We start from the raw sequence: 118468 nt of genomic DNA on the forward strand, positions 1-118468 counted from the left end.
AGTACATGTGAAAAGGATCTAGGAGTCTTGGTTGACCACAAACTTGACATGAGCCAACAGTGTGACGCGGCAGCTAAAAAAGCCAATGCAATTCTGGGCTGCATCAATAGGAGTATAGCATCTAGATCAAGGGAAGTAATAGTGCCACTGTATTCTGCTCTGGTCAGACCTCACCTGGAGTACTGTGTCCAATTCTGGGCACCACAGTTCAAGAAGGACACTGACAAACTGGAACGTGTCCAGAGGAGGGCAACCAAAATGGTCAAAGGCCTGGAAACGATGCCTTATGAGGAACGGCTAAGGGAGTTGGGCATGTTTAGCCTGGAGAAGAGGAGGTTAAGGGGTGATATGATAGCCATGTTCAAATATATAAAAGGATGTCACATAGAGGAGGGAGAAAGGTTGTTTTCTGCTGCTCCAGAGAAGCGGACACAGAGCAATGGATCCAAACTACAAGAAAGAAGATTCCACCTAAACATTAGGAAGAACTTCCTGACAGTAAGAGCTGTTCGACAGTGGAATTTGCTGCCAAGGAGTGTGGTGGAGTCTCCTTCTTTGGAGGTCTTTAAGCAGAGGCTTGACAACCATATGTCAGGAGTGCTCTGATGGTGTTTCCTGCTTGGCAGGGGGTTGGACTCGATGGCCCTTGTGGTCTCTTCCAACTCTATGATTCTATGATTCTACACAGCTGCAAATAAAATGTTTTAAAGGTGTTGTAAAGTGCAATATACAAATGTGACACTAGATGGCGACAGTGAGTCATGCCAAATTCAATGCATTTTTCAAAACGTTTTTTAAAAAAGCATTTTCACAGCATTTTTTACGTGTATAGATTCCACCATAGTTTGGGGAGTTCTCCTAATTCCCCCCATCAGCCAATTTAAGAGGCAAATGGGGGAGGATGGGGGGAAACCTTGTTGCGCTAGCAGGACTTATTATTTCTACTAGTGCAACTATTTAGTTGAATCCAGCCCAGAAATGTTATTGAACAAAAGGTTCTCCTTTCTGCAGTGATTAGTAGAGAACATAGGATTCCACCTTATATGGCATCCCGACACCTCAGCAATGTCCCCTTGATCTGGCAGCAGCTTTCCAGGGTCTGAATTGGAGGCCATTTTCATCACCTGCAACCTGATCTTCTTATAACTGGTGATGACAGGGCTTTAACCTGTTCCTGGCCAGGTGTGTGCTGTCTCTGGGCTACAGAGCTACAGACCGATATCACAGGGGCAGGCAATGTAATAACTCTGGGTGCACAGGCAGTGATAATAAGAGTGGAATTGGGTTTCTTTGTGACTCCTTTGCTCCCCATGACTCACAGTTGTGTTGGCTTTCTGCACGATCATGGGAAATTATGAAATGAAAAGGGACAGGCAGTTGGGTTGAGAAGCAACGTCATTCACCGGGGGGGGGGGGTGTCTTTCCTTCTGTTGCTCAAGGCAGGTTCTTGTGTGAAACAGCATGTTTCTCAAATACAGTTCAAGAGAGCCTCTATGTAAGGTGTTGTTTTCTCCAGGTACACAGTTAGTAGATTGGGTTTTTTATTACCTGATGTAATGGCTCACAGAAAACCAATAAGGGTCCTGAGGATCTAATAACTCCTTGATTCACCCAATTTCTTCTTTAAAAAAGAAATGGACAGTAACATAGTAAGCAAAGACTTTTTTGTTGATTGTGCAACATATATGTTAGGGAAAGGGAGGGGTTGCATAGATTCTCAGATGATGGATCAGTATCTTATAAATGTGCCCATCTAAAGATACACTATCTTAAACACACACACACACACACACACACACACACACACCGAGAGAGAGAGAGAGAGAGAGAGAGAGAGAGAGAGAGAGAGATGTACAACAAGTTGATAGTATAGCAGATGAACAGCCTTCAAAGCTAAATACACAACAACCTAGCTTCACACTTCATCTGATCCTATCACCATTCTACACTCAATGGTCAGGGATTAATTACTTCAAAATCCCCTTGTGCTAGTGCAACTCAAGGATCAATCAGCAGAGGGAATCTACAATGGGAATCTACAGAGCCACTATTCCACTAGGCAGAGTTGGAAGATTGCTGTGGAAGACAAACGGAACAAGAACATTATTATCACTTTCCAACAGGAACAGGAAACACCTGTATCCACCCAAATGCAATTAAGTCCAGTGCCACCTAGTGAATAAAGCTTGTAATGGCACTATCCACCCAGAAGTGAAGTTTTGCCCAGATCCTACGCTCATTTATCAGTCAGTTCCATCCTACCTCTGATGACGGCATGGTTTGCCTTTAAGAAAGGTGGCTAAAATTAAATACATTTAACACAGTCAATAAAGAGTTCCCGATGATTGACTCTCCTCTACTCCACAACCGGTCATGGCACACTAACAGGAATATATAATCCCCAGAAAGGGAAGACAGGTCTGAAATAGAAAAATCATGCATCATTTTCTGCATCACACTGCCTCCGTGTCTAGAGAACTAGGAAGCCGCAACTGGAAATGATGATGGGAAACTATGAACAGACGGTACATGCCAAAAAATCAGGGAGGGAGAGGTAGGCTGATTTGCAAGACCCACTGTGGATCATTGTGGGACAACTGTAAGTCGCTTTAAGCTGTTTTTAATATTGTGTTGTCATGTTGTGTTTCAGTGTTGTAACCTGCCCTGGGATTTTAGGCAGAAGGGATGGTAATAAATTAAACAACAACAATGGTTGCCAAATTGTGGGACAAGTGCTGTTATAGCTATTTGGTGCTCATCGGAGCCCCCCAAAAGAGGACTCAGGACAGCAGCTTCAGCAGATGTGGGTCCTTGGCTGCTGCCTGTGGATGCCACCTGCTGGCGTCAGGCCTGCAGAATCAGTGATGGGTGGGGACCAGTGTTCTTTTGAGAGACTGCTGCCATTGTTTCCCCAGGGCTCTTGGGTATCATCCACAAAAGACAGCAGATAAACAGGTGTAGCAGTGCCCAGCATAGAATTTGCTGTGCGGGGAAAGATGTCTTTGTTTCTCCTGTGTCATGGTGAGCAGCAGAGTTACCCTGTAAGAACAAATAGGTTTGCAATCCCATTTCAGTGTGATGCTGTTACAAATTAGGGCACTTCCAGATGACCTGTTTATGGAGCACTTATTCTGATTTGTTTGCAGGGAGGTTAGATGACATTGTGTCAAAGGAAGTGTTACCCCACACTTTCCCATCAACCCCCCGCCATCTTTGGGGGGGTTTCTGCACAAGATGACCCCATCAACTATTATTGTGCAACCTGAATTTTCTGGCATGTGATTAAATCCCACTTAAAAATAGTAACGCTCTGAGAGCGCCCTTATTCCAGCTCTCATGCTGTTCAGTTAAGAACAATATCTGTTAATGATTGACAGTAGATCTTTGATGCCTTAACCTTAGCTGTCTTCTCATATTAGATGGCACTCATCTTTGAAATCACCAGGGGGTACACACAATGAGGATATGTGCCAATGGGTCCTCAGCAGCAATACCTCACCAGGAATGAGGGTCTGTATGCTGCCCTAAGGCCTTGCCACAAGAGCAGTAGCAAAAGTATTCAAGGGTGGGAGGAAGACTATCTCAGTAGCTCAGTGTCCTCCTGCTCCTGCCCCCAGTTAGAGCTGCTGCAAAAATGAACTGCATAGATTTGAATGACAGCATTGCTTGAAACATAGCAATTCTGCCTTGGTCAAACAACACCTGGAATACTGTGTCCAGTTCTGGGTGCCACAATTTTAGAAGGATACTGACAAGCTGGAATGTGTGCGGAGGAGGGCGACCAAATGATCGAGGGTCTGAAAACCAAGTCTTACGAGGAATGGTTGAAGGACCTGGGTATGTTCAGCGTGGAAAAGAGGAGACTGAGAGGAGAAATGATGACCATCTTCAAATATCTAAAGATGGAGCAAGCTTGTTTTCTCTTGCTCTGCAAGGTAGGTCCCAAACCAATGGATTCAAGTTACAAGAAAGGAGACTAAACATCAGGAAGAGCTTTCTGACAGTAACAGCTATTCAGCAGTGGAACAGTCTGTGATGGCCTGGGACTTGGGCTCGGACTTGGAACCAGAGGAGTCTCAGTATGCAAAGGATCCTTTGCCTCAGGCATCATCTGAACCAAGCCTGGGGCCTGATCCTGAAGAGTCCCAGTCTGCACAGGTTTCCCTGAAACAAACCCCAGCTGAGCCGAGTCAGGGGCCTGAGCCTGCCCTGACTGCAGATGCGGGGATTACCTCATTGCCTTCAGCTGGGCCATCACTTACAGCTGCTCCACTACCAGTTTGGTCAGGGGAGGCTGAGGTGGCCCCTGGGTCTAGTAACCCACCGACGTCTCCTGAGCTGCAGAGACTCAGGTCTGAGAGAAGGAGAGACCTGAGTACTCGCAGGAGAAGTGCTCGCCTTCGGGTGAAACAGGGAGGTGAGTCGCTGGGGGATCAGGACCGTCTGTTACCCCGACAAAGATAAAAGGCTGTTGGACCCCGCCCAAGGTTGCGGGAGCGACATTGCTGTATACCAGACCCTGCCTGAGATCCTGTACCTGTCCTTGCCTGGTTTCCTGCCTCGTCCCTGTCGGACTGACTCCTAGTGGAACCTACGGATTCTGGACCAGACCTGGACCGTGGTTCTCAGGTTACCCCCAGGGCCCAGCACACAGTCTCCCTTGGGAGGTTGTGGACTCTCCTTCCCTGGAGGTTTTTAAGCAGAGGTTGGATGGCCACCTGTCATGGATGCTTTAGCTGAGATTCCTGCATTGCAGGGGTTTGGAGTAGAAGACCCTTAGGATCCCTTCCAACTCTACCATTCTATGATTCTAACTAAATTTGGGGTCCGAAAGGCTGCATCTGTCATATGAGGGTAGCGCAGTCTTCTTGACATTCATTGCTCTGCACACTTTTGCCTCTGCCCCCGCTCACCATTGGCCTGTGGCCCCCGGTTGAATAAAAGGAAACACAGCCCTCAAGCTGAAAAAGATTCCCCACTCCTCTCTCAAAGCCTAATAGATGTATTGTAGCTTTAATGGACTAGAGCCCATTTCGTCAGATGCATGGACTCCATGGAAGCTCACACAACAATAAATCGAATCATCTTAATGTCTCTTAACTCCTTTTATTGCTTTTTGCTGTCACAGACCCATTCTGAAATACATCCCATTTGCAGGGTTAGCACCAACTGATCAGCAAAGAATAAACTAAAATATTTAAAGTATGCAAAGAGTGTGTTTCCTTTTGCTGGTGTGCACAGATAGCGCCTTATCCTATGCGCCACTTACTTGACTTGAACATTAACTCCCACTGAGCTCAATGATGATTTCTCCCAAGTTAATATTCATCAGAGTCCAACCTTAGAATTAGAAGGTGCAGTTTCTGGGTCAGGAAGCTTGACTTCTAAATCCAGGCGGCTTTGAGTCCCATCATCTCATTTTTTACGAATTTAATGCTGGCAACACGCAAACTAGGTTACTAGATCAGAAATCAAATGGCAATGTAATGCCATACTGAGAGAGATTGTTAAAACAAAGCCCTGTCATTATGAACATAGGAAATGTGAATCCTTGAGGCAGGCAAACAGCACTAGTCACAGTGAGGAAAGGGGGCTGGGGAAGACAGCTGGAAACTCCTTAAACCGTGGATTAATAAATAATAATACAACAGATTATTCAGGCTTTGCTGGAAGGAAAAACATGCATTTATAATATTTCGCACAAGGTTGTGATCTGCCTCAATAGCTCAGTTGCATTCCGTGAAACCTAAGAGCAACTGCTCTGTTTAGATTTCAATTCAGCATTAGCCTTAAGGCGTTGGATGAGTTACAACATACTTAAAAACCAACAAACCAAAATAAAATCATTGCATACTATGTGCCCACATGTAAAGTGGTTCCCCATGTTTAATCTCTTTTCCTCTCACAACAACTTTAGCCCTAATCCATCAGGAAGTCCTCTTGCACAAGCCCTGCTGAAATCAAGGAGGCCAGGTCACATTTGCACTTTGTACTAGGGAGGCTCTGGGTAAAGCTAAAGCTGCAATTCTATGCACACTTACCCTGGTGTAAGTCCCTTTGAACTCAGTAGAATTTACTTACAAGGAGCCAGGCTTATCAGAATTATAAATGCTACGTGTGATTATAATTAAGAATACTTAGTATTTACACTAAATGCAAAAGCAAGTTGCTTCGCAGATATTAAGCTGCTGCAATTCTCGCAACAGCCCTGCAAGGTGGGTCAATATTATTATTCTTATCTCGCAGATGGGGTGCTTAAGGCTAAGAAAAAGTGACCTGCCTAAGGCATTCTAGTGAGTTCATGATTCAAACTGAGGACTTGCAGCTTTGTGGTTTGGGCTCTGGGGTGAATGTCATACCAGATCTCTGAAATACATCCCACTGAGATCACTTTTCTTAGAGAGAAGCACATCAAATAAGCTGAGCAAAGGAAAAGGTACGCTACACTGGTATGCATGGCTAAGGGCTAAACTGCCACAGTCCCTTTATTATCACCAGCCAAAATATCACAACACAGTGAGCAAGCACTGGGTGTTATGCAAGGGGGCTTGCTATTGAAGCAATAATGTTTGCATTGGTTTGTTTTTTAATTTAGAAAGGTCATTTTGGTTATAGAGCATTATAGAACTATAGTTCTATGGTTACAGAACTATAAAAATCAAATGGGGAACAGCTCGGTTGGTAGAGCATGAGATTCTTAATCTCAGGGTGGGTTTGAGCATTCCTGCATTGCAGCGGATGGACTAAATGACCCTTGTGGTCCCTTCCAACTCTACAATTCTATGATTCTAGCCTATGGCTCTCCAGAAGTTGTTAAATTCCAACTCCCAGCACCCCCAAAAGCATCAGCAACTGTCAAGGATCATAGGAGTTGTAGTCCAATCACACCTGGACGTTCCCAGGTTGCCTGTATTGTACCTCTTAGAGAACTTTTAAAGAGGCGTGGCTGTGGAGGCATGAATTCACCACCTCTAAGTCCTATGCACACATAACTGGCAGAAAACTGGGAGGGGTGGCTAACACCCCAGAGGACAGGATCACACTTCAAAACGACCTTGACAGATTAGAGAACTGGGCCAAAACAAACAAGATGAATTTTAACAGGGAGAAATGTAAAGTATTGCACTTGGGCAAAAAAAATGAGAGGCACAAATACAAGATGGGTGACACCTGGCTTGAGAGCACTACATGTGAAAAGGATCTAGGAGTCTTGGTTGACCACAAACTTGACATGAGCCAACAGTGTGACGCGGCAGCTAAAAAAGCCAATGCAATTCTGGGCTGCATCAATAGGAGTATAGCATCTAGATCAAGGGAAGTAATAGTGCCACTGTATTCTGCTCTGGTCAGACCTCACCTGGAGTACTGTGTCCAGTTCTGGGCACCACAGTTCAAGAAGGACATTGACAAACTGGAACGTGTCCAGAGGAGGGCAACCAAAATGGTCAAAGGCCTGGAAACGATGCCTTATGAGGAACGGCTAAGGGAGCTGGGCATGTTTAGCCTGGAGAAGAGGAGGTTAAGGGGTGATATGATAGCCATGTTCAAATATATAAAAGGATGTCACATAGAGGAGGGAGAAAGGTTGTTTTCTGCTGCTCCAGAGAAGCGGACACGGAGCAATGGATCCAAACTACAAGAAAGAAGATTCCACCTAAACATTAGGAAGAACTTCCTGACAGTAAGAGCTGTTCGACAGTGGAATTTGCTGCCAAGGAGTGTGGTGGAGTCTCCTTCTTTGGAGGTCTTTAAGCAGAGGCTTGACAACCATATGTCAGGAGTGCTCTGATGGTGTTTCCTGCTTGGCAGGGGGTTGGACTCGATGGCCCTTGTGGTCTCTTCCAACTCTATGATTCTATGATTCTATGATTCTATGAAAACTTCTATTTCACTCATGCATGGGGACTTCAGTATAAACAAGTATGGGGCGGGAGTCAGGCTTCACATCTGTTATCCTAGGCATACTTCCCTAGAAATAAACCATCAGTGGGATTTACTTCAGAGTAAACGGACCTGGGCTGCTTGGTTGCAGCTTAGCCCAGCGCGCAAGAAGGGGGAACAACTGGGAACCAGGGCCGACCACCCCACAAGGCAAGCTGAGATCTTGTCTGCGTAATTCTTGGCGCTGCGGAACCTCGAAGCCTGTTCAGTTCCCTGCCTAAAAGTTCACCATCCCCCTCGAGCCAAGCCTTCTCCAAGCGCTGGCCGAGCCGAAAAAAGACACCCACGACGTCAGTTCGCTGCTTGCGGACGTCACACCTTTGCTCACAACTACGCCATACCCTCTCCAACTCAACTCCCCCGGCAGGCAGGCAGAGCCACCGCGGGCTCCATTTTTTGTTGTTGTTCCCGTCGCCTCTTTTAGAAAAACTAAGCGGGTGGATGATCCCCGGTGATGATGATGATGATGATGATGGAGGTGGAGGCGAGGAGGAGGCGGCAGCTAGCGAAGGAAGGCGGGGGAGTTCCCCTCCCTCCTTAAAAGCCGCTTCCGGCCCCGCTGCCATATTCCTTTTTTGGAAGGGGGAGGAGGAAAAAGAAACCGAGAGAGAGAGAGAAATGAAATACTGTATAAAACAAGGCAGTCGAGGCTGACGGTGGTGGCAGCCGCTGCGTTTGGAGAGCATAGCGCGTCGACGCCAGGGCGCCCGGTGCCACGGGGACGGGCCTAAGGAGTGGCGCTGGTGGCGACGAAGCTTTGGATTCCTTGCTGGATGCTTCTGCCGGAGAAGAGCTTGAGGGATCTCTGGCGCGAGGTGGGGGCGGAGAGAGAGGAGACGGTGTCGGAGGCGCAGGCGGGCGTGTACCTCGGCTGCTGACCTCACTTCTCGAAAGCGCTCCAAGTTCACCATCCCTCTCCAGCCATTTGCTGATCTCCAGCCTTCTGCGCACCGGGAAAGGTTGCTGTGGGGCAAAGGCATCAGGAGACCGGCTCTGTAAAGGCGCACGCCTCTCTGGAAAGAGAGAGCGAGCGCGAGAGCGCGCTTCCGGCGCGCACACACACGCATCCTCCCTCCCATTCACTGGCTCGCTCCACACAAAGCGAGCGCCTTGGTTTCTCTTCCATCGCGGCTCTTTCCAAGCTATATGTGCGAGAGGAACTCCGGAGCGCGCCGGCTGGCCAGCGCCTGAGCTCTCCGGGTCCTGCCTTTGCGCGCCGTCTAGCCTCCCGTCTGCGATCCCGCCCCCCGCCCGCCTTTTTTTTTAATCGGAGCCATCGATTCATTTGTTTGCTCCCTGCTTGGCCCCGCTGAAGATCTGGCCGGTTCCCGTGGTTGGGAGGAGGAGACGGGGCGAAGGAAGGAAGCCAGGCGTCTCCATCTGGCCCCCGCGATTCTCTCTTGCCACCAGGAGACTTGAAAGAGAGAGGAAATAAAGGGAAGGTAAGTGTCTGCCGGGTGCTGCGGGGAGGGGATTGGACTGCTGTGCTTAATATCCCGGCGTCTCCGGCCGGGCGTGATCTTCACTAACTAAGCCTTGGTTGCAACTGACTAAGCGAGCTTTGTTAATATCCTGTTCTTGGACAGAGGAGGAGGAGGAGGGAGACTGCACGCGAAAATCAAAGCCGCAGGACCAGCAAACGTTATTGCTGCTCCCCCCGAACCCCTCGATGTCTTTTTAGAAAGGCAGCAATCATTCCCTGCGAGTGGCACAGATGGATTAAGTCTTTTTTGTTTTATAAAGGAGGCAACGAAAGGTGTCTCCTGATACGAGTTGTTGTGATGGTTCTGCTTGCTCGGTTTGGGCTTTTGTTTGGGAGGGGCGCGTGGAAGGTCGAAACCGCCCGGAAAGGAAGCGAAGAGTCTTTCCCCGGATCGTCTTGTGCGCGACTTGGTTCCGATACACTTTCTTTTGTTATGATTCTCCGTCTGCTTCGGCGGGCATGATGCGCCGCTCGCTCCCTTATCTAGGACTGTACTTTCTCTCCCCGCATCCCACTCCCACACACTCCCACTCTCGTAGTATATATTCAACCCAATCTCTTGGGCAAAGGAATAAGGTGGGGGAGAGGGGTAATCTGGGAGCTGTATCTAGGCCAAAATATGAAATATTTATCATGCCCGCTTCGATGGTTTTTCCAGTCCAGCTCCTTTTATTTTTTAATTTGCGATTGGTAAAATATTCATTTTCAGGGGGGCGAGAGACTACGAGTGTTTGTGTTTATGTTGTGGCAGTATCGTTCTAGGAGCACGCCTACAACGCTTCTCTTTAACCTGGTCACGCCTTAAAACTGCTGGCAGCCTGGCAGGATTTAATCTCGTGCAAAATTGGGGTGCTACTTAATTAACTAATAAATGGGGAGATCGCCGCCTCGTAACTTCTCGCTGCTGCTTTTATTGTGTGTGTGCGCGCGCGCGCGCGGCATGAAGCCGGCGGATGTAATGTGAGGCAACCCAGTTTATTGTCACATAAAGGCGACGTCCGTCATTCTCCAGGAGCGGAGGTTGGGCAATCTTCCCGAAGACCTTTAAGTGAGAAGGGCAAAACGGTGTGTGTGTGCGCGCGCGCGCGCGCGCGCTCTCTCTACTCTGAAAAATTGCAAAGAATTCGAGAGGGGAGCAGAGTTAACTCCTTAGTAGCTGCCAGAGAAAAGAGCAAACTGGTACGTTCTGTGCAGTGGAGAGAGAATGTCCTCTGTAGGAGTGCCTTTTTTTTGTCACTAGCAAGGCTTCAGGTGCCCTTATTGTTCTCTTGGGGGCTCTTGTGTCCAGTAAAGTTGTGTGTTCTCCCACTGCAGGATCTTCTTCTCCCTTCAAACTTGCTTGGAGTGCAATGCACAGAGTGTCCAGTGCAAATCAGGACATCTTTCTGCCCGTTTTATCTCGTGTCACAAACTCACCCGGTGGCCTTGGTCAAGTCCCTTGCTTTTCTCAGCAGGCATACGGAGAAGATCCTAGACCAAGCTTACAGGGTTTGTTTGAAGTCCTGCTGTGACATGATGTTACGGGAAGTGCTTCACACCCATGGAATGTGCTGCATAAATGCTAAGGGTGCATATAATGAAGGGTCCTTTGGATTAAGGCTTGTGTAACCTCCTTCTCCTCTTTGCAGCCTCTGGGAACCCTTGTAAAGCCTTGCCTGAAGGCCAGGGAACCCCTGGCATGTGAGATGGCATGTGGGGAATAGCAAAATCTGGTTGGAAGCAAATGCACTCAAGCAAGCTCAAATCCAGCCAGTATTTTTGGGTGACTTACATGCTGGTACTTGATGCGTGCATGTGAAATACACAATAGGAAGGAGGAAGAATGTCTTGATGGGTCTCTGCTGTGATTAGGGTCATCCAACACTCTCCTTCCAACAACAGTCAGCCAGATGTCCCTGGGAAGCTTAGAAGCAGAGAATGGAGGCAACAGATCCTCTCCTGTTGTGTGTCTGAAGCACCTGGCATTCAGTGGTATATAACATTAATACTGTTATTGCTATTAATAATAATTATTATTTATTAAACCTAGTAGTCACTTGTCACCTGAAAGCCCTCCAAGTAACTAAGCATTGAAGAACATATATTGAAATACTTTATAAAGTTAAAAAAAAAATCATATATAGATCATTGACATTCCATACAGCTTATAAAAAAAACAGCCCTGCCAATAACAGGGATAATAGCATTGACAACACACTAACAAAAAACCCAGACAAAATGATATTCTCACCCACTTACCAGTAAATAAAAAACAAAACTCAAACACTGATATGCACCCTTCCCTAGCCCAGAAGGCAGCCATGTCAACCCAGGATATATATATTTAAAATCTCCCTACCCCTAGCCAGAAGTCTTGGCCACAGGTTCAGCAGCTGCCAATCAGTGGGGTATGGGTCTTCCAAGGATGCTCTGGTGCTTCTCCTTTCCTTGCAAGGAGAGCAGCAATAAATGCAGAGCAGGGAGAGATGGCAAAAGTTTGCCTGCTCTGCAGACTTTCTGGCTGTTGCTCCTCTACTCTCATTGTTGGGGTCCTCGATCGCCATAACATACGGTGCCATATAGATCTGCGGTCACCAACCCTGTGCCCATGGGCCCAAGGCATCTGCTAAGGCTTTCATTGATGCTCCTGGCATCATCTGGAGGGTCACAGGTTCCCTTATCCCCACCCCCTGTCCCGAGCTATCTAAAGTGGCACATAGGAGTCCGCCTTATACCATTGATAAGTATTGCCTGCACTGATTGGCAGCTGCTCTATAGAGTTATCAGTCAGGGGACATTCCCAGTCCTACCAGGAATTGCCAGGGATTGAACCTGGGACCTTCTGCATGTAAAGCAGATGCCGTACCACTGAGCTACAGCATTCCCCAAGGGCCATGGCCATCATTCATGTCAGTGAATTCCATAAGGTAATTATGGAATGTGTGTAGAATTATTTTCCTTTTTTGCCTGTCCTGAATTTGCTGCCAGTCCACTTCTGATGCAATGTCAGCTGCCCCACATCCAGCATATGGGAAAGAACTCAAAGCTAGGAGTGCTTTTTTTAAACAAACGAACAGGAATAAACATACAATTAGAGTGACAAGACCCCTTGGAGACTCCCACATTTTTGGGTGGCATAAGGCTAAGCCCCTATAATTTTTACACTGCCCATTGCAATGAATCTGTAGTACCTTTTTAAGGTGCCACAGGGCTCCTCCTTACCTGTGCTGCTGCCATTCCATGATAGACATGAGAGTTTCCAACACCAAGGACTGACTCACATGCATGCACACACCTGCCAGGGTCTGATCCTGCTCTTAATCTGGCTCACAGATGAGTATGTGTGTTGGCTTTTTTGATAAGCATTGTTCTTCATGAGTCTGTAGGCCTAGCTTCAGAGGCTGGCAAGGCTGGGCATTTGCCAGGGTGCAGGATCCAGAAAAGGGTCCACATCCCTTCCCATTTTTATTTCACTCAAAGTATCCAGGATGTGGAAACCTATGACGGTTTTCAGTTTGCATGCCTTCCCTCTTCCAGGCTGGGAGACCCATGCCCGAGAGTCTTCAGAATCCTGGAGGTGCCATTGGGCAATTGTTAAGCAGAGGCAGCTTGCCCATCAAGATGAATGGGACATTGCCCCACCAACCTCATCTATCCCCGCCCCTGACTGTCTACCTCCTTACTTTCCACCAATCCAGGGGTGGCACAGCTATCAGTCTCCTCCTCCTCAGTCTCAATGTTGCATTTGAAGAACTCCGCAGGGAGGAGGATAATACCAGAATTAGCTGGTTCTGTCTCTCATTGGCTCTGGCGCCACCTACTGTTGACCTCCCAGCCTTTTGCACCACTGGTGGGTTGCAGCCATCACTGTTGTCAAATAAGATGAAAACCTTGCCATGTCTAATCAGTGAGGGCTCTTTTGGGCATGGGAGTCATGACTTGGTTGCCAAGGAGTATGTATTGGTGAACTCCTTAAGATTCCCCCCCCCTCTCTTAAAAAGAAAGAGGAAAAAGTATAGGCCAAAGCTGTCCCATTATGAGATGAGTGATTAGCAGCATTGGTCAGCTACTCGGCTGGTTTTCCAGGACACTTGAAAGGCAAGTGAAAATGACTCGTGGTGAAGCATCTCTTCCAGCTGTAATGAGTCAGGGAGTGCTGGTTCCTTCCTTTCAGTTTTAAACCAAGCTAGCTCTTTCATGGCTCTTTTAGGGACATTCTGTTGCCAGCAGGGAACTATACAGTAAAGTGTGTACAGTACAGTAAAGTGTGTATGTCCCACGGAGGACCTTACGGTCTTCAAATAAAAACATCTTGGAGATCCCGGGCCACAGGGAGGTTAGACTGGCCTCAACCAGAGCCAGGGGTTTTTCGGCTGTGGCCCCAGTCTGGTGGAACGCTCTGTCACAAGAGACTTGACATCTTTCTGCAGGGCCTGCAAGATGGAGCTGTTCCGCCAGGCCTTTGACACAGTCTGACCCCCTCTCTCCTTCTGTAATCTTCGTAGAACTCTAACCCGATGGTTGCCATTAATTTGATTCTGAATTGATTCTAGAATGTATTTTAATTAATTGACTGTGTGATTTTATGTACACTGTGCTATTTTTACCTGTTAGCTGCTCTGAGCCTGGCTTTGCCCGGGGAGGGCGGGATACAAATAAAATTTATTATTATTATTATTATTATTATTATTATTATTATTATTATTACTGAGATTCTAATAATCCTATTACACACTATTGTGATATACAATAGCATGCTTTTCGGTAGACAAGAGCAGGAGTGGGGAATTTGTGGCCCTCCAGATCATAGAATCATAGAATTGTATAGATTGAAGGGACTCTGAGGATCATCTAGTCCAACCCCCTGCCATGCAGGAATATGCAGCTGTTCCTTACAAGGATCAAACCTGCAACCTTGGCATTATCAGCACCATCCCTGATCTGGAGCAAGTCCTTCCATGGTAGGATGCTCTTCACTTGACTTGAATTATTTCTCTTCTTTCAAAACCATGTGGGATAAGGCTTATCAACATCTTCCAAGGTAAACCCTCCCATTGTTCAGCTGATTGGTTTTAAGGGGGGTGGGGACTTAGATTGAGAGGCAATACAAACCACTGCTAGAATTAGAAAATGTTTGCTGCTGTCGTTAGAAAGTATTACTAGTAGGCCTCTTTTGAGTAGATCTAGAGATCAGTTCTTCCATTTTTGGGTGGGGGAAGTGAAGACAGATGGATATCTAATATGAAATGAAACTGGCTTAACAGCAGGGAAATGATTCACTTTTTCTGCCCTGAAGAATTCTGTAAGTATGTTGACTATTGTTTTGGTAGTCTGAATCTTAGCTGTACATCTTAGACCCATAAAACTGTCATGTAAATTGAAAGCCGGGTTAATGATGGATAGTGGTTGGCATAATTGCATGCTTCGTGGTCCATACTTTCCCAGAAATGAGTGCACACCTAGGTGCATGTGCATCTTCAATCTGGAATAGATGTGAAAGTGATTCTTCAAACATGGAACACATGGAAAAGGAAGTTAATTGTCCCAATCAAAACAGTTTTCATTCTGAGCATTCTAGAAACATCGGTTTCTTCAGTAACAAAGTTGGGTGCTGTTTAGGAATGATAAAATATGTTTCAAACCACTTGTTTGAGGTTGAAAATCCAGTGAAATATTATTCTGACATGGAACGTGGAAGTAACAGGTCATTGGAAAGTCACTGGTGACTTGCTCATGGGTGAAGTCTGGAATTCCCCTCCATCAAGGGATGACCTGGCAGTTGCCTAGAGGTACCTATCGGAAACAATGAATCACATGTCCCAGTTATCACTATTCACATCTTCTCCTGAACAGGAAGGGATAATGCATATACACATACACACCACTGGGTATTAAATATAAATCATTTGGGGGCTCAAAAGCAGCATTCAAAACTCCCATTGTTCTAGGTGCATTTTGCGACATGGAATTTCATTAGTGCGAGCAGTTCCTGAGCTCCGGGCACAATCCTGCGCCTAAGGTTTCGGATTAAAACTGCAGAGTGGAAGGAAAGGAGGACCTTTTTCTGCCTCCCCACTTCCCCCACTACTCCCTGAAGACTGGAGAAGAGACCCTCTTAAGAATATTGGGGGGCTGGGCAGGGGAAGGACTAGCCCATGTGAAAAATGAACATAATATTTTAGCTGCAGTTCATTCATTTTCAGCTTTGTATTCTCGTTATAAAAAAGCGTGTCCAGACATTCTGTTGTTGTGCTTATAACCTAGGTTTAAGGTGCCATTTAGCTCCCAGCTTTTATATCTCAGTTTATAACACAGCTCGAAAGAACAGGTACAAAAAGGAACGCACACATTTCCCTTGATAAAGAAGGAAATGAACCGCTGGTGTGTTTTATTGTTCTAGGACTAGATGAGGTCTGAAATGATGCTTCAGTCCTAAATGTGTGTCTCTGTGTGTGGGAGCAGCTCTGAACAGTTTGCTGTGTTTGACATGTAGCTTTTCAGCATCTTCCTAGCTAACAGACCCAGTCCAGATGTTGTGCATCCTTTTGGACCAGAATGCAGCCTGCTGATCAACTCTCCTATCTTTCAGTTTTATGCTCATCTAATGTTACTGGTAGGGACACGGGTGGTGCTGTGGGTTAAACCCCAGAGCCTGGGACTTGCCGATCAGAAGGTCAGCGGTTCAAATCCCTGCGACGGGGTGAGCTCCCATTGCTCTGTTCCTGCTCTTGCCAACCTATCAGTTCGACAGCACATCAAAGTGCAAGTAGATAAATAGGTACCACTCCGGCGGGAAGGTAAACGGCTTTTCTGTGCGCTGCTCTGGTTCGCCAGAAGCAGCTTAGTCATGCTGGCCACATGACCTGGAAGCTGTACGCCGGCTCCCTCGGCCAATAAAGCGAGATGAGCGCCACAACCCCAGAGTCGGTCACGACTGGACCTAACTGTCAGGGGTCCCATTACCATTACCATTAATGTTACTGGTAGAAGGGTCTGGAGGAACCCCTCCAGACATCTTTTTTATTGTGCATTCATGATGGCATCAGGGTGGTTCTGTGCAATCCCACTTTCCATACTCCAAAGGTTTTGGGGTGGTCATAACTGTTTTATTTCCAGACTGTGCATGTCCCATAGCTTCCTGCTGAAATCTTGGGCTGGTTTTCTCTTGTTCTCCTTTTGTTGCACCGTAGTGCAAGAGTGCCCTTCCAGATGCAGTAACATTAGGAAAGCATTGCAGAACAACTAATACAGAGGAAAATATGTGTGGATGGTCCAGTATAAACCCACCATAGGGACACAGGTGGTGCTGCGGACTAAACCACTGAGACTCTTGCTGACTGGAAGGTTGGCGGTTCGAATCCCCGCAACGGAGTGAGCTCCCGTTGCTCTATCCCAGCTTCTGCCTACCTAGCAGTTCGAAAGCACACCCGTGCAAGTAGATAAATAGGTATCGCTGTGGCAGGAAGGTAAACGGCGTTTCCGTGCACTCTGGCCACATGACCCGGAAAGCTGTCTGTAGACAAAAGCCAGCTCGCTCAGCCTGAAAGCGAGATGAGCGCCGCAACCCCATAGTCGCCTTTGACTGGACTTAACCATCCAAGGGTCCTTTACCTTACCTAAACCCACCATTAATGTGCTATTATTGTGCCAATGACATATATTTGTGTAAAAAAAAAAATGGGGGGAGGGGCTTGAGAAGGAAGTGCAGTGGAGAACATCTGGAATTGCAGCAATTTTAACTAGATTTATCAGAGGGAGAGGTGATTCTGAGTTCTGCTTGCCTGAGTTTCTGCAATCGGTAGGAGTAAGTGCTGTTGTGCAGTGCCCATTCATTTGTGCTGGAAAACTGCCCTGGTGCATTTTGTGTGAGGAGATTAGATTGGCTTTCTTGGTCATTCATGAAACCCTGGGTTGAGTACTTATTATTGGTTTGCTAATGAGCACCAGTCTTTTTGGGAGGAGTACACAACCTGAGTTCCCTGAAGTGACCTGATTTAATCCAGCTGCCTCTCTTTCCTTTGATAGACTTCTAAAGAAACACACACACTATTTTTAAAGCCTCTTCTACTAATGACTACACTTTAAATTTTATTTCTGGCATGAATTTAGGAAATTTGAACGGCTATCCAAAGATCTATTGTTTCCTGCGCTGCCTACTTTACAGCTCAGTTTGTAGCTGGCGCTTTTATATCTGGTGGGGAATCTCAGGTGACCTCACTTCCTCAATGCTTCTGGCCTCCTGTTGCATAGCCTTGCTGGAAAGCCTCCTGATGATCTCTCGCTTCAGCTGGTGTTAAAACCCTTCACAAGTTTCCTTGAAAAGTCATCACCTCTCTTCTGATTCCTCTAAGCTAGTGGCTGTAGTCCAGCGGGTGTATTTAAAATGAGCTATTTGGAACTGCTTGCTAGAATGAGTTAGTCAGAAAGCCTTTCCCGGAACTTCTGGAAGCAGCTTGTGGGTGTGAAGCCATCTCCCTGACACTCAGTTTTTATTACGTGCAGGGTGTTTTTGCACTGGGGGAGCTTTCAAACATGCAGCACTTCACTTGTATCTCGAACTGGAGCAGTGCAGATTCACAATGTTATGTTGCTGGTTTGATAAATTGGTCTTGGTGTCGTTCAGGCCTGAAGATATGGTGGTGCTTCTGACTGGAGAGGTGACTCTTTTCTCATCCTTTCATGATTTGATGGTCAGTGATATTAATAAAGCAGCCTTCTCTAAACTGGTATTCCGCAGACGTTTCGGGCTATAACTCCCATCAACTCCAACCAGTGTGTTCTGCACTCCATATTTACAGGTAATGGAGACTTGGAACCCTATGATGCAACCTTCAAAGTATTCAAAGAACCAGAAATCTAATGGACCCCCCCCCCCCCGCTCCAACCCCACCATGGCAACTCCACAAGAGGGAGGTGGTTTAAACCACAGAGCCTAGGGCTTGCCAATCGGAAGGTCAGTTTGAATCCCTGCGACGGGGTGAGCTCCTGTTGTTCAGTCCCAGCTCCTGCCCACCTAGCAGTTCAAAAGCACGTCAAGTGCAAGTAGAGAAATAGGTACCGCTCCAGCGGGAGGGTAAACGGCGTTTCCGTGTGCTGCTCTGGTTCACCAGAAACGGTTTAGTCATGCTGGCCACATGACCCGGAAGCTGCCTGCGGACAAACGCTGGCTCCCTTGGCCTATAGAGCGAGATGAGCAACCCCAGAGTCATCCGTGACTGGACCTAATGGTCAGGGGTACCTTTTGGAAGTACTGTACCCTAGGTGTGTGTAAGGAGATCTGTTTAACACTGCAAAGCAACTTGAAAAGCCACTCCCAAATTGTAAGCAACATTTCAAGGGAGGGGACCCCAGCTATTAGGATCTGCTTTAGCTTCTTCCATCTCTTGAAATGCACATTGCTAATCAATTGATTTTGCCAGGGGGGGGGCAGAGGCTAGTTCTAGGAGCTAATTCACACAGCTACGGCTGGTTCACAAATACTTCCTAGCCTAAGTGATGTAATGTAGTCCACCATTTGGGATGTCACAGATGATTTGGAGATGCTTTGCTGAACTGGTCCTGCCATGTAGGAGCATAGACTCATATCCTATGCTTAGCTCTGTGGGAGCGTCTTGAAATGGTCTGCTCTCGACTGCTGCCTAGTCCATTTCTGTAATGGATGTCCTTTTGTTTTGAAGGATTAATATAATGATCCATATTCATCTTGGCTCTAAACACAATTAATGCCTCGCATTTTGAAGCATTATGGCACCATATGGCAAGCTACCCAACTCATAATGTCCCCTAATCTTCAGGTTTTTGCTTAGCAGCCTTTAAGTTCTGGCCATTGTTGCCGTTCAGAGTCTCACCAGTGTGCTTGCTATCCATTGCTAAATGAGGTATGTACTTGAGGAAAACTACAAACAAATCAAACTGTGGTCATGTGATCCGAAGTGTGATCATAGCATAAGACAGGGAAGTGGGAAGTTTTGAGATCTAATTCTGTCTCTGATGTGCATTCCCCTTAGGAAATTTATTCAAACCTCTGTTGTCATCAACTTCCCCTTTAGTAATATGAAGTTGAGATTTAGTGTATCTCAATTTGAGGAAATGTTTTTGAAAAATTGGCTTCTGAGAGTGCTGTTTGTGATGCTCCAAATGTACAGCTATTGGTAGGACTATTTCCAGACTAGGAAACAGCTATTTGCCTGGTTACCTGAAGCAAGCAACAGTCTCCTGGGTAACAAGACAAAGAAGCCATAGCTGGGTTCTTCCAACATGCTCTAACATGGGGCTACTTTTGAAAACCTTAGGAAGCTTCAGCTGGTCCAGAATGCAACCACAATGACGTTGTTGGGTATGCACACTTATCACATTCCACCAACATCTGCACTGATTACCAGGTTGCTTCTGGGCACTAAGTTTGGGTGATTATCTTTTATCGAAGTCCTAAATAGCTTCAGTCCAGGATACCTTGTGGATCATCCTGCCTGCTCCCTAAGATCAGAAGGAGAGGTCCATCTCCTTGTCTCACCTAGGATGAAAATGTATATGAATGAGACAAGAGAGAGTGAGCCTTCTTGGTGGCTCCACCTACATTATGGAACACCCTGCTCCACAAAGTACAGTTGGCTCCTGTGCTGTTTTTTTGCTGGTTGTCAAATACTGCATTATTTCAGCAGGTTCTCATCGTATGTGGCGGATAATGTTTTCCCCCCCTTAGTTTTACTTGCTGATCCTGCCTCCTTGGCTGATAGTTTAATGATTTTGTTCATTGGAAATTGCCATTTAAAATGTTGGGGAGCCAAGGGCCACATTCCCTTCTGGAAACTCTTTCAAGGACCATGTTCAAGTAGTGGGTGGGGTCAGAGGCAAAGGTGGGCGGAGCAAGACATGTAAATGCTATCTTTTGCTCATTGGCCAGTTTCTGGACATACTTGTACAGACCTCACCTAAAGTTTGCAAAAAAAAAAGTATCTGTGTTTAGGGATTGATTCCCGTAATTCTCTGGCCACCAAAATTATTTCAAGGGCACAGTGGTGCAGTGCAGCAGGTTTTTGAAAGTCAGGCCTGATTGAGATTAGCTTAATTTCATAACACTTTGAAGGAAACAGTTTTCTCATCTTCTGTTCAGAGTGCTAAATTGTAATCAAACTCTTGGGAACATCGGAGCAGCAGCCTTATACATAGCCAGAGAGTTGGTCCGTCTAACTCCCTACTGTCTACACCAGGGCTAGCCAACAAGATGCCCTACAGATGATGTTGGACTTCCAACACCCTTCACCCCAGCCAGTGCGGCCAATGGCCAGGAATTAAAGGAGCTGGAGACCCAACAACATCTGAAGAGCATCATGCTGCTACTCCAGGTCCATAATGACTGGCAGTGGCTCTCTAGGATTTCAGGCAATGGTTTCTCCTACACCTACCTGGCGAAGGTGAGGGTTGAACCCAAGCCCTTCTCTGTGCAAAGCAGATGCTCTGAAAATGAGCTACAGCCCTTTCCTCTTACTTTCTCTCTCTCTCTCTCTCCAGTTCTTAACCAGATGACCTTGCATCAAAAACCCAGCTTCATCACCAGATTACACAAGTCATTAGGCGAATCTGCACCATTATGGTCCTGCAGCTATAGCCTTGCCCTTGTGGTGGTTTGAACCAATCCTATCGTGCATTGTCAGTAGCGCATGCCAGTAATAGGCGAGGCCTTACCTGGCTTATGCCTCACCATGTTGCTCATGACAAACTACTTTCCCCCCACTATGTTGCTAACTCATGAAATACAAATAATGTTTGCTTTGGGCTAGTCATTCTGATGTTGAGGTTCAGTCTACTTTTTTTCATCTCGTCTATTGTGAGAACAGGATGTTGGACTAGATGGGCCATTGGCCTAATCCTGCGGACTTTCCTTATGTTCTTACGCCAGAGTTGCTGGATCCGAAATGGATATCAGAAGCAGTGGGAGTCCTAAATCTCTCACTTTCCTTCCTTGGGCATGGCACACGGATGCCCTTAAGAGTTGCAGAACCCAAAGGAGAGGGGTATAAATTTCTTATCAGAGCCATCTGGGCTGCCTTAGGTGCAACGCTGGAAGGGAGTTGCAAATGAAAAGAACAGCGTGCATTCTAATCACCGCCTGGAGAAGTTCTGTTCTGCGTTTCTGTCTGCCAGATTGTGCATAGGCTTCAGGTGCCTGCAGATTGCTGCTGCAGTCATCATCTGCGTGGTGGGTGGCCTCTCGGGTCTTGGGAAGCTGCTGCCAGGATTGCTTGAGAGGCAGCCCAGTCAGATGAATTGTGGGGAGGCAAGGGAGACAGGGTGGAGTTGCGAGGAAAACCTGGGAAAGGATATTCCTTGAGCACCAGCTTTTGTGTGCAACACTGTGCACTTGCTGGGAGGCGGCAGCAGGGCAGCAAAATCTTGAGTGCCTGCAGGACCTGATTCTCAGCATAATGGCTAAGAGCCTGAGGGTTGTCTCATCTAATGCTAGTCCTACTCATACTACACCAGATGAAGTTAATGTACCATAAGTTAGTTGTGTCTATTAATTTCAATGGGTCTGTTCTGAGTAGGGCTAGCATCTCAGCTACAGAGTGGGAAGTCCCTAGTCTAAACCAGGGGTCGGCAACCTAAGGCCCATGGGCCGGTAGCAGCCCACCGGCACATGGCAACCCCTGCTGCCGCCCGCTCTTACCGGCACAGTGTGGGGACCGACTTCTGGGTTGATGGCGCCTGTGCACAGTATTCAGATGCTGATATGGGGAAAGCAAAGGTGTGAGCCGAACTTTTCCATATTGTGAACAATTTTATTCAGGGGTTAATAGGAGCGCTCAAGAAAGGAAGTCTTAGAGTGTAACATGGATCAAGGTTGGCTGTGCTGTCTTGCAGTGGGGGAAACTGGTCTGGCTCTGACTTCAGACTTGCACTATTTACCCTTCAGAGTTGAGACTAAACATTCTGGAGTGTTTAGCCTGTGAGGTACAAAAGCAAGGAGAAATCTTTTGCTTTACAAGGATAGAGGTTTGATGCAAGAACTAGGGGAAAATATTATGCTGCTCCCTTACAAGTAAGCAACTTGTACAGAACTGCTGACCGGATCAAGTGACAGCTAGGCATTTTGTATCCGGGGCCCTTCATTAGGGAAAGAAACACTGTTTCTTCAACAACTCATTTAGCAGCATAAATTAAGTGAATTTGTCAACGTTCTGCTCGGACACTGAGGTCCAGCTCTGAGAGCCTTCTGGCGGTTCCCTCACTGTGAGAAGCCAAGTTACAGGGAACCAGGCAGAGGGCCTTCTCAGTGGTGGCACCCGCCCTGTGGAATGCCTTCCCATCAGATGTCAAGGAAATAAACAATTGTCTGACTTTTAGAAGACATCTGAAGGCAGCCCTGTTTAGGGAAGTTTTTAATGTTTGATGTTTTATCGTGTTTTTAATATTCTGTTGGAAGCTGCCCAAAGTGGCTGAGGAAACCAAACCAGATGAGTAAGGAATGAATAAATAAATAAATAATAAATAAAAATTATTATTATTATTAATTAAATGTTTAGTCATGCAAATCAAGGCTCTGCTTGAAGACCTACAACACAGTCCTTTGCATGTTTACTCAGAAGTAAATCACATATTCAATGGAGCTTTCTCCAAGGTAAGTGTGCATTGGATTGTAGCTGTAGATTCTGGTTTCGTCATTGGTTCCTGGGTGACCTTGGCAATCCCTACCTCCTGCATTTAGAGCTAATCAACAAGTACTTGTTATGGTTGCCAGTAAGAATTTGTATTGTATGTAATTAATTGTACGACAGGGTAATATCGTGGTGCCACCCACACAGCAGTGAGTCCAGATTCAATGCTAAATGTAAACTATTAGCCTTGATTCTAAATTGGTGGCTTAGGGCCAAGGGGTTCCCTTGGTTAGCTAGCTTTTATCTGTTTGAGGGTAATACTGCCAATCAAATTTGAGCAGGGTTAGAATGGCGCATTGTGCATTTGTCTTAAGATAATACAGGATGACAATGACCTGGTGATGGCATTGTGTGGATACCTCGTGATAGGTAACTAAGCAAAACATGGTTGTTGCACACTAAAGTCTAGTGTGGAAGCACCCAGACACGGATGGGTCATTGGCAAATTTCAGCAGCCAATCAAGGAGGTAAAAGGTGAGAACCGGGATTTCTATTCTTTCTAGTACCAAAGACAGAAACAATGAAGGGGTAATTTGTATCTGTGTTTATGCAGGATGCTTGAAATAGTGGGACAACTAAGTTGCTATTTAATGGAGAATCTACCCCACTGTGTTAGGTACGTTGGATCTTTAGTGAGCCTTTTGTTTCTGTTAGGCTTTTACCCACGATAAGTTTTATAAACTTATTCTTGATTACATTTTTCACAATGAACCATGCCAGGGAGCAGATTTCATTCACAGCTGGTGATTTTGACAGATTGATACACTTCTTATTGGAAATATTATATTATGACTTAGTATTGACGTTACAGGAGCCAGAATCTAGTACTAAAAGGGTTTTGGAACTAATTCAAGAATTTGGTCAAGTGGCAGGATTTAAACTGAACAAGTTAAAAACTAAGGTTTTAGAGAAAAATTTAACACCGATTGAAAGAGAGAGGTTTCAGAATGAGATAGGCTTGACTGTGGTTAAGAAAGTGAAATACCTGGGGATTAATATGACAGCCAAAAATGGGAACTTATTTAAAGATAATTATGAAAAATGTTGGACGGAAGTGAAAAAAGACTTAGAAATTTGGTCGAACTTGAAGCTTTCACTGTTGGGTCGTATTGCTGTGATAAAAATGAATGTATTGCCTAGAATGCTGTTTTTGTTTCAAACATTGCAAATTGTGGACAAGATGGACCGTTTCAAGAAGTGGCAGAGAGATATTTCTAGATTTGTCTGGCAGGGCAAGAAGCCCAGAATAAAATTTAAGATATTAACTGATGCAAAGGAAAGGGGTAGATTTGCCCTGCCAGACTTTAAACTTTACTATGAATCAGCAGCCTTTTGCTGGTTGAAAGAATGGCTGCTTCTGGAAAACACAGACATTTTGGACTTAGAAGGTTTTAACAATGTATTTGGATGGCATGCATATCTGTGGTATGACAAGGTCAAAGCGCATAAAGTATTTAAAAACCATATCGTCAGGAAAGCATTGTTTAATGTTTGGATAAGATATAAGGACTTATTGGAAAATAAAACCCCAAGGTGGCTGTCACCAATGGAAGCAAAAGCCCAGAAAAAGCTCAATATGGAGGCCAAATGGCCGAAATATTGGGAAATTTTGGAACAAGAGGGAGATAGACTGAAACTGCAGAGTTTTGAGAAACTAGAAAACAAAGTGCGAGATTGGCTTCATTATTATCAGATAATGGAGGCATATAATTTGGACAAGAAAATTGGCTTCCAGGTGGAAAAATCAAAATTAGAAACAGAACTGTTAGAACCCAAAACTAAGATTTTGTCAAAGATGTATAACTTGCTGTTGAAATGGAATACTCAGGATGAAACGGTGAAATCTGCTATGATTAAATGGGCACAAGATGTTGGACATAACATTATGTTTGCTGACTGGGAACAGTTATGGACCACAGGTATGAAGTTTACGGCATGCAATGCCTTAAGAGAGAATATTATGAAGATGATATACAGGTGGTACATGACCCCAGTCAAGCTTGCAAAAATCTATCATTTGCCCGATAATAAATGTTGGAAATGTAAAGAAACTGAAGGTACATTCTTTCACCTTTGGTGGACGTGCCCAAGGATTAAGGCTTTCTGGGAAATGATCTATAATGAAATGAAAAAGGTATTTAAATATACCTTCCTGAAGAAACCAGAGGCCTTTCTTCTCGGCATTGTCGGCCAATTGGTGCCAAAGAAGGACAGAACTTTTTTTATGTACGCTACAACAGCAGCAAGAATACTCATTGCAAAGTATTGGAAGACACAAGATCTACCCACTTTGGAAGAATGGCAGACGAAGGTGATGGACTATATGGGATTGGCAGAATGACTGGCAGAATCCGAGACCAGGGAGAAGAGTCGGTGGAAGAAGATTGGAAGAAATTCAAAGACTATCTACAGAAATATTGTAAAATTAATGAATGTTAGAATGATGTTGGATAGAAATTAAGTGGTTTCCAGCTGTAATGCTTTAAGAGAATATGAAAAAAGGGTTATAAATAGGTAAAAATCTAATGGTAAGGATTTGCTGAACCAACAATTTGAAGTGGAATACAAAAAAGGGAGGTATGAGGAGGTCCAGGAAACAAGCTAAAGGAAAATAAGCAATGGAAAATCTGTGTGTTTTTAACTATTTTTATTTTGTATTTTTGTTATTTTTTTCATTTTTATTGTAATACTTTAAAAAATCTTAATAAATATCTTATAAAAAAAAAGGAAATTTATATTATGAAGAAACCTTAATATGACCACCTTGGGAGTTGTCCTCTGTGCCATCAGTAATTCTGCTTTGTTAGTTGCAGCACAGGATGGAAAAGTCCAATATGCAGCTAATTATCAAACGTATTGATTTGCTGCAAAGATGGGATTGGTTTGGAAATTGAAAAGCTGCAGGTCTATGGCTGAGTGGGGAGAGTATGGCATAGCAGTGAATCAGTAGTGCTGTAGAGTAAGCTTTCATGGGTGAGACTTTAAATAATAATAATAATAATAATAATAATAATAATAATAATAATACTGTTATTTATGCCCCGCCCATCTGGCTGGCTTTCCCCAGCCACTCTGGGCGGCTCCCAACCAAATATTAAAACCTGTAAGTGACTGATAGGTAAAGGTCTAGTCGTGGCCGACTCTGGGGTTGCGGCGCTCATCTCACTTTAATGGCCGAGGGAGCCAGCGTACAGCTTCCGGGTCATGTGACCATCATGACTAAGCCGCTTCTAGCGAACCAGAGCAGCGCACGGAAAGGCCGTTTACCTTCCCGCCGGAGCGGTCCCTATTTATCCACTTGCACTTTGACGTGCTTTTGAACTGCTAGGTTGGCAGGAGCAGGGACTGAGCAACAGGAACTCACCCCGTCATGGGGATTCGAACCACCAACCTTCTGATTGGCAAGTCCTAGGCTCTGTGGTTTAACCCACAGTGCCACCCGTGTCCCTTGTAGGTGACTGATAGCCAGGTGCTAAATGCGCCTGGGACCTTGCTAATTTTGAGCACTGCCAGCATCTTTAGACAGGACTGGGAAAGACTCCTATGTGAAACCTTGGAGAGTCACTGTAAGACAGCATGTAAACAATACTGAGCTTGATGGGCCAGTGGTCTAACTCGTTGTAAGGCAGCTTTGTAGGAGCTTGTGAGAGACTGCTGGAGCATCCAGTGCATGTTTACTGGTAAGTAGGTCCTGCTGTGTTCAATGAGGCTTTCTCCCAGAGAAGTGTGCATAGGAATGCCACTCAGGAAATCAGTGTTAAAAAATGTTATTCCTATGTCCTAATTAATATAATGGACAATTGAGTTTTAAAGCACACAGTGAGTAGGAAGTCAGCATGTGCAAGAACAAGGCTGTTCTATTTTGATAGATGTTTGTGGGTGGTAAGTGAGAGAATGAGCACATGTGGGGCAGCTGTTAGGTAAGAAACTCATCCCAATTGGCTTTGGGCCTCTTTGTTCAGCAGCCATCTGTTTATCTCCAAAGCAGACCTACTCACCACTAGTTGCAAACTCCCAGGAAAATATTTTTTGGTGGGGAGGGGGAGGGAGGGTGATTCATGGGCCCCAGTCCACTCACTATTATAATCTACCTGGATCTCAAATGCACTTATAAGGATTTTAATAGTACAGCATGATGCTATTAGTCACCAGCATTTTCAGAACATGCAGAGCAAACAAGCTATCTAATGGTAGCCAATATGGCGCCCTCCAAAGGTTGTTGGACTACAGCTCCCATCAACACCAGGCAGCATAGTCAATCATCAGGGATCAGCAACTTGTGGAGGGCACCATGTTGGTTATCTCTGTTCTATAGAATACCTACCTGCCTTATCTGGAAAACAGAAGCTGTTGCCCAAACCAGCTGAGAATTTCAGTCTGTTAGTATTACTGAAGACTTTGCTGGCATGACCAGTTGTGTGTTGTTTTTCACAGCCAGGGGAAACTAACACCTTAAAGAAAACGGTAGGTTTCATCTTCCTGAGCCCATGAACTACAAAGTGTCCCTTTAAGACCAGGGCTCTTTAGATCTCCCAATTGCTAGGCTGAAGCTCCTTTGTAGAGCATGAGCCAAACAGCATGACGGAATAAAGAGATGTGTTGCGTGTCGATGCATGCAGTCTTTGAAGGTCCAGGGGAAACACATTCAGCCTAAACAAAGATGTTTGTTTTTAAGACTCGAGCTAGCTAGCCTTGGCATAGAAAGCAGAGCATAAAAGCAACTGCTTTCTGTAGACTATTAATAGCTATGCTAGATATCTTCAGTAAAGACTTATTAAGTCACAGAAAGCTCACAATTCTGTTGGTAGATAGGAGAGGTGCTCTCTTCCCCCAGAAAAACATGCATGCGTGCAATGATTTACCCCTAGAGATGGGGAACGTAGTAATGGGATTTTCTCCAGTTGTTACGGGTTGAACCTAAGACTCCACCCTTTAGTTTGTTCTCTTGGTTACTTCCAGTTTCTTATGTACCTGAGCGTTAGCCTGTTTAGCAATAAATTTGTTACAGGCCCACAAAGTGAATACAGTGGTACCTCGGGTTACATATGCTTCAGGTTACAGACACTTCAGGTTACAGACTCCACTAACCCAGAAATAGCACCTCGGGTTAAGAACTTTGCTTCAGGATGAGCACAGAAATCGTGTGGCGGTGGTAGCAGCTGGAGGCCCCATTAGCTAAAGTGGTGCTTCAGGTTAAGAACAGTTTCAGGTTAAGAACAGACCTCCGGAACGAATTAACTACTTAACCCGAGGTACCACTGTAGCTTTCACTTATATTAAATAAGAACTTAACAGGGAACCTTAGGCCCACAGGCCAAAGGCAGCCATTGAAGTAAAGTGGTACCTTGGGTACCGCTTCAGACACTTCAGGTTACAGACTCCTCTAACCCAGAAATAGTACCTCGGGTTAAGAACTTTGCTTCAGGATGAGAACAGAAATCGCCGGCGGTGGCGTGGCAGCAGTGGGAGGCCCCATTAGCTAACGTGGTACCTCAGGTTAAGAACAGTTTCAGGTTAAGAACGGACCTCCAGAATGAATTATGTTCTTAACCCGAGGTACCACTGTACGTACAATCATACCTCGGATTGAATGTTCTTTAGGTTGAGCGCTTTTGGGTTGCGCTCCACGGCAACCCGGAAGTAACGGAGTGCGTTACTTCCAGGTTTCGCTGCTTGCGCATGTGCAGGCGCTCAAAATGACGTCACACGCATGTGTGGAAGTGGCAAAACACGACGCACCGACGCATCTTACGTTCTGTTCAGGATGCAAACGGGGCTCTGGAACGGATCCCGTTCGTATCCCGAGGTACCACTGTATCTATCTGACCCATGGCACTCTCTTCCAGGTCACCCAAACCCTTCCCCTGCCCTGATCTGCACTCTCTTTCATTTTTTTGGCCTGGCTGGACTGTGTCCTTCAGTTCTGATAATGCTTCCTTGTTTGTATGATGGAGGAGACAAGGAAGGAACCAGCTTACTGTACAAAGGTAAAATTCACGTCTGTTGTTCTGCCTACTTTCAACTATGGCCCCATCCACTGCTGGCATATTGCCTGTGCAAGGTTGCCCAGAAGGAAAAAGACCCCCCCCCAACTGGAAAAGGGTTTCCCACTCCTGCTCTAGGGAGCTCTCACCCAGACATCTCTTGATTTTATGAGTGTCAAACTAGCCCAGTGGTTGGGGACCTGCACTCTGTGGGTGACATGGCCCTGGCTTCATTTCTTGAGATTCTCCTGATGGTGGCACATGGTGGGGGGTGGCACACAGCTGAGGAAGTGTTCCAGCAATAGGGTGTCACAGAAGAAAGAGAGTTTGCTGTGCGATCCTGCAGTGCTGCAAACTCCACTCACATTTGGCTCTGCCCTGGCTACCAATGGCATGTGGCCTCTGAAAGATTATGTCCAAGCAATGTGGTCCTTGACAGGGGAAAAGAAAGATTTCCTACCCTCTATCATTACTGAGCACAGATACTGACAGCTTTAAAATGACAAAATAAAAGGGCAGTTCCATCTCTTCTGATACTGTGAGAGCAGCACAGGAAGGCCTGATAATATCAGATTGGATATTGACCAATTAGCGTTTGCTTAGACATTTGATCTAATTGTAAATGGCAAGCTTCCTACTGGGAAACACAATTACATGAAGTCTAGAGGGCTCAACAGTAACACCTAAGATGTCTTTAAGATATCGTGTAAATGACTCTGAAAGCGATCTAGCAAGAATTTCCAGCAGCCAGGAAAATAAATGCAGCACTAGGAAAATATCTTATGATGACTAGCATTCTTAGCAGGGGAATTCTAGGAACCAATTTTTTGAAACTACAGGCAACTCATACAGCTTGGTAGCAATAAGGTGTGAGCACCTCATTGTTCCATCAGGGTTTGAACCTATTGTGGGTCTTGAGCCTTAGAGACATTGGGCAAGAATTTTCTTCTGTGTACCCCTACTGAATACTGGCCCAGAAGGTTAACTACAGCATGGTTACCCAGGCCACAAGCATATTGAATACTGCAAGGACAGAGAAGGTCACATGACAAGGAGAGATTCCTATAAAAGTTTCCAAGCCAGGCTTGTTCTGTAGTCTGTATGCAACATGTGGGGTCTCTTTTTCATGTCAGGGAACTTTTAATATCTGAATTTGAAGATTGAAAAAAAACATTGGCTTATAGAAAATAGGATAGTTGGATGTTAATGATGAGCAAATGCTATATTAAGCTGCAGGACAGAGTCTTTGAATCCTTTTTCATTTTCTTTTCTCTTTTTTTCTTTCTTGCCTCTGTCCCTTTTTAGATTACATTTTTAAAGTATTTCTTTTATTCTGGTGTATTATGAAAAGATACTTTGTATTGGGTAGGTCTTAGGAGAAGTATCAGTAAAAACAGATATTTTATTTAAAAAGAGAGAGAAATAATCTTAGGATGCAATTGTAAACATACTAACAAAGGAATAAGTCCTACTGAATCTTAAGTAGAAACATGAATAGTCAATATAACTGCAATTGACAATACAATTTCAATTTATTTTAAATTATCTGTATTCGTCTTGCTACATTGTTTGTCACCAGATCAGGATAGGTTGTATCCTACATAAAATGAAAAGACTGTATTCTAAATGCTTTTATCTGTTATATTTTGCCGGTCTTCTTAAAAGATGTGCAGATACCAACCAATCAAACCAGAACTTAGTGGGTCTTAAGAAACTCCACTTTTCAAATGTTGAAAAACTGCCAGTGGTGTTTTTTACATTATTAAAAGAAAAACTATTATTATTACAGTGCCAAAAGGCTCCACAGTGAATACAGATAACCATAGCAAACTAGATTTGTTGATATGGATTAAAAACTGTTTGCGTCTCAGGCAGCAGCAAAACTCACTCCATGACTTGTACAGTCAGAATGCTGAATCACTCCTCTTAGCCAGCAAAACTTCCTGCATCAGAGAGCCGGTCTGCAAAACTTCCAGCATGTCAGCTGCCAGCGAGCCAGTAATGACAGTTCCACACCACGCCCCCCTAGGGCTGAGCCAATGGAACAACGCCCGGCTATCTACATGTATGCAGGAAGCAGTTCTTCCCGGGGCTACACAGAGGCTGCGTTGGAGGTAGAACAGCATTTCACCATGGGACTTTTACTCAGCCGGATTCAGAGTGCTTTGCAGCGTTTCTGTGGGACGGAGGCTCGTATTCTCCTGCTGGGCCTGGATGCAGCTGGCAAAACAACCCTCCTCTATAAGCTGAAGCTGAATGAAACCATAATGACTATTCCCACCATTGGCTTCCACGTGGAAACAATAAGGCCCATCAACAACATCTCTTTCACCATGTGGGATGTGTGTGGTCAAGAACGGGTCAGGCCGTTCTGGAGGCATTACCAGCCCAACACAGATGGGCTGGTATTCGTGGTGGACAGCGTGGATTACGTTCGCTTTGAGGAGGCCAGGTCCGAGCTGGAAGCCCTGCTGGGTGATGAGCTCTTTCAAGAGGTGCCCGTGGTGCTGCTGGCCAACAAGCAAGATTTGCCCGGAGCGTGGCCCCCCTGGAGGTGACAGAGGAAACTGCAAGGCCACCGGTGGCATGTGCAGGGCTGCTCTGCCCTGACCGGAGAAGGGATCTCCGAGGCAATGGGGAAGCTGGCCGAGATGGTCAAGATGCATTGCGAAGCCCAGGGCACATAAGTCAGTTGGGGAGGCATATCAAGATTCCTAGATATAGTAGAGCAGGGGTCAGCAAACTTTTTCATCAGGGGGCCGGACTATATTTTGAAAATATAGCTCCCAGGCGGTGTGCACCACGCGCTGCGACCCATTGTCCGAGGCCGGGTCAGCGGGCAGGCCGTGCACGCGGAGCGCTGGGCAGGTGGCACACAGCTTGCCCTCCAGCTGCTCCAGCGTGGCCGCCAAGCTCGCCACCAGCAGCAGCACCAAGCCAGGCATGGTGGCAGCAGGCGCACAAAGCTCTGGCTGAAGCCCCGTGACGCGCCCTTCACAATGCCCATGGCGCGGCCCAGACCTGCCACCCGCCCACTGACCTCTCCGTCCATGGCCGCGCCAGGTTTACCTCAGCGGCGCCAGCGTCACCGCCCACCCAGAAGCCGTGCTAGTGTCATGGAAATCAGTCCCTGTGCGGCAAGGCATCCACAGTGCATGGGGACTAACCCAGCGGGCGGCAGGGTCCATGGGCCAGATTTACGAGCCTGGGGGGCCGCATCCGGCCCCCGGGCCTTAGTTTGCCAGCCCCTGTAGTAGAGCATGAGACTCTTACTCTCAGGGTTGTGGGTTTGAGCTCCACATTGGGCAAAAGATTACACTGCAGGCGGTTGGACTAGGTTACCTTTGTGGTCCATCCCAATTTCTTGGATTCTTGCATGGAGGACACAAGATCCTGCTTCTTGGTTGCTTGTTCTGGCTGAGATGCCCTTGCCAAGGTTGCTTCAACTGCACAAGGTGTATACAGAACACTGTCCTGTTTACCAACTGCTGCCATGGGATTTTGGAGAAGGCACACATGCTGTTGTTTCTTGGACACTGAATCCGGTGTACAGTTCACAGGACTTTTGTGATATGTAGTTTGGACCAATAAAGGCATTGGCCTAATTTGGAATGTCTCTTATTGGCCGACATTGCTGCTTTTGCTTTTTATTCAACGTATCGTTAGCCAGAATACATAACCAAAAAAAGAAAATTCATGGACTTCAAAACCTGAATAATCAGCCCCACCAATATCATCTCTGGATCCTTGGCTATTTGAGTGCTTCTGCAATGTAAACGAAAGTTTATCATTTTGCCTTCTACATCCCCACTTGTTCTGTTTGGGAACTGGAAAGGCCCCTTCCTCCCCTCTCATTTTATACCTATAGCCTACCTGATTTCTTTATCTTCTTTAATAACTCAGCGTTTTGCCACTTTGGTTTTATAATGTTTTATTACTGTTGTGTCCAAGCTTTTGCGAACCGTTTAAATTTCTTTCAATGAAAAGAAAATATACTAAAAAGGATCTATGAGGGGGGAACAATTATCTACATTGAGAACAAGGGTGGGAGGAGAACCTGCTGAGGAGGGGGCAGATTTGGCCTCCAAGGAATGTGCAGCAGTGGACAGTGCATTCCTTGGAGGCTGGATCGGCTGCCCCTCTGGATTCTGCCGCCTGAGGCGTTCTCCTCACCTTGCCTCATGGGTAGGCCGGCCATGCTACTCGTCGCAATGGCTGTGTTCACCCGCCAGTGTTGAAGGTAGTGCTTGTCTGTGTACCAGAGTGCCGACTGGTGATAACTGCATAGCTGTCAACCTTCCCTTTTTTTGCGGGAAATTCCCTTATTCCAGCACCGTTTTCCACTGCTTCCTGCTGCTATCCCAGATTGTTAGATATCCCGTAGACTGTCCCCAGGTCTGGTGAGGCTGCTGATCCCTTATTTTCGAGGCTGCTGATCCCTTATTTTCAAATCTCAAAGTTCAAAGCTATGGATAACTGTGGCAAGATTCAGGTAGAGCTGTGTCGTCGCGTGTGTTTGTTTTTCTCCGTGACCAAGCTGTGACGAATAGGCTGCAGACAGCCTCCTCTGTGTCAGAATCAGGCCTGACTTCCTGTGGTCTTACCCTGCGGTGTGACTAATGTGTAGGGAAAAGAAGGAGAGATGAAGAGAGAATCAAGGTGGGGCTCTTGTTATGAAGGATTGCTGGTGGAGAACAAATGGATTCAGTGGAGCAGGGGAGTGCCTGGTGGTCCTCTTCATTTTCTGCCTCTCACCCTAAGGACAAGCCTGTTGTTGCTTTTTAAGGATGAAGGAACTGTGTGAGGATGAGGTTCATGCATCCATCTTTTATCTGTGAGGGGAGAGTTAAGCCTATAGATCTCTCCCCCCCTTTCTCTTTCTCTTTCTATCTTTCTCTCAATCTCTGGACAGGTTCTCTGTCCTAGAAGATGACCACATCCTTTCTCATCACTGTTGCCATTTTTCATGCATCTCTCTCCAGCTGGAGTAACAAAGGTGGGTGTGCCATTGTTTGCAAGTGCTGGAGTCCACACACACACACACACACACACACCCCTCCATCCTTCGCCCCGCTGACATTCTATGCAAGCTGTTGTATTTCAGCGTTTGTTTCCAGTCACTTTTTACAGGAGATGTCACGAAATGGATTAATCCCTTTCCTTTTAAAGGGGGGTGGGGGGAGTCGGTCAGAGCACCCTAAGGATTAACCCAATAAGGGTATTGCCAAGGGGGGGGGGTTAAACCATCCAGCAGGAATCCTCAGGAAGGCAGTCGCCCTGTTAAGTTGGTGCTGTCAGAAAGATAATATTTGCATTCAACTAGGATTTTGCCCACAAGGGTTAATCTTACCATTTGCCCTCTGTCCTTTCTTTAAATTAAAACAGTGATCTGAAGCATGGTCAGTAAGCCCTCTTTGTCTGTGTGGGTTCTACATTAAACCATCATTAAGTACTCCCTGCCTTGTTTCTGTTAACAAAGAGCTGTCATTAAAAGGTAAAAGGGATGCGGGTGGCGCTGTGGTCTAAATCATGGAGACTCTTGGGCTTGCCGATCGGCTGTCATTACAGCTTATTGATGAGGGTGGAATCCAAAGTGGGGAATCCAGGGCAGAATGGGTGGCATGTAGGACGGTCTTTGCTTCTTGAGATACTTCAGATTGTCCATTGCTTATAGACAGGGTAATCTCTTAAATTTATTTATTTTTAAATACTTGCAAAGCCATATATGACTTTTATAACAAAACAAAATTTCAGAAACTAGGCACAAATACATAAAGTTCTATATTCCACAATAAATGTGCCTTAGGGCATTTATTAGAAATCGTCATATTTCTAATTAATCCAGGTTGTACCTTATCACCATTGTGTTTCCTCATATTAAATCAAAGCAATATTGCCTTCTTGGAAATAAAGCATTCTGGGTACAAAATCCTATGCATGGTTTCGACTTATTTATAAATATATCTAATGTTCGGTGCATTTTCCTCAGCCTTATATGGTTTGCCAATTTAGCCATTACAGCTTGCTCCCATATTTGATTAATCCGCTCCCATCCATTCATCTTTGGTATTTTTAGTTGCTTCCAATATTTAGCATGTAGCTTCTGAGCAGCTGCTAAAATAAAAAAAGGAAAATATTTAAAACTGGTTAATTATGTAGTATCTTTTATATAGGGTGACAGAAATAATAATGGATGTATTTCAATATTTTTTAAAATGCAAATTTTAAACTGGCCATTGCCTAGAACTGTTGCCAGCTGGCTGAGTTTCTTTGTATTTGGCTGTCTGTGGATTCAAATGCGTGTTCATTCATACATAAAGAGACATACTTGGTGAGACGATTTTGAGGCTGCTGGGTGGCAACTCTGCTTGGGAACCAGAAATCTTTTTCTGCGCTGATCTTTTGTGGGTGCTAAATTTAATAAAATGCTTACTCGTGCTAAAATATACAAAAAAGCTGAAGGTTAGTAGTACAGAACACAGCAGATTGACATATTGGATGATTATGAAAATCAGTTTCTTATGACAATCTGTAATGAGTTTGTGTGTGTTTGTGTGTCGGCTGCACCCTAATCTGATTGCCACATGGTCTTGAAGTGAACAGCTGGTCCTCAGGCGTGCATGGAAAGCTAGCAGAATGTTGGCATCTCTATTCTCTCTTACATGGTGTTGCACTAGAAAAACAAAACCCAAGTCCAATTAAACATTTCTCTCCTATAAGCATATGTAGACTGTGTTTTCTTATCATAATTTCTGCACCCTTTATATATTTATTCGCTCCTCAGCCAAATGCCTCTGGGAAGCACACAAACAAACAGAACGTCCTCCTTGGTTGTTTGTCTCTAGCAAGTGATATTCTGAGGCATCCTGTGTTAGCCAGGCCCTACCAAGTAGCAAAGTGTGTTGGCTGCCTCACAAGAAGCCAGTCTGTGAATGCTGGAATCTTTTGAATCTAGCCTTCTTGTTGTTGTTGTTGTTGTTTAGTCATTTAGTCGTGTCCGACTCTTCGTGACCCCATGGACCAGAGCACGCCAGGCACTCCTGTCTTCCACTGCCTCCCGCAGTTTGGTCAAACTCATCCTGGTAGCTTCGAGAGCACTGTCCAACCATCTCGTCCTCTGTTGTCCCCTTCTCCTTGTGCCCTCAAACTTTCCCAACATCAGGGTCTTTTCCAGGGAGTCTTCTCTTCTCATGAGGTGGCCAAAGTATTGGAGCCTCAGCTTCAGGATCTGTCCTTCCAGTGAGCACTCAGGGCTGATTTCCTTCAGAATAGATAGGTTTGATCTTCTTGCAGTCCATGGGACTCTCAAGAGTCTCCTCCAGCACCATAATTCAAAAGCATCAATTCTTTGGCGATCAGCCTTCTTTATGGTCCAGCTCTCACTTCCATACGTCACTACTGGGAAAACCATAGCTTTAACAATATGGACCTTTGTTGGCAAGGTGATGTCTCTGCTTTTTAAGATGCTGTCTAGTGGCAATTAATAGACGTTCTCCATGAATTTGTTCCATTCATCTTTCTCAAAGCCGTCTAAGCTATCGTCACATTTACGGTAGCAAACAGGTTATGCCTTCTTATCTATCCATCAAGCAATGGATCTACCAAGCCAGCAGCACCCTTGAACTGGGCTTGAACGCTGCCAAAATTTGTCCTCTGTTTTCTTGAAAGCTTTTCTCCTCTGAGAAAGAGGCTTCAGTTTTATTGCCTCATTCTCAGGGTGCTTGAGCATTTCTTCAGAATTTAATAGGGCAGTTCGGCACCATTCCATGCACATTTAAAGCACATGGCACCCCCCAAGAATCCTGGGAACTGCAATTTGTTAAAGGTGCTGGAAACGATAGGTCTGTGAGAAGGAAGCTATAGTTCCCAGGATTCATTGGGGGAAGTCATGTGGTTTACAGTAAATGTGTGTTGGGTGTGCTTTAGCTTTATAGTCTGGAGCTGTCCCAGGTAACCTCCTGTGCTCTTGCACATAGGAAGCTGCCTTGTATCAGGTCAGAATACCTGTCAGTCTAGCCCACCACTGTTGCCTGTTTGCTCTGAATGACAACAGCTCTCCAGCGTCACAGGCAGAGACCATTCACATCTAAACCTTTTAACTGGAGAGACCAAGGATTGATTCTGAAACCTTCTGCAAGCAAATAATAGAACTGTAGTGTTGGAAGGGATCCTGAGCATCATCTAGTTGAACCCCCTGCAATTCAAGAATCTTTTGCCCATTGTGCGGCTCAAACCCACAACCCTGAGATTAAGAGTCTCAGGCTCTACTGAGCTATCCCAGTGCATAACAAGTCAGTTATAGTCGCTCCCTTAAGGAGGACCCTGCCCAGAGTTCCCTGGGATGAAGTGCAAAGTCTGAAATATTAAAGCAAAAATGACCCAGTACCGCTCTGCTTTTCCATTGAACCTCATTTAATGAAACTACTTAAAAGGTTTGCCTGAGGCAAACAAAGAATGAGGAAAGTGTGGTTCTCTCAGACAATGTTGCATTGGCACATGAGTGTGTGCTTTTGTGCAAGGTACATTTCATGCTTACAAATACAAGGCTCTGTGTCCAAGGTGTCATCAAGTGGTAGAGATTGGGATTGACATGATCTTGATCTCCCCGCCGCCTCACATTTGACTATTTGTGCTTTGAGAACATCTGCACAAGCCTCCTGGTTTGATTACTTCAGATCCAGCATCGGATTCCCAATTTTTCTACTACCAGAAGGACAGGATCCTACCATCATGGCCTGCATCTGGCCATTGCAGTGTTTCCCCTCTTTTATCTGTGTCAAAACCTTAACCCCACCTGTATGTCTCAGACAAATGGGTCCTGATTTACCTCCCCAATTACATGCCCCCTTACAAAGTACCAGGGGGTGACATTTAGGTGCCTCTCTGATTTTTTCCAGGGATAGTTCTGAATTGATCGATAGGCTAAAATACTCATTTTATGACACACCTTTGCTGTGTTGTGTGAGAATATTTCCTTGCTGAAATCAAACACTATGGACCTGAGGTATGAATGTCTGCTCTAGAAACTCCACATCAAATTTTACCTTCCTCCCTCTTATGCCCTGCTACTTCTCCACAGAAGGACAATGGTCATAGCTGTCAACCATCCCTTATTTGGCCGGAAAGTCCCTTATCCCAGTGCCGTGTCCCGCTGCTGTCCCTTATTGATGATGTCCCTTAAATTTCCCAGGTTTCAAAGGAAGCAGCTCCTCTCCCTCCCTCCCTGCCAGCCAGGGAGGAGGGAGGCTCCAACTGTCTTGCTTGGCTGCGTTGCTCACCCAATAAGGAGTCTAAGAACGACTGGGGGGTAGAGCTTGCATGCTTTGTGCCGATCAAATCGGCCGCGTTGCCTGGGGACTCGCCTTTGCTCAGAGCTTCCCAGCGGAGAGGTGACGGTGGTTTTCCTTGCTGCGTCCCCTTTGCCGGGTTGCTGCGCTGTTGGAACCACCGCTTGAGGCTTCGTGTGGCTGCTGGCTGACTAAAATCCCTTATTTTGGCTGCTGATCCCTTATTTTTGAGGCTGCTGGTCCCTTATATTCAAATCTGTAAGTTGACAGCTATGACCATGGTTCAGTTGTTCAGTCTCCAGGTAGAGCTCTGAAAGACTCTAGTTTGAAACCCTTGAGAGCTGCTGCCAGTCAGTGCAAACAGTACTGCGCTAGATGGACCAATGGCCTGAAACTGCATAAGGCAGCTTCTTGTGTTCCGTTATTTTCTTTACAGAAGACTAAATGCTGGCCCGGCCCTACCATTAGACAGGGTGAGGCAGGCACCTCATGCAGCCAAGTGTTACCTTTTAATATTATTGGTTGTTTTTTTTTACTGCCAGGGAGGAGTGTTTGTGTTATTTTCTGCACCAGGTGCCAAAATAATTTGACTGACCTTGAGTGGTACGTTGTTCAACTAGGGGGAAGGTTTCCTTTTGCTTTTCTCCCTGTTCCGTTTCAGACTGTAAAAGGTCTTGAGCCAGCCGCAACTGAAAGCACCTCTGCTCCCTGAGATCTGCCAAGTTTTGTCAAAACACACTCTTAGAAATTACAATGCATCTGGAAACGTGTGTTTGCTGGCTCTGCTTCACAGCCTCCTTGAGTGCTTTTGGAATGTGTCCTTGATTAGTGATAACACCAATCTGCTTGCCTGGATGAAGAGGGGTGGGTGGGTGGGTGCACACCGGACCTTTGAGTGGCTAAAATGTAGACTACTGTACAAAGATAAGAATCATCTGTTTCTTTTGCCTCTGCCCCTCGCTGGAAAGTGACCCCTGGAAGGTTACCCACATGGCAATGCTGCTCTCAGATTTATAAATATTTTGATAAATCAATATTATATATTCTGTCCTTGGCTTATGTGCCATTTTGACGTAATTTGTGGTAAAAGAGGGTTTCAGCGCCCTTGCCATAGGCATTTTATTTATTTAAATCCTGTCTACCCCACCTTTCCTCTATTAAAAACACACACACAAAAAAACACACACACACAAGAAAAGAGCCAACCCTCAAGGCAGCTTTACAAACCAATAAAAGGAATATAAAACTCCCAACAGTAATAATTAAAACACCATACAAAAACCAATTCAGCCAGGGAAAAGGGAGCAACTGCAGGCAGTAAACCATAATTGCTTCTAAAAGCCCTAGCAAACAAGAGAAACTGAAATTGGCATACAAAAAATGATGATGATGGTGCCAGACAAATTTGGGAAAGGAAAGGAATTCCATAACCAGAACACCAAATAAAGGGGACTGGGAGTAGGGGCCTTTTGTGTTTAGTGTTGTGGATCAGAAAGGGAGGGCTTTGTGTCCTAGGGGGAGAAATTATTTGGTTTTTCTACTAGATTTGCAACATGTGAATGTGTGGTTAGTGGCTACTGTTCTTAGCTGTTAGTTCAGGATTTTTAAATATATTTTTTTAACGGTATCACCCACAATTTATTCTTCTGTGTCGCCTCATCCTTGGATCTCCTTGACTTTCCAGCCATCATCTCTGAATCCATGGTCTATTTTCTGTTTCTTTCCTCCCTTGAGGCTAACCAGCAATCAAAGGGGTTAGAGCTTTGTGTTCATGCCCTAAAAAGTAGATCTTCTCCCAATAGCCTGTGAGTCAGTGGATGGTAGAAGGGCTTTTGGAATAAACATGAACTCAGAGCACAGAATACAGGAGCAATCTGCTCATCATTACTAAGATTCTGCTTACTTAGTCAGCTCACTTTGTGTGTATGTGGACCCAGTCAACCTTCCTTGCAGAGGTGCTCCCAAAGTACAGCGGCAGAAAGCGAACTTTGCATTTTATTTGAGGAAATGGTTAGTGCTAATATAGCAGCTTTCAGGGACAGAAGGATCCTTTTCTCTTTTAAGACAATGAAGTTCTCCATTTGACCCCAAATAGCTTTCATAGTTCTTTTATTAAATTGGCAAGTTGTTGTTTTTTAAGCGCTGTAGGCTTTTCTTAACCAGGCGCAGAAGTTCATTTCTAAAAATTGTGGTGTGTTTCTGGGCAAAATGTTCAAGGGGTCGAACAACTCCCTTATGTGGAAAGGTTACGAGGTTCAGGGCTTTTTAGGCCAGGGGAAAAAATGGGGAGTAAGGGGAGAGACAGAAGATCTGCATAAAATGAATGTATGCTGTGGAGCAGTGTTAGAAACTGAATTAGAAAAGCTAGGAGCCAAATGGCTCCTGGGACCTGGGTTGTGGGTGCCAAAATAGAATGTCTAGTCACTATTGAGGAGCAGTCAGCAACACTTTTTATTTATTATTTTGATAATAATAATAATACACAATTCACATGTGACACATGGTTAATATCACATTTTAACAGAAATTGTTAATGCATGTTTAATTTGGTGTTCACGATTAAAAATATTAGTGCCATACTTCAGTTTTCAAAACACTCTATCCTTTATTGTTAAACTCCTAACATATTGTCTATCCTTAATATATACTTTGAGGCTTCAAAGCACATACATTTCAGTAATCCTTGGGAGTCAGCCAGCCACAAAAAAATGGCACCTAGACTTCTTGAGGTGCTCGCAAATGGAGAATCTTTAGGCGCAAAATGCGCCTGGTGTCCTGCTAATTTCGAACCGTGCTGTGGAGAACTGAACTAGGTTGTACTTGGTTCACACACATGGAATTCAGTCCAGCTGATCCAACCACATATCATGTTAGCTGTGGGAAAAGTGGACACAATTGTAAACCATAGTTTCCAGGTTTATACAAACGGGAAACAGTAGTTAATGGAAGACTTGTGCACTCATGTAAACGGCTATGTCTAAAAGCACAAGGCTCATACCTATCTTACCTGATTAAGCTGAGATATAATCAGTGCTTTTTTCCTGGGGGGACGCAGGGGGACGCATACCCCTAAGCATTTTGTGAATCTAAGTTTAGCCTCACCGAGGGGCAGTATTTCAATATGAGCAGGAAAATGAGAATACCCCTAAACATTTCTTTTAGAAAAAAGCACTGGATATAACTATCCAGATATGAGATCCCTCATTCTCTGAATAAGAGAGGGCTGTTAGTTTATGTCCTGCATGTTGTTAAATAGATAAACAGCATGTATGGTTCCTATAGTACTTTAGCGGACCAATTTTTTGAAATGGGATGCTGGACTAGATTAGAGTGCCCATGTGTCTTACTTTAAAGGAATGCATCCTTAGTTTGATGGAGTGTCTGATCCAAGTCCAGGTTAAATATAACGAACCAGAAGACAGGAGAACAGAGGCTTTGAAGTTGCATATCCACAGTTAACATCTGGGCTGCAGACTGAGCTGGCACAAAGTTAACCTGGTCACAGCCTTCCCCACTGTGGTCAGATGTCTTGCAATTTTTTTATTTTAAACTACAGAATTCAGATGTACATATAAATCAGCATATTAAATTTTCTGTTTACTTCCACCCTTTCCTTTATTTGGTGATGAGCAAGTGGTCACTCTAGATCAGGGGTCAGCAGCCTTTTTCAGCCGGGGGCTGGTCCACCGTCCCTCAGACCGTGCGGTGGGCCGGACTATATTTTTTTTTGGGGGGGGGAAATGAATGAATTCCTATGCCCCACAAATAACCCAGAGATGCATTTTAAATAAAAGCACATATTCTACTCATGTAAAAACATTAGGCAGGCCCCACAAATAATCCAGAGATGCATTTTAAATAAAAGCACACATTCTACTCATGTGTGTAAAAGCATGCTGATTCCCGGACTGTCTGCAGGCCAGATTGAGAAGGTGATTGGGCCACATCCGGCCCCCGGGCCTTAGGTTGCCTACCCCTGTTCTAGATGGATATGTGGCCTGACCTAGCAAGGATCTGTTATTGTTGTTAATGATGCTAGATTTAATTGAATAATAGATCATTTTTAAAAACTCTTGAAGTATTTTTTAAAAAATCCCTTTGTAGTCTCAAGAATTTCCTAACTACTTGAGATTCAGAATCAGGTCACCAAACAAAATTAATCAATTTTTTTGGGGGGGGGAGGTTCCTGATATGATATATTGATTAAAAATGACTACTTTGGATTTTTGATGGTTGAACTGATGGGTGAAATGGTGTGCTTGAACACACTGGATTCAGCTAACGTTTCCCCGAAATATTTTCCAAGGCTTGGTAAAGGCACAATCCACACACAGGTGCCTGCCATTCACTAGACTAGCTCAACACTTGGGAATTTATTGAAGTCTACTTGGCGCAGGGAACAAAGCCACTGTGTGATAGACAGGGAATCCTGCTCTATCTGGGGATCATTGTAAGTTATGGGAGAAATGGGGGAAGTTTTTCTCTAAAGTGGAATATCTTTTTTTAAAAAAATCTTTCCAATTAATATAGCTTGCGGACCCTTTTTTTCTGGCTTGGAGATCAAAGTATGTGTGCTCAGGGGAGGAGGGAATGCGGAAGAAGATCGGAAGGCTATAGTTGCCTCTTCTCTTCAGCTCTGGCAGTAAACAGGGGCCAAGAAAGCTGCATTGTTCTGTGCTTTAGCTACAGGAGCTGCTTTGATTTCTCACAGCAGGAATTCTTGGCTTTGCATGAGTGAGGGCCCCCAAGTGCAGCTATGAAGGAAGTTTTTCTCTCCCCCCTGCCCATGGGTTTGAAGCACATTCTACTGACAAAGCTCTGCTTCAGACTAAAATGAAAGGGGAGTGGAGGATATAAAAGGGGGCTTTAATCATTGAATTGGAGACACCCTGTATCAAGGGGAGTGAATCTGAGCAGCACCAAAGAGTCGGAATAAGGCCAGTGTGCTGTCAGGTGACTTGATTGTCTTCCAGAGCTCATACACAAGATGGCTCGCGAAAGATCAGTTACCCCCTTTAATGTGCTCAAACCATCTTTTTGTACCTCCATCAGGGCAGTTACAGACTGCTGTTCCTCCTCCTCTCCCTCTTTCCTCCACTGGAATTACGCAGCTGCTGAGTGTTCCCTATTAGCAAGGTATAATCCTAATAATCTGTTACCTATTTTGTGCCTGCTTTTCCTTCTACATTTTTTTTTAAGGAAACCTGTTAGGTTACTGTTTTCTTTTTCTTGCAACACAGTTTTCAGAAGTGTGACTTGCTAAAACTGCTGTGGAGTTTCTTTCCTCTCTGAGAAAGCAAACTGTGTTGCTCCAGAAGGAAATCCCCCCAAATCCATAGTTGGGCAATACCTTTCTATGATAACTAACAAAAACAAGACAAAATAAGGAGCTAACTTTCTTCAGAACTTTCCATCAGGCTAGATGGGACACACATCGTCTTTAGGCTGGATGGAACAAAGAAGCATACAATGGCTGTTCTGCCATTTCTGAAAATATAAAAACCCAGCAGTCCCCCAGATCTGTCTCAATTTTTTGTGACATTTTTGGCTGTCCTGATGCCTAACTGTGGATTGGTCCCACCTGCCTTCCTGTCCCATGTTCTCTAGAAGTTAACTCTCTGAGTAAGTGTGGAAGGGATGCATCATGCCTCACATGCATGTAAGTTACACATGAATATTTGGCATTGAGTTACATGTTACCAACTAACTTGGGTACGTGAGTACCTCACCTCATTGCTGTGAATCTGCTGCAGGAGTGGAGGGAAGGAAGAAGATCTTCTATGTTGGCACACTCAGATTTGGAACTTTGGGTTACATCCAATTTTTTACTCTGTGAATGTTCCGTTAGCGCAAGGATTTCTGCTTCTGCAATGCAACGTTCTCCTCACCCTCCATGCACCCTAAATCTGCTCAGAAGGTTCCCCCCAACTTTCCGGAGTAGATTTGGCAGGAGGAAGGAAAAGCAGGGTGTACATGAGCCCCAAGGCTTCTTGCGGTTAGTCCTCGTAACACCATGGTTTTAGCATTATGTGCAAACACCACCAGTCCAGAGAGGCTTGTTAGGTCCAAGCTCTATGGCCACCTAATCATAGTATAAAAGTCAGAGGCCATAATTTGAGGGCAGGTTGTTTGGTAATACAGGCAGCTGTCTTGCCACATTGGAAATATAGGCAGTGGCATAGCGTGGGGGGTGCGGGGGGGCCGGCAGCACCGGGCGCAACATCTGGGGGTTAGGGTTAGGGGGCGCAAATCCACGGGTTAGGGGGCGCAAATCCATGGGTTAGGGGGCGCAAATTACTTGCCTTGCCCCGGGTGCTGACAACCCACGCTACGCCACTGAATATAGGCCTCTTGTTTGGCAGACAGCCCAGAAAAGAAGAAGGGCGGTAAAAACTTTGTGTCACAAGACCAAAACTACACGACTGGAAAATGTAGAATGTAGGAAACTGGCAAACTGTACCCACGAAGCGTTTCAAAGTTCTATCCAGTGAAAGTTCTTATTTTGCATTTATATAAATGAACCGAGTAGATTTGATACCTTGTGTCACCGGTGACTTTCAAAAATTCAGGTGTTCTGAAGGATTCTTCTTGCCTAAGTGCTTGTATGTGGTAGGGGATATTAATGTTCCTCAAATTTTTATTGCAGCTGCAGTTCACGTTTCCTTATTTTCCGGTTCCTACAAATTCCACTCTGCCCAGAGAATGCAAACATTTATAACTCTGTGTCGTGTCCATTTTAGGCGGTTGGGACTGAGCCTTTCTACCTTAAACCAAAATGTTTTCCCCAATACATAGCCCTTGTTTTCCAGCTTCAGAAATGTGTCAAGAAAAGGGGGGAAACGCTGCTTCACAAGCTTACATCCTGCCTGGTATGTAAGCTGGCACAGAATTTTCCGCATCATTGTCAGTCAAGAAGCAATTTCTTAAAATTTGCTTGATTCCTCTTCAACTGAAAAATGCAGCAATCCCAAGAGCAGGTTCAGACACAGATCAGCATGCTGCAGTTTCTTTTGACTTGTACCACTTCAAAGAGCAGGTAGAAAGCTCATGTCTTGAACCGCTCCCTTGTGCACAGGGAAAAACAAAACAACTCCCTGAACACAAAAAGTTGACCTTCTCCCTGATGTGCTGTCTTAAGCAAAATGTATGCTTTTGTGGTTCTTGATTCCAGGAAATATTTGTTCCTTGCACATGAATCTTCCATGTGGCTCAGTGCGTGCCTTCTTTGTGTGCTTGGAAGCCCTGAGTCTATTGGTAAATGCTTCTTGTCATGTGCAAGGAGGTCTGAGAGACGCCAACCTGTGCATGATTCCCACAGCTCAGCTGATAGAAATATTGTCCATTCCCCTAGCTTTTGGTCACTGATTCCTGAGCGCAGCAATGAATGCATCTCCCTTTTAAAAAAATGTGCTCCTTGGGACTGCAATCCAGTTGGAGGACACAAGCTTTGATTGTAGAGGATATTGGGGTCAAACCCTGCCATCTTCAGTAAAAAAGAACATTCTGGCAAAACCTTTCTGCCTGAGACCTTGGAGAACTGCTTTCAGTCAGAGTAGGCAATGGCTTTGAAGCAAATTACTTTCCCCAAAGACAACTGAGAGCTGTAGTTTACCCTTGTGCAGCTATAGTTTCCAGCACCATTAACAAACTACATTTCCTGTACTTATTTTGGGGAACCAGTGGACTTTAAATGTACTGCGTGTATGCAGTGAATATCTGCGCTAGGTAGGCAATTAGTTTAACTTGGGAGCACTTCCAGACAACTTGTCTATTATTCATCCTTATTTGTTTGTAGGCAATGTTGGCACTTTAATGAGCATTCCTTTTGCTTTGTTTGTGGGGAGGTTGCATCAAAGCTAGTGTTCTCCCACACTGTCCATTGCATTTCCCTGTCACTTTCCTTATTACAAAAAAACAACAACACCACGATCTTTGGAAAACGTGGTTTTCTGTGCAGGACCACCCTATCATCTACAACTGTGCAGCCTGAATTTGCTGGTGTTTGAATAGGTCTGCCATATGTCTGGGATTTCCCAGACATCTCTGGAATTTGTCCATTGGAAATAGCATCTGGGCAGAATTTCCGAAGATTGGTAAAAGTCTGGGGAAACCCGAGTGTATGGCAACCCACGTCGGAAGTGTTGATTTTGGGGGAGAATTTCCTTAAAAATAGCTCAAGATTTCACAGAAAAAGCTCAGCAACTTTGCCCACCCCACCTCAAAGCAAAACTCAACAACTTTTGTGTCCGGATTTTCACTTTGTGAAATATGGCAAGCCTATGTTTGAATCCCACTTGAAAAGAGTGACAGTCAGGAAAGGCCCTTGGTGTTAGGCAGTTTCACTGTGTTTCAGTGATTTATCTGAACGGCACAAATGAAAGTTAATATATAAGCAGTTCCTCTGAAATGAAGGGTTCTTCCCTTATTCCTTCCCTTCTGCCACCTGCCCCATCTCCTCACTTCCTCTGGTGTCGCATCTGGGCAGACTCAAAGCACTCCAAGCTATTGCCTCATGTGCAACAGTTTCTGCAGGCAGAAAATGTGGTATCTGTTTTTTACTGTGGCTCAGAAGTGTGGGGACTGGTGTTAATGCCCACGCAGTGGGGAACCAGGGAGCTGGAATGTGGAGCTTGACAGCCATTGTCGCTAGCAGGTTATTTATTTTTTTAATGTAATTGGTTCTTCCCAAAACTTAAGCTGCTGCTCTGCTTAGGGGGTCAGGAATGGGTCAGTAGGGTGCTAAAGATAATTAAAGAGAAGCAGCTTTCTGTGGCACAAACCCTTAATGAAGGAAAAACACAAACTCCACGCATATACATACGCACACAGCTGTTGATGACAGCATGGAATTGAAGAAGGAAGTAACATGTCTAGACAGTGCCGGATTAGAAAGCAGGTGAGGCTGGCGGCGGAGATGAGGATCAGGTATTTTTCGATCACTCAAGGTTATGTCACCAACATGGAGTTGACTTGTGGGTTAAAATAGGGAACGCTGAGTTTCCGAGGGCAGAGGTGGGGAAATTTGCTGCTTTTGGAAAGTCCCACTCTCCCCACAAAGCTGCTCCAGCCACTTCTTCCCTGAGCTGTACCCACTGGGACCTCTGCCTGTGCGGAAACTCTTCCTGTCAGCTGGGATAGCTGAATCAAAACCTCCATGTTCAGAAGCAGTGTACCTCACGCCCTGCTGTTCAGTTTTCCAAGGCCATTTGGCTGGCTTCTGTGGGAGACATAGGGCTGACCAAAGGAGGTGTCTGAGAGTGACATGGTTATAGAATGCCCAATATTGATATTTTCTAGAGGAGAGACCGGCTTCAGCTCTACCTTCTTCTGCTCCTATCTTCATAGTGCTGTCCTGGCCTAGTTTTTTATTTTATTTTATATACACAGTGGTACCTCAGATTACGAATTTAATCCGTTCCGGAAGTCCATTCTTAAACCAAAACCGTTCTTAAATTGAGGCGTGCTTTCCCTAATGACGCCGCCCACCGCTGGTGCCCTTCCACCATTCGGTTTCCATCCTTGGACCGAGGTAAAGTTTGTAGACTGAGGTAAACTTCTGGTTTTGCGGAAGTTCGTAACCCGAATTGTTCGTAAACAGGGCTGTTCTTAAACCGAGGTACGTGTGTGTGTGTGTGTGTGTGTGTGTGTGTGTGTGTGTGTGACTGTTTACAGATATCTTTGCAAGGAATGTTTCCTGTCTTAGCAAGTAGCTCACATCTTGCTCACCAAGAAAAAATAAAACAGGTAGTGACAGCAGGATTGTTTCTCTAATACCCCTGGATGACCATGGGTGGTTTGTACAGTAACATCCAAAACTCCTGTTTGCCATCTAATCGTAGAGACAGGCCTCAAGATGTTTGTTTCTTCAAGGCTTTCCTGGCCAGACTAAGTTGATTTGCTCTTTTCAAAGGCTGTCTGCTGTCTTTTTCCTAGTAAAAAAGCCTTTTCCTTTGCTTTTTTTCTCTTTTTCCTCTCTGTGGTAAGGGAGTCAATGCTCTGATATTTGTTTTAAATCATCCATTCTTTCTCTCTGTAATCTTTGACCTGCAAGGTCTCACTTCAAATTAAGCTGCTGAGATTTGGACAGGGATGCAAATACGCTTGCGTGTGCTTGAACAAATGCCATCCATGATCTTAAACTTTCTGGCAGAGGTGCTTGCTTCTATGGGATGACAAGGTTGGCTGTCTGTCTACAGGCAGAATTGAAAGATTGGCCTGCAAATATCACAAAATAGGCCCCAGTTAGGCACATTCACACATTAAAAGCACTATTATGGACTATGGATTGTATTCAATGCAGCACTAAGTCAGGGTCCTGTCAGTGCAAGGATTATCACTAGGGCAAAGGGACTATCACCCTCCTCCCCTTGTGTGCCCCCTAAATCTGTACAGTGGTACCTCGGATTAAGTACTTAATTCGTTCCGGAGGTCCGTTCTTAACCTAAAACTGTTCTTAACCTGAAGCACCACTTTAGCTAATGGGGCCTCCTGCTGCCGCCATGCTGCCGGAGCACGATTTCTGTTCTCATCCTGAAGCAAAGTTCTTAACCCAAGGTAATATTTGTGGGTTAGCGGAGTCTGTAACCTGAAGCGTACTTAACCCGAGATACCACTGTACTGGGGTTCTCTCCAGATTTGCAGAGATCATGGGGCACACATGGGAGGTGGGGCACAGGCCGTTTTAGGGTAGCGTGACCGGTGCAGTCACACTGAGCGCCGCCACAAAAATGCTGTAGAACGGGGCACGAGAAGTGGGGGGGCGGCGCTGAATTTTAGCTTTCACACATTTAAAAATGCATTTTGGTTCCTTATTGTTTTTGTGGGGCAGAGGATTATGTTATAAAATTCAGAGCACCGTGAAGATAATTATGCTATGTTACGAGCCAGACTTCCTGACCACTGATTAATCTTCCTTGTAGACTTTATTTCCTTAAAGACTTTGTGCAAATAACTCATATTTTTGGTGTGGTCCCCCCCCTTTCTTTGTATCTTCCTCCTTCCACCACTGTCTCCCATTGTGAAACACAGATGAAAGGCTAGCTTTATTTCCCTTCCTCCCTTCCATGGTGTGTGTGTGTGTGTGTGCTTAAAAAATAAAAATAAACTCATACTGTTAAAACTGCATTGATATCGATCTAGCCTTGAGATATTCGGGCACAACAAGCATTCTCTTATATGTGAGCAGCAGACGACAGTCAATCAGGAGCGTCTCCCAGACAGAACTGAATGAACACTTCACTGCAGCTGGCTGTCCTTGGGCTGCAGCCATTGATGTGGTCTGTCTGCATCAAGGGAGGTGCTAAGTGACTGGGCTGGCTTTTTGCTCCTCTCGCCAGCTCTCTTGGTTTGTATCCCACGGGAAGGCCAGGGCAGGAAATTGTGGTAAGATGTACAAATTGCGGGAAGGTGATCTTCCAGCCTTATTGCAGGCAATGCGCTAGCTCAGCTTTCCACATGGGAGGAAGAATATTATCATGTCATGGTGTTTTTTAGTGCTGTTTGGTAGCATTTGCGTATAACTCCATTTAAAATGGTAACACAAGCAGTTTAAGATACAGTGGTACCTCGGGTTAAGAACTTAATTCGTTCTGGAGGTGTGTTCTTAACCTGAAACTGTTCTTAACCTGAGGTACCATTTTAGCTAATGGGGCCTCCCGCTGCTGCCACCACACAATTCCTGTTCTCATCCTGAAGCAAAGTTCTTAACCCGAGGTACTATTTCTGGGTTAGCGGAGTCTGTAACCTGAAGCGCCTGTAACCTAAGGTACCACTGTATCAGTTTAGCCAGGGTTTCTCAGAATTCTTGTTTACTTTTTTTGGGGGGGGGGGTCCTCTAGCCAGGACCCACCACCTGTTCCACAGTGTGTAGCCACCCTAGGGGGAGCTAGGAAGTCTCAGCCCTCTACTTTTCTGATAGCCCATTAGCTACTGTTTTGAGAAGGTTCCAGGAGCCACATTTTGGATAAAAGTGAGGGTCATGAGTAGATGGGAATAGTAGATTTCATCAGGGCTGATGCCAAAGGTCAGCACTGTCAGGCATCTGCCGGGGGTCCACACGCCCAACTAAGGGCCCACTTGGAAGATCTTCTTGTTCTTCCTCCTCCTCTTCACCATTGCACCCTACGTTTTCACCCTGCCTCTCACTCTAGCTCAGAGAGTGAGGAGGAGGCACAGTAGATGCTACTGCTTGCTTGCTCGCTGACTCTCTGCTCGACAAGGAAGCAAGTGAGGTCCACTTCCAAGGGTCTTCTGACAGTTCCATCACTGCAGGAAGTGAAGTTACAGGGAATCAGGCACACCCTCCCACCAGATGCCGAGATAAAGAACTACACAACTTTTAGAAGACACATGAGAGCAACCCTGTATCTGGAAGTTTTAAATGTTTGACATTTTGCTGGAAGCCGCCCAGAGTGGCTGGGGAAACCCAGCCAGATGGGTGGGGTGGTATTATTATTATTAACTGTGACAAGGAAAAGGATCAGCAGCAGCTTGTGATAACGGTGGTGAGGAGGTAGACTTACTAAGGGAGCATGGCCCATTGAGGCTGTCTTGCTGAAGAACCTTTTCTTCCACAGTGGAAGCACTTAGATTATACATGAAGTTTGTGCGCTGTATGCACATAAATCTTGTGGACTGGGGAACTCCTCCAGCCTTGAAAAACCTTCCCTAATGTGGCTCCCTTGAGACATTGTTGAACTCGGTCCCAGCCAACATGGCCAGTGGTTGGCGGTGATGGGAGCCGTAGTCAAACAGAATATGGAGGGCTACCAGTCTGGGGGAAGCTGGCCTATACAAAGAGCTCAGTGAGACACAGGGGAAATGCTATTGGAACAATTGCCCAAATCAGGTTGGGAGATGGGGTCAAAAGTGGGAGGCAGCCCCTGCTAGAAATCCAATGTGAATCAACAAGGATAAGAACATAAGAAGAGCTTTGCTGGATTACAATAAAGGCCCGTCCAGTCCAGCATTCTGTCTTCATGCTGGTCAACCAGATCCTCTGCCAAATGGCATTCAATCCATTCATGCCCTGGTTTAAGAAGGGGTACTCTCCCTTCTAGAATGCTCTTCCTCTTTTGAACTTTGTGCCCCCACTTCAGGTTGTGTGTAAAGGTCATATCTTGGTTGTCGAACGCCTTGCGACTTGGAACATTTTAGCTCTTGAACGCCGCAAACCCGGACATGAGTGTTCCCGTTTGCGAATGTTCTTTGGAACCTGAACATCCGACGCAACTTCCGATTGAGTGCAGGAAGCTCCTGCAGTCAATTAGAAGCCGCACCTTGGTTTTCAAATGTTTATGGAAGTCGAACGGACTTCAGGAACGGATTCTGTTCGAGAACCAAAGTACAACTGTGCCTCCAGTGGGGATCTGCCTCTCAGTTTAGCAAATCACTGGTTTAATGAATCCTTTGAGTGCTTTAGCTTTTGTGCTGTTTTTCTGAAAGAGGTATGGGCTAAGTCTGCTTTGCATCTGTAGTGGACTCCAGTTCTGACTGCAGCTGCAGGTTACTTGGAGCAGAACATTCCCCTTGCAGCCCTGGCTTTGACTAGTGCTCTGGGCGAGGAGAAACGACTCCTGCAGTTTCACTCACCCAGCTTACTTCATCATAACCACCTGTTTCATGTCAGAGCAAACAAGGAAAGCACCACCTTGGCTTTTCCCCACTACCACCTTCTCTTTTTGGCAGCTGGACCTGCAGTCGTGTGAGAAAAGAGGAGGTGAAACCAGCCATTTTCATAGACAGAACAGAAAAAGAAACCTGGGAGCAATTTCCTTGATTTGCCCGTGAAAAGCAGCTCAGCTGGTTTGAGCATGGTGCTGATAATGGCAAGGTTGCAGATTTGATCCCAACACAGTTCCTACAGAACAGCCATCCTCAATCCTTCAGATGTTTTGGACTACAACTCCCATCATCTCAGGGAGATCTCATGGTGGCTGGGGTTGATGGGAGTTGTAGTCCAAAACATCTGGAAGGCACTAGGTTGGGGACAACTGTCGCATTAATGATAAGCAGAATGTGAACAGACTTCTTGGATCCCTTCAAGGGGTCTAACTCCCTTGTACCCCCCTTCTTTTCTTTCCATGTTGGTGCTCTGTTTGCTCATCCATTGGATCATCCAAATTAAGAGTGCTGAAGCTTTCAAAGACTTATCCTGGATCAAACCAGGATATTGTTAGGAGGGGGAGAAAGAGATATTGTCTGTGCTCTGATACTGTCTAAGCTGCATTTTACAGCTGACTGTCTTGTTTTTAATTGCTTTGGTAGAGGGTGGGTAGCAGACAGCAGTGAGAGACCAGTTGCAAAGCTCTGCCTTGTTATTTTGCCTTCAGAGAGAGAGAAAATGCATGTCTCAGCTTATGCAGAACATCCCCCACTGCTTAAAAACCGCCATGGGGAGGGGAAATAGTTAGCTCCTGGGCTTTCCAAGCACAAACTCTCTTTCTGTAAGCTGGTCAGCTGTGCTCTAAAAATTCAAGTAAAGAGTTTACTGGGACATTTGTAATAAATCCTTGGCTATTCAGTATCAGAACAGGAGGGTGCAGAAGCAGGAAATCACTCTCTTTCCCATTAAAAATAAGGTGCTGCTAGGCTTACCGTGTTTTACAATCCCACCTCCTTGCTGCTAGTATTTTCTGGTGCTGATGAAACTGTAATAGAGATTTATACAATTATAAACCATGTAGAGTATGAAAAGATGGAAATCCATTTGTCCACACTGTTACTTAGAGTGGCATAATACTAGAACTTTATATGTTTATTTATTAATTTGAACAATATTTATCTTTTCCTCCAAGAGACAAGATTCTTGTGATTATGGGTTAGATTGAGAGTTGGTGACTGGCCCAAGGTCACCCTAATGAGCTTCATGGCTGCATGAGGATTTGAATTGGGGTTTCCCCTGTCTTAGTCCGACATTCTAAGCAAGGGGTGGCCAATGTAGTCCCCTCCATACTACATTGTTGGACTTTGCTGGCTAGAGCTGGGAGTTGGAGTCTCATGTCTTAGCGTTTTGGGGGTTAAATATCCATAAAAATTGTCCCACTTTCTAGATACTCACAATCAAACTATTTTGCCAGTGATATAGATGAAAACAGGAGTTGACGTTGTATAACGCAGCCCTCCCCCCAGCACCACAGGTAAAAAACAACAACCCCAGCTCCAAATATTTAAGACATGACCTTTATTCAAAAGTCAATTGCAATAGCAATAGCACAAAAGGGGACAGGGAAGGCCTCATTTGTATGTACTGCAGCCCTTAGTGGAAACACTTAATTCAAATGCCTGTCTTTATGCAGTACAATTATTTCTAGGGAAATATTAGTCAAGTACAAATTATAACCCATCCTCTTAAAGTGCTGTCAGTCAAACACTGCTTCTTTTCCTAATCAAGCACACTTTTAAAATTGCAGGGAATCACTGGTGGAAGAAGGATTGACATCGCAAACTAAAGCACTACTGCAGTGTATAATCATTGTGCAAGGTTACCAGTTTTAAACAAATGTCTGAGTGTAGTATTTCTTTTCCCCCACCAGGACGCATCTAATGGGTATAATATACTAGCTATTTGCTCCCCACGGGAATATTCAGCTGTGTGTGTGTGTGTGTGTGTCCTGGGAACAATTTGTGCAAAGTGTAGCCCATCTCATTAGTGCCCTTTATTGGGATACTGTATCACTTCATAATTTGTGCCGTTGTTGTTTTTGATAGGAGGGTATTTCATTAAAAGGGTACTTGCTTCTCCTGCCAAAATCCAAACTTAATATCTGGCCTCATTTTCCTCCGCTTCCCCCAAATAAAGGTGTTATCTGTTCGGAAAAATTAGAAATGTAAAGAGCTTATAGACAGGGGCCTGAAGAAACTAAAAGTATTCCAGCTGCCTAATGTGATTTTTATAGCTAAATGTGGCAGTTTGGCAGGTATGTATATTAATTGTTAACAAGTGTGAACACAAATACTCTGTAGTCACTGTTCCCAGCCTTAGAATCGAGCATCAGTTCTTCTATGCCAAGGGCGGGGCATAATTAGGCTCACCAGGCATCCATTTTTGGCCCATGAGGCTGTTTAGGCCAGGCCAGGCCACCCTGCCCTACACCTGACATCAGTTGTGGGTCAGGTAAAATTATGGATTTGCTAATTGGTGGTGCCTCCAAGGCTGTGTGCACAGCACCCCACAGTACTTTGCAGGTACTGACAATCAGCTAATCAGCAGTGCTCACAGAAAGTGGTGCACGGTGCTTTGAAGCCCCGACTGTCGAGGGCTTCAAAGCACTGTACACTGCACAGGGCCAAAATAGGTCACCTGACACCATTGTGAGGGGATTGATAGGTGAGCAGCCCCAGCCGCCTGTCAACCTGTGGGGAAAGATGGAATTGAGAATTCAGCCAGATGTAGTTCCCCACCTCTGTTTTAGGCACTCGGGAGACCAAACTCATTTATTCCCATATGTTTTGGGGCATGCAAATCCCACCAGCAGCACTCATTCCCCCACCTGTGTGTGCTGAACAGAGTTTTAAAATATTATCATTGCAGCAAAATTTAAAACATAGGAATTAGGCTGAAAAGCCTTGTTTTGAGTAAGTCCAGCTATAAAGTAAGCTGGCCTCCCTGTTCTTACCCTGCTTAAGAAAGAATCAGGCAACAACTTCTAAAGTAAGTTTAAAAGTAAGATTTACTAACTTTATAATCATGCATTGGTTCTCAACAATGATATATATAAGCAAATATAAGCAATACTTATATTTAATTATAACCAGCTACAGGCATGTACCTAAAGATGGAGTGAACAGAGGCATGTCTGCATCCAACGATGGTCAAAGGAAGAGAGAGAAAAGGAAGTACTATATGCTCCTTGCTTTCCAGAAGAGGAGGGGAAATGACACCACACAGAGCCCTCTCTACCAATTGTAATTCTATGGCCTGAGTACCTGCCTATCAGCAGTACAGCTCTGTGGTATTAACCCCTTCTCATGCTAACTAGCAAGAATATGCATTTGTTAGATTTGGCTCTAATCTCCCACAACAGGGACAGGAACAAAAAAAGCTGGCCGTGTCTTGAGAGCACTCTGCAGAAGGAGGTAGAACCGCAATTCCTGTATAAGCATTGGTTCCTGCTTTCTTTTCCTCAGGGGCTGCCTATGGTAGCAACTGCAGAAGGTTGCTTGTTCTGCTCTGTGGCTGACTGGCTTCAACAAATTTCTCAAGATCTAGATACTCCATACAGATATGAGAAATAAGTTTGCATAACCACCTTCAATTTACCTTCATTTCCCCCCCCCCCTCAAGGTAATGGGCTTGCAGCCCAGCCCCAGATAAGGCTTTCCCTTCTTTCCTCTCCTTATCCTCGTGCTCTGTCTTTTTGCCGTTTTCCTTGACATGTTTGGACAGGCAGGAAGGTACTGTAATAAATGCTTTCCTTCTTCCCTGCTATTCTCTCTAGGAAGAAAAAGGCTGCCAAAGCCTTCAGTCCAGTATGAAGCCTGACTTTAGGCCCAGGAAAGGGATGAAATTTTAAGCTGGGCAGTTGCCTAGCAACCCTTCTGTATTCTCTTTGCACTTCTAGGCCTATGGCCTTGCAAAATCAGTGTGCCAAACCAGCTTGACTGGTCCTGAGGGAAAGGTGACTTAAGAAGGAGGTTTGAGGGCAGAGATTATTAGGTGGGCCAGCAACCACCACTTTGAGGGGCACAGACTCTCCTCCATTGAATGTCCCTAGGAAGATAGTCAGAAGAGACAAACTTGGTACCATTCGTGCTGTGAAGACAAGGCCTGTGCCATGGAATGAAACTTTCTGCTTTAACAATACTCGTGGGTGTTCAAAGCACATCATAAACTTGTAGTAAAATTATAATAGCTCTGTAACGTAGGCAGATATTGTTGCAGGTGGGGGACTAAGAAGTGGTTAATTCATGATGGAGGCGAAATTCAAACCAGAGTTGTTGTGATGTATAGGTCGGTCTTTTTAGGTACTATGCTTTATATATTCCAAAAAAGATGCAATTTTTCTAATTCTAACCTCTCATCTCTTCTTATTAAAGGTTTGTGGGGTAAAAAAAAAAAGCTCTGTTAACTTCAGGTTGCTGATACAGTCAAGACAATGATCAATGTTAGTTACGTACTTTTCAAGAAGTCAGATTAGTGTTAATCAAACAATTATAGCTTTCCAGACACAGCAAGACAAAAAAGGTTTCAAACATACAGTCCATTTTAAAATAAAAACAGGATTAGCAGATGCCATCTAGCAAATGGTGAGGTATGTAACAAATAAAAGCATGTGCAGTAATCCTGTTGTTCTTTAGATGGTGGCCAGCCAGATGGTTTTAGAAATCCCACAACAGATCTCCCCTGTTCCTTACTCTTGCTATCAGGCTGGGTAAGGGGGTTTGATGGGTTTGATGAGTGTGATGGGGACTCCTCAGTTCAAGAAGCACACTCCCTGATTCCCCGGTGCAGGTAGATATGTACAAGGAAGAACCCATTAAATGCAGCAAAAGCACTTTAAGAATGTTGCCCTGGCTAGTATCCATATTTTATAACTGTGTATTTTGTCTGTCTGTCTGTCTGTCTGGATACCCTCTGGGCTCTGGATAAACATAGGATTCTTTCCTCATCAAATGCTCTGCAGTATAAGCTTGGTTGATAGCCTTGGGCTGCCAACAGCCACCACCTCTTTTTCTTGCCCTGTTGACTTGGTGAAGTGGAGCAGAGAATTGTCCCTTCTTCACACATGACAGATCAGAAAGGCAATCTGCTGCCTCCACCCATTTTCAACTATCTACAAAAGAAGGCTCACAAGGAGCCTGTGTTGTGCTTTTATGCCAGATTTAGTACTATGCTGATTTCCTTTAAGGGTGCCTCCAGACTGTCCTTGTTTTGCAGCAGGGATTTAGGTTTGTTGCCATTAAAGTGAATTAATGCGCTCTATCACCCTGCTGCAACAAATCCACTTTTAAAAAGGCCACAGAGAAATGCATTGAAAAGTGTGGGATCAACAAATGATTAATGGGAAACCATCCCCATAAGCAAATCAGGATAAATGCTCATTGTCCTACAACTGCGCCACAAATAAATCAGAACAAATGCTCGAAGACTGGATATAATCTAACCTCTGTGTAAGCTTTGTGCAAGCGAATCAGGTTGAATGTTCAATAAATAGGTTGCTTTAAAGTGGAATGTGTCAGGCAGCTGTTTTAAAACTGATATAAATTGCAGATTTAGGCCAATTTGGGAACAATTTGGGGATGGGAGTGGCGTTCAAGACTATTTATTTGATACATTGAGAGCAATAATAGTGCGATATTTTATAGTGTGACATCCCAAAGTATTTCCTCCATATAGTTCTGCTCATGTATGGACACGATGTTTCTCCAGTAAAAATTGCTTCTATCACTTCCAGATATTTTTGACTAAAACATTTCCTGCCTTTCCATTCCGAATGGGACCCGTACGGCTGCTAAGAAACATTTGAAATAAAACAGGAGAATAATTTTTATTGCTGTCATGAACGTTGAATGAAACAAGGTTGTGAGTCTCATGGGGATCTTAATGGATGATAGCATTGTTAACGCTCCTGATAAGTGGCAAAAGTCTTTTCCCCATCATTATTTTGTGCACTTAAAAAAAAACCAACTTATTTCACCATGTTTTAATGCATGACATCTAAAATTAATCATACTCTGAGTAGGCTCATTGGAATCAGTGAATTTAGGGACCTTAAGATACAGTGAGCTGCATTGCTCACCCACAGCTTCTTGGCATTAAGAAAAAGATGTACCCAATCGTAAGCCCACTACTTTCAACAATCTATTAATGGAATGTGGTTTAGATGCAAGCCTTGCTTTTTAATGTTTGCTTTTATTGTGTGTGTGTTTTTAGTGAATATTTTAGATTGTCTTAGAGATATTTTGTTTCAGTAAGCACTATATAAATTGATTAAATAAATAAGTACATTTACTAGGGAGTAATCCCCCATAAAAGGGACGTGGGTGGCACTGTGGGTTAAACCACAGAGCCTAGGACTTGCCAATCAGAAGGTCAGCAGTTTGAATCCCCGCAACAGGGTGAGCTCCCGTTGCTCGGTCCCAGCTCCTGCCAACCTAGCAGTTCGAAAGCACGTCAAAGTGCAAGTAGATAAATAGGTACCACTCCGGCAGGAAGGTAAATGGTGTTTCCATGTGCTGCTCTGGTTCGCCAGAAGCGGCTTAGTCATGCTGGTCACATGATCCGGAAGCTGTACACCGGCTCCCTCGGCCAATAAAGCGAGATGAGCGCCGCAACCCCAGAGTCGGCCACGACTGGACCTAATGGTCAGGGGTCCCTTTACCTTTACCTTAATCCCCCATGGGACAAGTGGGGCTTGCTTTCAACACACAGTGGTGCACACTTGCTTGGAAGTAAGCCCCATTGAAATAACTATGACTTAATTTCAACCTCACACACTCAGGGTGATGCTGTAAGTCATGTAGTCAGATGTTGTTTGTTTTTTGGCTAACATTCCATGTTTTTCTCTTTTGTAGATTCCAGGAGAGCTGCGCTGATTGATTTGTCTGCCACCCTGTCCGCCACAGAAAGCTCTGTCAGGTGACAGCGTATGTGAGTAATTTCTCTCTCTAAATTCATATTGCCAATTCAGAAATATGGAGAACCTCCTCTAAAAAAAGATGATAATGGTGGCTTTTAAAAAGCAGCCTTGAGTTGCTTACACACTAAATGACATGCATTTTGGAGCACCAAACACAGGCCTTTTTTTCCAGCCGGAACTCAGTTCCGGCGCCTCTCAGGTGGGCACCATTGCCGTTCTAAGAGAACAAGGGAGGCGTTCATGGTGAGTTCAAGCACCTCTTTTCCTAGAAAAATAGCACTGATCAAACATATATAATTTTTAGCATGTACAAATACTGATGCATGTTGAAAATGTAACATTGTGCTGTAGTTCTTAGATCAGAGAGACCTGACTGAAACTTACAGGTCAAGAATCCAACTATACACATAGCAGACAAAGCTTGAGGCATACCTTGTATTGGAAGTTGCTTGTTTCGTGTATTATTTATTTAACAAGATTTATATAGCTCTTAATCAACGAAAAACAAGAAAAGGTAATAAAATTGCATGTCTGAGAAGATTTGCCTATGTTTTTAGCAGGTCAAAAGCAATGCAACACAGGCACCTGCCTAAAGTTAATAGGCAGAGAGTTCGAGAAAGTAAATGTGCCGCCACATTGAAGGATTGATTCCTTGCAAGTGTAGAATGAACATTATGTGGCACCCAGGTGTGCACCTGATGAGGCAGTTGCAGCAACAGAGAGGCCCCGACCTCAGCTTATGTATCTTGCCCACCTGAGCTGCGTGCAGGCAGGCAAAGAATTCGTCTGCGCCAAACCTGCTCCTGCTCCTCCCTCTTCAGTCCCCTCTTGGTCCTGGGAGTCTGTGGAGCAGGAGAGGTGGGGGCAGGAGGAGGAGATGTGGAAGCCGTTGACTCTACACCAGCCTGACCTCTCTGTCTGTCTCCCTCCGGTAACTGTCCTTCGCTGTCCAGTCCTGCATCTTCTCCTTCCTCTGACTCCTGGCTGTTTCAGGCTTCTCCAGATCACTGGATCCCTTCTTCCAAGTCAGTCTCCAACCCCCCTTCTCCTGGTGCCCATTCAGAACTATCCAGCCACTACTCCTCAGTGTTCAACACTTTAAAAGTTGTTGAAAACTTGATAGGGAGTGAAGGGCCTTGCATTTTAGGCCTATTGGGGCCAGGAAACATTTCTTTCTCACACCTGCGTGATCTTGAGTTTTATTTCCATAATTAGGGAAAGGATAGTGGGTGTTTGCAGAGAGAGGGAGGGGGAGAGAGAGCGCCAGAAAACAGCCCAACTTCTACTTGCTGTGTCTTCAGTCTGGAAAAGTGTTTTGTCCATACTCTGAGCTTAACTGATTCTTCATATCTGAGACTAGGAATGAATTTTCCCCCAGGTAAGATTGGCTAGAGGCTGCTGTAGAACAGGGGTCCGCAACCTTTTTCAGCTGTGGGCCGGTCCACGGACTATTTTTTTTTGGGGGGGGGAGGAACGAATTCCTATGCCCCACAAATAACCCAGAGATGCATTTTAAATAAAACCACACATTCTACTCATGTAAAAACACGCTGATTCCCGGACCATCCGCGGGCCAGATTGAGAAGGCGTTCTGGCCCCTGGGCCTTAGGTTGCCTACCCCCGCAGTAGAATGTAGCCTTGTTCCTTTGGGATGTAACTTGCCATGCCTCCATGGAAGGAGATTATACTAGGCAGCCTTTTAGTACTTTCCCTATTTCCATGCTTATCAGGGCACAGAGCAGAAAATTCAGAGCCCGTTCCAGCAATAGCCTCAAAAGAGTTCTGTCCCTTTGCAGTTCTCTTCCCTGAGGCCTCTGCCAGTCTGGGCTCGCCTTCATTACTAATCCAGTTGCAGGAAAGCCTCCCTTATTATGCCATGTCTAATCAGTCAGAAACGAGCCTTTTGAGAATGCTGGCTGCTTCCAATTACACTCCACTTCACCTTGGCATAAAGATGCAGGGACGATGGCGAGAGGGAGTGTAAAAAAAACCTAATAGTCCTGTTTGATCCACATCACTGGCAAACTAGGTGTGAAATCAATTGCAGGCATGTTAAACGAAATGAAGGTGGATTTTTAAAACTGTTTTACCTTGAGAATATATTGGGGTGGGGGTGGGGGACAAACAGAGGGTATAGCATTGGAAACCATCATTGATGAGTTCCTGCACTTTAAAATTTACCACCACACCACTGCTGTGAGTTATAGTAGTCAGGTTACTGTTCACGAAATTTGGTTGGCCACTGTGAGAATAGGATGCTAGGCTGTTTGTGCCTTTGGTCTAACCTAGCAGAGTTATTCTTACAGTTTGCATTCTTTGTTCCTTGATTCCATTTTTGTTCCTTTGTTCCTTGATTCCTACGCTGCTTCGTTTTCAGTCCCTGTATCCTATTTTTTGCGCCCAGTGCCCTGAAAACATGAGCAAGGAAAAGGCTGAGTTCAGTCTTCTCGGAGCAGTGCATTTTCAACAGTGGCTTGGCAATAACCCATCTGAGAAAGAAGCTTAGTGCAAGATGCTCAGTCATGCATAAGTCTGAACCCGCTATTGGCATTTACCCAAAGTGACTGATAGTCTAGATATACTGATTATTGAGCTAAACAGAACAGGTTTTGAAAATCTGAGGAAACGAGCTTTAAGTTGTTTCCTCTGACCTTGAAGCCTCTTCTCTCACCTGTGTCTGTTTCTTGAGCTGGAAATAAATCCATGAAAACCAAGGAGAGAGAGAAAGAAAGAAAGAAAGAAAGAAAGAAATATTCCTCCAGATCATATTCTTAAATGCACATTTTTAAAAAATCAGTGTTAAGGCGCTTTACTATGATTCAGAGCTCAGCAGCAAGACTTTGTATAACTGCATTGAAGATATAATTTATACCCCGCCCATCTGGCTGGGTTTCCCCAGCCACTCTGGGCGGCTTCCAACAAAATATTAAAAATACAATAAAACATCAAACATTAAAAACTTCCCCAAACAGGGCTGCCTTCAGATGTCTTTTAAAAGTCAGGTAGCTGTTTATTTCCTTGACATCTGATGGGAGCATGTTCCACAAGGAGGGTGCCACTACCGAGAAGGCCCTCTGCCTGGTTCCCTGTAACTTGGCTTCTCGCAGTGAGGGAACCGCTGGAAGGCCCTCGGCGTGGGACCTTAGTGTCTGGGCTGAACATGGGGGTGGAGACTCTCCATGCAAAGCACAGTCTTTCCTGCAAAGAATTCTGGGCAGTGTAGTTTACCCCTCACATCGTTACAATTCCCAGCAGCCCTTCACAAATTACAGTGCACAGAATTCTTTGAGGGAAAGAACGGGTTTCAAATGTCCTTTAAAGATACAGCGTACGCAGAGCCTAAGGCCATCAATACCTTGGGTTGCCTCAAAGAATCATAGTTTTAATCAAAGTTTACTTTGTAAGGGAGTTGACGTTTTGCAAGGATCACAAGACGCTACCAGGTCTTATTGTCCTTTTAGCCCAGGATTATCAACTCTGACTGGCAATGGCTTTCCAGAGTCTCAAGCCGTTAATTGCAAATGACACTGGCTGGACACATTTTGCTGAGGGATGAAGAGTGAGGACAGGATCACAGTGGAAGGCCTGCCCTAGCCTTCATGTGTTGAATAGACTGCAGAAAAAGGCCCTGTGTGAGTACAATCTTTGTGATTGAAAACACTGTGTTTTTTCTTCTCCTCAAGACAAGAGCTTTCCCTTGCCTTCCACTGAGTTGGTGCCTTCAGATTTAAAACCTAAGATATGCTCACCACAGGAGCTCTAATTGTCACATGATATGGAAAGCAGCTACTAGCTTAGGTGCCTTTCAAAATCATGAAATAAATCACAACTCTATTGATGGCTGTTACGCACTGGAGGAGCCAAGAATGAATGCTCCATAATTTGCTTACAGTGCAGAAAGTTCTGTGTTTATTCTTCTTCAATCTCAAACAACAGCAATCTGCAAGTGTTCAAAACACTTCACATTATTTTAGTAATCCAAGAATTTGCTCCCCCCCCACTTCTGTCCCCATCTGCATTTCCTTTTGCGTTGCTGATCATTTTAGATTGTAATTCTGAAGGCAAGGGCTGTGTTATTTTTATTGAAAGGTCAGCTGCCCTGGGAGCAGTGGCGGAGCTTCATGCTCTGGCACTGGGGGGGGGGTGGAGAGCAGGCGGGGCTGGGGCACATCCCAGGGCCGTGGTGTGCCGCCCGTGGGGGCGTGGCGCCCAGCGTGGGAAGGGGCAGCTGCGATAGTACCCCACCAGGATCGCGCTGTCGGGGGCGGTGTGCTCTTCCTCCTCCAGTGCCTGGGAACCTTTCTGGTTGAAGAGTGAGAAATAAATGCTCTGGATAAAGAAATACTCTATTTTTGCTCCATAAGACACACCTGACCATAAGACACACCTAGTTTTTAGAGGGGGAATGCAAGAAAAAAAATATTCTTTAAAGGGAGCGCTGAGCAGAGCCTGTATGCATCCCAGGCTCTGCTCAGTGCTCCCTTTAAAGAGCCGCGTGGAGTATGTGTGCAGCGCTTGCAGGCTTCTATCCGAGGAGGGAGAAGCCCCCAAGAGCCACACACATGCTCTGTGCGGCTCTTTAAAGGGAGCGTGGCTCTTGCGGGAGGTGGGGGAAGGGACTGAGGGGCTAAGCCAGAAGCTAGAACAGCAAGTGAGAGCGCTGTGCAGCTATCCCTCTCGCTGTTCTGGCTTCTGGGATAGCCACGCAACGCCTCCTCAGGGTAGCGGGATGAAGGCTCCCCGTGCCCTGAAGAGGCTTTGCGCAGCTAAGCCAGAAGCTAGAACAGTGAGAGGGAGCGCTGCGCAGCGATCCCTCTCGCTGTTCTGGCTTCTGGGATAGCCGCGCAGCCTGCATTCGCTCCATAAGACGCACACACATTTCCCCTTACTTTTTAGGAGGGAAAAAGTGCGTCTTATAGAGCGAAAAATGCAGCTCCTGGACTGTGCAGAACATGAGAAAGGCACGACTACGTTGCTACATGGGTATGCCTAGAGGTCTGGCATTCCACCTGTATGAACATATTGAAGCTGCCTTGTGCAACACCAGATTGTTGGTCCACCTTACTCACTACTCCAGCAGTTCACTGGGGTCTTGCACAGAAGGTCTCTCTTAGCACTTTTGTCTGAGATTATTTACTGTTGTTGATGGAACTGAACATGGGTCCTCCCTTTGTAAACTGTGTTCTCTGTTGCTGAGCAATGTTGTACCAGTTGCTGGAAATCACAGGAGGGGGGAAGGGTCTTGTGCTCAAATCCCACTTGCTGGTTTCCCACAGGCATCTAGTCAGCCACTGTGGGAACAGGATGTTGGACTACATGGGCCATTGGCCTGATCCAGCAGTCTCTTCTTACATTCTTAGTGGTTCTGCTATACTTTGCAGTTTTTCCTCTTCTGCACGCATTGACTGAATGTGTGAAGGGGAATCTGAGATGATTACTCTAGTGAGATAATGGCTGAGGTGAGGGTTGAACTTCATTGCTTGCTCCAAGTAGCTCAAATGTGTTCGTTCAACATTTGTCCCACTACGTTCAGCGGAGCTTATTCCCAGAGAAGTGTGTGTAGGATTGTACATTTAGGCCGTTTGCTAGACTCGCTCCTTCTTGCCCCAAGATTAATCAAACAAAAGTGATCATTGTGGTGTATGCTGAGCTAACGGAAGCCTTTATTTCTGCCTAAGAAAAGCTTAAATGAAAATGACAGTGTCTTTTCAAGTCGAAGTTCCCAAATCTCACAATAGGTTAGCAATAGCTACATGATACCTTAATATCTCAAAGTTGGAAAATGGCTGCCATCCGTTCCTGATGATGGCTTCACACACAGGGAACTGGTCTAATCTTTTTGAATCTTGCTGTGACAATTCCTCCCTCTTACTTCAGTCGGGCTGACATGTAGTCATGTCACTCAGCAAGTGAGATCCTGGCCCAACCAGTGTGTAAATAATGAAGCATCAAGAGCCTCACATTCCCTATTGACTGAAGTCCTCCAGACAGAACTGTCTTCTCTGTCTAGCTGGGTTCATTGGTCTTATAACTTATCTCTCTCACATTGACCTCAGAGTCCTGTGGCAAAAAAGAATTCTGCAACCAAGTTTGAAAACGTTACGCTCACCATAATATTTGTTTCTGTCACCACCCCCAGTTTGTATTCACTGTTCCTTTTAAAATAAACTAAGAGGAATACAGTGGGACCTCAGGTTACATACGCTTCAGGTTACATACGCTTCAGGTTACAGACTCTGCTAACCTAGAAATAGTGCTTCAGGTTAAGAATTTTGCTTCAGGGTGAGAACAGAAATCGTGCTCCGGTGGCACGGCGGCAGCAGGAGGCCCCATTAGCTAAAGTGGTGCTTCAGGTTAAGAAAAGTTTCAGGTTAAGTGCAGACCTCCAGAACGAATTAAGTACTTAACCTGAGGTACCACTGTACTTCTTTTTAAAAATCCTTCTTTATAGAGCTGTCTAGGTTTTGTGAACTGCAGGGACAGTCCTGTTCGCTGTCATACCACCATGGGAAATTTGCCCTGTGTAAATCCTGTGTGTGAGAGAGGGCTTTTCTAGGCACGTGCACACACACACATCCCGGTGCATCTGGCCAAGCCACTGTATACATTTCAGTGCTGGGTCAAGAAGCACCGCTTTGCACAGGCCTTTGAGGGTGGAGAGCAAGATCAGAATTCCCCCTCTCCATTTTATGTTTGTGTATTAGATGGTTTATTCTACTGAGCTGTACAAAAAGGGAAATGAATCCCAACCAACTGTAGATGTGATTAAAAAAAAAATGGGAGCAAAAATTGTCACAAACTAGTGTGAATGTGTATGGTAAATAAAAATATATTTTATGAATTCTGATTACAGTTAAAAGCAAACAATATGTATCTTCCAAGATCCAGTAGCAAAAGAATAAAAACACCAACAATGTATGCTGCCAAAGTATCAAGAAACTGAACAGATGTAACTCACAAAGTATCACAGAACAAAAACACATTTTGACCTTGGTCTTCTTCATTGAACTAGTCCCCCCCAAAAAAGCTCCTGCCACAATAAAATGATTAATTTGGGTGGAGTATTGTTTAGGGGGTCTTGTTGCGTTACTGATATTCTTTTTTCTTCCTCTTTAAATCCGTTTCTTAATTTTTAGTTTGGAAATTGTTAAATTTGGTTGTGCACTTTTTGTTTTTTGTTTTTTAATAATATTTATTAGAGTTTCAAACAAATTACAAAGATGAAAAAGTAAAAAGACAAAAAAGAAAAAAAAGAAAAAAATACAAAATACAAAGAAATAGAACCAATTAAAAACAAATCAATCCTTCCATGTCTTATCTTTCATTTACTTGTTTCCCTGACCTCCTCACACCTCCCTTTTTTGTATTCTAGTTCAATAGTTGTTTCAGCAAATCCTTACCATTTTTTCTTTAATCTTGATAGTTTATCTTAATATATTGTAACTTTACATTCTCACCTGTTAACAATCCATTTTTACATACCCCTTTGTAACATTATTGCTAAAACCACATAGCTTCATTCCAACATCCTTCTAACATTCCTTAATTTTACAGTATTTCTGTAGATAATCTTTTAATTTCTTCCAGTCTTCTTCTACCGACTCTTCTCCCTGGTCTCGGATTCTGCCAGTCATTTCCGCCAGTTCCATATAGTCCATCAGCTTCATCTGCCATTGGTTGTGCACTTTTTGGTGTGTTTTATTTATTGTTTATTACTACTTTTGTCATGTTTGCAATTATGTAGATCTTTTCATCTTGTAAGCTGCCTTGATCATGGTTTTAACTATGGAAAGTCAGTATACAAATATGGTGATGACAATGGTGATGACTAAGGTGTAACAGGAGGACCCTGTAGTTATTGCTGCATCTGACTAACATGTCTACCCCTCCACAATCTGTTTCCAAGGATTCTTATTTATTCCACAAAATTTTTAACTTCCACCCCAATGATCTTCCAACAGATTTAGAATGGAGTGAGTTAACGAACTTTTTTAAAAAAGAAAAAGCATTGCGGGTAGTGCCAGAGGTGGGGTTTGCAGCCAAAGAAAATCTTCTCATGCCAGTTGTGAGATCTAATTGTTCTGAAACAGTGTTGACAGAGCAGAGTTCACCTCTCCAAATGCAGCTGCCTAATCTTAATGGTTCCGTTTTTGATCTTGCAACCCTACAAAGCGAGATACTGTTTTGTGTCCTCCTGAATCCAAGAACTTGCTCATTCGGAGCAGGACGTTGCTTCATGTTTGCTGTCTTCTTCTCCTGTAGCTTGAATCATGGGGAGCAGTAAGAGCAAACCAAAAGACCCCAGTCAACGGAGGCGCAGTCTGGAATCCACAGAAAATATCCATGGTGGTTGCTCTGCCTCCCAGACACCCAGCAAAACCACAGTGTCAGATACTCATCGGACTCCCAGTCGTGTATTTGGAACAACTACTACAGAACCAAAACTCTTTGGTGGCTCAAATACATCTGATATGGTTACCTCTCCTCAGCGCTGCGGGCCTCTGGCTGGTCAGTATGATTCCTACCATGAGCAGAACTTTTCCAGACTTTTTTTATAGCATGTATAATGAACATGCTTTTGGAGTTGTGGCAAGAAGGCTCTGTTCCCCAAAGTAGATGTGTGTCTAGAAATACAGGGTCTTCAGTCCCATTACATGCACAACTCTTTGCACAGGGATCTTTTAAAGACTTTAATATTCCATGATGGGGCCATTGACCTCAGTACTGCCCTTCCTACTTACATGTAATTGTAAAGGTAAAGGGACCCCTGACCATTATGTCCAGTCGCAGATGATTCTGGGGTTGCGGTGCTCATCTCTCTTTATTGGCCAAGGGAGCCAGCGTACAGCTTCCGGGTCATGTGGCCAGCATGACTAAGCCACTTCTGGTGAACCAGAGCAGTGCACGGAAATGCCGTTCTGACTGGCAAGCCCTAGGCTCTGTGGTTTAACCCACAGCGCTACCCGCCTTCCTACATGTAATTGTACGTGGTGTAAAAAGTACTCATCAGGGGCTTCAACCTATTAATTTCCCCAGCACACGTTGCTTTTACAACAAGAGCCCTGACTAAATTTGATATGCAATGGTGTTCAGCTATAGTCTTGAACTTGTCTTGTTGCAGGTGGAGTTACCACCTTTGTGGCCCTCTATGACTATGAATCACGAACAGAATCAGACCTTTCTTTCAAGAAAGGGGAACGCCTCCAAATCCTCAACAACACGTAAGTACCTTTTGCCCAGGTGCTGAGCTAAGGGATGCATTTAATTTTGTAGTAAACATATTATTCTGTCGTGCTGCACAGCGTCTATGCCCATGCTGGGAAATAAGAAAGGACAAATTCTTCCTTCTCCTTTCTTGCTTTCTTGTTTCCAGCTCTTTCTGTTAGATGTTAATAGGATAAGTTGGGTCAGTTTAAATGCCTGGGCTTAGAGAGCAGGGGGTACCATTTGGGGGACAAAATCCATGTTTTGATGTCCTACCGTCTGATGTTCCAAGTTGCATCCCGTGCTGATCCTAGGTTTATATTGATTTCCTCTTCTGCCCTTCAAATAAGCTTCCAGCTCGATTCCCCAGTACATGCAGGGAATCACTGGCTGTCATACAGTCACTGTAAATGAAAACTTGCATCCTCCTTTTCTTTCTTGCTTTCAGTGCTGCCCCAGAATGACTTTAGGGTTCAGCCTCCAGAAAGGACTCTCCATATAGCAGTCCTCACCGGACTGAGAGCCCAACTATGTGTTTCAGGGTATTACGTGGCTGCCCACTCTCCACATTTCCTCCTCCATTCTTTCTTTCCATACATAAACTCCGCTTCTTTGGCTGCTGCTTGTGGGAGTGGGGAGAATGCTGTGCCTAATGTGGTCGCGTGCCTTATTTAACTAAATAATACCATGGAGGCTAGGGGAGCGGGGGAGGGGAGGTAGCAGCCACATGTCCCCTGTAACGTGTAATTAGGCCTTGACCCACTTATTCAACATCATCAAACAAGGCAGGAGGAAACAACGTGTACCACACTAAGGCACACGTGCCAAATGGGTCAAGCCTTGTGCTTTGATCAGCATGTTAAGCATGTGGAATAAGCTTGAGTTTCTACCGAAAGATAGAGATAAGAGGGCAAATGCCTGGGAAGCCATGGAGGTCCAATCAGTCAACAGCAAAGCCTGTTTGGGGTTGTAACAGGAAGTCACAAGTCCCAGTTTCCAAGGTTGGTACAATGGCTGCACTGGAATTCTCAGCTAAGATCCCACTGTGATTTCAATTGTAAAACGTCTCCTTGATTTCCCCATGTAACTCCTATGGCATTTTTGCTGTGGACTGCAACATCCTTCTGCGGCATGGAAGGAGGAGAGGGAGCATCTATGGGATGGCTTGCGGAGTGATTCTCATATGTGTGTATGCACCTACATCTTGCTGCGATGGGTCATTTATGCAGTTGGGATATTGTGAAGTGTAACTTTTCAGCGGTCCAGATTCAGCTCATAGGATACTTGGCAAACATGGCAATGAGATATTTTTACCCAGCTGGGGGGGGGGGGATATTTCCTGGGAGCATTTAGCAGCCTAATGAAAGAAGAGAGTAAATGGTTGTGTTCTGTCCTAGGTGGTGAGAGATAGTATTGTCCTACATCGTAGGATCATTGTGGAGGGAAACGGGATGAAGACAATAGAGCACTTAGCACATTAAAAGCACATTGTAAACAATTAGTGATATTATTGCCATATGACTGGGCAGATGGAAGTGGCCTCTTCATAGCAGATGTTGCCCCCCCCCCTGCTTCCTTTCAGCAAACGCATTTTCCACTCATTGCTCTGCTGTCTAAATATTGCTTCTGCCCTGTGGGCTGTCTGGGCATCTCTGGCCTTCTGGAGTCCTCCCACTCCTGCCTTAAAGTTTCCCAGAACAATGGGAGACCTTTAGAAAAGGTTGTGATTAGTTAATTTTATTTTATTCCTTTTAAAGGTATGTTTATTTAAACTGCTGCCCTTTCCTGTAGCAGGCAATGGGTGGCTTGGTGCAAGATGCTGGGGACAAACAGTATGTGGGAGATGGTTCATCATCATAAGCTACTTGTGAACTTTCCTGTGGAACCCATTAAGAGACATAGGTCTGGACCTTTTGGGTTGTTCCAATGCAGCAGTTTTCATATGGAGAGGAGTAAAGGTAAAGGGACCCCTGACAGTAAGTCCAGTCGTGACCGACTCTGGGGTTGCAGAGCTCATCTCGCTTTATTGGCTGAGGGAGCCAGCGTACAGCTTCCGGGTCATGTGGCCAGCATGACTAAGCCGCTTCTGGCGAACCAGAGCAGCGCACGGAAACGCCGTTTACCTTCCCGCTGGAGCGGGACCTATTTATCTACTTGCACTTTGACATGCTTTTGAACTGCTAGGTTGGCAGGAGCAGGGACCGAACAACGGGGGTTCACCCCATCACGGGGATTCGAACCGCCAACCTTCTGATCAGCAAGTCCTAGCCAACCTAAAGCTACAAGTCATTTTGACACCTGTAGTTATCCCCTCAATTAAAGAGATGACTGGAGTCTTCTAGAGTGAGCAGAATTGAGTTCCTGCACTCTTCAAATCATAACTTGAAATGTTTGTGGCTTGGCGAATGGAATGTTGCAAGTTCACTGTTTCACATTCAGTGGAAAAACCCGTCTTGAGGACTGGAAGCTGTTCGTTGTCCTGTTACTATCACAGAATCACTGGGAAAGGTGGCAGTTAGAAATGTTCTGCATTGATTCCCATCTCCATTTGTGCACCAAGAAACCTCTGTGTATTCAGAGAAACTTGAGGTGGTTAGTTTATGCAGCGCACTGGATAGTTTTCTACCTCAATATATGTTCTTACTGGGTAACCACTGATAAGCTTTTTAGGAACACCAGAGTTCCTAGGAATACATTTTGAACACCGCATTATTATGGCTATTAGCACTTGTGTATGCATCTTTCCCATTTTGAAAAGCATCTCAAAACTGCATTTCTTTTAATCTAAGCCCTGTCTCTTTCTCTCTTATATCCTGCTCCTCATGCTTTCATTTAGGAGAAAGGTGGATGTCAGGTGTGTATCTTCTATTTGATTGGCATAAGCTATAAAAGCTAACCTGATCTTTGATGTCTAAACTATGGGGGAAAGGATTGGGTGGGTTGCACTTTGGGGCTGGGAGGGAGAGCAATGTTATGCATTAAGTTTAAAGTCCTTATGGTTCTTCTCAGGAGTTTTAACATTGGTTTTGAGCATTTTTACTTTTGTAACCAAGCAGATGATATATTCTAGAAGTGTTGTTTCAACTGAATTTTAGATTTTGGAGTGTTATGTATGCATTATTATTTTTTGTTTCCAACTGGAATGTGGGGAGCGGAGGTGTCTGAGTTGGATAAATTCTTAGTCATGGTGATCAACCTTCTAACAGGAGAAAAATCAGAGTTCTGGGCAACATAAACAGGCGCATTATTAAGTACCTTTGTATGAGTTGTCCAGTAGCTCAGGGGTTTCCAGACTGCGGTCTGTGCACTACCAGCAGTCCATGAGCTCCATTCAGGGGGTCTGTTACATGTCCACATTACATATTGATTTTGATTTTTGATTGTGTTTTGACTGCCTCTTTTATTATATTGCATTTTACTTTGGAATAAATACGATAAAATACAATATAAGAAATAAAAGAAGCAGTAAAAAGACAATTAAAAATCATATGGCATGTTGCACAGCAGATGACAATTGCTTCAACAGGCAAACAAAACAGTTAAGTGGTTCAACAAGACCATCAGCAATTTTCAATTCATAGGGGGAAATGGGACCCACTAGTAGTACCATATGCCTTACTTGAGTAAAGTTTGCATATGCTTTAATAAGAACTGAGTATATAAAGCTAGCTCTGCCTCCTCTGAAGAACATTAAAATCATGTAGGTATATCCCAGACTTCTTATTGTTCTGCTTGTAACCATGTGGGTAGACATTCTTCCTGTGAGGGACAAATGCAACTTGGGAAGGAGACGAGTGGATGTCACTCCAGTTGAATGTACAATAAACCATGGAGGAATTGGAACAGGAGTGGGACTCCTGTGGCCCCCTAGATGTCCAAATAACTCAGATTCAGATGACTTTGAGAAAAATAATGGTGCACTATGGACTATTGGTTGAACTGTGGTGTTACAGGGAAGGAACTGCCTGTGTTGTCAACTGAACTGGCTGTATCCAGCAAAGATTATGAGTGTGAAAGCACCATTCATTTAAGCTTATTATTCCAGCTCTTATATGATTTCATTTATCTCTTCTCCCATTCATTACTTACTTGCCTAGGGCTATAATCCTACACATACCTAGTCTGTTTAAATCAACTGTAATGGGATATAGGCAGATAAGTCTGCAAGTTTTTTTTTTCTCTCTCTCTCTCATGGGGAAATGAAGGTGACAAAGGGTGAATTCCTCTTTCTGTTCTGCACATCTGCTGTTGAGATTCTTTTCACTGACCCAACTTCATGTTACTAGCCTCTGAATGCAATGTGCATTCTTGAAGTTCATGACAGAAGGTGAGAAAATGCTGCAGCAGAAGGATTTTATATTTGGTCTAAACACATTTACCCATGCAGGGGTAGCCAGCAAGCATTATATACCTGTTGAACCTTAAGACCTAGAAATTAAACAGCTGCTTTTCCTGAGACCTCGCTGTTTGGCCCGGCCAAAATATATGCTCTGCACAAGTCAAGTGGTTCTGATTTCTCCCTTGTTTTCCTCTACAATGTTTCTTAAGTTCTAAGACAAGTAGTTTTCTTTATATATATATCTCTCTTGCAATATTAATGTTTTAATAATCTATTTGTGGCTTTTAAAACAATCCTGTGATAGTGCAAAGGAAATGGAGCTCTGCATGATATTCTTCTTCTTTGGAGCCCTGACCTGAGGACTTTTATTTGGACCAGGTCAGAGTGTTGGAACTTATTTTCATTGTCAAGGGCTTAGGCCTTGAACATATGAAGTAGCAAAAATTGTTTGAGTGTGTGCAGAGTTTTAGAAAATGTCTTCTTGTTACCACCGAGCAACCACCACTAGCCTCTACATTTCAGGGATACATCAGACAGTATAGAGTCAGGTGCTTGCACATGGTGATTCAATGAACCCCTGCAGCTTATGAATGGAAGTATCCCAATAGAGGTTCTCCATGTTATGGTGGCTTAAAGCCACTCCTACTGTTTTGGCACAGTGGTCAGAAGTGGTTCAGCTTGTGCATGTGGGGCATCAGTCGTTTCATTCAGATTGCAAGAATAGAACTTCCAGATGGCAGCTTTTAAAGCACCATTTAGGCTGGCAGAGTGAGAGAGACGGATCTGTCCACCAAGACCTGCCAAAAGGAGTTGCACGAAAGCACATTAGTGCTGTTGCCTAACTCTCCCTATCACAAAAATGAGTCTTCCACTGGATGGCATCTGGGTGGACTGTGAACTGTGTTAAAAAGAGGAGTGCCACTTGGTATGGCCAAATTATCATGATGTCTTGGCCAGCTCTGCCAAAATGGCAACCGCTTGCCTGCCCATTGTTGTAGAACTATCCTTGAACAGGTTTGCTTCCTTGAACTTCTCACTATAAAAAACGTAAGTATTGCTGATATCCAAACTTGAATTCCGCAGGTAAGTATTTATAACGTAAATATTTTCCTTATTTTTTAAACAGCAGAAACAAAAATAGACATTTTTGAATACTGAAAGCTCTGGTCTTTGGCTATTTGGCATACTTTCCAGGTACAAAGCAAGTGTGCATTCTTTCGCTTCAAATGAACTAAATACAATATTGTGAACGCTGGCAGCTTCACAGCTGCCTCTGGTATAAATAACGCAGAGAACAGAATGGCCCGCATAGGAAGATGAGGTGGTTTTTTTAAAGGCTTTGTACTGAAGCATGTAGAGGAGAAATGAGTCTCAAGCTATGTATTTCACAATATCCAATATCGCTTCACTGTTGGAGTTTAGGATAAGAGCGTGTTTCTCACAGAGATACTGTAGCAGTAATGAACTGCAATCTTTTGAATAGCTAAGGTGCCTGGCCTTCTGCCTAGCAACATGTTGCGAGGGGAGGAAGTTTCTGAGAGATACACACTGCATTTGGCAGGTTGTGCTGACCCAGCCATATAATTCCATAGCTGTGGCTGTAGTTGCCCGCCCCACCTGAGTCAGAGGTATGCAGAGGAGAGGAAGCCATTTTTGAATGCCTTTAGTAGAAGTGGATACCTTTACTTGAAAGATAGATGAACATAGATAATCGCTTAGAACCGTACAAGATAGATTCAGAAGTTCTAATCGTTCAATTTGTTGCTTATGTCTTTCGAAAGAAAGCAGCCTCATGCAGTGCCTTGACCTAGCAGCTTGGCTCTGGAAAAAAGTTTTATCTTAATAAACATTCTGTTTTAAAATTCATTGAGGTTTCCCAAGCAATGGATTTGCAGTGAGTGGATTAAATTGGCCCAGACAGAAGTTGACTCTGGGTTTCCCCATTCATTCCAATGGAGAGGTCTATCTGTAGCCCTCTCATAGGAGCTGGCATGTCCTTCCTCTGAAGTGGATGGGGAAGCACATATACCCTGGGGAACTTCTGAACCTCTCTAAGCAGTCACCAGATTGGGAGTGGTTATTAGTATTCCGACACCCAAAGATGAGAAGATAGCATGATCTCCCTACTTACAATGGATTTTCCTGGCATGTGCTTGCTCAAGCTGTACTTCCCTGTGACATTATTCAGGATGGGGAACTTGGGGCTTTCCTTCTACTTGGATTTTTCCTTTTGCAGCTTCCTCTTCCTCATTTGTACCTCACTATCTTCCTTCTGTTTTACACAGTTTAAGAAACAGAACCTGGGTGAGGAGTACCTGTTATTTCAGAAGTGGTAGCTCTTGCATCACTGCATAGCAGCATTTAGATGCTTTCTGGCTGTGCACTATGTGAAAATAGTGCCATATTAACAGCTAGCCAGGCATACCTCGGATGACTTTAGCCTGCAGATCTAGTATAATACATTGTCCCTCTGCCAAGGCCAGCCAGATATTAGTTCCACACACCTGATATACTGCTATGCACCTAGGAATGTTTGTATTCATGAGTAGCCCCAAACATGCCCAGAACTCACTGTGTTTGGACTTCATTAGCCTGCGTGGCTCTATAAACCTAGTTGTGGGGGTTATGGTAGAGCTGCCATACGTCTCGAATTTCCCAGACATAGATGGGATTCGACTGTTGAAAATTGCATCCAAGAGAAATTTTCTGAGGAATGTCTGGGGAAACCCGGATTTTCACTTTTTGAAATATGGCAACCCTAGGTTATGGCCATACATCCAATGTTTGTATTTTTAACTGGGACACTTCAGGGATAGAATGGGTCTAAATGCACATTCTTTACACTTCACCCTATTTGCTGTTACGGTACTTTTGGGGGGAGGTGGTGGTGAGGGGAGAATCTGCTTAAGAGTTGCACTGCTTGCAGAAGCCACCTTCCCTTCAAGAACTGCAGGGCAGTCTCATAACCCATCAAGTCAACCCCCTCCTTTATGCAGGGGTGGACAGAGCAGTATTAGCCAACTTTGTGCCCTTTGCCCATGAGTCCTGGCTGGGGCTGATGGAAGTTGTAGCCAAAAACATCTGGAGGACCCTAGCTTGGCGAAGGCTACCTTAGAGCACCTTCAGCAGACAGTTGACAGGCTCTGCCTGAACACCTCCAGCGTGGGAGAGCCCACCGACCCCTTGGGTAATTAGTACCCTTGCCAAACTGCTCTTCCTTTCCCTTTACTTTTCAGTCAAATTCTACCCCTCTCTAACAGTGTGACGCGGCAGCTAAAAAAGCCAATGCAATTCTGGGCTGTATCAATAGGAGTATAGCATCTAGATCAAGGGAAGTAATAGTGCCACTGTATTCTGCTCTGGTCAGACCTCACCTGGAGTACTGTGTCCAGTTCTGGGCACCACAGTTCAAGAAGGACACTGACAAACTGGAACGTATCCAGAGGAGGGCAACCAAAATGGTCAAAGGCCTGGAAACGATGCCTTATGAGGAACGGCTAAGGGAGCTGGGCATGTTTAGCCTGGAGAAGAGGAGGTTAAGGGGTGATATGATAGCCATGTTGAAATATATGAAAGGATGTCACATAGAGGAGGGAGAAAGGTTGTTTTCTGCTGCTCCAGAGAAGCGGACACGGAGCAATGGATCCAAACTACAAGAAAGAAGATTCCACCTAAACATTAGGAAGAACTTCCTGACAGTAAGAGCTGTTCGACAGTGGAATTTGCTGCCAAGGAGTGTGGTGGAGTCTCCTTCTTTGGAGGTCTTTAAGCAGAGGCTTGACAACCATATGTCAGGAGTGCTCTGATGGTGTTTCCTGCTTGGCAGGGGGTTGGACTCGATGGCCCTTGTGGTCTCTTCCAACTCTATGATTCTATGATTCTATGAACTTAAGCCCACTGGATCTACTCCTGCCCTCTGAAGCAACAGAGAACAAGCCTCTGCTCTCTTCTTTGTGATAGCCCTTCATGTACAGTGCTATCATGTTACTAGCCTCCAGGAACAATAAATAGACTGAACCTGGCAAACTTCAGTTGGCAGAGCATTCTTTAGGAAAGGCACCACTCAGAGAAAGCTCTGCCCTTGGGAGTGTTGAGGAATCCAAGGTGGAGTCGCCAGTGATGAGGAGAGAGTTTTTGCACTGAAAGGGTTTGCTTTGTAGCCTTGTAAACCCCCCACTCCTTCCAGACTTATTTACTCTTCCTCCAGTCAGCTCAGGGCAATGTGGCATATCTTCCTATTTTTATCTTACCCCTTTTATCCTCCCAACAACTCTGTATGCTTAGGCCACTTCAAACCATTTATTTAAGTGGTGTACAGTAAAATCGATCCCAAGTAAGGATTCCCAAGCTGCGAAGACAGGGGTTGAGGCAGCCTCTTGTATTGTATAGGTAGGTTAAGCTGAGAGGAAGAGAGAGAGACCAGCTTGTTGAGAGCCACCTGGTTTTCATAGGAGCTGAACAGAGCTTTGAACCCAAGTCTTGCCAGGCTCCAAACCAGGAAGATTTATCCTTCACAATTTGTGTCTCTGCTTAGTTATTCACTTGTCTGGAAGGTTGTTCTGAAAAGTTTATAATCTTCAGAAGGTCTCTCTCAGGACTGCCTTGGAAGAAATTGCAGGGGTTAAGAACGAAAAGCTCAGTTTTCCCTTGTGGTCGCAGCAAATTAAACAGGGACAGCAAAATATCACAGAAGGAGAGAAAGGGAGCATCACTCATTTCTAATATTCAGGCTGCCTTTTGCAGCCTCTTTCTCGAGTGAATAACATTCCTACTGTTCTCTGGCATTCTTCCCACTTCTGCCCCAATTACAATAATTCTCTTGGGTAACAGCCATGTGTGTGTGTGTGTGTGGGGGGGGTATCTTGGAGCCCTTTTTAACGGGCTGGCATACTGTCTTATTTTGCCTGTCATTCCAAACCAAGTATTCCTTCCCATAGGAATGGATCCAGTTTCAGTGTGCTGGCACTATAAGGCCGAAAACAGTAACCGAAGCATTGTCACAATTAATAAATCAGTTTGTTAACAGCAAATAAAATTTGGACAAGTTACATAAACAATATCAACATACTGCTCCCCCCCCCCGCATTTACATAATGGCCTGCATTCTGGGCAATAGCTGGGTAATCTATTGTGAGAAAATATGTAATCACTAGGAATAAGGAGTTTCCCCCTCCAACCCTTCAGGTAGCAGAGAGATGGGGAACCTTCAGGCCAAAATGCAATCCCCAGGCTTATCTGTCTGAGCCTCCCCAGGACACAAACCCTCATCGACCACACCTGCTTTGCCCAGGCCATCTTTCACCATTCCTACTTTGCATGATCATGAGTGTTTTTGCCTGGCTAGAATGTGCCCTTGGTCTCTGATAATTTTTTTTTTGGGGGGGGGAATATTGTCACTTTCCCCATTTAGTATAAATCTGCACCAGGGACTAGTTTCTGCTCAGTTCATGTTGGGACTGCAGGTGTCAGGTGTGCTGATGGAACATGCCTGAGGTTTAGAAGACCCCTCTGTCTAAAAGCCTGCTATCAACCCATGCTCCCAACGTAGGTGGGAAAGCTTATTGCATGCAGGATTTACCAACCCAAACAAACATTTGGGCATTGATGTAACCTTGAATCCATTGTTTATATAACTTCTCCATGGTGAGGTATCTTCCTGATACACAGATTACATACTGTACTTCTATCCGTAGTACTGTGAATCTCCCATCAAACAACCTGCTGAACTGAGACATTAAGTTGTTGGGCACCCACTGTGTAGGCAGCATTTTAAATAGCTCCCCTTGTTGGTTACTTCTGTGTACACCACTCTGTGGTACATGATTCTGCAGGGAATCATTTAAAACAGCATTGATGTGCATTGATCCTTGCAGTTCTCTGCGGCATTCACATCTGGCTTTACCAACTCATTTGCACATGTGGGCGGGGCAGGGTGTTTGCATGAAAAAGATGGCTTTTAGTGCCAGAGGCAGAAAAACCAAATGATAGCCCCATATATAAAACACAAACAGTGTTTTATAGTGTTGAAAACAAAAATCTGCCCTTTTTCCCTTGCGGGGTATCCAAGAGCCCATACAGAGATAATAAACGCTAAACTATTTGCTACACTTTAATCTGTCACCTGCTGCCTTATTGCTTAAGGTTGGCGTCATCATGTGAACCAATTTTGTTTTCTGTGATGGGGCAATTTTATGTTTTTGCAGAGGAGAGGAACTATTTCACACATCCTCCCCCTATGATAATGAAGTGGTGATGTCACCTGTGCATGTTGCAATGGGTATTGTTGTCCCATTTCCTCATGGTAGCTGTGTTGGCCAGGCTGGTGCCATGATTTCACCAGTCTGATTTTCAATTGCATTAATCCAATATATAGGTGTGGCAGGGCGGGGGGAAATAGGTTCCTTTATAATTTCCAATCTGCCTGAGTTTCTGGTTGACCGTCCCTGCAGACACGGACACTGGAAGCTAGAAATTTGTTCCTATTCAACTAGGTAAACATTAGCACTGTGTCAAGGATCCTGCACCAGTACAATTCCACGTGCCCCTGAGTATGGATGATGCCAGGCAAACTCATGCCAGTTGCATATCATGTTGCAGATACAACAAACCTGGAGTGAACTGCAGATGGCCATTAAATTGTGATAAAATAGCTAGCATAAAAATTGTCTTTGCCACCACTTGGCTCCCCCAAACTAATTTTTCTGGAGTTGTCCACTAGACCTTGAGAAAGCTGCTGCCAGTTGCTGGCTGCTAGATAGGTCAGTGGTCCGACTCAGTGTCATATGATGTGTCCAAGTTTCAGACGTTGCTCACTTTGGGGAGCTTCCTTCATGCTTCTTAAAAGCCTGTGAGAGAATGTGAGAAACAGCATTTGATTGTCTTTTGATGGCGATGCATAATGTGTCTTGTTTTCGAGGTTATATATAATCCTTCCTATACCTTCCCAGGACGTGGGGAAGATTTTTTCCTTTTGTTTAGAAAGTTACCATATTTTTTTGCTCTATAAGACTCACTTTTTCCCTCCTAAAAAGTAAGGGGAAATGTGTGTGCGTCTTATGGAGCGAATGCAGGCTGCACAGCTATCCCAGAAGCCAGAACAGCAAGAGGGATCGCTGCTTTCGCTGTGCAGCGATCCCTCTTGCTGTTCTGGCTTCTGGGATTCAGAATATTTTTTTTTTGTTTTCCTCCTCCAAAAACTAGGTGCGTCTTATGGTCTGGTGTGTCTTATAGAGCGAAAAATACGGTAAGTCCGTGACAGGGGAGTCAGTAAAATCCAGAAACCTATGGAGGAAGAAACATTAGGTTGGCACTTGACCACCCGCTGCCTCCTTGCCAGTGGCAGTCTCTGTGTGATTCTGCAAGATAAAGACATTCCAAGCCACCTGGACATTCCATGAGTGCTTTGGGGCTTAGTCATTTTAGCACAGAAAAGAAGAATGCAGGCCTGGGGATTGGGATGGGGGGGAGTAGTCCTGCCTGCATTCTTCACCCTCTGACCTGCTTTGCCCCAGGATATATTGCATTTACAGTGCTATGTCCTGTGTGGGATGCAGATAGGTCTCAGATTTCTTACCTGACACTACTGGGCCCAGAACATATTTGGTGTATTAAATTCCTGTGTGGGTATTGCACTTATTCTGCTTTCCTAAATCCACAACAAACCATTCAGAATTCAACACTTCTGCAGTTTGGCATGACTTAGTTTCTTCTAGGAGAGACAGCAGCTTTACATAATTTGGTAGAGTGATGGAGTGTGGCTTTGAACATCCTCTCAATCAAGTCTTGCTAGCTACAATTTCTGTAAGAGCCTGAGCTCGCTGCTTCTGAAGTCACTGGGTTGTAGCCATTGCTCAGAACAGATATGACTTACTTAGGTCCACTGATTTCTATACTTGCTTACTGCAAGTATAATGTAGTTGGATAAAACCCAGCATGGTTTGAACATGTGTCCCAGCGAATCCTAGGCTGCAAGTAGAATTGCAAAGTAAGATACTGGTACTTTTCCTTACAGCTTGTTTTACTCAGTTCTGATCTCTTCTACATCCTTCTCCAATAAGCAGTTGGTTAATAGACATAATGGCCCCAATCTTACAACCATGGTTTAAAAAATTGGAGCGGGCTGTAGAATTGTGCATTGATTCCACCCTTTCTTGCCAGCACATACCTTAATGTTAGTTAATGTTGGTGTTGATATTTTAGGTAGGAGGGGTGCAGTTTGCCTGTGGTGAGGGGAGCGCAGGAGATCACAACTGGCTTCTGATCTCCAAACTGTTAAGAGAGTGGCCCATTATGCCTGTGCTAAACCCATGGGCATAGCCAGGATTTATGTTGGGTGGGAAGGGGGAAGCAGAATCAATGTTGGGGGGGCAGAACCAAGCTATCTGCAACACAATTGGTTAGTTAGTTAAGTATTTTTATTTATTTATTTGATTGGGGAGCAGCTGCCTCCCCCCACCACCACCCTCCCCTTGGCTATGCCCATGACTAAAGCTATTGAGAGCGACTAAAGCTAAGTTTGTTAAATGTGTGTTTCACATTTCTTTGCCTTTACATTTCTGCTTGATGGAGGAGTTCTGCGCAACTCAGAAGATTGCATAATCCCCAGACTACATTGCCTTACCTATTCTGCATAGTTTAGCTTATCCAACCAAGTAGCATTTTGCCTACCGACTTCAGATGCAGCATGTTTGTGTCCTTTTCTAGGATATAGTTTCTCCTTCATTTCTTATTCTCTCCCACCACCACCCCTGGGCTGCATGTATGTACTCTAATGTTATGTTCCTAGTATTGCTTTTATGCTCTTGTGCGTTTTTAAAAAAAACTTTTGCTTTTGAGCTGTGTGTTCCCTTTTTATTATCACAATTTTTCTTTTTTTGTTTTGTTTTGTTTTTGTGTGCCTATTTCCTCCCCATTCCCAACCCTGCTTTCTTGGACTTCCAATGCTTCATACAGCAGCCAGATTTGGTTCAGATTCAAATGGCTCCAAAGGTATTTTCAATGGGTACTTGACATGCCTTTTTAAGTAAGGAAATTCCTTATTTAAAAGGATCTTGTGTTATTTGTCATTTAACCAAACTAATAAGGTGCCAGCTGTGGAATCTCAGATAATGACACAGTTCAGTTGCTATGGAGACCACCTTATTTGCTTGAGTTATCCTCATTACCGGCACTCCAGTCATGGGTTGAAGAGCTCGCTGCAAAGAAATCCTGCATTGTTTGATTGGAATATATCACATAAATCATGCAAAACTGTTTTTGTTGGGTGAATAGGTTTTTATTTAATCAACATCCTCTTCTTTTTGTCTAAGCCAGGATGGCCAATCCATGTTCTGCAAGCTTAGGGATGGGCACTTCTGTCTATTTTGGTCTGTGTCCCTTTTTGCATGGTTTCACCTGTAATTCCATTCTGATTCATTTCCACATTAATCTGATTTTTAATTTTTTTTTAAAAAAAATCCTCTCAATATTTATTTAAGTATGCATTTTAATACATATGTAAATGTATTTTGAAAGAATATAGATATTTAAAAGTGTATTTTGAGACATTTACATGTCCAAGAACAGTGTTGCAACTTTTGGAGAAGTGCAAAATACAACGAATAGCAAAATTCCAACCTGCAGATTGACCCCAAGTTATTTGTGCAGGAATTCACAAAGGCTGAATTCCTCAAGCATCTCAAGTGCAAATCAGATTTGGCTCCCAGCAGCCCTACCAAATTTGAATCAATGTATGCTTAAGCCACCTTGGCAGAATTTTTATTCAGAAAGGTGGGATATAAATGCCTTAACATAAATAACATAAATAATAACAACATTTCATAAACTGTATGTATTTTCTGTACATGTAATGTTGCTTTCTCTTATACCTTCTGGAAAAGCAAAGGGATTACCTACTGATCAGCTTCGAGGGGAGGGACAAGATTGTTCAGGAAGTACCTTCATGTACATACACACACACACACACACACACACACACACACACACACACACACTCTGTTGGTTACCACCAACTACTTTGTTGAGTTTCACCATCCATGAAGGGGTTGCAGAATTCTGACCCACAAGCAAACATAGAGTAGGCCACAAGTATACAGTTTGACTAGCCCTAGTCTAAGCAGTGGGGTCAAGAGGAGCTGGATTGGAATCAGCAGGGGAGTCTGGGGATGCCAGTGAGTTGGGAAGGTAATTTGACCTATTTTGTCTTCACTGATATATTCCTTTGTTTTGTGTTTTGCAGGGAAGGAGACTGGTGGCTGGCTCACTCGCTCACAACTGGCCAGAAAGGCTACATCCCCAGTAACTATGTTGCACCCTCAGACTCCATCCAGGCTGAAGAGTAATTGAAATATTTTAGATAGTTTTGATAAACAGTGCAATGCTTCTGCCAAGCCTTCTAGCTTCTAACCCAAGCCTTCTAGCCATAACAGTCAGGGGCACCCCTCATTTCCCCAGATAATTCCTGACTTTGTGTCAGTAGGATAGTTCACACATGTATTTATCCTTTAGTTGCTGTGTGGAAGAGTTGTCTCAGACTGAACACTGTATCTAGGATTCTCGTATCACTTTGGACACAATGCTCTGAGATTGAATCAGTTCACTCATACATCTTTAAGCCAACTTCAGTGGTCAAGGGTGGAGTAATTGAGTGATGTGTATGGCTAATTGGGCCTATAGCAACTTGCTGGCTTTTAAGATATGATTAGTCTTGCCTTCTTATTAGATGTTCAGCGCCATTTTTGAAAAACACTGGTTTCTTCTGTTGGAAAAAACACACTAGTGAATACCACAATATCTGAAAAAAATAATGTCAATGATTGTATAAATCACATGCATCTCTCAGAGAGAGATCTAACCATTCGTTAACTGTTTACTATGTGTTTCTCACTCCCTACACCTGGCTTGGGGAACTTCTGGCCTTCAGGAAGTTGTTTGACTACAACTCCAATCATCCCTCACCATTGACCATGCTGGCTGAGGATAATGGGAGCTAGAGTCCAACCACCTCTAGAGGGTGACAGGTCCCCTAGCCCTGCCCTCAGTGAACCTTTCATACCATCCAGTTCTGTTTATGACGTACAGTTCCTAATGTCCTGCATGTACCTACTGAAGCTATTCAGTTTATTTAATACTGAAGTTTGCTTTCCAACTAAGTCACTTTTGGATAGTGCACTACTGGATATTTCCACCTTACTAGTAGGTACTAAATTTTTGAACTTCTGGGCAGTTTAGCATTTGACAGAAATGTTTATGACCATAAAAAAAATATGAGCTTGCTCTATAGTTTGTTAAAACCATAAAGACTCATTCATACATCGAGGTTACCATTTGATCATTACAGTGGAATAAGCATTTATGTATGAGTGTTACCATGACATCGGTGTGCTTCTTAGAATGGGTTCAGAATCTTCAACATTTTTGCACACCATCCAGGAAAATTTCACAGGATTTTGAAACACCTCCCGACTTTGTGGCCTGTTTCTCCAATCCTCAGATGACATTTTGGTGCTTGGAACAGGTTTTATTTTTCACATTGCAGCTTTTGTGGCAAGGAGAAGCTAGAAAACTGTGGTGACAAACCCCTTTACTTTCCAGTGATCTAACTTAATATCTGTAGATGGAATAAAAGTCTGTAAATGAGAACTCCTTCATACAAAATGCTTTCCCCCCCCCCACTGATATTACCCCCGTGTAATAAACAGTGTGTACAAAAGGAGCTGCAGATGATCAGGCCCTTCTTAGAGAAACACTGCAGAATGAGTATTCAATACTTCTGGGGCCTGGTCTGGCCCATAGATGCCTCTCACAGGACTATGGATCAGGACAATATTTTCCTGGCATGAAAACACATGAGTTTCCTTCAGCCTTGGCGTTCACATATTTACCAGGCTTTAAGGAGTTAAGAATCTAGCAGCCCTTGGCAAAATTTAGTGCATTTCAGAATGTCGTCTTTTATCCTAGGATAAGTGATTTATGTAAGAACGTAAAAAGAGCTCTGCTGGATCAGAACAAATGTCCTAGTCAGAGGCCTCTGGGAAACCCACAAGCAGTGTGTGGAGTGTTCCTGTCCAGTGCCTTCCTCCAGAAAACTGCAATCTTCTTCTCCTTTTCCAGTCCCGTCCCGTCCCCCCACTACAACAGTCAGTCAGCATTTTATATTGACTGTACTTAATCCTTATTTGCACATTTTTGGGTTCCCCCATTTAGTTTCTCCCCCCGCCCCCAATGATATGTTGCTTCTACAAACCTCCCCCCAAGCCTACCAATACCTCTGTTTGTTTGTGGGCAGTGCTATTTTGGTAACATAAGCAATGGCATTCATACTTGAACATTGGAAATAGGAATTGTAGCCTTTATACTCCATGAATTTGTCTAAAATCCTTTTTTAAAGCCAAGTGAGTCAGTGGTTTTCATCACATCTTATGACAGTGATTTTTCACATATGGGTTATGCTTTGTTGCACTTCTTTTTTTTTGTCTGTCCTGAACCTACTAATTAATTTCAGAGTTGCAAGGTATTCCTGGGGAGGTCATAATTATTATTATATTTTATAGAGCCCTACTTTCAAGCTCTTGACCCAAAGTATGAGGGCTTAGCACTTCAGTTCGAACATTCAGAAGAAAAGTGTGTAGTGTTGCTTCCTGTTGGTCAAAAACCCTTGGCCCAGGCACTTGCCATGTAGAAGCTGTGCGCTAATAAGAAGATTGATCCTTCAATATTTAAAAAAGTTAACAGTGACTGGAAGAACTTGGCAAAATGGGATCTCTCCCATGCTCATGTGTATTCCACTATTGTAGGTGGTATTTTGGCAAGATAACCCGCCGAGAGTCAGAACGGTTACTACTCAATCCAGAGAATCCCCGGGGGACATTCTTGGCAAGAGAGAGTGAGACAACAAAAGGTAATGGCAATTTATTAAGAAAGTTAACATCTCTCGAAATAGCAGTTTCTATGAGAACAAGCTGGTCTTCAGAGCTCACTTTCCTTGCATCCGGGACAGTATTGGGTTTTCCATGTTCTTAAAAAACCGCTTCCTAAAATTCTGATAGCCAAAGTGCATTCTTTCTTTCTAAATTTAAATTGGGAAGTAAAGCCCAAAAGACTTACTTTAGCAGGTGTAATAATTAGGTGGCCTCAGATGATCAATAAAGTGTGTTTCTGGGCGAGTCGCCATTCTGGGTGTGCGTCTTGACTCAGTCAGAGATGCACTAAAGAACTGCTTCCAAGTGCAGGTATTTCTGCTGCAAAGGGAGGGTGAGGAGGGGCCTACAGACACAAGGATATGGATGGCCTTGGGCTGCTGAAACTACTTGGGGAAAGTTCAGAGTGCTAGTATGAACTTGCCCCAGCTGGGCTCTTATCTTGAGATACTTAACTATGATAATAACAAGCAATAATAATTGGTGAGTAACGCTGGCAGTTCAACATTATAGCTGCCACAAATGTGCGTGGACTCACTTTTAATTATGGATTGGAAGTTTACAGCATTGGGAGTTTTCAATTCCAGAGCCCTGGAGCTTGTACAGTCTCCTGGTCCTTTTTTGTTCTGGCCCAAGGCTCTTAATATCAGGTATCTTAACCCAAGAGTGTGTGTTGTTGCTATGTCCATGTTCCCCTCCTCACCCTCTCTCCTTGTATGCTATCCATAGTCTGTTCTATCAACCAAGCAGTACTCTCTCTGACTCCTGCCCTGTTCTGATTTGATTGGTGGAGAACTGGATGGGATTTAAATATCTAACGTAAACAGTGATTGTGGTCCTGTGCCTGTCCTCTTTACAAAGGAATGGTGCTGAAACTGGGTCACTGAGCTGGGAATAGCTGGGTAACCAATGGCAACAAGGAACTCTGCAGTTCCCTCCTATCCTTGCTGCCAGGGGCAGTTTGTTGTTGCGTTTATAGGAGCGGTTTAATGAAGTTTGTGCTTGGGTGTGAGTGGCATTGTAGGAACCAGTTGGTGGTAGCAACACACGTGTGCCAGAAATAAAAGCCATGAGAGCAAAGTTTAGCTGTGGACGTCCTTTGCCCTGCCCTTCCCATTTCTGTCCTATGTGACTGGCATGTCAAGACGGGCATAAGCACATGGAGGGATCAAGCATCATTGCTGTGAACAGGTCATATATATTAGAGTGAGGAGAGAGGCACTGGAGATATAGTAGGAGTGTGTGGTTACTTCAGCAGTGACAGAGTGTCTTCCAGGCACATTCTGTTCTGTTCTGTATATTGAAGTCAAGATTTCTCTGCTCTTCTCTGAAATTATCTCCGATGCCATATATACAAAATCCCAGTGTGCGATCAGCCCAGGAAACTAACTTCTAGTTCTCGTGGATGTGAGAATAGATTTGAGAACGGGCAAGCAGTGCCTCTTCAGTTGTGTAAGCTGGAGAAAAGGCTAAATAAGATTTCCAGATGTTGTAGGAAGACCTCGATGCTGTGCATGATCCCTAGCTCCTCCTCATGACTAGTAGAAGCATCAAAACCTAAACAAAATAAGGAAAAGCATGCTTATTTTTAATAATTCATGCAGGTTGCAGAGTTCAGCTTTTTCTCACTTCAGAATCCGGGTATCTGGTGCTATTGCCAATTATCTCTGCATAGAAAGTTTTGCTCATGAAACCTCTGTAACCTGGTGGTTTATTATGTTGTAGATGTTTTTGCCTGGAACTAAAGTTGGGAGCTGACATACAAATAATGTGTGATGTGCAAGACACTCTGTGGCTAGCCACAGAGCAGAAGGAATGGGATGGTGGTGATTCCATTGAGGACAAAAGCAGCAGCCAATGTGGCCAGGATGTCTTTGGTACCTAGCTAGGTATTTGTCTTTCTAACAGGGATCACTCTCTAAAGAAATTCATTTGCACAACAGAAGCTCCAGTTTCTTTTCTCCCTCCCCCAACCTCTAGAGGGGGTTCCCATCTGCTCTGGAGGGCCCCCCCCCAACCCTCTGGAGCAGATGTTAGGAGCATACTAGAAACCAAAGGAGAGGAAGAGTTAATACTGTAATCCTATGCTTTACTAATGGCCTTAAACTTTACAGAACATTAATATCCCATTCAGGTACTAAATAGTTCGTTCACATTATTAATTGCAGTCAATGTGTTGCGGGTAACACACAAGAAATTGAGGACTGAGCTCTTTTAAAAAGCCAGTTTCAAAAATGCTGCTGTCCTGTGTTTTGAAAACCTTTGCCCAATAATCCTAGCTTCCACAGAACTTGTGTCAGCTTTTGGGTGTTAATGCAACAGCAGTTTCCGCATATAATTGGTGCATAGCATTAGCAATACAGGAAGAAAGCACAGTTCCCTATAGATTTGCTGCCACTACCTATTTCCCTCCCCTTGAGGTGCTGCAGCAAAAGTCTCTGAGCTTTACGTTAACCCTGCACAAATTAGCTGCTGAAGTTTGACAAGATCAGAGTGGAGGCTGAGCCAGCTGGAGGCCATAATTAGACAGACCTGGCCTTGCCAGCTGCTTTTGTTCTTCAAAGGTATCTACTCTGCATCCTGCCCCCCTCCCTTCATGTGAATTCTGCTATGAAGTTACTAACCTGCTGACGGCAGCACCGGCTCCCTTTCATGGACATGTCATGAAGACATGTGAGAGGCTTCCTTGAAAACCTGTGTGTTCAACATTTCCCCCATCCTAAAGCGCCACAAGGAAATGATGAGTAGATAAGGTTTTTAATATATTAGTTTTCCTATACTGTACTTTGTTCTCATTTTTTACAAGATGGACCATATTGCATCCGTGCTGGCTGAATCAGGGTATATGCATATACTACATAGGAACATGCGAAGCTGCTTTTTATTGAGCCAAATGATAGGTCCATCTAGCTGAGTGCTGTCAATGTTGATAGACAACGTACTTCTAGAAACTGTTACCTTACGAGAGATGGCGCCCCCAGGTTTCTCCGTCCTCCACCAGTCGCGGACTGTGGGCCGGGGGGGAGGGGTGGCATTATTAATCCGGGAAGATTGTTCTTTCAGGGCTCTACCATCGCCATTGATCCCCGGCATTGAATGTGTTGGCCTAGTGTGGGGCTCCGAGGTGAGCTTGGCTGTCTGGTGTACCGGCCACCTAGCGCACCAGCAGCCACCCTGTCAGGCCTGCTGGAGGCGGTGGCCGGCTGGGCCTTGGAGTTCCCTAACCTGTTGGTATTGGGGGACTTCAACATCCATGCTGATGCCATTCCCTCCTCACAGGCTCTGGACCTGGTGTCTTCCATGGCGACACTAGGGTTCTCCCAGTTTGTTTCGGGCCCCACACATCAAGCAGGCCACACGCTGGATTTGATCTTTGGCGCCGGTATAGATGTGATCATGTCTCCTTCGATGAAGGTGCCATGGTCTGATCACTACGCTCTGAAAGCCAGGATTGATTTTCCACCCCCACCCTGCTTAGGTGGCGAGCCAATTTGGGCTCGCCCGCAGAGGCTGATGGACCCTGATAGATTCAGTCAGGCCTTGCGGGACCTTGCTCCCCCTGGCGACTCATTGACTGAGCTTGTTGAGGGCTGGAATATCCAGCTCCTAGCAGCCATCGATGAGATCGACATGGTCGATCACGAACTCCTGGACCACCGCCTTGCCGACGTGGGGATCCAGGGCACAGTCCTTCAATGGCTGCGCTCGTTTCTCTCTGGTCGGGGACAGAGGGTGGCGCTTGGGGGGGAATTGTCATCGTGCCACTCCTTGGTGTGTGGAGTGCCTCAGGGTGCGATTCTCTCCCCGATGCTTTTTAACATCTTTATGCGCCCCCTCGCCCAGCTTGGCCGGAGTTTTGGGCTGGGTTGCCATCAGTATGCCGATGACACCCAACTCTATCTGTTGATGGATGGCCATCCTGACTCGGCCCCAGACACACTGACCAGATGTCTGGAAGCTGTGGCTGGATGGTTACGTGGGAGCCGGTTGAAGTTAAATCCTTCGAAGACAGAGGTCCTCTGGCTGGGACGGAGCGATATGGGATTGAGGGGGCAACTCCCATCTCTTGCGGGGGTGCAATTAGTGCCAGCATCGTCCGTTAAGAGTTTGGGTGTAATCTTCGATACCTCCCTCTCTATGGAGGCGCAGATTACAGCTATAATAAAGGCGGCATTTTTTCATCTCCGCCAAGCTAAGCAGTTGGCTCCTTATCTCTCTCGCTCTGACCTAGCCACTGTGATCCATGCGACGGTCACCTCCAGACTGGATTATTGTAACTCGCTCTACGTGGGGCTGCCCTTGAGACTGACCCAGAAACTCCAGCGGGTGCAGAATGCCGCAGCGAGACTCCTTATGGGGTCTTCGCTGCGAGATCATATTCATCCGGTACTATACCAGCTGCACTGGCTCCCGGTGGAGTACAGGATCAGGTTTAAGGTGCTGGTTTTAACCTTTAAAGCCCTATACGGCCTAGGACCCTTGTACCTATGGGACCGCCTCTCCTGGTATGTCCCACAGAGAAATTTACGGTCTGCAAATAAAAACATCCTGAAGATCCCAGGCCACAGAGAGGTTAGGCTGGCCTCAACTAGAGCCAGGGCTTTCTCGGCCGCGGCTCCAATCTGGTGGAACGCTCTGTCACAGGAGACTAGGACCCTGCGGGACCTGACATCTTTCCGCAGGGCCTGCAAGACAGAGCTGTTCCACCAGGCCTTTGGTCAGGGCGCAGCCTGACCCCCTCCTCTGGCAATCTGCACAGAATTTTGCTTAATGGTTGCCATCAACTTGATTTTAATTTGATTTTAATTAATTTTATAATGAATGTTTTTAGAATGTTGGATTATTTTGATTGTTGTTAGCCGCCCTGAGCCCAGCTTCGGCTGGGGAGGGCGGGATATAAATAAAATTTATTATTATGATGATGATTATTATTATTAGAATCTCAGGCGGGTCTCTCCCAGACCTACCAGGAGATGCCAGAGAGTGAGCCTGGGACCTTTGGTTTGCAAAGAAGACATCTGAAAGCAGCCCTGTTTAGGGAAGTTTTTAATGACTGATATCTTAATGTATTTTTAATCTTTTAAATACACCAGTGTGGTGTAGTGGTTAGGCGCAGTAGACTCGTAATCTGGTGAACCAGGATCGATTCCCTGCTCCTCCACATGCAGCTGCTGGGTGACCTTGGGCTAGTCACACTTCTTGAAGTCTCTCAGCCCCACTCACCTCACAGAGTGTTTGTTGTAGGGAAGGAAGGGAAAGGAGAATGTTAGCCGCTTTGAGACTCCTTCGGGTAGTGATAAAGCGGGATATCAAATCCAAACTCTTCTTCTGCTGCTGCTGCTGCTGCTTCTTCTTCTTCTTCTTCTTCTTCTTCTTCTTCTTCTTCTTCTTCTTCTTCTTCTTCTTCTTCTTCTTCTTTTGTTGGAAGCCGCCCAAAGTGGCTGGAGAAACCCAGCCAGATGGGCAGGGTTTAAATAATATATTATTATTATTATTATTATTATTATTATTATTATTATTATTATTATTATTCAAGGACTCTACCACTGAGCTACAGTCCTTCACTTCTTCTTTGTTCCTTGGGCATCTAAACCAGGGTTTCCCAAACCTGGGTCTCTAACTGTTTTTGGACTACAACTCCCATCATCTCTGACCACTGGTCCTGCTAGCTAGGGATGATGGGAGTTGTTATCCAAAAACAACTGGAGACCCAAGTTTGGGAAACATTGATCTGAACTTCTGCAGCATTGTTAATATTTTATTCTAACCTTTGAAATAATGAATAACGCTATCCTCTTGGTAGTCAGTTCTGCTAAATAGTGGCTGCAAAGTATCTCTTAAACCGAATCCTGAGCTGTGTCCGCTTTTTCTTGGTAGGTGCCTACTGCCTCTCTGTCTCAGATTTTGACAATGCCAAGGGGCTCAACGTGAAGCATTACAAGATCCGCAAGCTGGACAACGGTGGCTTCTACATCACTTCCCGCACACAGTTCAGCAGCCTTCAGCAACTGGTGGCCTATTACTCCAGTAAGTGCCATTTCGGCTTCTGATAATGCAGGATTTCTTTGCAGAATACAGAGGCTCTGTCTAAGGTACCTTGAACTAAAAAGCAAAAGTGAACATACTTGGACAGCATCTTATGGGCACCATATGTACTTACAGAGATTGCCACCCCCTACCATAAAACAGCATACTGGCTCCTTACATTGGCTCCCTGTATATTATTCCATGATAATTAAGCAGACTGATCCATCATGATCTTGAGCATCAGTGTGTCTGGCTTGTAACCAGAAGGTTGGTGGTTCGAGCCCGCCCAGGGACGGCTGTGGGCAGAATTTCCTGCATTGCAGGGGGTTGGACTAGATGACCCCGAGGACCCTTCCAACTCTAGAGTTCTATGATTCCATGAAATCAAAAGGCTGTAATGGTATTATAGTCAAGCTGCCACTGCACCACAAAGCCGCAAATCTCAGTTTGCCTGACATCAAGCAGGATGGCAAGGCTGAACAAGGTGCGCCCTTTCAAGAGGTTTCTGCTGCAGAAGAGAATAAGTTGGAAAGATACATATTTACTGGATGCTTCTGACTTGGGTAGATACTGGCACAGTGTTAGAGACACGAAGTGATTGTCAGGTGATGGTGAAGATTGGTAATTAGTACAAGAGAGAGATGGGATGAAAAAAGAAATTCGGTTTACATTTGGTAATCGAGATGGTAGGGAAAAGAAGCTGGGCAGCTTCTTGGATGATGTTCTGTCTTCAGACATAGATGGTTCTGATCATGCATCCAAGAAAATATGCAGTTCCTAACTGAATTATGGGATTATTGTTTGCCGTGAACTGGCCCTAAGCTGACCTGCCACTTAGTGAGTCCCAACTGAACATCTATTTAGTTGTCTTCATAGCTGCAAGATATTAGTTGTTTCCAACAATGTGGACTTCTAGCTGATAATGTTGAATTGTGGGCAACTATGAAATCGTTATAAGATTCTGGCAGCAACCTGGAAATTCTGGTGGGCAATCAGTATGAAATCAGACCAAGACATATATATCTGCCTTTCTTAGCATGGTAAGATGTTTGATGAATTATAGATAGTGCTTCTGAACTTGTGATAAGTTTCTTTTCTCTTACATTGGAGTCAGTATCTGACATTAGGAACCTGACTCTAAGAAGGCCCTTTTTGGGAAATTACTGTTTTTTGCAATTTCTTTTCTCTGAGTTAGGTAGAACAATTAAGTAGGGCAATGAATCCTTATAGGAAATGCAGTCTGAGACACCTTAGAAAGTGTTCTGGTGCTTGTCCCGTGCTTGTCCCATTTAAGTGCTTCCTTGGGATTTGAAGAACATTTTATATAGAAAAAAAACACACACACACACAGAGAGAGAGAGAGGGAGGGAGAGAGAGAGTATTAGAAATAGAGACTCAAGGAGATATAAACTGGGTTTGAGAAGGAGATAAATAGTTCCATATTCTTAAGACACGTTTCACTTAAAGTGATGTTTCTTATACTTTATTGTGATATCTATGTTCCTCTTCCCCAGAACATGCAGATGGCTTGTGTCATCGTCTCACCAATGTCTGCCCAACCAGCAAGCCTCAAACACAAGGTCTGGCAAAGGATGCTTGGGAAATCCCCCGGGAGTCGCTGCGGTTAGAGGTGAAGCTTGGGCAAGGCTGTTTTGGAGAAGTGTGGATGGGTAAGGATTTCTAGCAGGTACCTGAGCCACAAAATTCGCCTTCTAGTCCGATGGGCATATTTCAGGCCATGTCTTTCAGCAAGGGGAAATTAGGCAAGGCCCCCGACTGCACAAACCGTAGGAGGCATGGTACCAGCTTAAGTGTTCATTAGTGAAAAGGATGCCTTGTTAATCTACTTATATTTCTACTCCAGGGACCTGGAATGGCACCACCAGGGTGGCAATAAAGACTCTGAAACCTGGGACAATGTCTCCAGAGGCATTTCTGCAGGAGGCACAGGTCATGAAGAAGCTGCGCCATGAGAAGCTGGTGCAGCTCTATGCTGTGGTTTCGGAGGAACCCATTTATATTGTAACAGAATACATGTGTAAAGGTAGGCAATGTATTAAGGGCAGTGTTAAGGACAGGCATTAAGGATGCCTTTTTGGATGTTCTCTCCCTCAGACTGAAAGGGCAAAATTAAATGGGCTAGAAATCTAATGTTGGGAGCAGAAATATTTTACCCCGTCATTCAGAATAGGCAGCATTTGGAAAATGAGTTTGTCAATTAGGCATCATCTAAGCACCAATTCACATAACCCAGGCATAGCCAAACTTGGCCCTCCAGATGTTTTGGGACTACAACTCCCATCATTCCTAGCCAACAGGACCAGTGGTCATGGATGATGGGAATTGTAGACCCAAAACATCTGGAGGGCCAAGTTTGGCCATGCCTTACATAACCAAATGGATGTGTTACAGATGTGGGCTGAATTGATTTACACAGTTGTTTGTGTGGTTTTATTGTATCTGTGTGGGGTTTATTACCTGTTTGTAAGTTGCATTGAGGGACGCGGGTGGCGCTGTGGGTTAAACCACAGAGCCTAGGACTTGCCAATCAGAAGGTTGGCGGTTTGAATCCCCGTGATGGGGTGAGCTCCTGTTGCTCGGTCCTGCTCCTGCCCACCTAGCAGTTCGAAAGCACGTCAAAGTGCAAGTAGATAAATAGGTACTGCTCTGGTGGGAAGGTAAACGGCGTTTCCGTGCGCTGCTCTGGTTCGCCAGAAGCGGCTTAGTCATGCTGGCCACATGACCCGGAAGCTGTACGCTGGCTCCCTCGGCCAATAAAGCGAGATGAGCGCCGCAACCCCAGAGTCGGCCACAACTGGACCTAATGGTCAGGGGTCCCTTTACCTTTACCTTAAGTTGCTTTGGGTTGCTCTAGGCAAGATAAAAGTGACTTTAACAAATTTAATAAATAAGAATAAGCACTGAAGAGGCCTGGTGATTGTTTGGCAAACCACTGACTTACAATTCAACCCTTGCTTCCCATGTTGCTGCAACATTTGAGGAGTGTAAATTACAGTTCAATCAAGATGTGAGAAAAAACTAATGAAGGGTTTTTGTTGGGGCTTAAATTCTTTCTACGCTCTGTAAAAAACAGCTCGTTGGCTCAGTTAAATTGTATTGTTTGCTCTGTGAGATTGAAACAGCTGCAAATTCTGCAGAGGGAAAACATCTGCAAGGGTTTAGGGTTTGCTCCAACTTCAATTACTGACAATTGTATGTTCTGCTCTAGGGAGCCTCCTGGATTTCTTGAAAGGGGAGATGGGCAAGTACTTGAGGCTGCCCCAACTGGTAGATATGGCGGCTCAGGTGAGTGTAGCATGCTTTAAGAGCCAATCTACATATGCTGTAGGCTTGAAGGATGCTGCTTTTCCAGATCTGTATGACTCTAGGCTGCTGGTGGAGGATTGCCTATTTTGCATGTTTGCCTATAATAGTATCTCCCTGCATACAAATATTTAGCAAGACAACTAGCTGTTGTAAAATCTGTCTCCCTGACATGCTGCTTTTCTGTTGGCGGGGGTGTTATTGGGGAAGCATTTTCCAGTGCCCTTTGGTTTCCTTTAAACCAATATAAGATCTCTGACCATGTCTCTCTCCCTTTTTGGCATTCAAGCCTCTTCCCATATCTCATTTTCTGTGTGCGCCAGCTGAGACAGAGTGCTGGTGAACATCTGTTTCAGTCAGTGCAACATTAGCAGCTATGCAGGATAGGCAGCCCAGGCAGCTGACAAATACTTCATTTTTCATAGGTTTAGCTTTATTCAGCCCCTCTGCTTTCAAGAGAACTGTAGGCTCATTTGACTCCAAGTTCATTGCTTTTGCTGGTTGGTTTGACATTTCTCTCTCTCTCTCTCACACACACACGGCTTTACTACATTAGTCTATGTCTTCATAAGTTGCCTGAATCCTGGTAACCCTGGGCTGAATAGAGCTGGCTGATTTGACTAATGCTTTACAGATAAGCTCTGACAGATCATAATATCATTCAAGCAAATTCGTAATGTATATTTTTTACTACATTTATATCCCACCTGAACTTCAAGGACCTCAGACTGGTATACATAGTTTTCCTTCTCCCTGTTTTATCCTCAGAACAACCCTGTGAGGTAGCTTAGGCTGAGAGACAGTGACTGGCCCAGAGTCACCCAGCGAGCTTCATAGCTGAGTGGGGATTTGAACCCTGGCGTCCCAAGTCCTAGTCCTGAACTCAGAGCTTTCCAAACTTTTCAAGTTGGAGACACACTTTTTGGACATGGATCCTTTCACGACACAGTAATTCAGTTTTGCATCATTTTGTGACATGGTAATTCAGTTTTACTATCCAACCAGAGGTTAAACTAACCCTTTCCAGCCCAGGAGGAGCATGGGGAGCGTTCATGCGACACACCTGCACACTGCGGCCAACACACTAATGTGTCACAACACAGTTTAGAAAGCTCTACCTTAACTATTCCACCACACTGATTTTCTTTTGTGTTTGGGATTGTTCCAGATTGCATCTGGCATGGCATATGTGGAGAGGATGAACTACGTACACAGAGATCTCCGAGCTGCCAACATCCTTGTGGGGGAAAATCTGGTGTGCAAGGTAGCTGACTTTGGACTGGCCCGGCTGATTGAGGACAATGAATACACAGCAAGGCAAGGTATGAGCTGCACTTTCCACTTGGAAGAAATAAGCAGCTGCAAACTAGTTAGTGCTTCAGAGCTGGAAGAAGTCTGGGTAGCAATGCAGAGTAAAAGCCCCGCGGCCCAAAAGCAGGAAGCATTATCAAGACGTGAAAAGGCAGCCTTTATGCCAACATGACAAACTGTTGAGTACATTTCTATGATTCTATGTCCTGGATTCCTGCACTTTTGCTACTGCTGGTGAATGATGCAGAAGTAGTGGAAGACTCGGTTGCCAACATCCTTCATTTCTTCCTTTTGTGTGTGCTGAATAATATATGTTTTGGGTTTTTTTACAATATGCTTGTCTGTCTTGTTCAGGTGCTAAATTCCCCATTAAGTGGACTGCCCCAGAAGCTGCTCTCTATGGCCGATTCACCATCAAGTCAGATGTATGGTCCTTTGGAATACTGCTGACTGAACTGGCCACGAAGGGCCGAGTACCATATCCAGGTAAGTGTGTTTTTTTTATATACCATATTTTTCGCTCCATAAGACGCACCTGACCATAAGACGCACCTAGTTTTTAGAGGGGGAATGCAAGAAAAAAACCTATTCTTTAAAGGGAGCACTGAGCAGAGCCTGTATGCATCCCAGGCTCTGCTCAGCGCTCCCTTTCATGAGCCGCATGGAGTGTGTGTGTGGCGCTTGCAGGCTTTCCCCGAGGAGGGAGAAGGGCAGCCCCTCACTGATACAGCGATCCCTCTCACTGTTCTGGCTTCTGGGATAGCTGCGCAGCCTGAATTCACTCCATAAGATGCACACACATTTCCCCTTACTTTTTAGGATGGAAAAAGTGTGTCTTATAGAGCGAAAAATACGGTGGGCCTTTCTACAGGTGCTCAAAGGGGCCACAAGACCAGCTATAGCAAACTACTCATTCACTACTCATGGAAAGGGACAGGGATCTCCAAAGCAGAACAATACTGTCTCCTACAGTGCTAATATCAGAGATAAAGCCTGCCTGCTCTTTAAGAGTGAAAGTCAGCAATTTACCCACCCACACCTCCAACACTTTGTGGAAATGTATGTCTGATCTTTGTGGTGTGTTGCTTAGCTCCAAAACTAGAGATAAAAAAATCCCTCTGCCTGTTCTTTACAGAGGATCTTTAAAGAGGAAGCAGAGCATTTTAATGCTGTTTAGATCAGGAGATAAAAGTTGTGAGGTTGCATCCGGTGGTTTGGTAGAGTAGATGCAGCCCATGGACTTGTGGGTTCGCCCAACCACCTTGGTTTTTCCTGTTCTTTCCATTTTAATATATTTTGATTGTTTTTATTTTTAATTGTTGTACGTCATTGTGAGTGGTGCATGGGCGCTAGACAGGTGGGATAGATTTTAATTAATTAATAACTTTGGAAAAAGAAAGCTAATATATGATTTGTGGAGGATATACACCAACAATAAGACCTTTCACAATTATGGGAGACAAAATCAGCAAGCGTCTCATGGGAAATTTCTCCAGAGTTTTAATTCCTCTGTAGACTTCTGCTTTCCTTCTGAAGCCCCATTCATATATTACTGTTGCAAAATGATAGCCTACGGGGGGAAACCACTCCATTTTATTCATGGTTCAGTTCCACATCAGTAATATTATGGGTGGTTCAAATCCCTGAAGTGGTGTACAGCATGAGAAAAATGACATTAAATACAAGAGAAGTTTGATAAACAATAAAATTGTTTCTACAGACAATAAAAAACATCTGTATGTTACAAACACATTACAGGATTGGGCTATGGGGAAAATCCCTGCGTCCCATACCCAGCTAGTGTCTAGCTCTCTGTTTGCTGGCAGGAGAAGAAGAAAGGTAACAGGCTTTGTGTGAGAGATGGGAAGTTTGTGACCCTCCAGGTGTTATTGGGCTCCCATCATCCCTGGACGTTGTCCTTGCTGGCTGGGGCTGATGGGAGCTAAGAGTCCAGTATCTCAGGGGCCACAGGCTCCCCCTCTCTGCTTGATGCCAGACTTTAGGAACGCTACTTAAATCGCTCCACTGCAATGCAAATTGAACTGTACTTGGTAAACAGGAGCATACGTTGTTAGCAACACTTCTGTATACTTTGGCTAAACTTTTCTACTGAAGAGCCAGGTTGCATACTCCTTTTCTGAGAAGTCATAATGTCTGGGATCCAGGAGTGGTATGCATGTATGTACACTTACATGCAAGTAGTACCAGTACTCACAGTGTTTACTGAAGACCTGTCTGCTTTTGTGCCAATAGGTATGGTGAACCGGGAAGTGCTTGATCAAGTAGAGCGAGGCTACCGGATGCCCTGCCCACCAGAATGCCCAGAGTCTCTGCATGATCTGATGTGTCAGTGTTGGAGGAAGGATCCTGAGGAAAGGCCGACCTTTGAGTACCTTCAAGCTTTCTTGGAGGACTATTTCACATCAACAGAGCCTCAATATCAGCCAGGCGAGAACCTATAGATCTGGGAACAGAATTCAGTGCCAAAGACTCTATGCTGCTCCTACTGCATATGTGCTCAAGCGAGAGACTTTGAGCCATACTTGAAACATGTCTGGAGCACCTGCCAGGGTCTCTTCCTCGTTCTGCTGATTTGCCCTTCCTTTTGAGGATGGTACGGGGGGCCCTTTGTTAAACAAATGTGGTGCCCTTGGCTGTTATGGGTTACCTAAGGCCTCAACAGGTCATAAATTAGCAGTGTCATGGTTCTACTTTTTGATATGAAGTTGGCTACGGTGCAGAAAAACAGGGTTTCAGAAAAGCCAAGTTCTTCCAGAAGAGAAGAGGCCAAATGAAAACCAGGGATCCTATTCCTGTGGGCCGCCTGCCCTCTGGAGTCTGCCCTCCCTCTAAACCATCCTTCACATCCATCAGCAAGAACATGGCAATCCTGCGTCTGATGGTGATGATGTGGGCTACTTCATGGCTGCATGGCTTCAAAGCACTTGGGTCATCTCTGATTGACTTAGTGGTGATGCTACAGCATTATGCCTTTTCAAATTCATATGGCTTCTGTTCTCCTTTATGTCTGAAACCAGCACAGTTTCCCCTTTCCTTGTCCCATCCAAACCCCACTGCGTGGAGTAGGACTGACTGCTTCACTCCAGGAAAAAATGGCAGCCCACTTATATTTGGAACATGTCACATTTCCATGTACTTATGGTCCTCTTTTTTTATATGTGTATATATGTACAATCTGCCACTGTTCTCTTCTGGGCCACTGAGGATGTGTCACTGTCCACCCAGTCTTGTCTTGTGTGTGTGTGGTGCACTTGCTCTTAGCCATAGAAGAAACAGGACTCAGGGTGCTGGGTATGCAGTTCAGTTGTAGGGTTTGGTTCATCTTTGTCTTGGAACAGCGATAGCAAACATGGTGCCCTCCAGATTTTATTGGACTATGATTCCCATCATCCCTGATCATTGACTGTATTGGTTGGGACTGACAGGAGATGTGGTCCAACAATATTAGGAGGGCACCACATTGGTTACTTTGATGTTGAATTGAAGGAACTTCTTGAGGTCATACTCTGCAATTGATTAGGGATTTTAATTTTGATGCTTGTGGTAGTGATGGCTTGCGCATTTTTTAGAGCTGTGTTTGTTTTTGGACTGCAGGCTTGTCTTCCAGCCTAGCCTTTCAACCCTAATAAAGTGAAATTATGAACAGAAATGTCTTAGACTGGCAAGAAGGGATATACTCTACCTGGGTCGTTAAGTCCCCTAAATGCCAGCTGTTAGCCCAGGGAATAAAAGTGTTCCACATGGCATTTTAAGAATTCATCAAGTACACGGTTCCTTCTCTTTTCACATCAGTGCATCTTAATCTTAACCATTTCCAAGGCTCCTTGGTCCCTCAGGGGCATAATATTGCTGCTGGGCAAACTTCAGCTGAACAAGTTGCTCTGCAGTGCTGCCTCAGCACAGTAGGTGCACTTCTGGTTCAGACAGGGTAAAGAGGCCTTGCACTGCTCTGCCATCTGAGGGCAGCCCCCTTCTCCCATACAGTATGTGAGTAAGTGATGCACATGGGGAGGAACAAATCCAACAAAGAAAGTAGCAAAATACATAGAACCCTGCAAAACTTGATTTTTGTCCTCCCTCACTGAACCTGCTTCCCAGTGCTATATGATCCCCAGGATGACCCCTTGCTGGAGAGAATTTTAGGTCAGGGGTTTAACCCAGTCCCCTGTTCTAAAACTACTGATAAGATCTTGCAATCTCCACACAGGCCCCTTCTACAGAGCGATCCTTTAAGAAATGCAACTCCCTGTTTATGCTTCTGATTTGGTTATGACCTAAAACTAGTCCCAATTATTCCTAGGGTACAAATGCCAAATGTCCTTGTTTTGCCTCTTCTATTTTCCTTCCATCTTTTTAAGCCTTATTGGCTGAAGCAGTGGGGGAAAGTGAGGACAGTAGCTGAACCCTGTGAAGTACTAATGAGCAAACTGCATATTACATTCCACTGCCTGTATTTTTTCCTCTAGTAAACTAAAGGCAGTCACTAGGCTGTGAGTTTCACCAAAGGAGCATTAGGGGGAAGGGCTGCTTAAACTGGTACCTTCTGGCTGTCTTTCCGTTAAAATTACCCCTTCCCAAGCTGATTCGGAGTGGAGGGGGAACTGGGAGGAAAATGGTTAAGCTGAAGTGCAGGTAGATACAGATCATGTGGTGTTACTCTGCTAAAAACTCACAGCACAATGAACTGCTTTCAGATCAAAAAAGCAAATGTCAGAGAAGAGAAATATGCAATTACATTCAGTGTATAGTTTGGCCATAAAAGTCCTTAAAAATGGATGTTCAGGCTTCTGCTGGATCACACCCTGTGCAGTCTCTTCCTTGATCACTTGTCACTTTCCACATATCCTGCAGAGCTTTCCATACTCATATCCATCCTGCTGCACATCAGGAGCTGTTTTTAACAGCAGCTGGCATTTGAGCAGCTGGTTGCAGTTTACATTTCAGCTTGTGCATATGCAACAGAATTCAACTTGGCAATCTTTGCACTGTTGGAGGGGGGAAGCTTTTAGAATCAACTATCAGTCTGTTTTAAAATCAGCAAGATGATGCGTCTCTGAATGCATGCCAGAATCATCCCCTTCTTGGGAAAGAGCAAGGAACCGAACAAGATGGAGATTTGGGCACCAGTACCTAGTCCCATCAGCAGCTGGTGCTGCAGCGACCTTACTCCATGACCTTCACTCACACGGAGGAGCAAAATATATAAAGCTGCAATGGACTTGGCTGGAGCATGCCTGTTACATTAGCGCTTGTTAGGCCAAGGAATCTGCACCCCAAGGGCAGATGGAGTAATTGTGCACATCACGCTAGAGGAGACCTGAGATGCACTCCAGGAGCTGGCATGAGAGTTCAGACTTGGAGCCACGTTGATCTGTTAACTAGGGCAATTCTACAGACAACACACTGCATCCCAGACTCACAGCCTCAAAGGGACTGAAAGGGCGATTTTTCCAAAGTGCCTGTTGTGTGGGCCGTGAGTTGAGGCTGATTAATTTTTTAAAAAAAACAAAAAACCAACAAGATTGCTTCAGCATCTTAACTTCTTTAAAACCAACAAGATTGCTGTAGCATCTTGTCAGAAAACTCTCACTAGTGAAAGGTGGGTCTCCTTGTCACTCAAGGTAAGCTTTCAGCTGTCGCTTCCTCAACAACATGCAGTGTGCTTGTCTATCTAACCAAGTCTTACTTGGAGGAGAGCCATTGAAATTAAGGAACATGGAATTAATGAACCTAAGTTATATTCCTTAATTCCAATGGGTCTGCTGTGAGTAGGACTAGCACTGGCTACAACCCTTATGTTTGGGCATTCCATGATTTCTACCAAAACATTAATAGAATAGAGCCAAGTGCCTCTGTGCAAATATATACAGCAACATTTGACCAGGTTTGAACCCAAATAGTTACACTTGCTTCATTTGACACAAGGCAGATAGCTGAATGATTTCCATATGTAACACTTGTACTGGAAATCCCAAAATCCCAAATCTATAGAGCCGCCCCTCCCCACCTTTAAAGTCCTATTAAAACCAATTAAACTTGTTCAGCCACAAGTATGACTGACTCTCTCTGGCTTGAGGCCTATGGTTGCCACTAAGTCTCAAGCCTACAGTCCACGAAACAGCCCTATTCCTACAGAGAACAGCAGTTTGAAGCAGCTTTTGGCCCATGTTTGGAGTGGAACCTTGCCATCGTCACACTGCAGAGCGAGAAAGTGTAATGGACGCCAATTCCGCAGTTTTCTCCAATGTGGCCTGCCACCATCCACAAAACCCTTTCTAAGCAATATGCAAATAGATCTGCCTTCTGTTGCAATGGTTGCTTCTAATGTACAGAAAACCCTTCTGCAGTGCACCACACTTTTTATTAGGAGAATTTCTTAACAGCTGTAAAATAGCCCCTCCCCCTTTGTATATAGCTCTTGAGTCCTCTGAGTCGTTGCTCAGTGGCTGTGGATATTGATTTAAGTGCATGTGACTCTTAAAAGTGATAAGAATGTTTGTTGCAATTGTACTTAGCTGGAATTCATAGTCGTCGCCGTGCCATCACTTGGTCGTCTTACTTTTTCATGCCTAAAGTTTGGATGGTCTCCAATGTGCCAAAAAAACCCCCAAAACCTCCAAGGGCAGAGTTCCCCCTCCATTTATCCGATTTTCCCTTATTCAGGACCAATTTCTGGCAGGACTGGGTTTCTAAGAACTTAATTGTTTTAGACAAGTAGGTGTCGTGTTGCTTCATTCATTCTCTGTTTTGCCATCTCATTTGAGCAGGATGTTTTTGCTGCTGTTATCAGCTCAGTGTTAGACTGGGAAAGGGGTTTTGGAGGGCGGGGTTTTGCTCAGAAAGGTCCAAAGTGGAGATTTGATACCTCTTATCTCATTCAAAGAGAAAGGTCCACAGTTTTTGAACAGAGGACCTCTGTCCACCTCAAAGGTAATTTGACTCAACCAGAGATTATTTCTACCAGAGATAGAGCACAGCTGAGAAGGCACCAAAAATGGTATGAAGTTATGACAAGATTTTGCGTGCTTCCCCGCCACTCAGTCCTGCACCCTTGCCTGTTGGCAGGAGATGGGGAATGGGGCGGAGTTCCCATATTTTGCACAAGCTCCTTTCCCAAAAAGTCCATATTCAAGTTTTCATGATGCTGAAGACCAGACCTCAGTATCTTTTTGAGGTTACTGAGCCAAATCTCCATCTTATGCCAAGTAAGTGTGTGTACCTCAGAACCGCAAAATGCTCAGTGCATCATAGCAATAGTGTTTAAAATTCAGTCATGGGTTCTCTTAGGTGCCTGTACTTTCAAACAATTGCTTTGTTATATGCCAAAATCCCCACCTCCTGCAGAATTTCTAGTAAAATGCATACTTTTATTGTGTTGGGAACAGGGTCTGCTTTCCTTTCTCCAATGCGTTGTAGGAGGTACGGATAAAGGGCAGCAACTTACCCCCTGCCTTTCTGTATCTCTTCTACACTGCTTATTCATAATATGCCTTATGCGTGCTTTTTTCCATATGTACTCAAAAGACTATATGCTGGGTCTTTTTTTTTTTAAAAAAAGAATCATTTTCTCAGATGTATTGAATTCAAATTCTGCTCCTATGAGGATCACTTCAGCAACATACCACATCAAATGAGAAAGGAACTAAGCTGGGAATTCAGGAGACTGTGCCTTCCCAAACCTCAAAACATTCAGTTCTCTTTCTATTCCTTTGCCAAGCTGAACATTCCCTTGTACCTCCTTCATATCCAGGATTGAGAATGACTTTGCCCCTTCAGCCTTTTTTTTTTTTTTTTGGTATTCCAGTGTTCCAGTGTATATTGAATTCACACCAGAACTTTCCTTTGTTAAAGCATGGTTATTTGGAACACCAACGTGGGCTGACAATTAGCCCGCATGGGAAACAGCCTTTTGTTTTGTATTTTATTTTTGGGTGGAATGCTGCTCCCTCTAGTCTTGTTCGCTTTCTATACTAGTCCATCCTAACTGAGGTGGCAAATCTGCAAATCTGTGCCTGGGTTGTGCCACTTTTGAACTGAGCAAGGGCTCATATGATTGCAAGGTTTTCGCTACAATAAAGAAAAATAATCCATCTACAAAACTTTTTTAAAGTGGGGAGTAGGCTAAATCCCTTCTGATATTTAATTCCCTGTGCAAGGGGGGAGTTGACCGTATGACCTGCCTGCACTTTTACCAAGTGCAGCCTAGATGCAAGTTTTCTGCCTCTCAGAACTAGACCTAAAAATCCAGTCTCTTAAATCTGTGATAGAGCCATTTCCTCGCGGTGTAATATTACTGTATTTGGGGGGTTTTCTTTAGCACCATTCATTTGTGAGCAGGACTTACATTGGGGTATTCAAATTATGTGACCAGGGTTGTTTTTTTGTACAAGCTGGTACAGTTGTTTTACCGGAGTGATGGGGTGTGTGGCATCCTTCTCTCCAAGGAGATGCCAGATTTGTTGTTTCTGTTCAAGTATGTCAAGAAACCCCTTTTGCTGAGATGGAAGGAAGGAATAACTTTATTTTTAAATGTCAGCCACCACGGAGAAACAGCTTCTTGACAAATACAAAACAAAACAAAACAAAACATATACCTAGCTGGGAAATGCTTCAGTGTAGGAGCTAAAACCAGTCTCTGTGTGCGTATGTGTACGTGTGTGTATATATAATATATAGATATTAATGTATAAAGAATCCTTTTTTCCAAGTATGTACATTTTTTATATATAAAAATCAAGACAAGTAGATCAGTTTAAAATCACAGATTTCTCTTCTGCTTTTGGTATAGCAATAATGATTATGGATACTAAGTTAAATGGACAGTGTACTTACTTTTCTTCTTTGTCACACACAAATTTTTCAAAGAAAAATGAGTCAAGATTCCCTTGTGTGAACTTCCCCGTCTTCCCCCGCCCATCATGCATGGCATAGGCGACTTTGGTACACAGGAAGGATGCTTGTATACTGGAGTCCATCTTCAGATCAGAGCCTGACCTTTGCAATGAACTCATGAACTGAAGGAAGCATTAAGAGAGCTTCTTGTATTGGCCTTGTTCTTCCTTATTCACGTCTTCAGTTTTTTTAAAGCCCACAATGTGTGAATCTGTCAGAGGGAGGCTCTGGCACTGGCTGAATGAAGTTTAAACAAGTCCTTACACGGATTTCTTCTGCTAATGTAATTGTGTGTGTGTTGGGGGGGGGGGACTGCACACATTTTGTAAAATCTCCAGAAAACTATGCAGAGAATGTAATCAACTTTTTCTCTGTGTCTCTTTCTCCCGCCCCTCCCTTTTTAGTGTCAGACTACTTAACTCTTTTTTTGAAAATAAAATGTTATCAAAAAAATAAAATTGCTAAATGTATGGAGATGAAAGTCCTTTTTTAATTCAGCGGTGTATGTCTTTTTTTCTTTCCATTTTTTGCAGTTTTGTTAAATACAAGTAAATGGTAAACAGGTGTGGGTGAGAGAGGGAGAATCATAGAATTGTGGAGTTAGAAGAGACCCCATGTGTAATCTAATCCAACCCCCTGCTTTTCAAAGAGAGAAATGACCTGCCGTATCAAATGTCATGCAAGTCCATATTGACATCATTGGGATGCCATCCGCCATGATGTTTCTGACCATATACGATTTTGTAAAACTCGAAAGAGAATCTGTGTTTTTGGCCAGCTCAGCTTGCTGCTTCTACATGCTGAGTGACAATGTTTATAAAATATTAACAGTGCAATTCTATATGTGTATACAGTGGTACCTCGGGTTAAGTACTTAATTCGTTCCGGAGGTCCGTTCTTAACCTGAAACTGTTCTTAACTTGAAGCACCACTTTAGCTAATGGGGCCTCCTGCTGCTGCCAGAGCACGATTTCTGTTCTCATCCTGAAGCAAAGTTCTTAACCCGAGGTACTATTTCTGGGTTAGCGGAGTCTGTACCTGAAGCGTATGTAACCTGAAGCATCTGTAACCCGAGGTACCAGTGTACTTAAAAGTAAGTTTCACTGAGTTCAGTGGGGCTTACTCCTAGGAAAGTAGGTACAGGAGTGCAGCTCAAACATAATGGACTTGTGTATTTAGTACACATGCCAAAAACACAATTCATGTCGCTTCAAAAAGGGATAACTAATTGATCTGTCCTTGCTGTACTTACGATGTAGTTCTGCTGTGTGTGCGCACGTGAGTGTGTGTGTAATATGCATCATAAGCTCAACAACTGATCTCAACCTAAACCACTTTTTTGCACTTTAAATCTTGAATCTCTGGGCCTTTTAAACCTTCCAGAAAAGCTCCTGCTCGCTGAAATGCATAGCTCTCTCCTCTATCCTGGAAACTGAAATGGCAATCCTCTGCATGGCCAACACCACCATTGGTAGGGCATCGAAACAATCACTTTGGGTCCCTAAGCAGGAAGGTACTGCTGCTGAAGTGTGGCCTGGATACTCATTGTTGGAGAAAGCTAGCTGCACATTTACCATCATTGGTGATGGAAGAAGTAATGGGAGCAGAATAGTCGAAAGGCCCAGGAGAACTGTTGTCACACGTTGATAAAGGAAAAAAAGCTGGTGTGGATGTGCACAGTATAATAGGATGTATTTAGATGAATTCTGCATAAGGTTCCAGGAGTCATAGCATTGCTGGTGTTTTAAACACTACCTCCCCTGCCCCCCATACAAATTATAAATCATTATGGGGTTAGGCAAATGTAGCACTGCTCACAATGTACCTGTGGTATAAGCATGTATGCGCACACTTCAACCTGGAAGTCAAACACAGGATCATCTGCTGGTATTGCTGCAGGTGGTGGAAGTACAAAAGTGATCTCACAGATCACTTGCCATGTGCTGAGTGCAAAAAGTATGTCCATAACAAGCGAGGCACTTTCAGATTTTCTGTGCTTGTATGCACAATATATCTATAGTTCATTAAGAAGCTGCCACAGCAAGCACATCTGCTTCTGTGTAGTGGGCAAGGGGGTACTTGGGGGTTGGCTAGGTTGGCCCCTCCCAAGGGCACAGGCCCAATGTGATGAAAAAATTGCACTTACCCACTCTGGCTAGAGGCCCGTCCATGTGCTCCTCAGGCTGCTCCTCCACTGCTCTGCGCAGCCGGGAGAGGTACACGGGCTTCTCTGGGCACCTTGGCAGAGGAGTGCAAGGGACAAGGGGGCACTGATACAGCTCCTTGCCAAGAGTGCAAGGGAGCTTAGGTACGCCTCTGGTCACAGTGGGCAGAAAAAGAACAAGCTTGAGGTTTCCCTCCCTGGCCTCTGGAAGTCTCGTTTCGCTTCCTGTTGCCTCTTGTAACTTAAAACTACTACTTTTCATTTGTTCAGGATTATTTCACTACCAGGTATCAATTGCTGCATTTGCACGATGTTATTGTGCACATGCGAAATACATATAACCCGTATATTCCATTGCAAAGCCGGGTGGGCCTGAGTACAGAAACATTTCTCTGTGTAAGAGCAATGGCTTTGCAAAGATTCTTCTACAGGACACCAACATTTTGTGGCTGGAGCTGGTTTTAATTCTCATCAACATGTCTCATTTGCTTTGGGGCCAGAGGCTCGCTCTGTCTTATCTTAGCCTACCCAAAGCCCTTTCACATCTGCTTTATATATCAAGACTGCAAAGTGCAGGCAACCCTGTTAGCCTGCAGCAACAGAATCCATGGGAAGAGAATGACATTTGCTTGGTCGTCTCAATCAGTCAGTGAACTTCAGCCACTGCCAAAGATTTCTGCATATAGGCAAACAATTATGAGCTTGCTTCTGTGTCATATTATGTTTCTCCGGGCCTGTCAATATGAGTGCCATGCCAGATTTTTAAAAGCTGGATCAGATGTTTTTTCTGGCACTTTCAAGAACCTCCAATTCATCAAAAATAATAGCCTAAACCAGTGATGGAAAACCTGTGGAGCTCCTAATGGTGCTGGACTACAACTCCCATCACTCCTGACCATTGATCATGTTGGCTGGGGCTGATGGGAGTTGGAGTTCTGACATCTAGAGGGCCACAGGTTTTCAATCCTTATCCAAATCTTTCGGGTGTGATTTGCCTTATCTGGCAAGTTGTGGTTTTAGGGGGCTCTCCTTTGTACTGTGTTCTCCAACCCCATATGGCTGAAACCTGACTTGAAATTTCCTTGATACAGTGGTACCTCGGGTTAAGTACTTAATTCGTTCCGGAGGTCCGTACTTAACCTGAAGCTGTTCTTAACATGAAGCACCACTCAATGAGGCCTCCCGCTGCTGCCGTGCTGCCGGAGCACAACTTCTGTTCTCATCCTGAAGCAAAGTTCTTAACCTGAGGTACTATTTCTGGGTTAGTGGAGTCTGTAACCTGAAGCGTATGTAACCCGAGGTACCACTGTACTAAGTTTTTACCTGTTCAAACTGCTTTTTTGAGATTATCTGTCTCTTTTAAAAATGCAGATTCTGGATCCCTGCAGTTCTGCTTCTGTATTTGCCTGCTGCCACCTGGTGCCCAGCCACAGTGCAAAAATTTTCCCAAATACACCCCTCATCCTCTAAAGTGTCAACCTTTGCTAACCGTGATAACCAAAGAGGGTCAGGTAATGTAGGTGTCCAGAATCTTGCCTGTACAGTGGTACCTTGGTTTACAAACTTATTTTGTTCCTGAAGTCCGTTCTTAAACCAAGGTGCACTTTCCCTAATGAGGCCTCCCGCCGCCGGTGCCCTTCTACCGTTTAGCTTCCGTTCGTAGACCGAGCTAAAGTTCACAAACCGGGACACTACTTCTGGTTTTGCGGCATTCGTAAACTGAATAGTTTGTAAACAGGACTGTTCATAAACCGAGGTACCACTGTATTACATCTCACATTTATATCTGCATCCTTTCCCTAAAAGAGTGGCATACATATGGGTTATTTCAGCTCATCAGACCAGTCCCACTAGTAGAAGCCCACACAAGGGCTTCCACTAGTGCAATGGGGCTTTCCATCTCTCCTGCCTCTACTCCACCACACCCAAATCAGCTTAGGAGGTCAACGGAACCCCCATACATTTCCTTTTTCCTTGGGCCCCTAGGAAATTTCTAGCCAACTTCACTAATGCACTGACTTCCATGGGCCTTGAGGTAGCTCTGTCTTGTTTAAATTCGTATAGTTCTCAAGGCACCAAATGATGTGCCATCGTTCGCTCATGTTGCACTTCATACATAATTCTCTGTACAAAGCCTCACTTCTGAAAAGCCACCAAGCCCCGGAGCCCTGTTACTTGCTCAGTTTGCAACCATTGATTTCCAAACTTCCACCAGCTTGTTTCTTTCCCCCTGTTCCTCTGATCTACCAAGCTGGTAAGTGAGTCATACTCCTTTTTTAAATGTTTAATATTTTGTATTACACACCCTCTTTAAAGCAGCTTACAAAATGAAAGGGAATTTCTCTCTTCAGCAACATCTTCCCTGCAAGTCCCTGACACATGGACTGATTGCTTAATTGGTGCATCCATTTCTACTGGGGAAAAGGTAAAAGAAGATTTCTGCCAGCCATTATTCCTCTGAAATCTAAAAAACACTGAGGCAGCATGAGGCTGGGAAGAAAGTAGGGCACAATGCTGAGCACAGCTGTCTCTTAAAGGAGATGTCATAAGGAAGGTTTTCCTTAACCACCATGAAACTCTTTGCAATTCAGAGGCTTCTTAGGAATTATCGGTTGTTGCTCTTGACAGTAGCAAACTATACTGTGGGAGGCTGGTGTGGAATATATTATAGTTAAGGGATGCGGAAACTGCATTCTCCAAATGAAGGTTGGACTCCAGTTCCCAACAGCCCCAGTCAGCATGGTCAATGGTAACAATGTGAATTGTAGTCCAACAACATCTGGAGGCATGGACATAGCTAGATTTTTTTGTTGGGAGGGTAGGCCTTTTGTTTTGGGGGGGCAGAACCTCAGTTAGCTATGTATTTTTTATTGATTTTTATTGATTTGGGGGCCCATGTCTGGAGGGCCACAGGTTTCCCATCCCTGTTCTAATGCCTTCCACTGAACCATCAGTTTTAGTGCAGTAAATACACATGTGTCTGCATTAGTTTTTTCTGTCCACTTATTATTGTAGTGCTGAGGTTGCACAGCACAAGAGCTCATCCAATCACTTGGTGCCAGTTTTAATATATGAAAATATTGGCTGAAAAGCCATTACCCTTGCCATGCACCACTCTGCCACTTCATGAACCATTTTTTAAAAAGTTTTCTTTAATTGTATCATTTCTTTGGTGGGCATGGGACTACAGTATTGGTATTGAACAGGTCCTGCCCAACTTCTACATCTCACTGATGGAGGATTTTTATTTTTATTTTAAATCATTTGGAAAGGCTCTTGATTCCCAGCCACCCTGCAAATACGCACAATATTATGCTGTGCAATGGCAACATCTCACTCCAATTTCTTAATATGGATGTTAAGTGCGCTGCTACAAAGGTGGAAATGCCTCACATCCAAGGCCTCATCCATTTGGAGGAAATGGATCTGCTGCTCCCTGTTTCGACCTGGATGGGGCAGTCTACACATTCAAGACCTCCACACCTCTGTGCTAATAGTGGAATACATGAACAGAAGGGGTTTCTAATTCACATCTTCATCCTTTGTCTTCTGGCTGGAAGATGGGTGTTGTTTGCTGAATACGACATTGGTTCTGTGGTGTGAAAAGCATTATTGTACATTCTGCTCAATGGGAGTAGAATTTCTTTCAGTGACCAAACAGTCAACTTTCAGATCTTACCTTCTACTGCATATTCCCCTCTCCAAGCACTCCCCACCAGCCCCAGAGCCTACTGACCTCATTTCACATAGCACCATAGTAATATATCAGCCACAGGTCAGGACAGTTGCTAATCTAGATCTGAGCTGGCTGGTGTGCCTTTAGGGGATTATGTTAATTGGCTAACTAATCTTGCTGTTTGTGTTAGTATTTGATCACTTTGGAATCTAGGGGTAGGGTGTGAAATTTATTGGCCTGAGATCACAGAAGCAAAAGAGGTGTCAAGCAGATCTCCAACTCCTTATGTTGTACATGAACAAGTGAGTTGTAGTATTTATTTTTGTAGGGATTCTGCAGATACATGCAATTATTTATTTCTGCACTGTACAGGTGTACATGTGTCTGTGTGCATGCATGCATGTGCGGAACACTGCTTTAGGGGAAGAATGTCTCCTGTGATTTCTACTAGCTTCAATGTGTTTAAAAGGGGTTAAGCTAAATGGAGGATAAGGCTCTTAGCCCTAGTTATTATAGGTACCTCAAGGATCAAAAGCAGCCAGAATCTGAATACCAGTTGCTAGGGAACAAAAGCAGGAGAGGGCTACTGTGTTCATGCCCTACTTCTGGCCTTGCCAGAAGCTCTGCTCACCTGTCAAGCCTGGTCCATAAAGGGTGGGGAAGATAACCACCTGGCTCACCAGTCACAGCCTGTTTCCCACCCCTGCTCTATACTGAAGAAGGGGGCTGTCCTGATTCCTGGCCAGCCTATGATGATAGAGACTCTTATCTGAATGTAAGAAGATCTTTATTGAGGGAGAAAAGAGATGCAGGCTCAGAAGCAGGTAATGACTCCCAGGAGCTGCTATGCTCAAGCTAGGTGGCATTCTCCATACGCCAATGAAGAATTATCTGATGGTGAGAGCTGTTCAACAGTGCAATGAACTACCTTAGAAGGTGGTGGTGGTTCATTAGAGTTTTTAAACAGATGTTGGATTGGATTCTTTAACTGTGATTCCTCCATTGCAGAGGGCTGGACCTATATTACCCTTGGGGTCCCTTTCCAAGTCTACAATTCTATGATTCTAAGGGAAAGAAGCAGTAACAGCAACCACCACCACCACCCAAGTATATCCTTTCTGAAAATAGGGGCCATCCTATATCAGGTGGCCTGAAGAGTAAAGGTAAAGGTAAAGGGACCCCTGACCATTAGGTCCAGTGATGGCCGACTCTGGGGTTGCGGTGCTCATCTCGCTTTATTGGCCGAGGGAGCCGGCATACAGCTTCCGGGTCATGTGGCCAGCATGACTAAGCCGCTTCTGGCGAACCAGAGCAGTGCACGGAAACGCCATTTACCTTCCCGCTGGAGCGGTACCTATTTATCTACTTGCACTTTGATGTGCTTTCAAGCTGCTAGGTTGGCAGGAGCAGGGACCGAGCAACGGGAGCTCACCCTGTCGCGGGGATTCGAACCGCCGACCTTCTGATCGGCAAGTCCTAGGCTCTGTGGTTTAACCCACAGCGCCACTCGTGTCCCGGCCTGAAGAGTAGGTATATGCTAATGATGGAAATGGGGGTAGCATTTGGTTTGACCCTGCTTGCTGATTTTTATATACTGTTTCCATGGCTATAACTTAGTATTCCGATTACGTGAGAACAATTCCTCCCACCCTCCTTTTTTAAGACAATGACAGCTTTAAACAATTGTTTTAGAAGGGCTTTTGTTTTCTTTCGAAAGTCAGTTTGCATGCTGATCTCTAGTTTTTTTTTTTTATAATATATTTATTAAAGTTTTCAAATAGAGCATATATTAGATAAGCACTTATCATTGTCCATTTAACATCTCTCAATTGTTACATGGGACTCCCCCACACCTCCCGCATACACTTACATCATTATTAAATTAGTTTCAAACAAATTATCATTTAATTCATCTTAATTAGTAATCTTAATTTGGTTTGACATATAATTCAACCTTAAATCTAATTTAATGGTAGACAATTGTCTGCACTGGCATCCAATTCAGCACTCAGCCAAATTACAATATTTTTGTAAATAAATCTTAAATTTCCTCCAGTCTTCTTCCATCCTTTCTTCTCCCTGGTCTCGAATTCTGCCGGTCATCTCAGCTAATTGCATATAGTCCATCAGTTGCATCTGCCATTCTTCCACAGTGGGTAGCTCCTGAGTTTTCCAATTCTTGGCAATTAATATTCTTGCTGCTGTTGTTGCGTACAAAAAGAATGTTCTGTCCTCTTTTAACACACTCTGGCCGACAATACCCAGGAGAAAGGCCTCTGATTTCTTAGTGAAGGTGTATTTAAACACCTTTTTTAATTCATTATATATCTTCTCCCAAAAGGCCTTCACTCTAGGGCAGGTCCACCAGAGGTGAAAAAATGTTCCTTCATTTTCCTTACATTTCCAACATTTGCTATCAGACGAATGGTATATTTTAGCCAGTTTAACAGGGGTCATGTACCATCTATACATCATTTTCATCACATTTTCCTTCAACGCATTACATGCAGTGAAGTTCAGCCCAGAGGTCCACAACCTTTCCCAATCTTCAAACATAATATTATACCCAATATCCTGCGCCCATTTTATCATTGTTGATTTTACCATTTCGTCATGTGTGTTCCATTTCAGCAGCAAGTTATACATTCTTGAAAGTACCTTAGTCTTAGGTTCTAACAGTTCAGTTTCTAACTTTGACTTTTCCACTTGGAATCCTAGCTTTTTGTCATTTTTAAACACTTCTTTAATCTGAGCATAGTGTAACCAGTCTCGCACTTTGTCTCTCATCTTTTCTAAACTCTGCAATTTCCAGTTGTCACCATCCTTTTCTATTATCTCCCAATATTTTGGCCAGTTGGCCTCCATATTGGCTCTTTTCCGAGCCTTAGCCTCCAGGGGTGACAGCCACCTCGGAGTTTTATTCTCCAGTAAGTCTTTATATTTTGTCCAGACATTAAAAACTGATTTTCTGACAATATGGTTCTTGAAGGCCTTATTTATCTTAGCTTTATCATACCATAAATATGCATGCCATCCAAACGCATTATTAAAACCTTCCAAATCCAAAACATCCGTATCTTCAAGAAGTAACCAATCTTTTAACCAGCAGAAAGCTGCAGCTTCATAATACAACTTTAAATCTGGCAGGGCAAAGCCCCCTCTTTCTTTCGCATCTGTTAATATTTTAAATTTGATTCTGGGCTTTTTGCCCTGCCAGACAAATTTAGAAATATCTTTCTGCCACTTCCGGAAGCACTCTGTCTTGTCTACAATCTGCAGTGTCTGAAACAAAAATAACATTTTTGGCAATACATTCATCTTGATGGCATCTATTCGGCCTAACAAAGAAAGTTTTAGTCTTGACCAACTATCCAAGTCTCTCTTAATCTCTGACCAACATTTTTCATAATTATCTTTAAATAAACTCAGATTTTTTGCTGTTATATTTACCCCTAGGTATTTAACTTTTTTAACCACATTTAGTTCTGTCTCTTTCTGAAGCTGTTCCAACTCAATATCTGTCACGTTTTTCCCCAAAACTTTAGTTTTTTGCTTATTTAACTTAAATCCTGCCACTCGACCAAAGTTTTGAATCAGTTGTAGTACTCTTTTCAAACTAGACTCCGGCTCCTGTAATGTCAGAACTAGGTCATCTGCAAAAGCTTTAAGTTTATATTGTTTCGCTCCGACCTGAATCCCTTCCACCAACCGGTCCCCCCTAATCATATTCAGGAGCACTTCCAGAACCGAAATAAACAGTAATGGGGAAATCGGGCAGCCTTGTCGTGTACCTTTTTCAATTTTAAACTCTTCTGTAACCACATTGTTAACTATCAGTTTAGCCTTTTGTTCTGAATATATTGCCTCAATCCCGTTCTCGAACCCCCGTCCCACTCCCATTTCTTTTAAATTCCCCTTCATAAATTTCCAAGAAATGTTGTCAAAGGCTTTCTCCGCGTCTATAAAAATTAAAACTGCTTTAGTGTTTATGTTTGTTTGTAAAAGTTCCAATATGTCTATGATGTTCCTTGTGTTAGTAAACATATGTCTGCCCGGGAGAAAGCCTGCCTGGTCTTTATGGATTATCTCACTTAAAACTTTCTTAAATCTTCGTGCCAAAACATCTGCAAATATTTTGTAATCCACATTTAAAAGGGAGATGGGACGGTAATTCTTGAGTTGTGTCTTTTCAGTTTCTGACTTTGGAATCAATGTGATAAATGCTTCTTTCCACGATTCAGGCGCCTTCTTCCCCTCCATTATTTCATTACTGACCTCCAACAAGGGTTGTATCAAATAATCCTTCAATGTCTTGTAGTAGTTAGAGGTCAGTCCATCTGGCCCTGGTGATTTGCCCTGTTTCAGACTCAGGATGGCCTGTTCAATCTCTTGTCGTGTTATTTTGCCATTTAAAATTGTTCTATTTTCTTCTGACAGCTTTGCTAATCCATTTCTCTCCAAAAATTGTGTAATCTCTATTTCATCTTGTGGCCCTTGAGTATATAACTTTTTAAAATACCTCTGGAAGCACTTTCTAATCTCTCCCGGGTTCTGAATGTTCCTTCCTTCAACCTCTAAGTTTGTTACTGTGTTTAATCTTTGTCTCCTTTTCAACTGCCAAGCTAGCAGTTTCCCACATTTATTTGCCGATTCAAAAGTTTTTTGTTTCATTATTTTAATCTTCCATTCTATTTCCTGATTTATCAGCTTGGAATATTGCGCCTGATAAAGTTTAATTTCTCTCAGAATCGGTTGGGACTTCGGGTTAGATCTTAACTTCTTCTCCAACTCTTTGATACTTTCCAGAATTTTATCTTTCTTTTCATTTTGCAGTCTTTTCTTTAAGGAATTCTGTTGAATCAAGAACCCTCTCATCACAGCTTTACTTGCATCCCAGATAGTTCTTTTTTCCACCGTAGTGTTCAAATTAATCTCAAAATAGTCCTTTAAGGTTTTTTGGGCCTTCTTTACAATTCTTTGATCTCTAAACAGGCCATCATTCATCTTCCATCTAAAGGAGCCGATTGGGATCAATGTCATATCCATTCTCAAGGCGTTATGGTCGGAGCATGTTTTGGGGCAGATTTCCACCTTCCTCACCTTAGATGCCAGACTTCTAGTTATCCATATTTGGTCGATTCGTGTCCAAGTCAGTTGAGCTTCAGAAAAGAATGTTCCTTCTCTTCCCAGGGGGTTTCTAACTCTCCAGATGTCAACCCAGTCCATATTGTCAGTCATTTCAAAAAAGGTCTTAGGTAGTCTTCCCTCTTTAGTAATGTTCTGGTTCTGTGACTTATCCATATTTGTTGATACGACCCCGTTCATGTCCCCCATCATGATGACGTTGTTGTAATCCAGATAATCCAGCATGATCTCGTGCAACTTCTTATAAAAATCCGATTTTCCTTCATTTGGAGCATAAATTCCTAATATCAAAATTTTTTCTCCTTGATACTGTACTTCTATTGCGAGGATTCTTCCACTTTCATCTTTAAAGAGAAATTTTGGTGAAAGGCTCTCTTTTGCATAGATCACTACACCTCTCTTTTTAACTGTATCCGATGATATAAATTCTTGACCAAGCCTTTTATTTATTAACACCTTTCTATGGAGCCTAATCACATGTGTTTCTTGTAAGCATATAATGTCCAATTGTTCCTTTTTTAGAATATGAAAAATTTTAGACCTTTTTTCGGGACTGTTACAGCCATTTATGTTCCAACTCAAAAGCTGCAGAGACATCCTGGATAGATCTGGTTATTCTTTCTGGGGTGGTACCTTGTTCTCCGGTCCTTGAGGATCCGAGGGGGCGGGCTCCCCTGGAAGTTCTGGCGTTGGCAATCCAAGTCCTTTGTGGAGGTCTTCTCCGTGTGCTCCCAAAAACTTGTCTCTATCTTCCACTGTTTTGATTTTGATCTTTCTCCCTCTGTAGGTAAAGGATAATCCTTGTGGAAACTCCCACCTGAAGATAATTGCGTTGCTTCTCAACAGTCTTGCCAATTCCGTGTAGTTAGATCTAAGGTCCAGCAACTGCTTAGGAATGTCCTTGTAGATTTCAATTCTCTTGCCCAAAATGTCTAGTGACTTTTCGTAGTGCAGGCCCAAAATCTTGTCCCTTTCCTCCTTTGATCTCAGTGTTATCAAACAATCTCTGGGCTTCTCTGTCCTTCTGACTCTGCCAAGCCTGAAAGCAGATACAATTTTAAAGTCTTTTTCCTCTAACTTCCAAAACTTGGCAAATTCCTTAGTTAGAAATTCAATAAAATTATCTTCTTCCACCTCTGGTATTGACCGTATCCTCAAGTTGGTCTCCCTGTTTCGCAGTTCTGTCATCAAAAAGTAAATCTGATGTTCTCCAACTTGTTTGCTGAGTGGTCTTACTTCTTTCTCAAGTTCTTCCAATCTTTGACTAGTATCTTCAGCCAGTTTACGATTTTCACCTACAGCCTCCTTTAATTCTCCAATAGACTGGGCATTCTGTGCAACTTGTCCAGTCAGCTTATTCAAGCTTTCTGTGTTCTGTTCAATTTTAGCTGTATGCAAATCAGCCTTCTTGTCCAGAGCCTCCAGTTTCTCCAAAATTTTCTCCAAGACAGAGCTACTTGTCCCTGAAGCCATATCTCCCAGATGCAGCTCCTCTGTCTCACCCTCCCCTGCCTGTATTAGGGAGGCCGCCTCTATGTCTGGAGGCAAAGTGGAAGGCAAGGCCGGCACAGAAGATCTACACTGTGAGGCTGCAGATAAAGTTAGAGTTGTTTGTTTAGTCCTTCCTCTTCTCCTTGCGCCACTCATTCCAAAGTTATCTGTAATCCAAGGTCAATCCAAGTTGTTCCCATGAGAAAGCAGAGTCCCAGATACAATAGTCAATCAGAGGCCGGGAAAGGGAAAGTAAAACAAAGTCACTGCTGTAAGTCCAAAATCCTCTAGAGGGAGCTTAATACGTCTTCAGGGAAAAGATCAAATCCAAGTTAAACTTATAAATTTAAATCCATGTCTATCGCCTCCACATGTATTATTTTTAGCAGAGTAAAACTTAAAGCAAAACAGTGTTTCTTACAGTGCCTTGACTGCAACAGTTTCAAAGTATCCAGTTCCAACTCAGAATGTTTCAAAATCTGAATTCAATATATCCAAAGTTGCAAACTGGTGCTCATCCAGGCAGCTCCAGCATCAGAGATTGCATGCTGATCTCTAGTGAGCCTTAATGGTCTGCTGAACCGTTCTGAGAAATGGCAAGGGAGGTGGTATCTTGAAGAGATGAGAACTGAACATGAGAATGCTCTTAGTCAGCAGCAGTGAGCCATGACAACAGAGGGGAAATTGCAAAGCGTAGATGGAACCATTTGTATATCAGCCGTGTGGGAAGAACTCACAGAGGGCCAGAAGATACTGCAGTAAACAAGGCCAGTGCAGCACAAGCGCATAGCGCCAACCCTTTCTGAAGCCCATCAGAGTGCAGAGTGGGTATCTGTAGCCCCCCAGCTCATGCTGACATTGAACTACAACTCCCATCAGCTCCAGCCAGAAATGGCAATGCTCAAGGATGGTGGGAGTTGTAAGTCAGGAACACTAGTGGTTCCCCAGTGTAGTTCTAAAATATGTTTTCTCCATGCAAAATAAATAAATTTAAAATCTTCCATATAGAGCAGTGTTCTCCAAGCCTTCACTGAGATCTAGTTTTCTAC

The 118468-nt window shown here is 44.3% G+C and overlaps 1 protein-coding gene and 1 pseudogene across 3 annotated transcripts; both read left to right on the top strand.

The window, feature by feature from the left end:
• The first annotated feature begins 8504 nt into the window (after positions 1 to 8504).
• On the top strand, positions 8505 to 105436 carry SRC (SRC proto-oncogene, non-receptor tyrosine kinase). Of its 2 annotated transcripts, XM_083618783.1 has the most exons (14): positions 8505 to 9383; positions 58844 to 58919; positions 67171 to 67416; positions 68030 to 68129; positions 70949 to 70966; positions 82689 to 82787; positions 85246 to 85349; positions 91246 to 91395; positions 92910 to 93065; positions 93260 to 93439; positions 94625 to 94701; positions 95888 to 96041; positions 96385 to 96516; positions 98284 to 105436. In XM_083618783.1, the coding sequence occupies exons 3-14, from the start codon at positions 67179 to 67181 to the stop codon at positions 98490 to 98492; spliced, it is 1617 nt and encodes a 538-aa protein (XP_083474909.1). In that variant the 5' UTR covers positions 8505 to 9383; positions 58844 to 58919; positions 67171 to 67178; the 3' UTR covers positions 98493 to 105436. The 2 variants fall into 2 exon arrangements, with proteins under 2 accessions (XP_083474909.1, XP_083474910.1); XM_083618784.1 differs by lacking the exon at positions 70949 to 70966.
• Positions 30926 to 31879, top strand: LOC310764749 (ADP-ribosylation factor 6-like; annotated as a pseudogene). Its single transcript has one exon. The product of its transcript is annotated as an ADP-ribosylation factor 6-like (transcript).
• Positions 105437 to 118468: the final 13032 nt, after the last annotated feature.

Source organism: Podarcis filfolensis, assembly GCF_964270895.1.
Source record: "Podarcis filfolensis genome assembly, chromosome: 6".
In the NCBI taxonomy this organism is placed as follows: domain Eukaryota; kingdom Metazoa; phylum Chordata; class Lepidosauria; order Squamata; family Lacertidae; genus Podarcis; species Podarcis filfolensis.

Coding starts and splice junctions, on each gene's coding strand:
- SRC (XM_083618783.1), top strand. CDS start 67,179: ATGGGGAGCAGTAAGAGCAAACCAAAAGACCCCAGTCAACGGAGGCGC. Junction 93,440..94,624: donor AACAGAATACATGTGTAAAG/GTAGGCAATGTA, acceptor GTTCTGCTCTAG/GGAGCCTCCTGGATTTCTTG. Junction 96,042..96,384: donor TGAATACACAGCAAGGCAAG/GTATGAGCTGCA, acceptor TGTCTTGTTCAG/GTGCTAAATTCCCCATTAAG.